This window comes from Haliotis rufescens, unplaced genomic scaffold, assembly GCF_023055435.1.
Source record: "Haliotis rufescens isolate VD_foot unplaced genomic scaffold, xgHalRufe1.0.p SCAF_4, whole genome shotgun sequence".
NCBI lineage: Eukaryota > Metazoa > Mollusca > Gastropoda > Lepetellida > Haliotidae > Haliotis > Haliotis rufescens.
This window is the reverse complement of record NW_025964112.1, coordinates 537606-680679: the sequence shown is the minus strand read 5'-3', so window position 1 is coordinate 680679 and position 143074 is coordinate 537606. Positions and strand designations below refer to the sequence as shown.

Below are 143074 nucleotides of genomic sequence, written 5' to 3'. Positions count from 1 at the left end.
GGTATTTATATAAGTCGCACGACTTGTTTACCAATCCAGTCTGTGCACAATTTACGGAAATAAATATGTTTCAACCAAGGAGGAAGATGGTGATGGGGTCAGCAGCTTCATCATCCCTCAGACCGCTGTATTCAGTAAACAACAACAACAGCCCGTGTCTGTCCCCGTACCATCTCAGATCTAGTAAATTTGAACAGAATCACAGAGGGAAAGTCTGTATGGGAATGATATATTTCTACCCAATCCAGTACAAATTCTCAAAGAACTGTACCGACCTGAGAACGGACAACGCGATGGCAGTCTCGTTTGAAAATATTACTGTTAAGCAATGACACTAATCACTTATTCATATTTTGGTAAGAAACCATTGTTTTGTTTACTACTCAGGTATCGAGTGAATGAATGGTGTTCATCCTGAGCCTTGAACGAGGGACTTACAGGACTCATTCACCAGGGACACATCGTCCGTAATCAGCCGATGTACTGTCAAGCCGATGTACTGTCAAACCGATGTACTGTCAAGCCGATGTACTGTCAAGCTGATGTACTGTCAAGCCGAAGTACTGTCAAGCTGATGTACTGTCAAGCCGATGTACTGTCAAGCTGATGTACTGTCAAGCCGATGTACTGTCAAGCCGATGTAATGTCAAGCCGATGTACTGTCAAGCCGATGTACTGTCAAGCCGATGTACTGTCAAGCCGATGTACTGCCAAGCTGATGTACTGTCAGGCCGATGTACTGTCATACTGATTATGTACTGTCAAGCCGATGTACTGTCAAGCCGATGTACTCTCAAGCTGATGTATTGTCAGACTGATGATGTACTGTCAAGCCGATGTACTGTCAAGCTGATGTACTGTCAGACTGATGATGTACTGTCAGACTGATGATGTACTGTCAAGCCGATGTACAGTCAAGCTGATGTACTGTCAAGCTGATGTACTGTCAGGCTGACGTACTGTCAAGCTGATGTGCTGTCAAGCTGATGTACTGTCAAGCCGATGTACTGTCAAGCTGATGTACTGTCAAGGTGATGTACTGTCAAGCTGATGTACTGTCAAGCTGATGTACTGTCAGGCTGATGTACTGTCAAGCTAATGTACTGTCAGGCTGTTGTACTGTCAGGCTGATGTACTGTCAAGCCGATGTACTGTCAAGCTGATGTACTGTCAAGCTGATGTACTGTCAGGCTGATGTACTGTCAAGCTGATGTACTGTCAGGCTGATGTACTGTCAAGCCGATGTACTGTCAAGCTGATGTACTGTCAGGCTGATGTACCTTCAAGCTGATGTACTGTCAAGCTGACTGTCAAGTATCTAAAATAACACTGAATAATCCTCTATGTCGGTGCTAAACAATAACTGATCCGTTAGATAAAGGGGCGTCATCATACCTTTCTGAAAGCTGCATATTGTTGAAAAAGTTCAAAATGTTTTGTAACTGGGACACAGGGACACAACTACAAGTTAAAAAAGGAACCAAATCGTAAGTCGGATTCGCACAGTGGACCTGGTATCATCACTATTTGATGGTCATGTCATAAACACATGCTCATGAGAAAGTCGACAATCGACTCTGCTTTTTTTAGAGTTCTTATGATTATGGAACGGGTTTTGTCGCTTTTATTTAGAAACGATTTCTTACGATCATGGAAATGTTTTTGTAGCTCGTATTTATGGGTGTGAAAAAAACGTTTGGTGAAAAGTCATCACATCTTTGCACTATGTTTGCTGAATTTGTGATTAAACTTTAGCTCAGTGAGGACATTTAGTTGTTATAATATTTAACATAGGTTCTGTAACATTAAGATTGTGTTGTTTGGTGGTTATCTGTACATAAATAATAACAACGCACAAACGTACGAAAAAACGCTCGGACGGCCTTGGAATTTTTGTTGAACTATCTACATACGCATACAAAGGTTGATCATAATCGGACTACTGAGCGGACGAGAAGCGGTGCTTTCACAATGGTGTGGCCGTAGACTCAAAAACGACAGTTTCACATACCGCTAGCGCTAAGCGAATGAGCTTCAATTACTTGAATGAATGAATGAATGAATGAGTAGACTTTACTGCCGTCCCTGCGGAAACCTCAAACGCAGCCAAAGACAGGAATCCGGGGGCGCCGACTCAGCTTGGGTTAGGACAGGCGAGCCCGAGTCAGGAACACCTGACATGAGACGGGCGCACAGAAGCATGAGATGGGCGCGCAGACTCAGCATGGGTTGGGACAGACGCATGAGACGGGCGCATAGACTCAGTCTGGGTTGGGAACACCTGACATGAGACGGGCGCACAGACTCAGCTTGGGTTTTGGACAGGCGAGCCCGAGTCAGGAACACCTGACATGAGACGGGCGCACAGACTCAGCTTGGGTTGGGACAGGCGAGCCCGAGTCAGGAACACCTGACATGAGACGGGCGCACAGACTCAGCTTGGGTTAGGACAGGCGAGCCCGAGTCAGGAACACCTGACATGAGACGGGCGCAGAGACGCATGAGACGGGCGCACAGACTCAGCATGGGTTGGGAACACCTGACATGAGACGGGCGCACAGACGCATGAGACGGGCGCACAGACTCAGCTTGGGTTGGGACAGGCGAGCCCGAGTCAGGAACACCTGACATGAGACGGGTGCACAGACGCATGAGACGGGCGCGCAGAATCAGTATGGGTTGGAACAGGCGAGCCCGAGTCAGGAACACCTGACACGAGACGGGCGCATAGATGCATGAGACGTGCGCACAGACTCAGCTTGGGTTTGGACAGGCGAGCCCGAGTCAGGAACACCTAACATGAGAGGGGCGCACAGACGCATGAGATGGGCGCACGTACTCAGCTTGGGTTGGGACAGACGAGCCCGAGTCTGAAACACCTGACATGAGACGGGCGCACAGACGCATGAGACGGGCGCACATACTCAGTCTGGGTAGGGAACACCTGACATGAGACGGGCGCACAGACTCAGCTTTGGTTGGGACAGGCGAGCCCGAGTCAGTAACACCTGACATGAGACGGGTACAGAGACGCATGAGACGGCGCACAGACTCAGCTTGGGTTGGGACAGACAAGCCAGAGTCTGAAACAACTGACATGAGACGGGCGCACATACTCAGTGTGGGTTGGGAACACCTGACATGAGATGGGCGCACAGAATCAGCTTGGGTTGGGACAGGCGAGCCCGAGTCAGGAACACCTGACATGAGACGGGCGCACAGACACATGAGACTGGCGCACAGACTCAGCTTGGGTTGGGACAGGCGAGCCCGAGTCAGGAACACCTGACACGAGACGGGCGCACAGACGCATGAGACGGGCGCACAGACTCAGCTTGGGTTGGGACAGGCGAGCCCGAGTCAGGAACACCTGACATGAGACGGTGCACAGACGCATGAGACGGGCGCATTAACTCAGCCTGGGTTGGGAACACCTGACATGAGACGGGCGCACAGACTGAGCTTGGGTTGGGACAGGCGAGCCAGAGTCTGAAACACCTGACATGAGACGGGCGCACAGACTCAGCTTGGGTCTGGAGAGGCGAGTCCGAGTCAGGAACACCTGACATGAGACGGGCGCACTGACGCATGAGACGGGGGCACAGACTCAGCTTGGGTTGGTACAGGCGAGCCCGAGTCAGGAACACCTGACATGAGAGGGGCGCACAGACTCAGCTTGGGTTGGGACAGGCGAGCCCGAGTCAGTAACACCTGACATGAGACGGGTGCACAGACGCATGAGACGGGCGCGCAGACTCAGTATGGGTTGGAACAGGCGAGCCCGAGTCAGGAACACCTGACACGAGACGGGCGCATAGATGCATGAGACGTGCGCACAGACTCAGCTTGGGTTGGGACAGGCGAGCCCGAGTCAGGAACACCTGACATGAGAGGGGCGCAAAGACGCATGAGATGGGCGCACGTACTCAGCTTGGGTTGGGACAGACGAGCCCGAGTCAGAAACACCTGACATGAGACGGGCGCACAGACACATGAGACGGGCGTAACGACTCAGCTTGGGTTGGGACAGGCGAGCCCGAGTCAGGAACACCTGACATGAGACGGTGCACAGACGCATGAGACGGGCGCATTAACTCAGCCTGGGTTGGGAACACCTGACATGAGACGGGCGCACAGACTGAGCTTGGGTTGGTACAGGCGAGCCTGAGTCAGGAACACCTGACATGAGACGGGCGCACAGACACATGAGACGGCGCACAGACTCAGCTTGGGTTGGGACAGGCGAGCCCGAGTCAGGAACACCTGACATGAGACGGGTGCACAGACGCATGAGACGGGCGCATAAACTCAGCCTGGGTTGGGAACACCTGACATGAGACGGGCGCACAGACTGAGCTCGGGTTGGGACAGGTGAGCCCGAGTCAGGAACACCTGACATGAGACGGGCGCACAGACTCAGCTCGGGTTGGGACAGGCGAGCCCGAGTCAGTAACACCTGACATGAGACGGGTGCAGAGACACATGAGACGGGCGCGCAGACTCAGTATGGGTTGGAACAGGCGAGCCCGAGTCAGGAACACCTGACACGAGACGGGCGCATAGATGCATGAGACGGGCGCACAGACTCAGCTCGGGTTGGGACAGGCGAGCCCGAGTCAGGAACACCTGACATGAGACGGGCGCACAGACTCAGCTTGGGTTGGGACAGACGAGCCAGAGTCTGAAACACCTGACATGAGACGGGCGCACATACTCAGTCTGGGTTGGGAACACCTGACATGAGACGGGCGCACAGAATCAGCTTGGGTTTGGACAGGCGAGCCCGAGTCAGGAACACCTGACACGAGACGGGTGCACAGACGCATGAGACGGGCGCACAGACTCAGCTTCGGTTAGGATAGGCAAGCCCGAGTCAGGAACACCTGACATGAGACGGTGCACAGACGCATGAGACGGGCGCATAAACTCAGCCTGGGTTGGGAACACCTGACATGAGACGGGCGCACAGACTGAGCTTGGGTTGGTACAGGCGAGCCTGAGTCAGGAACACCTGACATGAGACGGGCGCACAGACACATTAGACGGCGCACAGACTCAGCTTGGGTTGGGACAGGCGAGCCCGAGTCAGGAACACCTGACATGAGACGGGTGCACAGACGCATGAGACGGGCGCATAAACTCAGCCTGGGTTGGGAACACCTGACATGAGACGGGCGGACAGACTCAGCTTGGGTTGGGACAGGCGAGCCCGAGTCAGGAACACCTGACATGAGACGGGCGCACAGACGCATGAGACGGGCGCACAGACTCAGTCTGGGTTGGGAACACCTGACATGAGACGGGCGCACAGAATCAGCTTGGGTTGGGACAGGCGAGCCCGAGTCAGGAACACCTGACACGAGACGGGTGCACAGACGCATGAGACGGGCGCACAGACTCAGCTTCGGTTAGGATAGGCAAGCCCGAGTCAGGAACAACTGACATGAGACGGGCGCACAGACGAATGAGACGGGCGCACATACTCAGTTTGGGTTGGGAACACCTGACATGAGACGGGCGGACAGACTCAGCTTGGGTTGGGAGAGGCGAGCCCGAGTCAGGAACACCTGACATGAGACGGGTGCACAGACGCATGAGACGTGCGCACAGACTCAGCTTGGGTTGGGACAGACGAGCCCGAGTCAGGAACACCTGACATGAGAGGGGCGCACAGACGCATGAGATGGGCGCACGTACTCAGCTTGGGTTGGGACAGACGAGCCCGAGTCAGAAACACCTGACATGAGACGGGCGCACAGACACATGAGACGGGCGTACAGACTCAGCTTGGGTTGGGACAGGCGAGCCCGAGTCAGGAACACCTGACATGAGACGGTGCACAGACGCATGAGACGGGCGCATAAACTCAGCCTGGGTTGGGAACACCTGACATGAGACGGGCGCACAGACTCAGCTTGGGTTGGTACAGGCGAGCCTGAGTCAGGAACACCTGACATGAGACGGGCGCACAGACACATGAGACGGCGCACAGACTCAGCTTGGGTTGGTACAGGCGAGCCCGAGTCAGTAACACCTGACATGAGACGGGTGCAGAGACGCATGAGACGGGCGCACAGACTCAGCTTGGTTTGGGACAGGCGAGCTCGAGTCTGAAACACCTGACATCAGACGGGCGCACATACTCAGTCTGGGTAGGGAAGCCCTGCCATGAGACGGGCGCACAGACTGAGCTCGGGTTGGGACAGGTGAGCCCGAGTCAGGAACACCTGATATGAGACGGGCGCACAGACTCAGCTTGGGTTGGGACAGACGAGCCCGAGTCTGAAACACCTGACATGAGACGGGCGCACAGACGCATGAGACGGGCGCACAGACTCAGCTTCGATTAGGATAGGCAGGGACAGGCGAGCCCGAGTCAGTAACACCTGACATGAGACGGGTGCACAGACGCATGAGACGGGCGCGCAGACTCAGTATGGGTTGGAACAGGCGAGCCCGAGTCAGGAACACCTGACACGAGACGGGCGCATAGATGCATGAGACGTGCGCACAGACTCAGCTTTGGTTGGGAGATGCGAGCCCGAGTCAGGAACACCTGACATGAGAGGGGCGCACAGACACATGAGACGGCGCACAGACTCAGCTTGGGTTGGGACAGTCGAGCCCGAGTCAGGAACACCTGACATGAGACGGGTGCACAGACGCATGAGACGGGCGCATAAACTCAGCTTGGGTTGGGAACACCTGACATGAGACGGGCGCACAGACTGAGCTCGGGTTGGGACAGGTGAGCCCGAGTCAGGAACACCTGACATGAGACGGGCGCACAGACTCAGCTTGGGTTGGGACAGGCGATCCCGAGTCAGTAACACCTGGCATGAGACGGGCGCACAGACTCAGCTTGGGTTGGGACAGGTGAGCCCGAGTCAGTAACACCTGACATGAGACGGGTGCAGATACGCATGAGACGTGCGCACAGACTCAGCTTGGGTTGGGACAGACGAGCCCGAGTCTGAAACACCTGACATGAGACGGGCGCACATACTCAGTCTGGGTTGGGAACACCTGACATGAGACGGGCGCACAGAATCAGCTTGGGTCGGGACAGGCGAGCCCGAGTCAGGAACACCTGACATGAGACGGGTGCACAGACGCATGAGACGGGCGCATAAACTCAGCCTGGGTTGGGAACACCTGACATGAGACGGGCGCACAGACTGAGCTCGGGTTGGGACAGGTGAGCCCGAGTCAGGAACACCTGACATGAGACGGGCGCACAGACTCAGCTCGGGTTGGGACAGGCGAGCCCGAGTCAGTAACACCTGACATGAGACGGGTGCAGAGACACATGAGACGGGCGCGCAGACTCAGTATGGGTTGGAACAGGCGAGCCCGAGTCAGGAACACCTGACACGAGACGGGCGCATAGATGCATGAGACGGGCGGACAGACTCAGCTCGGGTTGGGACAGGCGAGCCCGAGTCAGGAACACCTGACATGAGACGGGCGCACAGACTCAGCTTGGGTTGGGACAGACGAGCCAGAGTCTGAAACACCTGACATGAGACGGGCGCACATACTCAGTCTGGGTTGGGAACACCTGACATGAGACGGGCGCACAGAATCAGCTTGGGTTTGGACAGGCGAGCCCGAGTCAGGAACACCTGACACGAGACGGGTGCACAGACGCATGAGACGGGCGCACAGACTCAGCTTCGGTTAGGATAGGCAAGCCCGAGTCAGGAACACCTGACATGAGACGGTGCACAGACGCATGAGACGGGCGCATAAACTCAGCCTGGGTTGGGAACACCTGACATGAGACGGGCGCACAGACTGAGCTTGGGTTGGTACAGGCGAGCCTGAGTCAGGAACACCTGACATGAGACGGGCGCACAGACACATTAGACGGCGCACAGACTCAGCTTGGGTTGGGACAGGCGAGCCCGAGTCAGGAACACCTGACATGAGACGGGTGCACAGACGCATGAGACGGGCGCATAAACTCAGCCTGGGTTGGGAACACCTGACATGAGACGGGCGGACAGACTCAGCTTGGGTTGGGACAGGCGAGCCCGAGTCAGGAACACCTGACATGAGACGGGCGCACAGACGCATGAGACGGGCGCACAGACTCAGTCTGGGTTGGGAACACCTGACATTAGACGGGCGCACAGAATCAGCTTGGGTTGGGACAGGCGAGCCCGAGTCAGGAACACCTGACACGAGACGGGTGCACAGACGCATGAGACGGGCGCACAGACTCAGTCTGGGTTGGGAACACCTGACATTAGACGGGCGCACAGACTCAGCTTGGGTTGGGACAGGCGAGCCTGAGTCAGGAACACCTGACATGAGACGGGCGCACAGACACATTAGACGGCGCACAGACTCAGCTTGGGTTGGGACAGGCGAGCCCGAGTCAGGAACACCTGACATGAGAGGGGCGCACAGACGCATGAGATGGGCGCACGTACTCAGCTTGGGTTGGGACAGACGAGCCCGAGTCAGAAACACCTGACATGAGACGGGCGCACAGACACATGAGACGGGCGTACAGACTCAGCTTGGGTTGGGACAGGCGAGTCCGAGTCAGGAACACCTGACATGAGACGGTGCACAGACGCATGAGACGGGCGCATAAACTCAGCCTGGGTTGGGAACACCTGACATGAGACGGGCGCACAGACTCAGCTTGGGTTGGTACAGGCGAGCCTGAGTCAGGAACACCTGACATGAGACGGGCGCACAGACACATGAGACGGCGCACAGACTCAGCTTGGGTTGGTACAGGCGAGCCCGAGTCAGTAACACCTGACATGAGACGGGTGCAGAGACGCATGAGACGGGCGCACAGACTCAGCTTGGTTTGGGACAGGCGAGCTCGAGTCTGAAACACCTGACATCAGACGGGCGCACATACTCAGTCTGGGTAGGGAAGCCCTGCCATGAGACGGGCGCACAGACTGAGCTCGGGTTGGGACAGGTGAGCCCGAGTCAGGAACACCTGATATGAGACGGGCGCACAGACTCAGCTTGGGTTGGGACAGACGAGCCCGAGTCTGAAACACCTGACATGAGACGGGCGCACAGACGCATGAGACGGGCGCACAGACTCAGCTTCGATTAGGATAGGCAGGGACAGGCGAGCCCGAGTCAGTAACACCTGACATGAGACGGGTGCACAGACGCATGAGACGGGCGCGCAGACTCAGTATGGGTTGGAACAGGCGAGCCCGAGTCAGGAACACCTGACACGAGACGGGCGCATAGATGCATGAGACGTGCGCACAGACTCAGCTTTGGTTGGGAGATGCGAGCCCGAGTCAGGAACACCTGACATGAGAGGGGCGCACAGACACATGAGACGGCGCACAGACTCAGCTTGGGTTGGGACAGTCGAGCCCGAGTCAGGAACACCTGACATGAGACGGGTGCACAGACGCATGAGACGGGCGCATAAACTCAGCTTGGGTTGGGAACACCTGACATGAGACGGGCGCACAGACTGAGCTCGGGTTGGGACAGGTGAGCCCGAGTCAGGAACACCTGACATGAGACGGGCGCACAGACTCAGCTTGGGTTGGGACAGGCGATCCCGAGTCAGTAACACCTGGCATGAGACGGGCGCACAGACTCAGCTTGGGTTGGGACAGGTGAGCCCGAGTCAGTAACACCTGACATGAGACGGGTGCAGATACGCATGAGACGTGCGCACAGACTCAGCTTGGGTTGGGACAGACGAGCCCGAGTCTGAAACACCTGACATGAGACGGGCGCACATACTCAGTCTGGGTTGGGAACACCTGACATGAGACGGGCGCACAGAATCAGCTTGGGTCGGGACAGGCGAGCCCGAGTCAGGAACACCTGACATGAGACGGGCGCACAGACGCATGAGACGGGCGCACAGACTGAGCATGGGTTGGGACAGGTGAGCCCGAGTCAGGAACACCTGACATGAGACGGGCGCACAGACACATGAGACGGGCGCACATACTCAGTTTGGGTTGGGAACACCTGACATGAGACGGGCACACAGACTCAGCTTGGGTCTGGAGAGGCGAGCCCGAGTCAGGAACACCTGACATGAGACGGGTGCACAGACGCATGAGACGGGGACACAGCTTGGGTTGGGACAGTCGAGCCCGAGTCAGGAACACCTGACATGAGACGGGTGCACAGACGCATGAGACGGGCGCATAAATTCAGCCTGGGTTGGGAACACCTGACATGAGACGGGCGCACAGACTCAGCTCGGGTTGGGACAGGTGAGCCCGAGTCAGGAACACCTGACATGAGACTGGCGCACAGACTCAGCTTGGGTTGGGACAGGCAAGCCCGAGTCAGTAACACCTGACATGAGACGGGTGCAGAGACGCATGAGACGGGCGCACAGAATCAGCTTGGGTTGGGACAGACGAGCCCGAGTCTGAAACACCTGACATGAGACGGGCGCACAGACGCATGAGACGGGCGCACATACTCAGTCTGGGTAGGGAACACCTGACATGAGATGGGGGCACAGACTGAGCTCGGGTTGGGACAGGTGAGCCCGAGTCAGGAACACCTGACATGAGACGGGCGCACAGACTCAGCTTGGGTTGGGACAGGTGAGCCCGAGTCAGTAACACCTGACATGAGACGGGTGCACAGACGCATGAGACGGGCGCACAGACTCAGCTTGGGTTGGTACAGACGAGCCCGAGTCTGAAACACCTGACATGAGACGGGCGCACATACTCAGTCTGGGTTGGGAACACCTGACATGAGACGGGCGCACAGAATCAGCTTGGGTCGGGACAGGCGAGCCCGAGTCAGGAACACCTGACATGAGACGGGTGCACAGACGCATGAGACGTGCGCACAGACTCAGCCTGGGTTGGGACAGACGAGCCCGAGTCAGGAACACCTGACATGAGAGGGGCGCACAGACGCATGAGATGGGCGCACGTACTCAGCTTGGGTTGGGACAGACGAGCCCGAGTCAGGAACACCTGACATGAGACGGGTGCACAGACGCATGAGACGTGCGCACAGACTCAGCTTGGGTTGGGACAGACGAGCCCGAGTCAGGAACACCTGACATGAGACGGTGCACAGACGCATGAGACGGGCGCATAAACTCAGCCTGGGTTGGGAACACCTGACATGAGACGGGCGCACAGACTCAGCTTGGGTTGGTACAGGCGAGCCTGAGTCAGGAACACCTGACATGAGACGGGCGCACAGACACATGAGACGGCGCACAGACTCAGCTTGGGTTGGTACAGGCGAGCCCGAGTCAGTAACACCTGACATGAGACGGGTGCAGAGACGCATGAGACGGGCGCACAGACTCAGCTTGGTTTGGGACAGGCGAGCTCGAGTCTGAAACACCTGACATCAGACGGGCGCACATACTCAGTCTGGGTAGGGAAGCCCTGCCATGAGACGGGCGCACAGACTGAGCTCGGGTTGGGACAGGTGAGCCCGAGTCAGGAACACCTGATATGAGACGGGCGCACAGACTCAGCTTGGGTTGGGACAGACGAGCCCGAGTCTGAAACACCTGACATGAGACGGGCGCACAGACGCATGAGACGGGCGCACAGACTCAGCTTCGGTTAGGATAGGCAGGGACAGGCGAGCCCGAGTCAGTAACACCTGACATGAGACGGGTGCACAGACGCATGAGACGGGCGCGCAGACTCAGTGTGGGTTGGAACAGGCGAGCCCGAGTCAGGAACACCTGACACGAGACGGGCGCATAGATGCATGAGACGTGCGCACAGACTCAGCTTTGGTTGGGAGATGCGAGCCCGAGTCAGGAACACCTGACATGAGAGGGGCGCACAGACACATGAGACGGCGCACAGACTCAGCTTGGGTTGGGACAGTCGAGCCCGAGTCAGGAACACCTGACATGAGACGGGTGCACAGACGCATGAGACGGGCGCATAAACTCAGCTTGGGTTGGGAACACCTGACATGAGACGGGCGCACAGACTGAGCTCGGGTTGGGACAGGTGAGCCCGAGTCAGGAACACCTGACATGAGACGGGCGCACAGACTCAGGTTGGGTTGGGACAGGTAAGCCCGAGTCAGTAACACCTGACACGAGACGGGCGCATAGACTCAGCTTGGGTTGGGACAGGTGAGCCCGAGTCAGTAACACCTGACATGAGACGGGTGCAGATACGCATGAGACGTGCGCACAGACTCAGCTTGGGTTGGGACAGACGAGCCCGAGTCTGAAACACCTGACATGAGACGGGCGCACATACTCAGTCTGGGTTGGGAACACCTGACATGAGACGGGCGCACAGAATCAGCTTGGGTCGGGACAGGCGAGCCCGAGTCAGGAACACCTGACATGAGACGGGCGCACAGACGCATGAGACGGGCGCACAGACTGAGCATGGGTTGGGACAGGTGAGCCCGAGTCAGGAACACCTGACATGAGACGGGCGCACAGACACATGAGACGGGCGCACATACTCAGTTTGGGTTGGGAACACCTGACATGAGACGGGCACACAGACTCAGCTTGGGTCTGGAGAGGCGAGCCCGAGTCAGGAACACCTGACATGAGACGGGTGCACAGACGCATGAGACGGGGACACAGCTTGGGTTGGGACAGTCGAGCCCGAGTCAGGAACACCTGACATGAGACGGGTGCACAGACGCAAGAGACGGGCGCATAAATTCAGCCTGGGTTGGGAACACCTGACATGAGACGGGCGCACAGACTCAGCTCGGGTTGGGACAGGTGAGCCCGAGTCAGGAACACCTGACATGAGACTGGCGCACAGACTCAGCTTGGGTTGGGACAGGCAAGCCCGAGTCAGTAACACCTGACATGAGACGGGTGCAGAGACGCATGAGACGGGCGCACAGAATCAGCTTGGGTTGGGACAGACGAGCCCGAGTCTGAAACACCTGACATGAGACGGGCGCACAGACGCATGAGACGGGCGCACATACTCAGTCTGGGTAGGGAACACCTGACATGAGATAGGGGCACAGACTGAGCTCGGGTTGGGACAGGTGAGCCCGAGTCAGGAACACCTGACATGAGACGGGCGCACAGACTCAGCTTGGGTTGGGACAGGTGAGCCCGAGTCAGTAACACCTGACATGAGACGGGTGCACAGACGCATGAGACGGGCGCACAGACTCAGCTTGGGTTGGGACAGACGAGCCCGAGTCTGAAACACCTGACATGAGACGGGCGCACAGAATCAGCTTGGGTCGGTCAGGCGAGCCCGAGTCAGGAACACCTGACATGAGACGGGCGCACAGACGCATGAGACGGGCGCACAGACTGAGCATGGGTTGGGACAGGTGAGCCCGAGTCAGGAACACCTGACATGAGACGGGCGCACAGACACATGAGACGGGCGAACATACTCAGCTTCGGTTGGGACAGGCAAGCCCGAGTCAGGAACACCTGACATGAGAGGGGCGCACAGACGCATGAGACGGGCGCACAGACTCAGTTTGGGTTGGGAACACCTGACATGAGAAGGGCACACAGACTCAGCTTGGGTCTGGAGAGGCGAGCCCGAGTCAGGAACACCTGACATGAGACGGGTGCACAGACGCATGAGACGGGGGCACAGACTCAGCTTGGGTTGGTACAGGCGAGCCCGAGTCAGGAACACCTGACATGAGACGGGCGCACAGACTCAGCTTGGGTTGGGACAGGCGAGCCCGAGTCAGTAACACCTGACATGAGACGGGTGCACAGACGCATGAGACGGGCGCGCAGACTCAGTATGGGTTGGGACAGACGAGCCCGAGTCTGAAACACCTGATATAAGACGGGCGCACATACTCAGTCTGGGTTGGGAACACCTGACATGAGACGGGCGCACAGAATCAGCTTGGGTCGGGACAGGCGAGCCCGAGTCAGGAACACCTGACATGAGACGGGCGCACAGACGCATGAGACGGGCGCACAGACTGAGCATGGGTTGTGACAGGCGAGCCCGAGTCAGGAACACCTGACATGAGACGGGCGCACAGACACATGGGACGGGCGCACATACTCAGTTTGGGTTGGGAACACCTGACATGAGACGGGCACACAGACTCAGCTTGGGTCTGGAGAGGCGAGCCCGAGTCAGGAACACCTGACATGAGACGGGTGCACAGACGGATGAGACGGGGGCACAGACTCAGCTTGGGTTGGTACAGGCGAGCCCGAGTCAGGAACACCTGACATGAGACGGGTGCACAGACTCAGCTTGGGTTGGGACAGGTGAGCCCGAGTCAGGAACACCTGACATGAGACGGGCGCACAGACGCATGAGACGGGGGCACAGACTCAGCTTGGGTTGGGACAGTCGAGCCCGAGTCAGGAACACCTGACATGAGACGGGTGCACAGACGCATGAGACGGGCGCATAAACTCAGCCTGGGTTGGGAACACCTGACATGAGACGGGCGCACAGACTGAGCTCGGGTTGGGACAGGTGAGCCCGAGTCAGGAACACCTGACATGAGACGGGCGCACAGACTCAGGTTGGGTTGGGACAGGTAAGCCCGAGTCAGTAACACCTGACATGAGACGGGTGCAGAGACGCATGAGACGGGCGCACAGACTCAGCTTGGGTTGGGACAGACGAGCCCGAGTCTGAAACACCTGACATGAGACGGGCGCACAGACGCATGAGACGGGCGCACATACTCAGTCTGGGTAGGGAACACCTGACATGAGATGGGGGCACAGACTGAGCTCGGGTTGGGACAGGTGAGCCCGAGTCAGGAACACCTGACATGAGACGGGCGCACAGACTCAGCTTGGGTTGGTACAGGTGAGCCCGAGTCAGTAACACCTGACATGAGACGGGTGCAGATACGCATGAGACGGGCGCACAGACTCAGCTTGGGTTGGGACAGACGAGCCCGAGTCTGAAACACCTGACATGAGACGGGCGCACATACTCAGTCTCGGTTGGGAACACCTGACATGAGACGGGCGCACAGAATCAGCTTGGGTCGGGACAGGCGAGCCCGAGTCAGGAACACCTGACATGAGACGGGCTCACAGACGCATGAGACGGGCGCACAGACTGAGCATGGGTTGGGACAGGTGAGCAAGAGTCAGGAACACCTGACATGAGACGGGCGCACAGACACATGAGACGGGCGCACAGACTCAACTTCGGTTGGGACAGGCAAGCCCGAGTCAGGAACACCTGACATGAGACGGGCGCACAGACGCATGAGACGGGCGCACAGACTCAGTTTGGGTTGGGAACACCTGACATGAGACGGGCACACAGACTCAGCTTGGGTCTGGAGAGGCGAGCCCGAGTCAGGAACACCTGACATGAGACGGGTGCACAGACGGATGAGACGGGGGCACAGACTCAGCTTGGGTTGGTACAGGCGAGCCCGAGTCAGGAACACCTGACATGAGACGGGCGCACAGACTCAGCTTGGGTAGGGACAGGCGAGCCCGAGTCAGTAACACCTGACATGAGACGGGTGCACAGACGCATGAGACGGGCGCGCAGACTCAGTATGGGTTGGGACAGACGAGCCCGAGTCTGAAACACCTGACATGAGACGGGCGCACAGACGGATGAGACGGGCGCACAGACTCAGTCTGGGTTGGGAACACCTGACATGAGACGGGCGCACAGACTGAGCTCGGGTTGGGACAGGCGAGCCCGAGTCAGGAACACCTGACATGAGACGGGCGCACATACGCATGAGACGGGGGCACAGACTCAGCTTGGGTTGGTACAGGCGAGCCCGAGTCAGGAACACCTGACATGAGACGGGCGCACAGACTCAGCTTGGGTTGGGACAGGCGAGCCCGAGTCAGTAACACCTGACATGAGACGGGTGCACAGACGCATGAGACGGGCGCGCAGACTCAGTATGGGTTGGGACAGACGAGCCCGAGTCTGAAACACCTGACATGAGACGGGCGCACATACTCAGTCTGGGTTGGGAACACCTGACATGAGACGGGCGCACAGAATCAGCTTGGGTCGGGACAGGCGAGCCCGAGTCAGGAACACCTGACATGAGACGGGCGAACAGACGCATGAGACGGTCGCACAGACATGAGAGGGGCGCACAGACACATGAGACGGGCGCACAGACTCAGCTTCGGTTGGGACAGGCAAGCCCGAGTCAGGAACACCTGACATGAGACGGGCGCACATACTCAGTTTGGGTTGGGAACACCTGACATGAGACGGGCACAGAGACTCAGCTTGGGTCTGGAGAGGCGAGCCCGAGTCAGAAACACCGGACATGAGACGGGTGCACAGACGCATGAGACGGGGGCACAGACTCAGCTTGGGTTGGTACAGGCGAGCCCGAGTCAGGAACACCTGACATGAGACGGGTGAACAGACGCATGAGACGGGCGCGCAGACTCAGTATGGGTTGGAATAGGCGAGCCCGACTCAGGAACTCCTGACACGAGACGGGCGCATAGATGCATGAGACGTGCGCAGAGACTCAGTTCGGGTTGGGACAGGCGAGCCCGAATCAGGAACACCTGACAAGAGACGGGCGCATAGACTCAGCCTGGGTTGGGAGAGGCGAGCCCGAGTCAGTAACACCTGACATGAGACGGGTGCACAGACGCATGAGACGGGCGCGCAGACTCAGTATGGGTTGGAACAGGCGAGCCCGACTCAGGAACTCCTGACACGAGACGGGCGCATAGATGCATGAGACGTGCGCAGAGACTCAGTTCGGGTTGGGACAGGCGAGCCCGAATCAGGAACACCTGACAAGAGACGGGCGCACAGACTCAGCTTGGGTTGGGACAGGCGAGCCCGAGTCAGTAACACCTGACATGAGACGGGTGCAGAGACGCATGAGACGGGCGCACAGACTCTGCTTGGTTTGGGACAGACGAGACCGAGTCTGAAACACCTGACATGAGACGGGTGCACATACTCAGTCTGGGTTGGGAACACCTGACATGAGACGTGCGCACAGACTCAGCTTGGGTTGGGACAGGCGAGCCCGAGTCAGGAACACCTGACATGAGAGGGGCGCACAGACGCATGAGATGGGCGCACGTACTCAGCTAGGGTTGGGACAGGCGAGCCCGAGTGAGAAACACCTGACATGAGACGGGCGCACAGACACATGAGACGGGCGCACAGACTCAGCTTGGGTTGGTACAGGCGAGCCCGAGTCAGGAACACCTGACATGAGACGGGCGCACAGACTCCGCTTGGGTTGGGACAGGCGAGCCCGAGTCAGTAACACCTGACATGAGACGGGTGCACAGACGCATGAGACGGGCGCGCAGACTCAGTATGGGTTGGAACAGGCGAGCCCGACTCAGGAACTCCTGACACGAGACGGGCGCATAGATGCATGAGACGTGCGCACAGACTCAGTTCGGGTTGGGACAGGCGAACCCGAATCAGGAACACCTGACATGAGACATGCGCACAGACTCAGCTTGGGTTGGGACAGACGAGACCGAGTCTGAAACACCTGACATGAGACGGGTGCACATACTCAGTCTGGGTTGGGAACACCTGACATGAGACGGGCGCACAGACTCAGCTTGGGTTGGGACAGGCGGGCCCGAGTCAGGAACACCTGACATGATACGGGCGCACAGACTCAGCCTGGGTTGTGAAAGGCGAGCCCGAGTCAGTAACAACTGACATGAGACGGGTGCAGAGACGCATGAGACGGGCGCACAGACTCAGCTTGGGTTGGGACAGGGGAGCCCCAGTCTGAAACACCTGACATGAGACGTGCGCACAGACTCAGCTTGGGTTGGGACAGGCGAGCCCGAGTGAGGAACACCTGACATGAGAGGGGCGCACAGACGCATGAGACGGGCGCACAGACTCAGCTTGGGTTGGGACAGGGGAGCCCCAGTCTGAAACACCTGACATGAGACGTGCGCACAGACTCAGCTTGGGTTGGGACAGGCGAGCCCGAGTGAGGAACACCTGACATGAGAGGGGCGCACAGACGCATGAGATGGGTGCACGTACTCAGCTTGGGTTGGGACAGGGGAGCCCCAGTCAGGAACACTTGACATGAGACGGGTGCACAGACGCATGAGACGGGCGCTCAGACTGAGTATGGGTTGGGACAGGCGAGCCCGAGTCAGGAACACATGACATGAGACGGGCGCACAGACACATGAGACGGGCGCACAGACTCAGCTTTGGTTGGGACAGGCGAGCCCGAGTCAGGAATACCCTACATGAGACGGGCGCACAGACTCAGCTTGTGTCGGGACAGGTGAGCACAGACTCATGAGACGGGCGCACATACTCAGTCTGGGTTGGGAACACCTGACATGAGACAGGCGCTCAGAACCAGCTTGGGTTTGGCCAGGCGAGCCCGAGTCATGAACACCTGACATGAGACGGGCGCCAAGACGCATGAGACGAGCGGACAGACACATGAGACGGTCACACAGACTCAGCTTTGGTTGGGACAGGCGAGCCCAAGTCAGGAACACCTGACATGAGACGGGCGCAAAGAACGCATGAGACGGGCGAATAGACTCAGCCTGGGTTGGGAACACCTGACATGAGACGGGCGCACAGACTGAGCATGGGTTGGGACAGGCGAGCCCGAGTCAGGAACACCTGACATGAGACGGGTGCACAGACACAGCATGGGTTGGGACAGGCGAGCCCGAGTCAGTAACACCTGATATGAGACGGGTGCACAGACGCATGAGACGGTCGTGCAGACTCAGTATGGGTTGGAACAGGCGAACCCGAGTCAGGAACACCTGACACGAGACGGGCGCATAGATGCATGAGACGTGCGCACAGACTCAGCTTGGGTTGGGACAGGCGAACCCGAGTCAGGAACACCTGACATGAGAGGGGCGCACAGACGCATGAGACGAGCGCACATACTCAGTCTGGGTAGGGAACACCTGACATGAGACGGGCGCACAGACTCCGCACGTGTTGGGACAGGTGAGCCCGAGTTAGGAACACCTGACATGAGACGGGCGCACAGACTCAGCTTGGGTTGGGACAGGCAAGCCCGAGTCAGTAACTCCTGACATGAGACGGGTGCAGAGACGCATGAGACGGGCGCACAGACTCAGGATGGGTTGGGACAGACGAGACCGAGTCTGAAACACCTGACATGAGACGGGTGCACATACTCAGTCTGGGTTGGGAACACCTGACATGAGACGGGCGCACAGACTCAGCTTGGGTTGGGACAGCCGGGCCCGAGTCAGGAACACCTGACATGAGACGGGCGCACAGACTCAGCCTGGGTTGGGACAGGCGAGCCCGAGTCAGGAACACCTGACATTAGACGGGCGCATAAAACGCATGAGACGGGCGCACAGACTGAGCATGGGTTGGGACAGGCGAGCCCGAGTCAGGAACACCTGACATGAGACGGGCGCACAGACTCAGCTTGTGTCGGGACAGGCGAGCACAGACTCATGAGACGGGCGCACATACTCAGTCTGGGTTGGGAACACCTGACATGAGACGGGCGCACAGACTCAGCTTGGGTCGGGACAGGCGAGCACAGACTCATGAGACGGGCGCACATACTCAGTCTGGGTTGGGAACACCTGACATGAGACAGGCGCTCAGAACCAGCTTGGGTTTGGCCAGGCGAGCCCGAGTCATGAACACCTGACATGAGACGGGCGCACAGACGCATGAGACGAGCGGACAGACTCAGTTCGGGTTGGTACAGGCGAGCCCGAATCAGGAACACCTGACATGAGACGGGTGCACAGACGCATGAGACGGGCGCACAGACTGAGCATGGGTTGGGACAGGCGAGCCCGAGTCAGGAACACCTGACATGAGACGGGCGCACAGACACATGAGACGGGCGCACAGACTCAGCTTGGGTTGGGACAGGCGAGCCCGAGTCAGGAACACCTGACATGAGACGGGTGCACAGAACGCATGAGACGGGCGCATAGACTCAGCCTGGGTTGGGAACACCTGACATGAGACGGGCGCACAGACGCATGAGACGGGCGCATAGGCTCAGCCTGGGTTGGGAACACCTGACATGAGACGGGCGCACAGACTCAGCTCGGGTTGGGACAGGCGAGCCCGAGTCAGGAACACCTGACATGAGACGGGCGCACAGACGCATGAGACGGGCGCAGAGACTCAGCTTGGGTTGGTACAGGCGAGCCCGAGTCAGGAACACCTGACATGAGACGGGCGCACAGACACATGAGACGGGTGCACAGACTCAGCTTGGGTTGGGACAGGCGAGCCCGAGTCAGGAACTCCTGACATGAGACGGGCGCACAGACACATGAGACGGGCGCACAGACTCCGCTCGGTTTGGGACAGGCGAGCCCGAGTCAGGAACACCTGACATGAGACGGGCGCACAGACGCATGAGACGGGCGCAGAGACTCAGCTTGGGTTGGTACAGGCGAGCCCGAGTTAGGAACACCTGACATGAGACGGGTGCACAGACGCATGAGACGGGCGCATAAACTCAGCCTGGGTTGGGAACACCTGACATGAGACGGGCACACAGACACATGAGACGGGCGCACAGACTCAGCTTTGGTTGGGACAGGCGAGCCCGAGTCAGGAACACCTGACATGAGACGGGCGCAAAGAATGCATGAGACGGGCGAATAGACTCAGCCTGGGTTGGGAACACCTGACATGAGACGGGCGCTCAGACTCAGCTTGGGTCAGGACAGGCGAGCGCGAGTCAAGAACACCTGACATGAGACGGGCGCACAGACGCATCAGACGGGGGCACAGACTCAGCTTGGGTTGGTACAGGCGAGCCCGAATCAGTAACACCTGACATGAGACGGGCGCACAGACTCAGCTTGGGTTGGAACAGGCGAGCCCGAGTCAGTAACACCTGACATGAGACGGGTGCACAGACGCATGAGACTGGCGCACAGACTCAGTATGGGTTGGAACAGGCGAGCCCGACTCAGGAACTCCTGACACGAGACGGGCGCATAGATGCATGAGACATGCGCACAGACTCAGCTTGGGTTGGGACAGGCGAGCCCGAGTCAGGAACACCTGACATGAGACGGGCGCACAGACGCATGAGACGGGCGCGCAGACTCAGTATGGGTTGGAACAGGCGAGCCCGACTCAGGAACTCCTGACACGAGACGGGCGCATAGATGCATGAGACGTGCGCACAGACTCAGCTTGGGTTGGGACAGGCGAGCCCGAGTCAGGAACACCTGACATGAGAGGGGCGCACAGACGCATGAGATGGGCGCACGTACTCAGCTTGGGTTGGGACAGACGAGCCCGAGTCAGAAGACACCTGACATGAGACGGGCGCACAGACGCATGAGACGGGCGCACAGACTCAGTCTGGGTTGGGAACACCTGACATGAGACGGGCGCACAGACTCAGCTCGGGTTGGGACAGGCGAGCCCGAGTCAGGAACACCTGACATGAGACGGGCGCACAGACGCATGAGTCGGGGGCACAGACTCAGCTAGGGTTGGTACAGGCGAGCCCGAGTCAGGAACACCTGACATGAGACGGGTGCACAGACGCATGAGACGGGCGCATAAACTCAGCCTGGGTTGGGAACACCTGACATGAGACGGGCACACAGACTCAGTTTGGGTCTGGAGAGGCGAGCCCGAGTCAGGAACACCTGACATGAGACGGGTGCACAGACTCAGCTTGGGTTGGGACAGTCGAGCCCGAGTCAGGAACACCTGACATGAGACGGGTGCACAGACGCATGAGACGGGCGCATAAACTCAGCCTGGGTTGGGAACACCTGACATGAGACGGGCGCACAGACTCAGCTCGGGTTGGGACAGGTGAGCCCGAGTCAGGAACACCTGACATGAGACGGGCGCACAGACTCAGCTTGGGTTGGGACAGGCAAGCCCGAGTCAGTAACACCTGACATGAGACGGGTGCAGAGACGCATGAGACGGGCGCACAGACTCAGCTTGGGTTGGGACAGACGAGCCCGAGTCTGAAACACCTGACATGAGACGGGCGCACAGACGCATGAGACGGGCGCACATACTCAGTCTGGGTAGGGAACACCTGACATGAGATGGGGGCACAGACTGAGCTCGGGTTGGGACAGGTGAGCCCGAGTCAGGAGCACCTGACATGAGACGGGCGCACAGACTCAGCTTGGGTTGGGACAGGTGAGCCCGAGTCAGTAACACCTGACATGAGACGGGTGCAGATACGCATGAGACGGGCGCACAGACTCAGCTTGGGTTGGGACAGACGAGCCCGAGTCTGAAACACCTGACATGAGACGGGCGCACATACTCAGTCTGGGTTGGGAACACCTGACATGAGACGGGCGCACAGAATCAGCTTGGGTCGGGAGAGGCGAGCCCGAGTCAGGAACACCTGACATGAGACGGGCTCACAGACGCATGAGACGGGCGCACAGACTGAGCATGGGTTGGGACAGGTGAGCCCGAGTCAGGAACACCTGACATGAGACGGGCGCACAGACACATGAGACGGGCGCACAGACTCAGCTTGGGTTGGGACAGGCGAGCCCGAGTCAGGAACACCTGACATGAGACGGGCGCACAGACGCATGAGACGGGCGCACAGACTCAGTTTGTGTTGGGAACACCTGACATGAGACGGGCACACAGACTCAGCTTGGGTCTGGAGAGGCGAGGCCGAGTCAGGAACACCTGACATGAGACGGGTGCACAGACGGATGAGACGGGGGCACAGACTCAGCTTGGGTTGGTACAGGCGAGCCCGAGTCAGGAACACCTGACATGAGACGGGCGCACAGACTCAGCTTGGGTTGGGACAGGCGAGCCCGAGTCAGTAACACCTGACATGAGACGGGTGCACAGACGCATGAGACGGGCGCGCAGACTCAGTATGGGTTGGGACAGACGAGCCCGAGTCTGAAACACCTGACATGAGACGGGCGCACATACTCAGTCTGGGTTGGGAACACCTGACATGAGACGGGCGCACAGACTCAGCTTGGGTTGGGACAGGCGAGCCCGAGTCAGTAACACCTGACATGAGACGGGTGCACAGACGCATGAGACGGGCGCGCAGACTCAGTATGGGTTGGGACAGACGAGCCCGAGTCTGAAACACCTGACATGAGACGGGCGCACATACTCAGTCTGGGTTGGGAACACCTGACATGAGACGGGTGCACAGACGCATGAGACGGGGGCACAGACTCAGCTCGGGTTGGGACAGGCGAGCCCGAGTCAGGAACACCTGACATGAGACGGGCGCACAGACGCATGAGACGGGGGCACAGACTCAGCTTGGGTTGGTACAGGCGAGCCCGAGTCAGGAACACCTGACATGAGACGGGCGCAGAGACACATGAGGCGGGCGCAAAGACTCAGCTTGGGTTGGGACAGGCGAGCCCGAGTCAGGAACACCTGACATGAGACGTGTGCACAGACGCATGAGACGGGCGCAAAGACTCAGCTTGGGTTGGGACAGGCGAGCCCGAGTCAGGAACACCTGACATGAGACGGGTGCACAGACGCATGAGACGGGCGCATAAACTCAGCCTGGGTTGGGAACACCTGACATGAGGCGGGCACACAGACTCAGTTTGGGTCTGGAGAGGCGAGCCCGAGTCAGGAACACCTGACATGAGACGGGCGCACAGACGCATGAGACGGGGGCACAGACTCAGCTTGGGTTGGTACAGGCGAGCCCGAGTCAGGAACACCTGACATGAGACGGGCGCACAGACTCAGCTTGGGTTGGGACAGGCGAGCCCGAGTCAGTAACACCTGACATGAGACGGGTGAACAGACGCATGAGACGGGCGCGCAGACTCAGTATGGGTTGGAACAGGCGAGCCCGACTCAGGAACTCCTGACACGTGACGGGCGCATAGATGCATGAGACGTGCGCACAGACTCAGTATGGGTTGGAACAGGCGAGCCCGACTCAGGAACTCCTGACACGAGACGGGCGCATAGATGCATGAGACGTGCGCACAGACTCAGTTTGGGTTGGGACAGGCGAGCCCGAATCAGGAGCACCTGACATGAGACGGGCGCACAGACGCATGAGACGGGCGCATAAACTCAGCCTGGGTTGGGAACACCTGACATGAGGCGGGCACACAGACTCAGTTTGGGTCTGGAGAGGCGAGCCCGAGTCAGGAACACCTGACATGAGACGGGCGCACAGACGCATGAGACGGGGGCACAGACTCAGCTTGGGTTGGTACAGGCGAGCCCGAGTCAGGAACACCTGACATGAGACGGGCGCACAGACTCAGCTTGGGTTGGGACAGGCGAGCCCGAGTCAGTAACACCTGACATGAGACGGGTGAACAGACGCATGAGACGGGCGCGCAGACTCAGTATGGGTTGGAACAGGCGAGCCCGACTCAGGAACTCCTGACACGTGACGGGCGCATAGATGCATGAGACGTGCGCACAGACTCAGTATGGGTTGGAACAGGCGAGCCCGACTCAGGAACTCCTGACACGAGACGGGCGCATAGATGCATGAGACGTGCGCACAGACTCAGTTTGGGTTGGGACAGGCGAGCCCGAATCAGGAGCACCTGACATGAGACGGGCGCACAGACGCATGAGACGGGCGCATAAACTCAGCCTGGGTTGGGAACACCTGACATGAGGCGGGCACACAGACTCAGTTTGGGTCTGGAGAGGCGAGCCCGAGTCAGGAACACCTGACATGAGACGGGCGCACAGACGCATGAGACGGGGCACAGACTCAGCTTGGGTTGGTACAGGCGAGCCCGAGTCAGGAACACCTGACATGAGACGGGCGCACAGACTCAGCTTGGGTTGGGACAGGCGGGCCCGAGTCAGGAACACCTGACATGAGACGGGTGCACAGACGCATGAGACGGGCGCGCAGACTCAGTATGGGTTGGAACAGGCGAGCCCGACTCAGGAACTCCTGACACGAGACGGGCGCATAGATGCATGAGACGTGCGCAGAGACTCAGTTCGGGTTGGGACAGGCGAGCCCGAATCAGGAACACCTGACAAGAGACGGGCGCACAGACTCAGCTTGGGTTGGGACAGGCGAGCCCGAGTCAGTAACACCTGACATGAGACGGGTGCAGAGACGCATGAGACGGGCGCACAGACTCTGCTTGGTTTGGGACAGACGAGACCGAGTCTGAAACACCTGACATGAGACGGGTGCACATACTCAGTCTGGGTTGGGAACACCTGACATGAGACGTGCGCACAGACTCAGCTTGGGTTGGGACAGGCGAGCCCGAGTCAGGAACACCTGACATGAGAGGGGCGCACAGACGCATGAGATGGGCGCACGTACTCAGCTTGGGTTGGGACAGACGAGCCCGAGTGAGAAACACCTGACATGAGACGGGCGCACAGACACATGAGACGGGCGCACAGACTCAGCTTGGGTTGGTACAGGCGAGCCCGAGTCAGGAACACCTGACATGAGACGGGCGCACAGACTCCGCTTGGGTTGGGACAGGCGAGCCCGAGTCAGTAACACCTGACATGAGACGGGTGCACAGACGCATGAGACGGGCGCGCAGACTCAGTATGGGTTGGAACAGGCGAGCCCGACTCAGGAACTCCTGACACGAGATGGGCGCATAGATGCATGAGACGTGCGCACAGACTCAGTTCGGGTTGGGACAGGCGAACCCGAATCAGGAACACCTGACATGAGACATGCGCACAGACTCAGCTTGGGTTGGGACAGACGAGACCGAGTCTGAAACACCTGACATGAGACGGGTGCACATACTCAGTCTGGGTTGGGAACACCTGACATGAGACGGGCGCACAGACTCAGCTTGGGTTGGGACAGGCGGGCCCGAGTCAGGAACACCTCACATGATACGGGCGCACAGACTCAGCCTGGGTTGTGAAAGGCGAGCCCGAGTCAGTAACAACTGACATGAGACGGGTGCAGAGACGCATGAGACGGGCGCACAGACTCAGCTTGGGTTGGGACAGGGGAGCCCCAGTCTGAAACACCTGACATGAGACGTGCGCACAGACTCAGCTTGGGTTGGGACAGGCGAGCCCGAGTGAGGAACACCTGACATGAGAGGGGCGCACAGACGCATGAGACGGGCACACAGACTCAGCTTGGGTTGGGACAGGGGAGCCCCAGTCTGAAACACCTGACATGAGACGTGCGCACAGACTCAGCTTGGGTTGGGACAGGCGAGCCCGAGTGAGGAACACCTGACATGAGAGGGGCGCACAGACGCATGAGATGGGTGCACGTACTCAGCTTGGGTTGGGACAGGGGAGCCCCAGTCAGGAACACTTGACATGAGACGGGTGCACAGACGCATGAGACGGGCGCTCAGACTGAGTATGGGTTGGGACAGGCGAGCCCGAGTCAGGAACACATGACATGAGACGGGCGCACAGACACATGAGACGGGCGCACAGACTCAGCTTTGGTTGGGACAGGCGAGCCCGAGTCAGGAATACCCTACATGAGACGGGCGCACAGACTCAGCTTGTGTCGGGACAGGTGAGCACAGACTCATGAGACGGGCGCACATACTCAGTCTGGGTTGGGAACACCTGACATGAAACAGGCGCTCAGAACCAGCTTGGGTTTGGCCAGGCGAGCCCGAGTCATGAACACCTGACATGAGACGGGCGCCAAGACGCATGAGACGAGCGGACAGACACATGAGACGGGCACACAGACTCAGCTTTGGTTGGGACAGGCGAGCCCAAGTCAGGAACACCTGACAAGAGACGGGCGCAAAGAACGCATGAGACGGGCGAATAGACTCAGCCTGGGTTGGGAACACCTGACATGAGACGGGCGCACAGACTGAGCATGGGTTGGGACAGGCGAGCCCGAGTCAGGAACACCTGACATGAGACGGGTGCACAGACACAGCATGGGTTGGGACAGGCGAGCCCGAGTCAGTAACACCTGATATGAGACGGGTGCACAGACGCATGAGACGGTCGTGCAGACTCAGTATGGGTTGGAACAGGCGAACCCGAGTCAGGAACACCTGACACGAGACGGGCGCATAGATGCATGAGACGTGCGCACAGACTCAGCTTGGGTTGGGACAGGCGAACCCGAGTCAGGAACACCTGACATGAGAGGGGCGCACAGACGCAAGAGACGAGCGCACATACTCAGTCTGGGTAGGGAACACCTGACATGAGACGGGCGCACAGACTCCGCACGGGTTGGGACAGGTGAGCCCGAGTTAGGAACACCTGACATGAGACGGGCGCACAGACTCAGCTTGGGTTGGGACAGGCAAGCCCGAGTCAGTAACACCTGACATGAGACGGGTGCAGAGACGCATGAGACGGGCGCACAGACTCAGCATGGGTTGGGACAGACGAGACCGAGTCTGAAACACCTGACATGAGACGGGTGCACATACTCAGTCTGGGTTGGGAACACCTGACATGAGACGGGCGCACAGACTCAGCTTGGGTTGGGACAGCCGGGCCCGAGTCAGGAACACCTGACATGAGACGGGCGCACAGACTCAGCCTGGGTTGGGACAGGCGAGCCCGAGTCAGGAACACCTGACATTAGACGGGCGCATAAAACGCATGAGACGGGCGCACAGACTGAGCATGGGTTGGGACAGGCGAGCCCGAGTCAGGAACACCTGACATGAGACGGGCGCACAGACTCAGCTTGTGTCGGGACAGGCGAGCACAGACTCATGAGACGGGCGCACATACTCAGTCTGGGTTGGGAACACCTGACATGAGACGGGCGCACAGACTCAGCTTGGGTCGGGACAGGCGAGCACAGACTCATGAGACGGGCGCACATACTCAGTCTGGGTTGGGAACACCTGACATGAGACAGGCGCTCAGAACCAGCTTGGGTTTGGCCAGGCGAGCCCGAGTCATGAACACCTGACATGAGACGGGCGCACAGACGCATGAGACGAGCGGACAGACTCAGTTCGGGTTGGTACAGGCGAGCCCGAATCAGGAACACCTGACATGAGACGGGTGCACAGACGCATGAGACGGGCGCACAGACTGAGCATGGGTTGGGACAGGCGAGCCCGAGTCAGGAACACCTGACATGAGACGGGCGCACAGACACATGAGACGGGCGCACAGACTCAGCTTGGGTTGGGACAGGCGAGCCCGAGTCAGGAACACCTGACATGAGACGGGTGCACAGAACGCATGAGACGGGCGCATAGACTCAGCCTGGGTTGGGAACACCTGACATGAGACGGGCGCACCGACTCAGCTAGGGATTGAACAGGCGAGCCCGAGTCAGGAACACCTGACATGAGACGGGCGCACAGACCCATCAGACGGTGGCACATACTCAGCTTGGGTCCGGACAGCGTGCCCGAGTCAGGAACACCTGACATGAGACGGGCGCACAGACGCATGAAACGGGCGCACAGACTCAGCTTGGGTCGGGACATGCGAGCCCGAGTGAGGATCACCTGACTTGAGACGGGCGCACAGACGCGTGAGACGGGCGCACAGACTCAGCTTGGGTTGGGACAGGCGAGCTCGAGTCAGGAACACCTGACATGAGACGGGCGCACAGACTCAGGTTTGGTAGCGGACGATGCAAGACTGTAATCCCAGCTCCGCTGAGGGGAGACGCAAGGAGTAAACGGGATTGGGGGACAAGTTATTCCAACTTAGAATGCCCTCTCCCTGGTATTTACAAAAAATGTCAAAATTTTAAATTCAATATATATGCATACAATACTATAGATGAGAGAGAGATAGAGAGCGCGATATATAAATATATATATATATATATATATATATATATATATATATATATATATATATATATATATATACATTGTTGAATGAACAGTTCTTTACACAAATCTTTTAGTTGTGCATATATAATGTTTTACCCTCTTAAATATAGCTTCATTTTCTTTAACAACATGATCTGCATTGCCGTATAGCAGTAAGTGTACACCAACAGGTATGTTATGAACACTATTTTTAAGCCTGTTTAACATAATTTCACGCTGATGACTAAACAATGTACATTCCATGAGATAATGATACGCATTTTCACATGTATTCGAACATGTACAGTTCGGGTGATCTTTTATACCAATTCTATATAAATCATAATTCAATTGACTGCACATGTATCTCAGTTTTTGTGTGTAAGATATTATATTTTCTTTTTCCATAAGCGAAGTACGCAGGTGACGTGGGGTGGTGCTTTTGTAACGAAGTTTTAAAACAAGAAATCGTAGAATTTCGATCTGATAGCGGAATAGAGTTCCACAATCGGATAGACGTTTGGTAAAAGGATTCACACGAATGTCTTAGTCTTTTGAGAGGAACACTGATGTTTTCAGAGTTTCTGAGACTGTATGTGTTTTTTGCAGCAACGGTTTTGGGGAGAATATCTGTTAGATAGGAAAATACAGTTTCATTGTTAAACATACTCACTCAGTACAAGTCGGAGAGTCGTGTAAAATTGAGGACCTAGTGTGCAAAGAATCTCCAAAGGGCATATGTAATAAATGTACGTATGGTGTCATTATAAGTTGTTAACCGATCTCGAGGGGTACTTCATAGTTAAACATACTCACTCAGTATAAGACAAACACAGCAAGCTAATGCCAGTACTGCACAACACAACCCACGGGAGGCCGCCATGTTGGATTAAAGGGAAGTGAATCAAACCCAATGTTTCCTGTTAACTCCATATATGATGTATGTTAGCTATATAAAAACTGTTTTGTGTTTGATATGTGGTGACAGCTCCGCCCTTTTCCCCATGAGGAAGAGACAGCTCTGAGTGAACTACAGAGTCATGTCAAAGTCATGTCATGTGATTTAGCGATACGCACCACATTTGACAATACTTCATAGTAGTTCATAGAAATATATTCTTGGTGTGTATTGGGAGCTGACTGTCACGTATCTGAAATAACACTGAATAATCCTCTATGTCGGAGGTAAACTATAACTGATCCGTTAGATAACGGGGCGTCATCACACCTTTCTGAAAGCAACATATTGTTTAAAAGTTTAAAACGTTTTATACATTGGACACAACTACAACTTAAAAGGGAAGCCTTATCATACAGTCGGAATCTCACAATGGACCTGATATCATTACTATTTGATGGTGGTTCATAATACATGCTCATGATATAGTCGGAATCTCACAATGGACCTGATATCATTACCATTTGATGGTGGTTCATAATACATGCTCATGATATAGTCGGAATCTCACAATTGATCTGGTATCATTACTATTTGATGGTGGTTCATAATACATGCTCATGATATAGTCGGAATCTCACAATGGACCTGATATCATTACCATTTGATGGTGGTTCATAATACATGCTCATGATATAGTCGGAATCTCACAATGGACCTGGTATCATTACTATTTGATGGTGGTTCATAATACATGCTCATGATATAGTCGGAATCTCACCATAGACCTGGTATCATTACTATTTGATGGTGGTTCATGATACATACTCATGATATAGTCGGAATCTCACCATAGACCAGGTATCATTACTATTTGATGGTGGTTCATGATACATGCTCATGATATAGTCGGAATCTCACCATAGACCTGGTATCATTACTATTTGATGGTGGTTCATGATACATGCTCATGATATAGTCGGAATCTCACAATCGATGTGGTATCATTACTATTTGATGGTGGTTCATAATACATGCTCATGATATAGTCGGAATCTCACAATGGACCTGGTATCATTACTATTTGATGGTGGTTCATAATACATGCTCATGATATAGTCGGAATCTCACAATGGACCTGGTATCATTACTATTTGATGGTGGTTCATGATACATGCTCATGATATAGTCGGAATCTAACCATGGACCTGGTATCATTACTATTTGATGGTCGTTCATAATACATGCTCATGATATAGTCGGAATCTCACCATGGACCTGGTATCATTACTATTTGATGGTGGTTCATGATACATGCTCATGATATAGTCGGAATCTCACCATGGACCTGGTATCATTACTATTTGATGGTGGTTCATAATACATGCTCATGATATAGTCGGAATCTCACCATAGACCTGGTATCATTACTATTTGATGGTGGTTCATAATACATGCTCATGATATAGTCGGAATCTCACAATGGACCTGGTATCATTACTATTTGATTGTGGTTCATAATACATGCTCATGATATAGTCGGAATCTCACCATGGACCTGGTATCATTACTATTTGATGGTGGTTCATAATACATGCTCATGATATAGTCGGAATCTCACAATGGACCTGGTATCATTACTATTTGATGGTGGTTCATAATACATGCTCATGATATAGTCGGAATCTCACAATGGACCTGGTATCATTACTATTTGATGGTGGTTCATGATACATGCTAATGATATAGTCGGAATCTCACAATGGACCTGGTATCATTACTATTTGATGGTGGTTCATAATACATGCTCATGATATAGTCGGAATCTCACCATAGACCTGGTATCATTACTATTTGATGGTGGTTCATAATACATGCTCATGATATAGTCGGAATCTCACAATGGACCTGGTATCATTACTATTTGATGGTGGTTCATAATACATGCTCATGATATAGTCGGAATCTGACAATGGACCTGGTATAATTACTATTTGATGGTGGTTCATAATACATGCTCATGATATAGTCGGAATCTAACAATGGACCTGGTATCATTACTATTTGATGGTGGTTCATAATACATGCTCATGATATAGTCGGAATCTCACAATGGACCTGGTATCATTACTATTTGATGGTGGTTCATAATACATGCTCATGATATAGTCGGAATCTCACCATGGACCTGGTATCATTACTATTTGATGGTGGTTCATAATACATGCTCATGATATAGTCGGAATCTCACAATGGACCTGATATCATTACTATTTGATGGTGGTTCATAATACATGCTCATGATATAGTCGGAATCTCACAATGGACCTGATATCATTACTATTTGATGGTGGTTCATAATACATGCTCATGATATAGTCGGAATCTCACAATGGACCTGGTATCATTACTATTTGATGGTGGTTCATAATACATGCTCATGATATGGTCGGAATCTCACAATGGACCTGGTATCATTACTATTTGATGGTGTTTCATAATACATGCTCGTGATATAGTCGGAATCTCACCATAGACCTGGTTTCATTACTATTTGATGGTGGTTCATAATACATGCTCATGATATAGTCGGAATCTCACCATAGACCAGGTATCATTACTATTTGATGGTGGTTCATAATACATGCTCATGATATAGTCGGAATCTCACCATAGACCTGGTATCATTACTTTTTGATGGTGGTTCATAATACATGCTCATGATATAGTCGGAATCTCACCATGGACCTGGTATCATTACTATTTGATGGTGGTTCATGAAACATGCTCATGATATAGTCGGAATCTCACAATGGACCTGGTATCATTACTATTTGATGGTGGTTCATAATACATGCTCATGATATAGTCGGAATCTCACAATGGACCTGGTATCATTACTATTTGATGGTGGTTCATAATACATGCTCATGATATAGTCGGAATTTCACAATGGACCTGGTATCATTACTATTTGATGGTGGTTCATGATACATGCTAATGATATAGTCGGAATCTCACAATGGACCTGGTATCATTACTATTTGATGGTGGTTCATAATACATGCTCATGATATAGTCGGAATCTCACCATAGACCTGGTATCATTACTATTTGATGGTGGTTCATAATACATGCTCATGATATAGTCGGAATCTCACCATGGACCTGGTATCATTACTATTTGATGGTGGTTCATAATACATGCTCATGATATGGTCGGAATCTCACAATGGACCTGGTATCATTACTATTTGATGGTGTTTCATAATACATGCTCGTGATATAGTCGGAATCTCACCATAGACCTGGTATCATTACTATTTGATGGTGGTTCATAATACATGCTCATGATATAGTCGGAATCTCACCATAGACCAGGTATCATTACTATTTGATGCTGGTTCATAATACATGCTCATGATATAGTCGGAATCTCACCATAGACCTGGTATCATTACTTTTTGATGGTGGTTCATAATACATGCTCATGATATAGTCGGAATCTCACCATGGACCTGGTATCATTACTATTTGATGGTGGTTCATGAAACATGCTCATGATATAGTCGGAATCTCACAATGGACCTGGTATCATTACCATTTGATGGTGGTTCATAATACATGCTCATGATATGGTCGGAATCTCACAATGGACCTGGTATCATTACTATTGAATGGTGGTTCATAATACATGCTCATGATATAGTCGGAATTTCACAATGGACCTGGTATCATTACTATTTGATGGTGGTTCATAATACATGCTAATGATATAGTCGGAATCTCACAATGGACCTGGTATCATTACTATTTGATGGTGGTTCATAATACATGCTCATGATATAGTCGGAATCTCACCATAGACCTGGTATCATTACTATTTGATGGTGGTTCATAATACATGCTCATGATATAGTCGGAATCTCACCATGGACCTGGTATCATTACTATTTGATGGTGGTTCATAATACATGCTCATGATATAGTCGGAATCTCACAATGGATCTGGTATCATTACTATTTGATGGTGGTTCATAATACATGCTCATGATATAGTCGGAATCTCACAATGGACCTGGTATCATTACTATTTGATGGTGGTTCATGATACATGCTAATGATATAGTCGGAATCTCACAATGGACCTGGTATCATTACTTTTTGATGGTGGTTCATAATACATGCTCATGATATAGTCGGAATCTCACCATAGACCTGGTATCATTACTATTTGATGGTGGTTCATAATACATGCTCATGATATAGTCGGAATCTCACAATGGACCTGGTATCATTACTATTTGATGGTGGTTCATGATACATGCTCATGATATAGTCGGAATCTAACAATGGACCTGGTATCATTACTATTTGATGGTGGTTCATAATACATGCTCATGATATAGTCGGAATCTCACAATGGACCTGGTATCATTACTATTTGATGGTGGTCCATAATACATGCTCATGATATAGTCGGAATCTCACCATAGACCTGGTATCATTACTATTTGATGGTGGTTCATAATACATGCTCATGATATAGTCGGAATCTCACAATGGACCTGATATCATTACTATTTGATGGTGGTTCATAATACATGCTCATGATATAGTCGGAATCTCACAATGGATCTGATATCATTACTATTTGATGGTGGTTCATGATACATGCTAATGATATAGTCGGAATCTCACAATGGACCTGGTATCATTACTATTTGATGGTGGTTCATAATACATGCTCATGATATAGTCGGAATCTCCCAATGGACCTGATATCATTACTATTTGATGGTGGTTCATGATACATGCTCATGATATAGTCGGAATCTAACAATGGACCTGGTATCATTACTATTTGATGGTGGTTCATAATACATGCTCATGATATAGTCGGAATCTCACAATGGACCTGGTATCATTACTATTTGATGGTGGTTCATAATACATGCTCATGATATAGTCGGAATCTCACAATGGACCTGGTATCATTACTATTTGATGGTGGTTCATAATACATGCTCATGATATAGTCGGAATCTCACCATAGACCTGGTATCATCACTATTTGATGGTGGTTCATAATACATGCTCATGATATAGTCGGAATCTCACCATAGACCTGGTATCATTACTATTTGATGGTGGTTCATAATACATGCTCATGATATAGTCGGAATCTCACCATAGACCTGGTACCATTACTATTTGATGGTGGTTCATAATACATGCTCATAATATAGTTGGAATCGTACAATCGACTTTGCTATTGACACAGATTTCGAACGAATATGGAAATAATTTTGTCGCTCTAATTAATAGCGTGTGAAAAACGTTTTGGTGAAAAGTCATCACATCTTTGAAGTATCTTTGCTGAAGTTGTGATTAAACCTTAGCTCAATGAGGATATAAGCGGTTATCATATTTAACATATGTTCTGTAACATTTTAATTTGTTTAATTTGGTGGTAACCCTTCAAAACAGATGGTCTTTTGTATATAGATTATATCAACAATAATAATAAGGCTCACAATGCAGACTGTTCTTTAGATAACAATCACCGTTGCGTGTATGCTGCTGCTCGAACACCGGAGGAACTCCATACAGTTTCCAAAGTCAATGAACCAAACAAGGGGATATAAACAAAATCACCAAAAGAAACCCGGTTCAAATACAGTAAACTACGTTTATAACGAACACGCTTATAACGAAATAAAATTAGTGGTCCCTTTGAGTACGTTATAACCGTAGTTTACTGCTAAATGAAACAAGAAAATATATATCCTGGATAGAAGTTCGCTTGAAATTACGTTCCTCAGGGCAATCATTGTCAAAAGGTTAAAAATCTATTGGGAAAAATTGTATCAGTAAAAGTATAAGGCAACAAAAGAGAAATTTCAAACTCAAACTTTTTTTAGTAAGTGGGACAAGAAAAATAATTTAATTTAATGAAGTGTAATAATAAAAGTGTTCAAAATTAATGAAAAACAGTTTTAAAGGCAATTAAATGCAACCAATGGAAGTAATGACAAAAGACACACCATGGATTCCAGGGAAAGGTTTTGGAAACAGACGTGGTCTATACCCAGCAACTGTAAGCAACAGAAGCATATCTGGTGTTGCTGATTGGATGAAACAAGAAATTCAGGGTGTTGACACCCCAGCACAAAGAATCATATCGCTTATATTTACAAGTTATAATGGGAGGGCGTGGTTTGATTAACGTGGAGGCTCTTCATGATAGAATTGTATTTTGCACTTTAGCACATATGTATTTGTCTGATGATCCTCTAATGAAGCAAAAAAAATGGATTTAGAATGGGTTAATACTAAAACAAGGAATAGCATGAATTAGTAATTGAAGCCCTGGTAAACTATCTCCAAACTGCCCATGGATGCCACTTAAACAGCTATCATATGACAGCCTCCCTAAATTTAGGAACTAAAATTTAAACTAAACAAAGATAATGTTAATGTTTCACAATAAATCAAAGTTCACGATTTCCTCAACCTGAAAGAAACGCATCTGAAACAAAACATGGAATAAATAGATCAGGCAAAATGTCAATAATGTCATAAATTGTCAATTGGTTCAGGCACATTGTCATATTCATATTTTGGCAACTTGATCAGTTTTGTCACAGGTCGGAGAATCTTATTGTCATTGGTTTTCACTTTTGCTGATCGCACTCTACCGTCGGAACCTGCATAGGTCTCTATCACTTGTCACTGCAAGTGTGAAGAGGGTCAATGATAAGCACAACATCGTCAGTTTGTACATAACGTCGTTCGTCCGTCCATTTCACACGTGACTGGAGATTTGGCAAGTACTCCTGGATGAATTTCCCCCAGAAGTGATCTGGTAGTACTTGACTTTGACGAAATCGCCTCTTTGCTAGTCTGTCTTAATTCAGGTAGACAACCCGAGGAAGTGCTGGATCTGATCTCCTGATCAGCAAGGTGTATGGAGTTACAGCATCGGTATCGGAGATGTCAGATGAGGTGAATCCCAGAGGTTTGGAGTTCAGGATAGATTCTACCTCAGTCATGACAGTTCTGAGGACTGATTCACAGATGGATTCAGTTCCTGGTGTACTGCGTAGGCCATACTTGATTGATTGAATTTCCCGTTCCCCTAATCCACCAAAGTGAGGAGCCAGTGACTACCTGGTTGTCCCTGGTTTTCACCTTCACAAGTTCAGATCACTCCTGATAATCTTTACAAAAAGAAGTGATGCGTTATTGCACTCATTTCTCCCAACGGATACTTTGGTAGCTCATGCCTGGTGTTAGCCTCCATAGCATGCCTGTCATATCAAACGCGACGTTAATCCATACTCACTGATTCCAAACAATGTTGATCCAGTCAGTACATGTGTAGTAACTACTGTGGTCAGACATGGTTCGACATGATGGTTATTGGAATATCATCTGTTACATCTGTTGTGGAGATCATATCACATTTAAAAGGAAATAACCCTCGTACAAGCATGAATGCGCTTAATCATTCAATCTACTTCATGCTTCACATTTGACTGACCTTTGTTGTTACATGAAAGCCAACTCCGTTAGTTGTCTCCAGTTGTCGTGATACACCTCGGTTGTGTGTTGATATTTATACCCATCAAAGAGTACAAGCTGTTCCTGCTCACGCCTCTTCGTACTGAAGAGAGCTCACATTTGGTGGCAAGTCTACACCAACCAACTGTCTGTTCTTCCGACTTGTACATGTACAAATACAAAACACACCAATGTGTTAATGTTTCAAAGTCATTCGAAATTGTATTTTGAACCCCTTTGTGCGTTTTGGTTCAAATTGGCCACTAAGGTGTCTTGCCCCAGTCACAAAATATAGCTTTTAGGTTTGGAAAATAGACATTCTCTTCATACATTTACAGAAAACACAAAAGAGAAGTACATTCCAGACCCATTTCATGTGTTTCTGTTTATCACTTTTACAAAAGTCACTCCAATGACTACTACTACTACAACTACTACTACTACTACCACTACTACCACCACTACCACTACCACTACTACTATCACTGCTACTACTACTACCTCTACCACCACTAATACTACTACTAATACCACTAGCACTGCCACTGCCACTACCACTACTACTATTACTACTACTACTACTACTACTACTACTACTACTACTACCACTAGCACTTCAACTACCACTACTACTACTACTACTAAAGGTTGTTCCTCTTTCTAAAAACCCGTTTGTAATTTGAGAAAGATTGCTCTGAAGAACAAATAATAACTTTGTTCTGGGCTAACAGCCATTATATTATAGGTCATGTATGTACTGCTACTACTACGAAAGAAGCTTGCTCCTTCTAAAAACCCGTTTGTAATTTGAGAAAGATTGCTTAGAAGGACAAATAATAACTTTGTTCTGGCCTTACAGCCATCATATGTCCTGCATGTATATAGTAGGTATGTGACATCAGTCGTTGTTTGGGAGGCCTGTCAACAGATGAGGATGAGCTGCACTCTGTCACACAAGGCTTTCGTTTTGCTGATCGTGTGTACATACCACTGCATTCCCGGTAAAACATGACTAAGTAAGATGAAATGTTACAAAACCAGGCAAAAACACTAAATTAATTATATTGCTGAGAAATGCAGGTATTAAAAAGCAAAAAGAAATTCAAGTTGCTCGTAAACACCGATGGAGAATTCGGGGAAACACCGGAAAGTAGTTCCGGCAAAAGGTCACACCATCAATTTCACAAAAACTTGTTCACATCGTTCGAACTTTTCTGTCCGTTCACAGGGGTGTGAGCCCTAAATATCAGATCACGTGACTACCCATTCAGCCAATCAGCATGAAAGAAACAGTGTCAACTTAAAGTATGAAATTATTTAACTGTTAGAAGCCAAAGTAGTATAACTACTTGTGTGAAACCAAAGCCATTTTTATTTAACGATTCACACTACATCATAAGCATGTGTTTATTAATCACTATAAAAATGTGATACCAGGTGTTTAAGAAAATGTCAGCGTATCCTGCTCCTTCGGTGGCACTCGTCAGAAATACATGCAAAGGCATGTTAGTTGTTCGCCTGAAAAAGACGGGAATATATGGTTCAAGTCAAACTAGGGACATTATTTGATCACTAATGCGTCAAACGTCCTTCACATGTCTACCATCATACTTTTTGAAAGCTTTACTGGTGCCTTTAATGTTGTAACCCTGTTTACACAACATGAGAGCAAGCGTTGTAAGACATCTTCAAAGACAGAGCATGCTCCATTGTACCACAAGTTGAGAAATGTAGACACCAAAACCTTGAGCTGCTTGAATATTTGAAAGCTGAAGTCCTCCATTTATCATACAAGCAATCTCTGCTAAAACAGCTTTATCACGCACCCAGTTAAATTAGCAGGGCTAGACGTGATAGCGAATAAGTGTTTATCTAATTCGTTTCCTGGTCGTAACATGTGATTTGCCCCCTTTCAGTGTGTAACCTGTGTATAGTTCATATGAGCCACCGCGAATTGTCTGTTGTGCGTCAGCGTACTTTAAACATTTTGCTATAGTTGCTTGGATTTATGGTTTTCATCGAAATACATTATTTAGAATAACCATTCTTGCCGAATATAAATTTGAATATTATCATCTATCATGCATAAGCGCTTTATAGTTTCAAAATGGGCTTTACGAGGAAGAATAATTTGGCGTATTACTGGAGGTAGGGACGGTTGTTGTGCCCCCTCAACCGGTGGCGTACGGTGCTTCCACAAATTGGTCTCAAATCCAGAAATTGCCCAAGCTGTTCATGTGGCAGTTTGGTAATCGATTCCGTAGATGCACCAACCGCATATGGTTGTTTATGTCGTGACGCCATACGTGGACGACCGGTCATACATGCACTCAAGTCAGGAGTGTTGCCTTGCTGGAGAAGTCTTCAGAGATTAAATTGTGTTTCGATGAACAGTAAAATATCTGGCAACTTTCTTTTTGGAAACATATCCAAGGCGCATAGATGTTAATTGTCAGTGGCATTTATGAGCACCTGATAGCTAAAAGGCCATTGTGCGCTGTTCACTCAGCAATATTCCAGCTATATGACGGCGGTCTGTAAATAACCGAGTCTGGACCAGACAATCCAGTGATTGATATCATGAGCATCGATCCACGCAATTGGGGTGGATGACATGCATCGACCAAGTCAGCGAGTCTGATCACCCGATCCCGTTAGTCGCCTCTTACGACAAGCATAGTCACCTTTTATGGCAAACATGGTTTGCTGAAGACCTATTCTTCCCCGGATCTTCACGAGCCCGAAGGCGACGCCATGTTTGTTTATAAACACTGAAAGTAGTCCCTACTTGACCTTTGATATTTGCATCTCTATCCGCATATGACCCCAACGGATATCGTTTTTATCCGTTGGCTTTATCCGGCCGAGAAGCCTACCCATTAATTATATGATAAAGCACATTATTCTGTCTGATAACTGGTTTGTGTAAATGCATATCATGAAACATTGAATAATCGTACGGGAGTGATTCACATATACATCTACTGCGTTTCGAAATTAGAGGTGCAAAACGTTGTCAATTCAAATTTTTCGAAAGCGTGTCTTGAGACAACAAGTATTTCATTAGAAAAGGAAAAGATATCTTTGTAGGTTATCTGATATCGCTACCTGCCCTGTATTCATGCTAAACAATAGGGTGTGGGTGTGCAAGATGAAAATGGCAAATAAGCAATATACAATTTCTGAAGATTTAACCCAATAGCAATGTCTCGTTTAAGTCGACCACAAATACACATGTAGTTGCAACTCTGCTTCTGTATGACCACATTAAAGCTTGATGAAGACAAGTTAACTTGTATTGAAGCCTTAAAGATACGTATGCATCCGTTACATCTTAATCATATACATTTTCAATCAGACACGTTATAACTCAGCTTTGGAAATTGTTGGTTGCCCAACAGACGCGCTGTATTGGTGCCTTTGCATGTGTTTGCGACGGTGGCCATCGATGGGGCAAGATACGCTCGTTCTTTCGCGAACACCTGGCATGGTTACTAATTGATAGAGGTTATAAAAAACATCCCAAGATATCCTAGGAACAGATTTCTTATGATTAAGGAAGCGGTTTTTAAATTTCATCGTAATCCCAATTGCAAGGAACGATGACAGTCACTGGATTGTCTGGTTCAGACTCGATGTGATACAAACCGCAGTCATTTAGCTGGAATACTGCTGAGTGACCAAATATACATTTGGGTCATGGAGCCTGAGACACGGGTTCCATCCCCACATGGGCGCAATGTGTGAAGCCCATTTCTGGTGCCCCCCGTTTCCGGTGAAAGAAATGTTCGCACATTCATGTAATATGTGGCCTGCAGGTAGTATACTGAGTGTGGGTACATCATCCTGACTTGGTCTACAGTTGCTGTGTATGGTTATATCGTGCATTTTTATGCCTCAAAGTGAGATTGACCAATCAGAGAGCAGAACCACTGACCCCACATGAGCCCGTATACCGTCGACCCGTGAAGATCCCGGGGTAGAATAGGTCTTCAGCAACCCATGTTTGCCGTAAAAGGTGAATTTGCTTGTCGTCAAAGGCGACTAACGGGATCGGGTGGTCAGGCTCGCTGATTTGGTTGATGCATGTCATCGAACCAATTTGCGTGGATCGATGCTCATGATATTAATCACTGGTTTTAATATCATAACTTGTGATGTGCAAGGACGTTCATATTTTTTGGATCACTTTCGTGACTTTAATAAGATTTTATAAAGTTAAAATTATCAAAAAGCTTACGCGTCTGAGGTTTGAACAGTAGTCTCCCTTTGACCCTTAATATCTTAGGTTGTAAGTGTTAAGTTTTGAGTTTTAAGTTTTGACATGACATGTGCGACAAAGATACCCAATAGTGTAAACTTTTCGGCATAATGAATTCGTTATGATATCTTTAGTTGCCGTATACAGTGTCATATTAGGTTAGCAGAAAGATATTGGGCGAGGCGTCAGCCGGTGTCATATTAGGTTAGCAGAAACAAATATTGGGCGAGGCGTCAGGCAGTGTGATATTAGGTTAGCAGAAACAAATATTGGGCGAGGCGTCAGCCAGTGTCATATTAGGTTAGCAGAAACAAATATTGGGCGAGGCGTCAGCCAGTGTCATATTAGGTTAGCAGAAACAAATATTGGGCGAGGCGTCAGCCAGTGTCATATTAGGTGAGCAGAAAAAGATTGGGCGAGGCGTCAGCCAGTGTCATATTAGGTTAGCAGCTGCAAACAATTTTTTCTGCTAACCTAATATAACACCGTATACGGCAACTAAAGACACCATAACTAATAGTATGTGTCGACTTATTTCAATGTCGTCCTCCGTGTACAAAACACGCAAAGCTATTGTCTACCTGGACGGGTTACAGGAAGTTTCTGCACGTGGTGCGTTTCCTGGTTGCAACGCTCAACGTAATGTTCTTGATGTGTAATCACGGGCTCGCTTACATTAACATGGTTATAGACTTCGAATAACATTGTTGACATCCACGTGCTATCCACTAAGTATTCGACTAATTTTAGTTATATGTATACACAATACCAATCATGAAGTTTGACACAGTTGCACAGTTTATTAAGGAAGTCTGACAGTAAGGGAATAATACAACAGAGATGAGAACACAGAAACATGCTTAAATTGGCAGCATCCAGTTGCAATACATAATTGATAAATAAAAGTGAATGAAACAAAACAAAGACTCGGACTTACAAATGACATGCCAACGGCGTAGTTGAGGATTTAATCACTTTAACTTTATATTATCTCATGAAGATTCTTTTCAACTGCGACTAGGTGATCCCAGAACGGTATTTACCATAGTACGAGATGAAGATCCCTCAGTGTTTAGACGATAATCACAAATTATTTCTGATCATGTATTTAAAATCCTCCTTTCACATATGTATAGGGGTGTTGTGGCAGCTCTGTACTGAATCCATTGATTCGTCAAGTCGCAAACCAAGGTTTAATTTTGTTTAAATGGATACGTTAGTGACATACAATGAGTGATTATCAACCTACGAGTGACAACGGGACATTACATGAGAACTTATTCCTTAACACGCATGATATACTAGTGTAATTTTATGTCATTCAGTCGGGGCTAGTTGTGTGAGTCAAACCGGGAATCCTCACATTATGGTGACAGAATGAAGAAATGGGCAGCGTGCGGTGTATCCGTAACTTAACCGTCTATTAAACGTGAAGCTAAAGCTGACAAAAGTAACTGAAACGGACATAAAAGATAATAAAATAATTGTCAATATTATTTCCCTCCAACTCCGGCCGGAAGTAGAATGACAATGTCAAACTTGGCATGTTTGCACATACTCCTGACCTTCTGGACCAGCACGAAATCATTAACTGTATTTATGTTAGCATGGCTAGAAAAGTGCATGTGTATCAACATGAAACCTACACACGATCATTCTACCCTTCGGGTTGATATGGAGGAGATTTATATCGGTCAATACACATACGGTTTTGAACATAAGAAACCATGACAACGAGACAGGAAGTGGGGAACAAGTCATTCTAACAAGTAATGGGACATTTATGTACTGTACAAAATAATTCTAGAAACACAATTCTAGAAACTGTATCATAAAACTAAGGAATTAAAGAAAAAAATATCGAATATGTTCGGCGGATCCATTCATCAGATGTTGGCGTAAGTTCCGACAGTCTCCAGGAACTGTCGAGAAAACTCCAGACAGAAACGGACGTCATCCTGAAAAGACAACACTGACATGAGCTGGTTCCACTGTGGATTACAACACTAGGCTAGCCTAAACAAATCAGGTCGAAGGTATGTTATGCCACAAATAATAGTCAGATGATGTCAGAGCCGTTCCACCATTCGACTGACATCCATCTCAGAGGTGGTCTCGGCCAGAATTGAGATAAGTTGAACTAGATTCACTAGTTTCACCAGTTTACGTGACTATCGCATTTCTACACAGCTTGCATGTAATCCTGTCCTGACCTTTTTATAAATGTTCCTCGATATCAAAATAAAAAGTTAATTTCTATCAACCAAGATTATTCATATTGCAATTTTGTTTTAAAAATTCTCGTTTCATTAACTGCCTGTATATGAGGAGAGATCGATCAGTATGCCGTTTACAGAATTACTTTTCTCATAACATCAACTTGTGACACAGTTCTCATTTTTGTGTAGTTTTGTAAAAAATGCTTTTCATTCTATAGTTCATGCCACAACCATTGCGACCTACCATTGTAAAGGGTGCACCTCCATGACGAGCACACAGTCTCCCCATATCAGTGATGAGGTCAACAGTTCCGTCGTCCTTCAGTCTGCTGGCGATGTTCACAAGCAGCACCAGGAGCACGGATTCTGTTGCAGTCCTGGGGACATCACAGAGATATGATAACATTAGCTGGAGCCAATATTAGTGGTGGAGTACGAGCATATTACAACAATGATTAGCTGGACGCAGAATTCGTACCAGAATACAGAGACATTAGCTTGGACCGACGTCAGAGCTGACATGGCAGACACCAGTAGGTGTGTGATGAGATCACGGGAAAAGTGTGGGGAACGAAACCTACATACCTGGATACAATCATACTGGAGCCACGTTCTGGATCCTGTGTCCATGTGAGCAAGTTGTCTATCAGCTCAGCGACACCTGGATCACGTACACTCCCAGCCAGGTGGTAGTTGTGGATCGTGGTGGTGGTGGTGGCATCATCCTGTGCCATGGGAAGATCAGTGATTGTGTCACCAAACTTCACACATGAATCAGTCCTCAAGTTATTTCAACGTAATCAATTGAAAATAATCCGTCAATTAACTATATTGGAATTTATACCGACAGAACCTTCAGGACATAGTGAGTGAATGCTATATTCCAGCGGTACCCTAGCAACATGTAGCTAGCCGAGTCTGACTCGGACAACCCAGTGGTTGATATAATAAGCCACGTCCCGTGCTGGCGGGTATGATGATACACAATCAATCAAGTCAGCGAGTCTCATCATCCGATCGATTTTAGTCGCCGCTTACCACAAACTTCCCACAGGGTCTATAGGTAGAAGACAGGGTGAGTGGTGTGTGTTGACTGGCTGTTTAGGATAAATCAGTTTATTGAGATATTGTTGGAGGCAAGGTCATATATGTTTGCCATGTAAACATAAAAAACATGGTATAGTACTGAATCAACAATCGTCGAGATGAATTTCCCGAACACAATAAGATATTTCTCGTCGTGCCAGCAAAATGAATAAACTGGTTTCATAATATTACCCTGGCCCCTGTGTGTATTGTTAAATGTAGTGGTACGTAGGCAATCTAGAAATAATATACTCCTGATATACTAGGCTCGTTCTCAGTTCGAGGAGGGCTGTTCCGTCCTGACAGGATCAACACCAAGATTCAGTATCCCGGTGAGAACATGGACAAATCAGAATATATCGACTTGAAATGTGGTTACCGCATAAGAGGTGGGATGAAATTAGGTTCATTGTATTATATGTATAGCAGTGTGCATGTGAGAGTGAGTGCCTGCTTGTCTGGACTAATACCGGTTTAATGGTTCTAGCCCACTGACACAGTCTACTGACTTCGAGTTGACAAGGCTTTATGTACGTGCATAATGCTGAGCGTACAGGGTAACAAGTATCATCTTTCAACATCATTATTATGACGCGACCGGGGATCGAACCATAGCCCTTCCACTTTCCGGGCAGACGCCCTATCCACTATACATAATTCCACTTACCTTTAATCCAAGATCAATAGTGGTGACTGAGATTCCATCTGACAGCACAGTCTTACTGCACATGCTGGCTGTGAACCTGGATGTTTTAACGTCCTTGTCTGATGACGGGAGGTGCGCCTATTAAGATAAATACCTCATGTTTCAAGCAAGGAAGTTTTAGGAACACAAACGTCGACAATATTGGTACTGTTGTGACTCAAATGGTTTATGCAGAAAGAAGATGCATACGTTTGTAAAGCAAATGTTTTGTAAATTGTCGTCGCTAACCTGATTCTCTTGACCCCACGTGATGAGTGTGCGAGAATCAGTGTTATACACCGCGTTCCAAATATCTTCTTTGTTGGGACATGAACTCATGATGTAGAAACCATTGTTCCATGTATAAGACTGAAAAAACAGGAGATTAGCATATAGGCTTCAAGCTGCCATGGGATTCAACTGAACACGAACGCAGAAAACATGAGTCGTTTATTATTTGACATAGTTCTTGCTCGTTTTGTCATATTGTGTTAAATTGATGTTAAATGTGTATGCATGCACCCTATGAAATTGGACGCAAGGGCCTTGGTACTTACAGGCACTGTTGCGATGAAGTTCCGCTCACTGTCCACTAGATAACATATAAGTACATTCGTCAGATACATTGAAGACCCGATTATAGAAGAAATATTTTGTGAAAAAACTAGTTTCGCATCTTTTGACCACACGTGGTTCAACTGATTACTTATTTTAGAGGACAGACATGTCCCATTCACGAGTTACCTTGTAATGCATTTCATATGACACATGCCTATGTAACGATTCAGCGATCAATGTTTTGCGATATTCAATGGAATCGTTGTGTGAGGTCATCTTTCGATATAAACAAAATCAAGAGGATATTATATTATGTTCAACATTTAAAATATCGCAAAAAGAAAGACCCCACTACTGGGTACACATACACGAACGTTGATTACATTTTGAACAGAACAGTGCCATGGTCATAACAAGTTTCAGCTTTGAGTGTTGTCAAAGTGAAAAGGTCAAATTAAGGTCAAAACTTATAATATAAAAACGAAACATACATGGTGATCCCAACTACAACCTACACATGTACACAATTCATCCCATTTTGACAAGGAATGCTGAACATCGGATTTGTACCTCTTGAACAAATTGGTGAAAACAAGCATATGAAGGTTCAGCTTCGTTGGTCCAGTGGTTTCTGAGGAGATGTTAAACGACGGGCCACGACACTGGCCACGACATAAACTCACGAGAGTTTCTGTCACGTGAGCAAACGTAACAATGTAGGCCGGCGCGTAGGAATACTTGTAGAGAGAAACATATGTCCGTCATCTTCAAACCATTGATCAAACTGATCTAATTATTCAGAGTGTATCATCAACAGGAAGGGACTGAACAGACAAGAAAGTTGGAAGAACACGGAGAAGGTAAGATAACTGCCAAATACACAATGTCAAGACTTGATGTCTTTAATAAGGTCAAATGGTCGCTTTAAACCAGTCTTGGCGATCCTGACCTTTGTCCAAGTTGCCTTGAACATTGACCAGTTTCTATTCATTTGGCAGGGTTATTCCAATGATTCATTCGATTATTTCGCTGACAACTACAAAACAAAAAGTGTTTGTATAAAGGTTTGTGTTATGTGATATGCGTATGCATTGTTTCGTCCCAGAGTGAGGTCGATCTTTGCAGCACCTACTGACAGCAGTATTTCATGCTGGTGCTGCCATATATGCTCACCTTTTTTTCTAGTTCAATATTAATGGGGGCACGAAGGGCCCATTCGTGTAAGTCGTGGCAATTCGCTGTGCAGAGTTGCTTCCCTTTAGGCGTGCCAGAAACCTATGACCGTAAGTTCAGTACAGATTCACCCTGGTGATGTTCTTGGTTTGTCAGCACTCACTCATTCACTAAAGCACACATGCTGAAACATTCTCTCTTTAATTGATGTCAGTGATCACAATGTTACAGTTGTGCAGATGTCTTTGTGTGAAAATTATAGGATAGTAAGTAGGTCAAATAACAGTATGCAACTAAATGAGGACATATCAACATCACATCGATTATCTTCATAACTGTGGGACTTATACATTGAAGAAACCCTCAGACCCCTCAACACCAGACCCAAAGAACATCAGACCTCTGCCAACAAACTAAACCTGAAATCCGCTATTTCCGAATACAACCTCAAGAGCCAAGGCAATAACATCATACGGGAAGCCACCAAAGTGTCTACAATGAACAACAACTGGTAACAAGAAAACTACAAGAAGCCATTGACATCAGGAGACACCAGCCAGCCATGAACCGTGACCAGGGAACCTATATTTATTGCTTTGACCATTGTCGGGGCACATTATCCAGCTGGCTTCAATTTGTCCATTGTCATTTCCATTCTACTACCTATCAGTGCTAATTACCCAAATGCCTTCCATTTGCGTTGTGTTCCTCATAATAAAGAAGTTGACATCCACAAATGATATTCCTTATAAATACATGTAATATTCTATTCTACTTACTGGGCGGGCGAGCTTGGAGCGCCTACAACAAATACAAATTTCAAATGACGTGTGGTAATAAACAATAAACAATGGATTGCAATCTAGTCACTCTTACACGACTTGTTGATGTATTCAAGAAACGTCGCACAAGTGTCAGTAAATTTATCAATTTTAAGAACTTCCATCTATTTTGCAGAACCACAACGTTTCATATGTACCTACCCCAAGATGCTGTTGTACGGTCTTGTTTCCCATGGTCACGTCAGCCAAATCATCAAGGTTCAACCTTTTGAGGAAGTTTGAATCCAAAGACGTGTCCCCTTGCGATAACCACATCGCCATCGCTTGGTAGACGAACAGATACTGCTCCTGTATGTATGATAGAGTGACATGGTTTACAAAATCAGCAGCAGCAACGCATGTTTTCCCAATCTTGATTTAATTTAATGACTTCTATCCATGACGTTTGCCCCTGTGGAGAACTGGGTTAGAACAGGTGCACAACACCCTACTGGGTGTATGAGACGCGATTAAATTGGACTGATTGGTTCTCCCCGGACGGCGTGGGGTATTGATCATAGAACACTGGTTTGCCTGGCCCAGACTCTATTATGTACAGGCTTCTATGCTGTAATGTGGCTGCGGCGTTACACGACATTCACTCACTCACTCCAGATGAAGATGCGCCTACCTTTGTCTGAATCATGTTCGTCCTCTGTCTCCTCATGCTGGATGCGATGCTGACAACGTCAACCACGCCCTCCGTCTTGGCCTGCTCCATGAGACCCTCGATAGCGATGTAGGTCCCTGTACGGCCTATACCGGCACTGGAGTTGTGTTGAAAACAGAAAGATATTGAAATAATTATCACTGGAAAAACACATGTACTTCAATACCTTCATTACTAGATACTCCTTTAACACAACGGCCTGTCGTGTTCTCATTGTCATAGATTACATAAATTGTCTTTCACTTCTGTTCTTTCTGACCGTTGTGCATAGACCTCTCTGTTCTCGTCTGGTTCACCCATATACACTGACGGACAATTATACTTAACTGTTGGTAATCACCGAATAGTGACATGAGTAATTCTTGGGTTTATGGAATGGGTGAGCTCATTACCATTACTCATCACCGTAACATCAAAGTGTTATAAATAATGGTGTCTTGATCGGCAGTTGTTAGGATGGGCGGAGCTTAGGTTGCATTATTGCACTGAATGATGTCACTCATATCGTATTGATCTTTCAGTTAAAGGTTAATAAATAAGCAGTATGTGAATGTATTATTGTTTACTTTGGTTAGAAGCCTTCAATGAAAAAGACCTGTGAACACACAGAGAACACACTGGTATGTATGTCTATACCTCCCCTTCCCCATACATCTTGGAATCTGGTGGAATAGAAACCATTATCTCTTCTGGTAACATTGTAATGCACGATATTGTTAGTTGAAGTATGTTCTCTGGTCCCTATTAAGTATTCAACTTTTTTAATATAGCTATATTTAAACTTTACATCATTTAACCAATCTGTCAAAATAAAAGAAGGGGTTTGCTGTGCATTCCTTTTGCGCTTGGAGCATTTATTAAGTCCAGCATCAAATAACACTTTACTTCAGAAGCATATCCGGAATCCCTCAACCAGATAACAACTGTGGTCTTACTTTCTAGAAAACAGATAAAAGGAGTATTTCCCTTCATTTCTAACATGCAGGGACATTCCATTGATTACTGACACCGTGCTGTGACGTAACGCAACGCGTTTATGCATGAACGTCCCAGTTAAAAAAACCCGTCTGTGGCGCTACTCCCATTAACCTTTGTCACAAGCAATATGTGACACATATATTTTCACTCTCTGTGTAAATGTATCCCAGCATATTTGGCGATTTGATTCTTTATCTATATATGGTTATCAGGTTCATAGCGACTGTAGGCTGGCGAGCGCAGTCAACACAAAAACACAACAGCACACGCCATTCACGACAAACAAATAGTACGCTCCATTCTTACCTGCAGTGAACTATGATTGGCTGCGTCTGTTCCCTTGATGTGACCTTCACCTTGCTAATGAACTCCAGTAGAGCGGAAGTGTCTGGGACGCCATGATCCGGCCAGCTGGTGAAGTGGAAGTGCTCGAGACACAGCTTCTTGGCAGCCTAAATACAGAGTGGAATTGTAAGTTTACCAATGTATTAGTCAGTGTTTATCTTATTATTCACTTTATTCAGATGTATTGTAGGCCATAGGCCCATGATACAATGGTTACAGTGTGCGTAACCATTGTATCAGTGTTGATCATATTTCACTAATGGTTATTTGGCAATTCAAACGTTTAATAAAACAAAGCTATACTATACCTGATTGTGTTGCACGGAAAGCTTAGTGACCGTGTAGTTTGCGAAGCGTGTCTGTGTATCCATGGTTACAGATATGTCCCCGTACGTCTCTGTACCTTTCTCCGGCCAATAACGAAGGCACTTCATCTGTGTTTAAATGTATTTTAAACAGATAATATCAAACAGATTACGAATATTCCCCAACACTAACGACATAAATATAAAACGTCAAGGACAAAGAATAACCAGTCTCCAATATCTACCAAAACAAATTCCACTGGGCGTAATGGGCAAAATAGCTGTGAAACATACACAAACTAATGAGCAAAAGAAACGCCACCAAACAGTTTTCTAGTCTAAAACAAAACATACGCAACATTTAACAGTTGATGTTTTATTATGAAAAACAATTATCCAAAAACGGCATTTGAAATGGACAAGATAAAAAAACCCCATGTACTTAAAGTTCTGCAAGCCGGTTGATCGTGCTGTGTGTACTGTCCAGTAGTCGATCAGACCCGCAGAATCGACGTCGATCTATTTTAAAGTCCCGTGCTACACACATGGCTCAGTATCGGATGTGACAACGATGGCTCTAGCAACGATGCAGGTCCTAATACGGCATCGAACTGAGTACACGAGTCTCCTGACATCCTGATTTGGGATCCTACGCCATTCTTCCTGCAGGGTTCTTGCCAAAGCATCCCTTCTCCGAATCCTGTGTCCAAGTTGGTACAAGAAGTGCTCTATGGACGACAGGTCCGGTGATCTGGCTGGCCACTGCAATACGGTCACGTTGTTGGCGTTCAGAAAGACGCAAGTGGCTCGAGCTGTGTGAGGGGTTGCGTTGTCCTGCTGAAACAGCGTCCATGGGTGTCGTTGCAGGAAAGGCAGTATCACAGGCCGCAAAACCTCATCAACGTAACGGCGTGCAGTGAGATTTGGGAATCTGGACCTCAGGTGAAGCACCCGTAAATAGCGGTTTTCCTATGGGGTCGTGACCTCTGGTCCTCCACTCCTCGGCCTTTCTGCAGTACTGCCAGTTTGCCTGTGACGTGTGACACGCCTGGCGATGGTGCACTTGAAGCAGCCCATGACCCTGGCAACGTGCTCCTGCGTGGCTCCAATTTGCAACATACCGATGTCTCTCTCCCTCTGCTCTGCGTTTAGTCGAGGCATGTTCGTTGTTTTAAACGGTTTCATGTGATGAGAGAGTGCAATCCTGCTCATGTTTTATACTAGAATTTCATACGAGTAACTTTGTGCACATTTTGCATTTTTTAGTGATTAAATGATCTTTTCTCGAAAATCACCTGAAACCCATGCACATGTTCACAGAGAATAGGTAAGTTGCATTCCAGCTATGTGTTCCCAACTGTTTTCGTGCTGTTTGGCAAATGTGTTGAAAACTGACGACCAATATTTATTTAGTGGCGTTTCGTTTGACCCTCAGTTTATTTGGATTACTGAAAATCAGTGATGATACCATGTGTTAGCGAAAAGTATCGTTTGCATGCAACCACATTTAATGTTGAGTATGTAGTGTTGATTGTTTCCATTTGTCCTGGGTACAGCAACTTCCCCTTTACAGTTGTATTGCATCATCGTTACATATTAATGTATGTTACAATCAATTGTGCAGATGCAGTGTTACACGCGGGTATCCGATATTGCATTGTCATATAATGTCTTTGAGTGAGTGAGTGAGCGTTTGACACTATTTCAGTACAGACGGATATTATTTTGGTGAAACGCTCGAGAATGGGTCTGTTGCACATCGTGTTGGCAACTTTGTAACCATCACCCATATATCGAATTCTTCGAAAGTCGGTGTAACAGAAAATACATGTGACAGCATCACCAATATATCATCACCTTGCCGGCCTCGATGAGACCAGTTACCATGACAACGATTCTGCATTCTTCCTGCCAGATCATCCCCCAGAAGTTATCAACAATCTCGAGTCTGTAGGGCCCTGTGAACGATATCAGCTCTTTCAGTACTTTGATATACATAGAGCACGTTGTTTCTGGCTTCATCAATACAGAATAACAAAACACTCATATATATCAAGGTTTTCAAGCCTATATACTCTTACGACATTGCAGTGGTGGTCATTAATGTACCAATCAATCATACCTTGTGCTGCTATGTAGCGCCTTTCGTTGTCGTATCCCTACAAAAACAATATTGTGGTCAGGTTACACTAGAAACTGCAAATGTCAGATTATGTTTGCATAAACCCATTCAGAAACAATTATATGATCATATATCATACTGCGCATACACCGCACTTTATAACATATAATAAGACTATTCCATGGGCTATAGACATAATTTTACCACTAAACAATGCTATGTCACACTGAGCATATCTTGTAATTGATCATTGTAACATAACAGTGTGGCTTTAACCTCAATTAAACACTAAACGGTCATATCTCACACTGAGCATATCTTGTAATTTATAACATATATTGATACGATACGGTGGGTTACGGCCATAATGTAACACTAAACGCTCACGTCCACATAGCTTGCGTTGATGTAGTCTCCTCCACCGCCGCTGTTGTCGTCATGCAGCACCACACGGTTGTAGTCATCTATACAAAGACAGAACACCAGATCAGGGGCGTAATGTTACAAAATGTGATAAATTATAACCCGGTGTTACATTACATTCAAGTTTAAACGTGCAGCCATTGTACTTTATAGTAATAAATAAGATAATGTGTACTCTGGTGCTTTGCCCTGGCGGTAGCACCCGCCACTCGCAATATGTGCATAAATTAGTCATGTTTATATACCAACAATTCAAAGGCATTTTTAGAATCTGTCCGGTAGCCTTGTGGTTAAAACGTTCACTCGACACGCCGAAAACCCGGGTTCGATATCCGACTTTGGTACAATGTGTGAAGCCCGTTTCCGGTGTTCCCGCCGTGATATTGCTGGAATATTGCTAAAAGCACTCACACCCTCACTCAAAAGCATTTTGGGAAAACGATTTTTTACTGTTATGTGTGTACGTCCTATGTACCACTGCACCATTGTAAGACTATCAGCATTGGTTCGGATAGCAATATGTACCAGTACCACTTCACTAACTTACACGGGTAGTAGCCTTTAAATCTGTTCTTCCCTTTGTTTTCCGACAGCTGAGATTCTTGGTGGGGGTGCATGAAACCACCCGGCAACTCCTGAAAGTAACAAAGATACCAGTAGCCGATCAGTGCCTGACGCTCATGTCACCTTCAAACATATATCGAAACAGCAGAACTGATCTATTTTCAAGCCATTATAAAAAAGACCTGAAACTCGTCCTCAGCCTCCTCCGGTCGTTCCACCATTCCCCGAACCTTGACCTCTAACTCTGACACAGGTATCGCAGTACCCATCCCCACTTCCCCAACGTTGAAGTAGTGCCTGTCCTGGAGATTCACATCAGCATCTGGTTCAAGGACAGGCGGATCATGGTCCTGCTCAACCTGGATGATGTCCTGTTGCAGTGGCGGTTCTATGTCACCATCTTCCTCATCTACTCCTCTTTCTGCTGTATCTCCCACTTCCTTACCATCTGAGAACATATGACACACATAACAGTCATATAATGACACACACACTAGTCACATCTGACAATATATGCCACCCATACTTGTCAAACATTTTATTTTTTCTGGAACGTTTGAATTATACTCTTTAAAAAAAGGAACGCAAAGCCAGATTTGTGTGAGGTAGGAAAATACATTTATGCGAGGAACCGTACAAGAAATTGACATCTCAGTTATCGGTACATAGGAAAAGTCCAAGGTGAAGGTCAGCTACCATGAATAACGCGTATGTCCCCTGTTGGAATCGATAGCGGCCTGACATCTCCACCACTCGGCCCTGCAACGACTGCAACGACTGGGGTTGTGGTTGACGTCGACTTCATCCTACAGGTGCTCTATCGGGTTCAAATCCGGAGATCTGGAGGGCCAGGGGAGAACATCAACGTTGTTGTGACCCGTGCTGTATGCACCGTTGACGTTGGCTGCAATTGGGAGGACGTGTGGTCGGAGAATTTCGTTGATGTATCGTTGAGCCGTAAGATTGTCCTGGGTGATGATAGATAGCCGCCCACATCATAACGCTACCCTCACCTAACCTGTCCACTTCCTGTAAGCAGTTTCCGGCGTAACGTTCTCCTCGACGGCTGTAGACTCTTCCATTCCCTCGACGGTGGAGTAATCTTGATTCGTCGCTGAACCAGACATCTCTCCATCGCATTTAAGGCCATACCATGTGTTTACACCAATACACCAAGTCGTTGCAGTCGTTGTTGACGATGTTGTCGACTCAATGGGACGCGTCGAACAGGACATCTTGCTCAGGGACCAGGGGCCCGTTCCACAAAGCAATCTTAGTACTATGATTGTCGTAAGCCTATGTTAAAGTATGGCAGTTACGATCATCTTAGCGCTAAGATCGCTTTGTGGAACGGGGCCCTGGTCGGAGATTCTGCACATTCCGGGTATTTGGGATGCGGCTGAGGTTTCTGTGGTCGTCCTTTCAAATGGTTAAACCCTGGCTATACCCGATCGGGATATCTATGTCTGCAAGCGGCCTATGACGTTGTTTCGTTGCACTTCTGATAATCTTGGCATGCTGTTGAACTGTCGTGGTGCGATTGACGCAGATGCCAGGCAATCAAAACCAAAGCACATTAATACCGTTCATAGTGGTAATCCTGCAGTACGTGCAGCTCCATGACCTTTTTGTAAATGCACTTGGTGTGTTTCCCGACTAATGGTTGGAATCATTTTGATCCGGGAAAGTTGTCACTGACACTATAACATATTAAATATTTTAATTTTGCACCCCTTAGTCCGCTAATTTTCCTTTTATGGTCAAACCTTATTGGTATTGCGTTTCTTTTTTTGAAGAGTATATACGTTGACAATGGTTTAACATTATCAATATATTCATAAAAAAAAAATGATCGGGTCACGGGTCGCCCAGTCGTCTAAGGAACCGTATTTTGCCTTGAAGGGTTCCGTCCCATGTGGACTGCCTCCGTGCTCTAGTTGTAGAGCGCCCGCCCGGAGAGCGGAAGGTCCGGGGCTAGATCCCCGGCCGCGTCATACCAAAAGACGTTAAAAGATGGTACTTGTTACCCTGTCTGACGCTCGGCATTAAGGGGCTAAAACAAGGACTGGTCGGCTCGGAGTCAGTATACTGTGACTGAGTGGGATATTCAAGTTAAACTCCGGCATGGTATCTCAGTGTTCTAGCACTATGAATCGGCGTCAGTCCGGACTAGTACAAGCAGCCAGACACACACACGTGCATGCACGTCGCTAAATAACTGCAACAATCTTGGACGCGACGTTAAACGCCATTTCACCTCACCTCCGTCCAATGTGCACGCTAGAAACCAATGATCGTGGGTTCGAATCCCTAAATATGTTTCGAGGTTTCACAGCACCATACCCGTGCTCGATGGTTTCACCAAAGTGGTAAACTTCTGAGGATTGCATCACTTCGGACATTACTTCCACATTAAGCTGACACGCTGTGATGTAACTGAGAGATTTTTCAAAGAAAAGCTAAAACCCATGTCACTCACTCATTTCACTTCCCAGTTTCTTACCAAACACGCCATGTACGGAAAACTCAAAGATGAAAACGGGTTGATGACAGTCAAGACTAGATTTGTGCCAATGAGCCATGATCTTTGGGCAGTGTTACGTGTTACATTTTTCATTCTTATAATTTCCTTAATTCAGAAATGCTTTTTTGTAGTTTATGTCAAACGAATACATTATTATTCCATCCTCCTCAATGTCAAATGCGCTACAAATTCCTGAACCAAATCTTAAACGATCGAAACAATGCTTTGTTAATCATTTATGCAACAAATAACCGAAACGAAAGTATAAGGGTGTGTAGCATCATCCACGAATTATTTGCGTTAATAGACAATGCTTACCGCGGTTTTCCGATCTTGTAGAATTCCAATTTTCCGTTTGTCCAACAGGACGTTTTCGAAACGATGCTGCGGACTGTTTTCTCTTTCGTCGTCTGGAAATATGAAGAAAATTTACAACCATAAGAAACAGGTAACGTACTCCCGGCAACCATTAAGGGTTTTGAAAACATTGTACTTACACCAGCAATACCGTGATGATGACGAAGAACAGAAGTATCACAGCAGCGGTTGCACATCCCACAATGGTAGACACAGGTAAGGTTTCCTGACCTTGAATAACAAAACATATTATTGGGAAGTTATTGTATGATTTAGGGCCTCAGTAAAGTTTCAAACGTTGTTTGGTCTACGCATCAGTGACAAATATAATGTCCGATGCAGTTTCTTAACAGGATTTGTGCCATATGTTCCCTGTTTTTTTTAGTAAAAAAATATTTCAAGTATAAAGCGTCAAATTCCAGTCAGCTCATGGTGACTGATTCTACCCGACAACAGGCTCATACGTCTCAGCTGTGCGTGTCTTGTCAGATGATATTAACTAAAAATCCGAAACAAAAATGAAAACGGATACTCTTATCTTGATTTCCCTGATTAACGAATGAAATCGTGGCATATCTGTTTGCAGCACAAAGTATGATACATATCAATTCAACATCATCTGCTCATCATTTAAGATGTATTTGTATTTTTTGTTAAAGCATTACAGGATTGACAATGATTGTGGCGCTATTATTGTTCTGTGCAAGTGGACCCTGCTGTGGCACAAATGGAATGTTACGTTGTCCAACGGCAGATTCTAAGAGACCTGTCTGAATAATTTGACGATACTTTTCTGAGTTAATGTTATCCCCAACAAGGACTCCTATCATAGTGATACAACCACACACTGCCAGACGGGGTGAAAGCTTCGGAACCATTTCACAGATTCCCCTCCTCTGGACCTTTTTTTCCCACATTTCTGTACAGCTGGAACACTGACTCATCTATACAAATCACATTATCTAAACTTGCAAGGATTTTACCAGTACATCCGGCCAGGCGACCATATATGCATCATTTATTGGATGGATTTACCGTTATTTCCAGTAGCTAATGTGTTCTACTAACTGTCCATTCTGATGCCTCTCCTCCCAATTCCCAAACCAAGGAGTTTGGCAGACAACATTGGATGAGCGCAGGCAAGTCGATCAACACGTCGCCTGTTTTTGGCGTATAAATACATGCACTGATCTCAGCTGACACAATGCATCGATGCCCAAGCCAATCTGCTTTAGATTATGGTACACAATGGAGAGGAATGCCGGCCAGGCTATGCATCTCGCGTGTAGTTTTGTACCCGTTTGTGTACAGATGATAAGGAAATTCTGATATGTTCGAGGATAATATACTATAAACTTTGAAATATACTGATAGTTCATGGTTGAAGGAATACTGAATGGTTGTCAAATTGTGCCCAAAAAAGCTCATCTGTTTATTTTCAAAGATAAGATGTCTAAGATACCCTTCAGCAGTTGTGTATTATGAGATTTGGTTCTAATTTTTAAGTTTGAAATCAAATTGTACTTTAAAGAATAAAATAAGGATAAAATCAACTGAGAGGTACAGTCTCTTTTGCCTCTCGGTATATTTTGAAGTATGCAAGCAATGTTATTACGAAAACATACATTGTGTACAGTCATCGCCCGTACAACACACACGACATCCAGTGTCACATGACCCGCTGTAGCGGTCACATGATGAGTCGGTGCCAGCGCACTTCCTCGCCACACATGCCTTGTTACAGTTAAGACCGTAGTGGACGGCGTTGCATTCTGACATAACGTATGTGTATTCTCATAATGAAATCACAAAATAATCGCCTTAAAAAGTAAGTCAATAACTGATTTGTTTCCTGATATGATGGATGTTTCAGCTATGCAGAACCGTTAATAATGACATTTTTGGAAAAAGTGACCTGATAAAAGGGGATTCGTTTCATTGAGGTGAAGGCAAAAGGCAAATGCTGTGCACCGTGGAGACAAGGTACGATGCATGCAGGTTTACCTCTGCTACAGTCTTCTCCCGTCCATCCGACCTTACATCCGGGCTCACACTTCCCAGTCACGTGATGACATGGCGAAGTTCCCTGACAGTTTCTTTCCTGACATTTGTTCGCGCATCCGACTCCGTAAGTTCCTTGGCTACATACTGCAAACATAAAATGGAAGTAGAATTGCATATATTTATACTTTTTAGATGATTTAGATATATTAGAGCGATAATTCGAAGAGACATTATCTTAAAACAGTTCGACTTAGATATCAGAATGTTCCAGAAGGAGGACTGGGAATGTTCGAGAATGTTGGCTAAATCCATGAAATACACTGTATAACATCTTTTCATCATATGAATAACACTGAAGGCAATCATGAAAAGAGAAGTAGCAGGTTATACCTCGGGTGCACTGACTGCCTCTCCATCCTGGAAGGCATCCAGCGACACAGGACCCGGTATGACGATCAGATGGTGTGGTGCCAGCTACACATTTTCGTTCCCCACAGGTTTTGTTACAGTTTATTCCATAGTTGCCTGATTTGAGGGTCACAGCTTATCGGATAAAAAAACCCTATATAAACAGCACCGTCAGTGAAGTCGGCAGTGGAGGGCACTGAACAGGACCAGACCGGCAGAGCAGTCCAGAAGAAACGGCATAAGACACAAGCCAATGGCCAACAGCTAACGGTCGACTCATCGCTCAGAAGGCCAGCACACTGGGACAAACTCTAGTCACACTTGGTCACGCCTGAAACTGCCCATAGCCTCTCTCACAGTCTCTACTAACCGTTAGTAGTACCAGCGTATAGACAGTCCTTACTATTAAAGCTGCTGAAAGCAGAGACCGTTTTGTCTGTTGTTCTACACTAGGTCACTGAAAATGATGTGTAAATTTTGTACAATCGATTACCGTCTGTTGATTACTTATGATGTATAAAAGGGTGGTTGCTGAGCATTTTCCTCTTTGAATATATGAAATCTACATGATATTAAATTTATTTAACGTTCAACATTGTTGCCACTCAAAGTTTACATTGAATAACATGTGACCGGCCATATCGCCAATTATTCAAAACTGAAGAAAAGATCATGATGCGTTATGCAATGTCCAATTTGCTATTTAAAACATGATCATGACATTATCTATACACCTGTCAAAATGCTTTACAAGTGTAGAATAAGGGCAACACGCACGCAGACAACTAGATCACAGTACACCTGATAGTAAGACGTCCTCACCTGTATCACACCTGTCTCCCTGCTACCCTGGTCTACAGTCTCGAGGACACACACCACTGACTGGATCACACTACACCTGACAGTAAGACCTCCACACCTGTATCACACCTCTGTCCTTGCCACCCTGGTCTACTGTCTCCATGACACACACCACTGACTGGGTCACACTACACCTGACAGTAAGACCTCCTCACCTGTATCACACCTCTGTCCCTGCCACCCTGGTCTAGAGTGTCCAGGACACACACCACTAGCTGGGTCACACTACACCTGACAGTAAGACCTCCTCACCTGTATCACACCTGTCTCCCTGCCACCCTGGTCTACAGTCTCCAGGACACACAACGCTGACTGGACAACACTACACCTGACCATAAGACCTCCTCACCTGCATCACACCTATCTCCCTGCCATCCTGGTCTACAGTCTCAAGGACACATGCCGTTGACTGGACAACACTACACCTGACAGTAAGATCTCCTCACCTGTATCACACCTGTCTCCCTGCCACCCTGGTCTACAGTCTCCAGGACACACACCACTGACTGGACAACACTACACCTGACAGTAAGATCTCCTCACCTGTATCACACCTGTCTTCCTGCCACCCTGGTCTACAGCCACCAGGACACGTGCCGTTGACTGGGTCACAGGAGCTCTTCAGACAGTGGCATAATTCGTTGCAGAAATTGCCATATGTCCCATGGCTGCACACTGCGCATACAAAAAGCAGGAATCACACATGTCATATTCAAGTGAAACATCGTTAATTCAAGTGTTGTTCTTGAGCACAAGACAGGGTAACAACAAGTACCATGTTTAAAAGCCTTTTGGTATGACGCGGCTGGGGATTCAACCCCCGACCTACCGCTCTCTGGGTAGACGCTTTGTCAATAGACCACAGAGGTGGTCAGAAGACGTGCGGTGTTTGAGTATATTAATACTATTCTAATGTATTCTAACTGTATGTACGATTCAATAACAAGACAAAACTCCTGAATCACACAAAAACTACTCAGTCATGATACTGCGTTGAGCTTTAATAACGTAAAACGTCAACGCCAAAGAATAACCAAACTGATTGCAGTAGGCATAAAAGGCAGAAGAGCGGTGAAAATAATATGAACGGATCAGGTGTCTGTTTGTTGCTTGGGACGGCGAATTGTAAACAAATCAGACAATGAATTGATAGATCAGAAAGTCCAGTGACATGAAAGCGCATTTGCTTAACTCATTGTACTTAAAATAAAGTTTGGAGGCATTTTGTAAATATTTTACAGTGGCTTTTTCATACACTGGTCTTCTCTGTGCATTTGCAAAACCAGATCAGTGGCAGGGTCATGAAACTTTGTTTGCCTTCTATGACATCATATTTCTTCGAAATAAAATTACAACAAATATTTTTATTTGGAGAATGTCTTCTTGAAATATAAGTCCTCAAATTAATCAAGGTTTATTGAGGTACATAAGGCGTCGTAATTTCGACTTACATTTCAGAATGTTCCAGAAGTAGTACTGGGAATGTTCGAGAATCATTGCTTAAAGCAACCATGAAATTCACTGTATAACATCTTTTCATTATGTGAATAACATTGAAGATCATTCTTAAAGTAGCAGGTTATACCTCGGGTGCAGTCACTGCCTCTCCACCCTGGAAGGCATCCTCCGACACACGACCCGTTATGACGATCACATGATGTGTTGCCAGCTACACACTTTCGTTCCGCACAGGCTTTGTTACAGTTTATTCCATAGTTCCCTGTGTCACATTCTTGAGTAGACGTGAGATTGACATGAAAAAAGAAAGTAAAATATGTTTTATCAGCCTCAAGGTGCTGTTCAAGAGTGTTAAAATAAAAGGGTCATGCTCATGTTGATATCAACTTTTGATATTACGAGTCACTTGTGTCGACAATGTTTTTACATCTGGCTAAAATGTATGAAATATACCATTTTAAACTTGGTGCAGGTCCTTAGTATCAGTTTTATTGAAGTCCGCCCATAACGCACATTAAGGCAAACTTAGGTGGCCTATTGGGTTTTTGCAACTCTTTCATATCGACATCTCACATGTACTCTGCTAAAATAGAAACGCAAAAGAACTTAAATCCAGTGTTGCCGACATCCATACAAAATGAATACCAAAAAGGAATTGGTCATTTCTGCATGGATTGGGATTGATTTGTGTGGAAAGAATGAGGTACTGCAGAAATTTGGTGGTGAGATGAACAAATGGCAATAACCCACTCACGAGAGAGCCTGGCGCTGAAACACTCCAACATGATCTGCACGTGCAAATTCACTTGTCGGGCATTCATTTGCATTCCATCAGGTCGTACAGCAAGTGAACAGGGAAAACATGCCACAACTGACGGAATCCCAATGCAACAACTCCATCGGCCGATTGCAAACAGGAGAATTATCTTCAGCACTAGCCTGGTTTTACCACGTAGCACCAAACACCATTACAAGACTGACTGTGGAACCGTTATCAGACACGCGGCACCTTCCAATTCTAGTCGACAATCACAGAACTTCCGACAGTTACCACAAGCACTGCAGGCAGAGTTGGTGAACATGCCCAAGGCCACAATTCAGTATCTGATTGCTTCCATTGGACGATGATGCCAGTCACGTTTGGACCCTTATGGTGGCCATTCAAGATATTGAGAACAGATGACCTCCACTTTGAAAGTCTACTGTTCCATGTGTCCCGTACGGAACCTGGGCCAATAAAAATGATGTGCCAATTTTGAACAATCGATTACCGTCTGTTGATGATTTATGATGTATAAAAGGGTGTGTGCTGTTACAGAGTAACAGTTTTCGGCAATGTATGCTCCCTGGCTGTCGGAACTCTCCTGTGCATGAGTCAAATTTGTTGTTGCGTTATGGTACGCGAGACAAACCACACCGTTCGCTCTCGCAATAAGGAAAATTAGGTTTTGACCACTTGTGAAAAACCACAGTGTGAGTATTGGCAGTATTTGTATAATAGAATGTTCAAGATTGTTTGTGTACAGTTTAATTGGGCTGTCATAGGATAATATGTCATGAATTTGCTTTGACAAGCCTTGTACAGTGACTAAGTTTCGCGCGTTTTTTGAATATGCTGACACATTCAATTTATGTCGTAGATATCCTTTATAATCTATTGTCACATGAGGTTACATGTAAAAGGATATTTCTTACGTTGTTTACGTGTGTTTTTAAACTCTGTTTAAAAGCATTTTGGACTCCAAGTTGTTATTTTTGTTGCATAGCAAATTACCATAATTATCCTAAAATGAGGACACTCATATTATATGCTAGCGACCAGGTTAAGTAATCATTTGTGTTTGTATTTCTTACAGCCTTTTACCCTTTATGAGAACCTCCATCTACAGAATAAACACCTTCAAATCTGATACACTTGTACCATCATTTTTTGAATGGAAGAGGTTCGGTGTTTTCCGACTTGTAGCTCCCAAGGGTGATGCAAGTACAGGGTGGTTGCTGAGGATTTTTCAATTTGAATATATGATATCTACAGAATGATGTATTACATGTATGTAACGTTCAACACTGTTGCCCTTCAAAGTTTATATTGAACAACATGTGATCGGCCATATTGCCATTATTCAAAACATGTCATAAAGAAAATATCATGATTCGTATGCAATGGCCAATTTTGCTATTTAAAACATGATCACCATGGTGATAATTTATATACCTGTCACAATGCTTTACAAGTGCCACCCTGGTCTACAGTGTCCAGGACGCACACCACTGACTGGGTAATACTACACCTGACAGTAAGACCTCCTCACCTGTATCACACCTGTCTCCCTGCCACCCTGGTCGACAGTCTCCAGGACACACACCACTGACTGGACAATACTACACCTGACAGTAAGACCTCCTCACCTGTATCACACCTGTCTCCCTGCCACCCCGGTCTTCAGTCTCCAGGACACACACCACTGACTGGGTAACACTACACCTGACAGTAAGACCTCCTCACCTGTATCACACCTGTCTCCCTGCCACCCCGGTCTTCAGTCTCCAGGACACACACCACTGACTGGGTAACACTACACCTGACAGTAAGACCTCCTCACCTGTATCACACCTGTCTCCCTGCCACCCCGGTCTACAGTCTCCAGGACACACACCACTGATTGGGTCACACTACACCTGACAGTAAGACCTCCTCACCTGTATCACACCTGTCTCCCTGCTACCCCGGTCTACAGTCTCCAGGACACACACCAGTGACTGGACAATACTACACCTGACAGTAAGACCTCCTCACCTGTATCACACCTGTCTCCCTGCCACCCTGGTCGACAGTCTCCAGGACACACACCACTGACTGGGTCACACTACTCCTGACAGTAAGACCTCCTCACCTGTATCACACCTGTCTCCCTGCCACCCTGGTCTACAGTCTCCAGGACACACACCACTGACTGGGTCACACTACTCCTGACAGTAAGACCTCCTCACCTGTATCACACCTGTCTCCCTGCCACCCTGGTCGACAGTCTCCAGGACGCAAACCACTGATTGGACAGAACTACACCTGACAGTAAAACCTCCTCACCTGTATCACACCTGTCTCCCTGCCACCCTGGTCTACAGTCTCCAGGACACACACCACTGACTGGAGAACACTACACCTGACAGTAAGACCTCCTCACCTGTATCACACCTGTCTCCCTGCCACCCTGGTCTACAGTCTCCAGGACGCACACCACTGACTGGACAAAACTACACCTGACAGTAAGACCTCCTCACCTGTATCACACCTGTCTCCCTGCCACCCTGGTCGAAAGTCTCCAGGACACACACCACTGACTGGGTAACACTACACCTGACAGTAAGACCTCCTCACCTGTATCACACCTGTCTCCCTGCCACCCTGGTCGACAGTCTCCAGGACACAAACCACTGACTGGACAGAACTACACCTGACAGTAAAACCTCCTCACCTGTATCACACCTGTCTCCCTGCCACCCTGGTCTACAGTCTCCAGGACACACACCACTGACTGGAGAACACTACACCTGACAGTAAGACCTCCTGACCTGTATCACACCTGTCTCCCTGCCACCCTGGTCTACAGTCTCCAGGACGCACACCACTGACTGGACAAAACTACACCCGACAGTAAGACCTCCTCACCTGTATCACACCTCTCTCCCTGCCACCCTGGTCTACAGTCTCCAGGACACACACCACTGACTGGAGAACACTACACCTGACAGTAAGACCTCTTCACCTGTATCACACCTGTCTCCCTGCCACCCTGGTCTACAGTCTCCAGGACGCACACCACTGACTGGACAAAACTACACCTGACAGTAAGACCTCCTCACCTGTATCACACCTGTCTCCCTGCCACCCTGGTCGACAGTCTCCAGGACACACACCACTGACTGGGTAACACTACACCTGACAGTAAGACCTCCTCACCTGTATCACACCTGTCTCCTTGCCACCCTGGTCTACAGTCTCAAGGACACACACCACTGACTGGGTCACACTACACCTGACAGTAAGACCTCCTCACCTGTATCATACCTGTCTCCCTGCCACCCTGGTCTAGAGTCTCCAGGACACACACCACTGACTGGGTAACACTACACCTGACAGTAAGACCTCCTCACCTGTATCACACCTGTCTCCCTGCCACCCTGGTCGACAGTCTCCAGGACACACACCACTGACTGGAGAACACTACACCTGACAGTAAGACCTCCTCACCTGTATCACACCTGTCTCCCTGCCACCCTGGTCTACAGTCTCCAGGACGCACACCAGTGACTGGACAATACTACACCTGACAGTAAGACCTCCTCACCTGTATCACACCTGTCTCCCTGCTACCCCGGTCTACAGTCTCCAGGACACACACCACTGACTGGGTAACACTGCACCTGACAGTAAGACCTCCTCACCTGTATCACACCTGTCTCCCTGCCACCCTGGTCTACAGTCTCCTGGACACACACCTCTGACTGGGTCACACTACACCTGACAGTAAGACCTCCACACCAGTATCACAACTCTGTCCCTGCTACCCTGGTCTACAGTCTCCAGGGCACACACCACTGACTGGACAATACTACACCTGACAGTAAGACCTCCTCACCTGTATCACACCTGTCTCCCTGCCACCCTGGTCGACAGTCTCCAGGACACACACCACTGACTGGAGAACACTACACCTGACAGTAAGACCTCCTCACCTGTATCACACCTGTCTCCCTGCCACCCTGGTCGACAGTCTCCAGGACACACACCACTGACTGGGTAACACTACACCTGACAGTAAGACCTCCTCACCTGTATCACATCTGTCTCCCTGCCACCCCGGTCTACAGTCTCCGGGACACACACCACTGACTGGGTAACACTACACCTGACAGTAAGACCTCCTCACCTGTATCACACCTGTCTCCCTGCCACACTGGTCTACAGTCTCCAGGACACACACCTCTGACTGGGTCACACTACACCTGACAGTAAGACCTCCTCACCTGTATCATACCTGTCTCCCTGCCACCCCGGTCTAGAGTGTCCAGGACACACACCACTGACTGGGTAACACTACACCTGACAGTAAGACCTCCTCACCTGTATCACACCTGTCCCCTGCCACCCTGGTCGACAGTCTCCTGGACACACACCACTGACTGGAGAACACTACACCTGACAGTAAGACCTCCTCACCTGTATCACACCTGTCTCCCTGCCACCCCGGTCTACAGTCTCCAGGACGCACACCACTGACTGGACAATACTACACCTGACAGTAAGACCTCCTCACCTGTATCACACCTGTCTCCCTGCCACCCTGGTCTACAGTCTCCAGGACACACACCTCTGACTGGGTCACACTACACCTGACAGTAAGACCTCCACACCTGTATCACAACTCTGTCCCTGCTACCCTGGTCTACAGTCTCCAGGACACACACCACTGACTGGGTCACACTACACCTGACAGTAAGACCTCCTCACCTGTATAACACCTGTCTCCCTGCCACCCTGGTCCACAGTCTCCAGGACACACACCACTGACTGGGTCACACTACACCTGACAGTAAGACCTCCTCACCTGTATCACACCTGTCCCCCTGCCACCCTGGTCGACAGTCTCCAGGACGCACACCACTGACTGGACAAAACTACACCCGACAGTAAGACCTCCTCACCTGTATCACACCTGTCTCCCTGCAACCCTGGTCTACAGTCTCCTGGACACACACCTCTGACTGGGTCACACCACACCTGACAGTAAGACCTCCACACCTGTATCACAACTCTGTCCCTGCTACCCTGGTCGACAGTCTCCAGGACACACACAACTGACTGGGTAACACTACACCTGACAGTAAGACCTCCTCACCTGTATCACATCTGTCTCCCTGCCACCCCGGTCTACAGTCTCCGGGACACACACCACTGACTGGGTAACACTACACCTGACAGTAAGACCTCCTCACCTGTATCATACCTGTCTCCCTGCCACCCCGGTCTAGAGTGTCCAGGACACACACCACTCACTGGGTAACACTACACCTGACAGTAAGACCTCCTCACCTGTATCACATCTGTCCCCTGCCACCCTGGTCGACAGTCTCCTGGACACACACCACTGACTGGGTCACACTACACCTGACAGTAAGACCTCCTCGCCTGTATCACACCTGTCTCCCTGCCACCCTGGTCTACAGTCTCCAGGACGCACACCAGTGACTGGACAATACTACACCTGACAGTAAGACCTCCTCACCTGTATCACACCTGTCTCCCTGCCACCCCGGTCTACAGTTTCCAGGACACACACCACTGACTGGAGAACACTACACCTGACAGTAAGACCTCCTCACTTGTATCACACCTGTCTCCCTGCCACCCCGGTCTACAGTCTCCAGGACACACACCACTGACTGGGTCACACTACACCTGACAGTAAGACCTCCTCACCTGTATCAAACCTGTCCCCCTGCCACCCTGGTCTACAGTCTCCAGGACGCACACCACTGACTGGACAAAACTACACCCGACAGTAAGACCTCCTCACCTGTATCACACCTGTCCCCCTGCCACCCTGGTCTACAGTCTCCAGGACGCACACCACTGACTGGGTCACACTACACCTGACAGTAAGACCTCCTCACCTGTATCACACCTGTCCCCCTGCCACCCTGGTCGACAGTCTCCAGGACGCACACCACTGACTGGACAAAACTACACCCGACAGTAAGACCTCCTCACCTGTATCACATCTGTCTCACTGCCACCCCGGTCTACAGTCTCCGGGACACACACCACTGACTGGGTAACACTACACCTGACAGTAAGACCTCCTCATCTGTATCACACCAGTCTCCCTGCCACACTGGTCTACAGTCTCCAGGACACACACCTCTGACTGGGTCACACTACACCTGACAGTAAGACCTCCACACCTGTATCACACCTGTCTCCCTGCCACCCTGGTCGACAGTCTCCAGGACACACACCACTGACTGGAGAACACTACACCTGACAGTAAGACCTCCTCACCTGTATCACACCTGTCTCCCTGCCACCCTGGTCGACAGTCTCCAGGACACACACCACTGACTGGAGAACACTACACCTGACAGTAAGACCTCCTCACCTGTATCACACCTGTCTCCCTGCCACCCTGGTCTACAGTCTCCAGGACACACACCACTGACTGGGTAACACTACACCTGACAGTAAGACCTCCTCACCTGTATCACACCTGTCTCCCTGCCACCCTGGTCTACAGTCTCCAGGACACACACCTCTGACTGGGTCACACTACACCTGACAGTAAGACCTCCTCACCTGTATCACACCTGTCTCCCTGCCACCCTGGTCGACAGTCTCCAGGACACACACAACTGACTGGAGAACACTACACCTGACAGTAAGACCTCCTCACCTGTATCACACCTGTCTCCCTGCCACCCTGGTCGACAGTCTCCAGGACACACACAACTGACTGGAGAACACTACACCTGACAGTAAGACCTCCTCACCTGTATCACACCTGTCTCCCTGCCACCCTGGTCGACAGTCTCCAGGACGCACACCACTGACTGGACAATACTACACTTGACAGTAAGACCTTCTGACCTGTATCACACCTGTCTCCCTGCCACCCCGGTCTACAGTTTCCAGGACACACACCACTGACTGGAGAACACTACACCTGACAGTAAGACCTCCTCACCTGTATCACACCTGTCTCCCTGCCACCCCTGGTCTACAGTCTCCAGGACACACACCACTGACTGGGTCACACTACACCTGACAGTAAGACCTCCTCACCTGTATCACACCTGTCCCCCTGCCACCCTGGTCGACAGTCTCCAGGACGCACACCACTGACTGGACAAAACTACACCCGACAGTAAGACCTCCTCACCTGTATCACACCTGTCCCCCTGCCACCCTGGTCAACAGTCTCCAGGACGCACACCACTGACTGGGTAACACTACACCTGACAGTAAGACCTCCTCACCTGTATCACACCTGTCTCCCTGCCACCCCGGTCTACAGTCTCCAGGACACACACCACTGACTGGGTCACACTACACTTGACAGTAAGACCTCCTCACCTGTATCACACCTGTCCCCCTGCCACCCTGGTCGACAGTCTCCAGGACGCACACCACTGACTGGACAAAACTACACCCGACAGTAAGACCTCCTCACCTGTATCACATTTGTCTCCCTGCCACCCTGGTCTACAGTCTCCAGGACACACACCACTGACTGGACAGAACTACACCTGACAATAAGACCTCCTCACCTGTATCACACCTGTCTCCCTGCCACCCTGGTCGACAGTCTCCAGGACGCACACCACTGACTGGACAACACTACACCTGACAGTAAGACCGCCTCACCTGTATCACACCTGTCTCCCTGCCACCCTGGTCTACAGTCTCCATGACACACACCTCTGACTGGACAAAACTACACCTGACAGTAAGACCCCCTCATCTGTATCACATCTGTCTCCCTGCCACCCTGGTCGACAGTCTCCAGGACACACACCACTGACTGGGTAACACTACACCTGACAGTAAGACCTCCTCACCTGTATCACACCTTTCTCCCTGCCACCCTGGGCTACAGTCTCAAGGACACACACCACTGACTGGGTCACACTACACATGACAGTAAGACCTCCTCACCTGTATCACACCTGTCTCCCTGCCACCCTGGTCTACAGTCTCCAGGACACACACCACTTAGTGGACAACACTACACCTGACAGTAAGACCTCCTCACCTGTATCACACCTTTCTCCCTGCCACCCGGGTCTACAGTCTCCTGGACACATACCACTGTCTGGGTCACAGGAGCTGTTTAGACAGTGGCAGAATTTGCCGCAGAATTTGCCATATGTCCCATGGCTGCAGACTGCACATACAAAAAGCAGGAATGACATACACGCTTGAAAAATAGAAACGAACAGGTAGTATGTAGATCACTGAACCTGACTATACAAAAAATCCGTTATATAAATAAGATATATGTTATTGGAAAATGTTGGTGTCCTGATATTCTACAAACGGTGCGTTAAAACGCAGCCAGGACTGAGATACCCTGCCGCAGTTTAACATGAATTACCCACTCAGACACAGTATACTGACTCCGAGCCAACCAGTTCTTGTTTTATCCCCTTAATGCCGAGCGCAAGACAGGGTAACAACATGTACCATCTTAAAACGTTTTTTTATGTATGTCGCGGCCGGGGATTCAACCCGCGACCTACCGCCCTCCGAGCAGACGCTCAATCACTAGACCACAGAGGTGGTCACAAGACGTGCGGTTTACGATTCAATAACAAGACAACACTCCTGAATCACACCAAACTACTTTAGTCATGATACTGCGTTGAACATTAATAACTGTTACGGCCAAAATGATAAATATATTATTTGGTATTTATGTGTTCTCGTAAGATTGTCGGAGAATTGCTATGGTTATCCCTAGTGCAGTAATGTATTGTCAAGTTTTTTAGCGGGTTGCAATTTTCCTGGTTACAGAGGGGAATAACTGCCTGGGTGTGGTATGTTTTATTTTGAAAGTATGTCGCCTGCCTGCCTGCAATCATGGCCATGTGGGTTATTCTTTTGGAAGAACAGAGGGTCTACAAACAGTATGAATTACTTTTTAGTAGTCTTTGCTTGGAAGCATTTTGTGTTAATATTATTAACTTATCAGCAGCACTTTCTATAGTATTCAGTCACGTTATTTAGTCTGTATTTTCACATGGCTTTCGAAGCTGTTTGCTGCATTCAAAACTCGCTCGCTTTGCACGAGGTGTTTAAAATAGATTTTGCAACAAGTTGTTTTGCGAGGGCTTTTCAAACTTATTATTTAACAGTAAATGCTTATTTATATAAATATTGGTTATACGACCTGACTGACATGTTTCGGTTCGCCAGAATCTCAAAGATGTAGACTTTGTAAAAATATAGCTTTATTGGTGAAGTTTGATACATAATGTTGTAATAGTATCACAATGTAAAATAGCATTATGTCATGCTATATTTTTCCCTATTTTCTTATTTATTGCAGTCATCTGTCACAAGTGAGACTTTAACATGTTCAACAACTGTAAACGCTATGAAATATGAACTGAACTTTGATATAAACTTACACTACAGTCTTCAGTCTTGCTTGTTTTCTGAATTGGCTATATAGATCTATCTACTATAGAGAAGAACGATAACTGGAACGTCAACGCCAAAGAATAACCAAACTGATTGCAGTAGGCATAAAAGGCAGAATAGCGGATCAGGTGCTTGTTTGTTGCTTGGGACGGCGAATTGTAAACAAATCAGACCATAAAGTGATCGATCGGAAAGCCCAGTGACATGAAAGTGCATTTGCTTAACTCGTTGAAATTAAACTAAATTTTGGAGGCATTTTATAAATACTTTACAGTTGCTATTACACTGGTCTCCTCTGTGTATTTGCAAAACCAAATCAGTAGTAGGGTCATGACCCTTTGTTTGCCTTCTATGACATCATATTTCTTCGATCTAAAATTGGAACAAATATTTTTATTTGGACAATTTCTTCTTGAAATATAAGTCCTCAAATTAATCAAGGTTTAAGGGGTACAAAAGGCGTCATAATCTAAATGGAAATATACAATGATATTCAATATAAACTTAAGCTGTATTGGTTCTTTGGATTATTCCATTTAATACTTTATTCATAGGTTTGTTTGACCTGGACAACTTCCAAATAATATCCTGTCTTTTCCACAGAATAAGTCATGATGGGAAATTAACAAACCATTTGCCTAAAGCCTAACTTTTGCACGAATTTAATGAAACACCATATAAATATATTATTTGTAGATATATTATCAAATAAGATGGCGGGTTACAAGTTTGTAGGTTATGTAACATATAATAGTACCTTGGCCGTCGAAATTAAGTTGGTCAGAGAGGCTCAACATTAGATAATGTGTGATGTTATTATATAATCAATGTTTATTTGTCCAGACCGGAGATTCCCTGTATTCAACATACCGTATATTTCCACTTCACAGATGTTGAGCGTGTCATCCCCTTCATCAGGGTTCCTGATGGTGAGGTATCTGCCGCTGCCGTTACACACCAGGTGGATCACGGAGTCAGTGACAGTGGCAGGGAAGGTGTAGCAGAGTTTCCCGTCAGTGGAGTTGTCATTATTCAGGTGTATGGTGCAGTTAGCGATCCTGTATAAAACTGAAATTTAAATCGTCCTGATACACTGATATTTCATTTACAGGATAGAACATAATGATAACAAATGTGGAGAATATGCCTTAATCTGTTCTGCATTTTGTGGGAGACGGATTTTCAAATTACTGCTAACGTATTACTGCCTCCTTGAGAAGACACAAAGATAGCATATATATCAAACAAAAATACATAACCATTTATAGCAAACATACCTTACATAAAATTCTTAACATTTACCTAAATCAATATATACCGGAGCAAAATGATAAGTTCAGTCTTGATAATTGACCATGTTCAAGTACAGAGGAACAATACCGAATCGAATTATAGATTTGACGACACTCGTTACGTGTGAATGGGACGTTGTGCACAAGCACAGCACAGGTGATCAGAGCATGTCACGCAGGCATTGTCTCAAAATTTCCTATGACACACTATGACGCGTTAATCAAGAAAGATTCACAATTACTGGATCGATTTTGCTTACGTTTAACCTCTGATTGACGATACTGTTGCTTAATCTCAATTACATGTCTTTCAGAATTTTGCCATACACGATGGTCAAATGAAGCTTGTACCAACATTTTAGCTTCTGACATTTTAAATGAGGTATTTTTTCCGGCAACACTTTTTTTACAATTCGGCCAGATCAGCTCTATTGTACACTATTACACTGTTTCACAATTTTCCACTGAAGTACAGGGTGCCCGAGATCAGCTGCAATCTTGTCTGTCTGATAAACAGGTGGCGTTTTGTAATATGCGACCTTCTCATACAAAACTGGTTTTGTATCCTTCGATGGAATCACGCTACTTCGCTCATAAAGCCAGTTTTGCATTACAGTTTTTCTTGAACTCATTTTGGGAGCCACACCTTAAGGAATCTTCATATTATGGTAACTAGCATTGTCCAGAACAATCAGACCTGGGTTATTTAGTTGTTGCAGTAGTTGATGCTCAAACCAATGCATGAAAGTTGTTCCATTCATTTCACGATTATAGTCATCATCATTAAACTATGCCTCAAAAACTAAATCTAAAACTATTTCTTTCACTGTTGGCGGAACCGTCCTTGCATATAGTTTGAGTATAGATCTGCGAATTGCAGACTTACGTTTCTTCCTCTGAACTGTCCTTAGAACTGATGAGATAGGCCCAGAATCTACAGCACTGGGTACTGTTACATAAAGCAATCGTAAGTTGATCGTTACTCCATACCTTAGGAGTACGGTCTTGACTGCCGATATCTCATATAGCAGTATCATATAGCACACTTGGATGTTTATGGATGTTCCTTTTTTGTTTTGTGCATTTCATTTTCTTTGAGCTGCAGTGTATTCGAAACCTTAAAAATATAATTAGCTTTTTTTTATTTATACAGTCAATTTAAGGGGCATTTTCCTCGGCAATGGTTGACATCAGATAGCGCTGTGAGGACGGCTTCAAAGTGGTGGCTTCAGGAATGATGCGAATCGGTCGTATTCCAGATGTTACATCTAAAAACAAAGTCTGGCAATGCCATCACCCCAAGGCAAGGGAGTTAACTGACTGTAAAAGTCCAGTTTCCACCCTTGCCGAACTAGACTGGAATTTAGAGGCTCGATCGTAGCGCGACCTATGGCTAATATGAGTTATGGCCCTTATATGTCACTCCCACTGACCAATTCCACCTCTCATGTTGCTTGCATTTGCTTCAAACAAAACAGCGGCCCCCAGTCAATACGATCAAATCATTAGTGCATCAAATCACTTGAGCACCTCGATTAAAATAATGAAAAGATCTGGCCTGGAAAATATCTGTCAACGCCAAGTTGACGGTGCACATGTTTTGCAAATCCTGCAATCGACCGAAATCTGCACGGCAGTCGTCGTGATGTTTAAAAACCGGATGTCATCTTCGTTCGTGACTTGGATTGTCCTATGCAGACTGAGCTTCACCACATGTATTACATTTAAGAGAACTTTTATTGCACTCATACACAAACATGAAGAGTGCTCCTCCACTTATAAGAGACATGCCCAACGGACTGACATTTGAAACAGCACAGAGCAGGAGGAATATACATCCGGATTGTAAATCTTTGGAAAATAATAAAAACATGATCTGGTAAAGACTGACCAGCAAATGCGCGCAGAACAGATTAGTCCATGAGTCAGACGCACATGGACTAATCTGTTGCTTTACCATAAAAAGGACAAAACCCTTTCCATATCCATAAGTCGATATGTCTTTGAGTCACTCTCACATAGTGATGATACAAGGTGTTTGCGAAAAGGCAAGCGCATCCTGCCCCACCAATGGCACTCACTACAAACACATACAATGGAAAGTCAATTATTCACCTTATAAAATGGGAACACACGGCAAAAGCCAAAACAGAGATTTGGATCGAACATCAGTTTTGTTTCTGATGCATCGAATTTGGAAATGTCCTCCACGTGTCTACCGTAAAACCTTTGAAAATCTTTACTGAGACCTTGAATGTTGTCACCTTGATAAAACAACTTCTGAGCAAGAGTTGTATGACCCTTGGAAATATTGGTAGAAAGAGTATGCCCGATGGTATCTCAGAAGATGTAAAATGTAAACTCCATAGCCAGGAGCTGCTGCAATATTGCTCGACATGAAGGGAAGTTGACTGTTGGAAAGTTGAAGTCATCCCTCTTGTTAAACAGTTTTGTGGAGAGTGTTTTGTCACTCAGAATGTTTATGCATAGATCTGAATACGAAACGGATGAGGCGGTCTCACTGGTCTCCTTCATTTCTAGTTCAGCAGGTACATCAGTGGAAGGGAATTTCGCCATCTGATGGTTAATGAATGATGTCAGATCACAGATATACAGTGATTATGTCAGCACTTACAAGCAATTCAGTAAGGGTCTTCCTCAGCGACGCAGGATTTAATTACCAATATACTCGTCCTTTTTAATGAATGAATTTTCATGGATACCTGCTTATGTTGGACTGCGTGGAAATGAGAAAGCTGATAAATTGTTAAAAGCTGATGTGAAAAGAATGACTTAATATTGTTTTCTCCTGCAGACTTAGGCACCGTCAGTAATATTCATGCGAAACAAAATGGCAATCGAGATGGGCATCATCCTTAAAAGGATGCCATATCTTTGGCGTCTAGCCTTTCATTCATAAATTACATATATCTCTAAATAATAGGAGTGAAGACTTTCTCTTAATCAGACTTTGTCTTAAGCAATTGGTCTTGGTGTGTATGTCAATAATCTTATAAACAACATTTCTGCAAATTGTTCACTTCATAACCTACTTGACAATATGGTTAATTATTTACTCCAAATTATAGATTTATATGTAGATCAACATAAGGTAATTATGGAGGCTCTTAAAGTTCTCAATATTGACCCCATATTTACGGAACTGTTATGTTGTAGGAATATAGTTCGCCATGAAGTACAGAATGTAATTCTCGTAGCCTGAACACCAAAAAAACTTTCAAAGATTAATCAATCCCATAAAGTCCAAAAGCATTAGGTATAACCTGGATAAAAAGAGTAGAAAGCTGAATTTTTCTGGAGACCACAGAAAGTCATACTGATGCCCCTAGAACAAGGTTTCCAAGATGGCCACCATTATTTTTTAAAAGGATGTGAAATTTTGCAGTTTTACATTCATGATAGCATGTAATATATCAAATCAAAGCTCTTTTTTTAAGTTTCCCAACAAAACTTTATTTTTAATTTTCTATAAGCATTTGAAGAATGATTTAACAATTTTTTTTTGGGAATACCCAGTAATAATAAGGTTGGGTAATGTTAAAAAGGATCTATGAAAGAAACAAAGGTATTTCAGAATTTGCAATACTGTATTCAAACTGGTAAACAGTAGAACTGATCCCTTGTTTCAATACATCTTGTAGAGCCGGAGGAATATTATGTCCCCTGGAATTATGTCCAGAGTCAGTATATTGTTCATGAGCTGCTGCAAAGTAGGTAACAGCATGTGTACAGTGTGAAACACTATTATGAAATAATTAGTAGAATCAGCACGTCATTGAAGTGAAACACAAGTTTAACCATTAACATCATTTTGTATCTCTATGACAGGGGCATTTTTACAATTGTAATCACTACATCCTGTGCATAGGAAAGTGCACTCCAGTCGCTTTGTCGCTACATCACTTAAGCATCTCTTCCTTGCACGCACACAATGTCATCTTCAGGACTTTCAGAGGAGCAACAGATCAGTCAGTTCCATTGGGAACAAGCTGGGAACAAGCAGTCCCTCTCTGTGGTGCCACGCCCACTCTGTGGGTGATAGTTCATTTCTGTGCCATTGTTGTACAGCATGGTATGTTCTATGACTATTGAATTTGGCAGCTACTGATGTTGAGAGAGAGATTCCAGCCTGAATCCAGATGAATATAAGGATGCTCGATGAATGGATTTGAAGTACATCTTGTAGAGATATGTGTCCATTGTATCTATTGCAGTTGATGGTGTCAACCAGTCCGCATATGCAGTGCTTTGCTCTTCTTACACACCTGTGGGTGGGAACCCATTTGAGATAACTGGTATCAAACATGGTGATGACCTGAGGTCAGATTATGACGGCCTACTTTAAAAAATTTCCTGGTTGCAAGTCATTGATAAGTTGCTTGTGCTTCAGTCGAATGATCACCTACATCTGTGTTGAACGTTATGGTTTTTCAGAGTGTAAACTCCCTGATGCGACACCGACATATATGTCCTCCTCTTCAAGCCTCACTTCGAAGTCAAACAAAATTCAAAATACGCACACTAGATCTAATATACTTGAAAGCAAAATTACTGAAAGTTACCTCTGAAAATTAGGTACATTGCAAATCTCGCCTTTTTTGACACATTACTAAATCACCATTCACGGTGTGTTTAGAATTCTAAATATAAGATATTTACTTTAAGAATTGAATTTCTAAAGTAGCATATCAGTGATCAAGGGTATCTCTTTTGAATCAAATCACTAATAATAATTCTGAAACGTCGCCGATAGGTCGTTTAGAATGTTTTGAAAAATACACAGAGACGAACGCTGAAGTGTACATTCCGCCATATACAAAATCACGTTTCATATATGCGAATTGACCCGAGGAAGCAGCTGTCATGACCCTTTGGATAGACCGAAGGAAAGAGTCTGGGGTGTGCTAGGGGCATGACTTACCGAAGGTCTCAAAAACCAATTCAGCTTTCTATTATTTTTCTTCCAGGTAGTTTTTTTGTCTAATTCTTTTGGCCTAATAGCTGAACATAGACTTACGACAGTCGTAGCACAAATATGTACAACAGCACCCCTGGTCCGTATGTTGACAATATTATACACAGTAGCCTAATCAATTTCTAAGACTTTGCTGTTCTCTCAGATACTAGATCAAAACCGATAAGCGGTTTCAGCGCCTCTATTCCAAATCCGATTTATTTTGACAAGATTTTCCGTTCTGAATGGAACACGTCTGCCCATACCCATCTTGTCAATTTCACAACGTTGTATACGTCATCAAGTCTGAAATACGCTGCTAATATGATACACATATACACGCGTTTTACAGAGCATGATGATAAAGAATGTATGTAAAGTTAATTATTCTTTATCAAAGTGATGTAACAATAATGATATTTGCCGCTTTTGTTATGTTTACACACTAGACGTGATGTGATATTAGATTTAACGTCGCGTCCAAGATTAGTGCACTTATATAGCGACATGCATGCACATTTGTGTGTGCGTGTGTGGCTGCTTGTACTAGTCCGGACAAATGCCGATTTTATAGTGCTAACCCATTGAGATACAATGTCGCAGCTTGACGTGAATACCCCACTCAAATACGGTATACTGACCCCGAGCCGACCGGTCCTAGTGTTAGACACTTAATGCCCAGCGCCAGAAAGGGTAACAACAAATACCTTTTTCATGCCTTTAGGTATGATGCGGCCGGGAATCTCCGGGTGGACGCTCTACCACTAGACGTTTACAGACCATACCCTATAGTCGGTCTCAGTTACCGATGTAAAGGTCACTGACTTCGACAAATCATCACCAAAGCAGGTATTTACCTAGGTGTACCGGAAAGCACTGCTAAATTTTACAACTGATAGCTTTTTTTAGAGAAAGGTAGTTGAAGTGTCCTGACCGTTTAATTTCTGAACGGGGCAATATCGCATTTGCATTGGGGAAAACGACTTTATTACGTTTCCGGTAATACTTTAGAATTAATTTACGAAGTGATTGTATACATTTATCGTTCAGTTCATTAAGTTCATACTCTAAAAAGCTCACAGAATTGCAGCCTATCCTCATAAATGTACTGTCATAGTATAACAGAAAAACATGAATAATCAGAATGCGCCATATCCACAACTGACAGTGGCCAGGTAAGTGTAAAACGTCAACACCAGTCTCCATTGTCCGCCGAAACAGATTCGCGGTGCAAATTATTTGGAAATCCGCGATGACACCAGGTGTCCGCGATAAGGGGAACTCGGGAGAAGGCCTCAGTAGGTCAATAAACTGTACATGCAAGACGCCTCTTTCAAATTTGTTAAACAACATGAGAGTAATGAAATGCGTACCCTCCCTGTTGACATGGGTGTTAACATGGACGCGGACTTCGGAGGAAGTCCATGACTAATTATACTGAGTCAAATTAAAAACTTCACATTTTAAAAAGTAATCCCATACATGATATACAACGGACAAATGTATCAGAGAAGGTAATTATTAATCATTAATGTCCAAAGTAGGATTTTAATTAACGGTGGTAACCATAATTTGTTCCAAGCACCTACGGTATTCGGTAATAACATCAACAGTTTAAATCATAAGTCCCAAGCACGAGAATCTGATGGCACACAAGTTCAGTAGCCTGTATGGCCACATTGTGCGTTGACAACTGCCATACAACGCCTCCGCATGGACCTTGTGATGCTTGTGAACACATGATTGAGAGGACGACGCCATTGTTGCTGCAAAATGGTGCCAAGATCTTGCAAATTGTGTGGTTGGTTCTGGAGAGTGCGCAGACGTCTGCCAAAAGCATCCAAGACGTGTTCGATGGGATTTAGGTCGGGAGACCTTGACGGCCAGTCCATGACGTTGACTCCCGCATTCTGAAGGAAATTCCTTGTCAAAATTGCTGTGTGGGGTCTGGCATTGTCGTGTTGGAAGATCAACCTGGGTCCATGTGCTGCCATAAAAAGGCAGAAGTTCTGGTGCCAGTACCTGGTCGCGGTAAGCAGCAGCGTTGAGCTTGCCACGGATGACAAGAAGCCTGGAACGTGCTTTGCCACAGAAAGCACCTCACCCCATGACACTTCCGCCTCGAAATCTGTCAACTTCCTGTACACAACACTGGGCGTAACGTTCATGACGGCGCCTCCACACCCTTACCCTACCATCAGCAAATCGAAGATTAATTCGGGATTTCATCACTGAAGACGACTTGATTCCAATTCCTCTTAGTCCATCGTAAGTGTCGCTGTGGCCACAATTGACGTTGACGTCTGTGTAATTGAGTCAGACTCGGCTCGCAGAATGGCCGTCGTGGTTGAAGGTGAGCAGTTCTCAGACGGTTTCGAACAGTATGCGCACTCAGTCTACCCCTAAACAGTTCATTTCTGGTTGATGTAGCCGTCAAAAATCGGTTACGGGGGTGACGTAAGACAATCTGACGATCCTCTGCATGTGACGTGGTCAACCTGGCCTAGGGCGATCAGCGGTGGTACCCGTTTATTGTAAACAGTTCGTCGACTACAACCCATCGTCCCTGCGACTTCAGCTACGGACGTTCCCGTCTGCAACATGCCGATGGCACGTTCACGTTGCACATTTGAAAGGCGTGGCATGACAAATGGCCGTAGAGACTTTTGTTATCTTGTGTTATTCTTTTTTTGTTAATGGCTGCTAATAAGTATGGCTGAAAACACGTTCGGTATTATGTGCCACGTGACCAGTTCCACGTGAAAAACCACTTTTGCCACTATGGTGCTGTGCACATGATCGATTCACCTGCACAAAAACGGGTGTTATCTGAAGACAATACGTGGCCATTACTGTTTAAATACACAATAAGGGCCCACAATGATAACTGGTCAAAATTGTGAAGTTTTTAATTTGGTTCAGTATATTTTGTGTATGTGATGTTGTTCCCTTTACATACGTCCTGCATCTAAAAAAACAGTTATAGCTATTGTACATGTGATATATTTGATATATTTTACAGAACAGAATGCACGTTAGTGAATGTTATCACTCCAGCGTGTGATTCTGAGTAAACATCAGGGCTGTAATCGTATCGCGTCAGTTCTCTGTATAAAAACGCTTCAAGTAGCTGCTCAGGAACAGCGCAGACAGAATTACCAACACACCATTAGATAACAACTATGTGCTATTCATCAGTTAACAATAAATAAATGTTCATTCCCTAGTATCTATGCAATATCATATTCGGGACGTTCACACGAACACGTAGATATGACTATGACTAAATATGCTATATGCTTATTTCATGGACATTGACTACAACTGCAAGGTTACACCTTATTCCAGGAGGGTTTCACATTTGTCATAAACAACATGACGTTTATTTACTGACTGTATGATTCCATCGATTCCAATATAACGTTTATCTCAGCTCTCATTGAGAATTGTACAAACTAGCTAAGTTTAAATGAATAAACAAAGATATGATCTTATCTTAAATTCTCAGGGGACAACTATAACATATACAGTTTATAGTGAATATTGGGTGGTTTGGGTAGCCTGGTGGTAAAAGCGATCGCTCGTTACGCCGAAGACCCGGGTTCGATTCCCCAAATGGGCAAAATGTGTTAAGCCCTTTTCTGTAGTACCCCGCGGTGATATTACTGGAGTATTGCTAAAACCATACTCACTCATTATAGTGAATACACTGCAAGGTAAAGTGTCAGTCATATCCTTAACCATTAATCATTATACACTTTGCTACACAGATAAAATAGATGAATTCACACAATGCTGTGTGACTGTAGCCCCGGCCAACTGACACACGCCGTCATGTCATACCTAAGGTTCGAGCCCCATTGCGGCACATGTTTCAAAATAAGGTCTTGACGAGTGACAGATAACATCCAATGTAAAACTCGAAATGGTACATTTGAGATTTTGTTATTTATAGTTCATAAATATTCATGCACGAGATTGAGTTTCGACCCAGGTTTGTCTTTTGTGGAGGATGGGAGGATGTTTTAGTATGGGCCTGACGCATCAACGTTTGAGAGCACAATTTGTCAATTAAACAGTTCCACGAAGAAATCAAACATGTAACGTCAATGAATAAAAGAATAATTAAAAAATATCACTTTGACTAAGACCATAGACACGGATCTTTTTTATGTATTCAGTACGTCAAAAGATTCGAATCAAACATAAACATGCAGCATACGAGCATTCCTGTGGTAGACTGTAACATGATGTATCCTGTACTGCTGTCCCAGGTCCACCCTCCACATACTCGAGTAGTTGACAGCAGAGTGGAAGCAGGAGCCGGACTCCATGACCTGGTTCCTGTCCCCGTCCACAGCCTTGTCTGGAGTCCAGCTGTAATCCTTAAGTGTTCCGGATGTAGAGGTGGCTGTCTTGTTGAAGGCCACGTTCTCTGCAAGTAGGACATATCGATAATCATTACTCAAACTCAATCGCCCAGAAGTGCTGGTAGATTATGTCCGGTCCAATCAATAATGTGTCAAAAATAAGTTCAGATTATTGTTTCCGTTTTCATAAAATGTTTCAAGAAAATATTTGTGAAACTGAAATATATATAAAATGCATTAGCAAATACTTGTCATTCTTGTGTTAAATACTATACTCAACAACAAAAGTTCCTGTGACACCAATATTTTAGTGTATTTTTCAAACAAGTAAAGTTTTGTTTTCAATATTGTAGTACATGTATGGAATCAAGTCTCAAAAACGCAACTGCTACAGAAAAGCATGCATAAAAACATGCGCGTTAACGGGATTCCATATGCATCGTTTAGCATCGTGCTGACAACAACCACTCAGAAAAACAACAAAAGTACGCAATTATTCAACATTACGAAATGCCACGCCTGTCCGAAAATGAGCGTCTGCGAGCCATTGGTATGCTTGAAGCAGGATCGAGTCAACGTGATGTTGCAAGACTATTTAACATCCACAGAAACACCTTTTGGTGTTTAAGGCAACGTTGGCAACAGACGAATGCAGTCAGAGACCATCCTCGGAGTGGCAGGCCACGCGTAACCAATAATCGACAAGACAACTGGATTCGAACAATACACCTACGAAATCGATTCCAGCCAGCAACAGTGACTGCAAGAAGCATCCCTGGCCTTCGACGAATATCTTCACAAACCATACGTCGTCGCCTCAGATGTGCAGGGATTGTTGCCAGAAGACCCGCCAGACGTCCCATTTTGACAGGAAACCACCGTCAAGCACGTCTACAGTGGTGCAGACAGTGTCTACGCTGGATGGCCATGCAGTGGGGACAAGTTCTATTCACTGACGAGTCTCGTTTTCACCTCAGCCACAGCGATGGACGGATTCGAGTGTACCGACGTCGAGGTGAACGTTATGTCAATCATTGTGTCATGGAAGAAGATCGTTTCGGGGGCGGCAGCGTTATTGTATGGGGTGGGATTACAGCAAGACAGAGGACCCGTTTGATAGTGGTAGAGGGAAATCTCTATGGACAGCGCTACCGCGACGAGATCATCGGACCTGTTGTTCAACCGTTTTTGCATCGTCATGGCCCAGGGCGTACCTTTCAACATGACAACGCCCGGCCTCATATTGCTCGACTTGTTCAGGATTCTCTTCAACAAAACAACATGAATGTCATCCCCTGGCCGGCTCGCTCCCCTGATCTCTCACAAATCGAGCACATGTGGGATGAGATGGATCGGTACCTTCGACGTCAGCCACGTGTTCCACAGACACTCTAGGAACTTCGAAACATGCTCCAGCAGATATGGATAGATATCCCACAGGACTTAGTGCGACGCCTGGTCCATTCCATGAGACGAAGATGTGTTGCTTGCATTGCAACCAGAGGTGGACACACACGCTATTGATTTGTAAATTGACATTTTGGCATGTTCATGTTTTTTTTATGAAATCACGCATTTTCTGAAGTCAGTATGGCAAATTAAACCATTTGAACACTTACAAGGAGTCTTTTATCCGAAGTTGTTTCAGATTTGGTAAAAACATAACTTTGCATTAAATCTTATTCAATGTCTTAGGAACTTTTGTTGTTCAGTACATCTACTTGTTTATTAGTCTTACTTATTCAAATACAGATACCTGTTACTTTGAGCTGTCCATAACTTATGTCCTTAGCTAGCATATCGTTAAGATGATATTTGGTATTTCTCTACTTGGAAGGTACGAACGTCTAATGTTTTGTCACTCCACGAGGTCATGTGTTTGACCTGACCTTTTCGAGAATTAATATTTAAGCATGTAAAAATATTTTTTTTACATTAAGGGCTAATATTGTTCATATATAAGGAAATATAGGATATATTTTGCTTTGTTCACGTTTTTTATTGTTTTTGCTCAGTTTCTTGGAAGTATTCGTAATGATTGACAGCGTGAGAAACTGACTTTGCTCAGACCTGAGAACAAGAGGGTCTATAATAAGAATGGCAGGCTCGTTATTGAGGACACGCCAGCTTCTACTCTGGAAGGTGATGATCATCAACTGTCTGCTCCATTCGCAGATCGCGACTCAAGTGGAACATCGTCAACTGTGGATCAGGAGCGGGTGCTGCCGTCAAGGTCGTAGGTTATGCAAAAGCATAACAAACTACATTGCAAGTAAAATAGAAGATTTAACCACCAAACTGTCCGACATTGGCTTTGTTTCAATTGTATCTGAACATGACATTGTTGCTTTATTTGAAAAACAGTCGCTAGAAAATTACTTTAGTGACATTTTTTCCAGAATATAAACTTTTTTGTTTACCAGCCACAAAAAGGTCCAAGTTCGGGGGGTATTCGGGAGAATACCCTTGATAAAAGATTCACTGGTAAGACGTGTTATTGATTTTCGATACAGATAAAATGCTATTACCATTCTGTTGGATAAAAGTATGTTTGGTGTCAGTAGAGCTACATTATCTGTATATCCAGCCACATATATCCAGCCGGAGATATCGACGAATAATAACAAAGATAGACAAAATGGAGAAGATATTTTGTTGTATTTTCTAATGAGTACACTGGAAGAGGACCCAGCTGTTTCAATCATTGCACTTGGGTTTGTTTGTCTGTTTGTTTGCATGTTGTTTAACGCAGCACTCAGCTAAATTGCAGTTACATGCCGGTGGTCTGTAAATGTAGACAATCCAGTGGTCGACATCATGAGCATGGAAAGCCAGAAGTGATGCAGGTATCAGACGTTTACCACTTCGGTGAAACAAATGAGTACGGGTATGGTGCTGACAAACCTAGAAACATTATCGGGGCGAACCGGGATTCGAACCTACAATCATAGGTTTCTGGCGTAAGGGACGCAACTCTGCATAGCGAATCGCGGTGCCTAAGACGACTGGGCCACCCGTGCCTCCTATTGGGCATTTAGGGTGTAGTGTGATAGATTATGGTTTGGGATCGAGTGACATGTTCCCCAATGATGATGAATGTCTAAAGATAACACATACCTTATTAAGTAAAACAATGTTTGCAATGAATACAGATAATTGTGTGGAATCAAGAAGGACCAGTTTGCACAATGTGAAAGGAGTGACCTAGAAAATGTTGCAGCGGTAGACTCTAAAAGTTTCTGGGACATCATAAAACGTGTGTCTGGATAACCACAACGACCCAACCCTATGTTATACAAGACTGGGGGACTATTGCTCGTCACTGAATTCTGAATCAACGGGTATTCAGGATAATCTTGGTTAGGTGTAGGACATCGTGACAGGTCATGGCTATGTGCAAGAGCTGACAATTGACATATTAGAATCCACAATCCGAACTTTTTTTAGAATCTGAACTTTTTGAAAGCAACAGTGCCTAGAAACATAATAGATCAGCTGGCCGTGACGACATCTATGGAAGCAATTGTACAAACATGGTTTGAATGCTAAAATGGCTAAAATGTTACAATTTGTTTTACATTAAGAGTTGTAACAAGGGTGAACCCGCAACCCATAATCTAAAATATATTTTTACATTAAGAGATTTTTTTATATTAAGGGTTGTAACATACCATCTTTACGAAACGAGTGGACTTTCTATGCTACACAATAGAAAGTTCACGAGTTTCGTAAAAATGGTATCAAAAGTGAATGAGTGTGGTATTTTATTAATTACCCACGATAAATATGTATGTAAGTGTAAATACATAGCAACTTGTGTTCGTTGACAGGGCAAACTGAAACCGGTTGCAAAATCTGGTTGTGGATGAATATTGATATATGCCCAAATATGGGCATTGTTGACATTTCTATGCATTCGCATTACCAACATGCGCCTGCAGTTGTGCTTGCAAACATCACAGCACCGACGCTCGAGATCCTTTTGGAAGAATTTCTTCAACTTATGAGAATTCAAGAGCCGTGTTGTTAGTAAGCAGAAGAAAATTTGAAAAGTCACGTCAGCGACGCTTTGAATATTGGACCAACAGTCGGTCACTCGCACTGCCGGTGTCCCGTCTGTGCATTCAAAATGGTTCGGTTTCCTTAATCTATCAGCTGAATTTATATCATGTCCGTACCATTTTGGAAGAGGGAAATCAGAGTGTTCGCCAAAGACATTTATGTTTACTGTACCACCCTATACTAAAGACGTGAAAATCAGCTTCGAACGAAGGACAAGGTCACCACCAGAATAAGAAAAGACAACCGTGATCTACTCAGCGTTTTACGCTAGAGATAGGGAATGGTATTGTTTGCCTTTGGGATATTTTGGGACATATAATCAGAAATCAGACACATTTCTACGGAGTTTGCGAATGATTTGTATCGGAGATGTTCACTTTGAGTGATCTGGTTGTGCACTCGTAAACAAACAACTCCCGAAACAGTGCCACAAAATACGCTTCGAAAGGGGACACTGATGGCACAACCGGATCATTCCAAGTAAGTCTAGATATCTGTTCAGATATTTTAAACTGGCTTCATTTCACCACGCTTACCCTTTTACGTTAAATCAAATTGTAAGTTGCGAAAGTAGTCGGGTGCGTCACGCTCATTGGGACCCCCGATGTATTGAACGGTAGTCGCGCGTGTTTGGTTTAATAAAGTCTTTGTCAATATCTCTCACTCACATGAGATTGTTTCAGTTCTTGCAAAATGAATGACGTCTCGCGATAATTTATGATTGAAAAAAGTAGTCCCGGTGTGACAGAGGTCACGGGTATCGAATCAAAACGAATAAAACAAGGTCAACCTTGTACGACACAAGTGTGACGTACGGATTTAGTATCTTGTCACCTGTATCTTCACTACTTGGGTAAGAAAAGTGTTTATGCTACTTCTACCATCTTGTTTTAAGGGTACAGAGACTGAAAATGTCAGTTAATAACTATATTCTACTAATCATATACATTATATTTAATAAAAATGTATCTGTTAATGCCATTAACTTTAAATAGTAATTATTATATCCCTTGTGATAAAGAGGTCACTCATCCCTTGCGAAGGAGAAATCAACAAAGTCAAGCAAATAAAAGCGACATAACCCTTTACATATTCATACGAAATCTCGATTGTACGTTTTCTACTTTATTATCATGAGCATATATCTATGAATCACTATCCAATAGTGATGACAACCGGTGTTCGCGAAAAGGTGAGCAGCGTATCCTACCTAACCGGTGACACCCGTCACAAACACATGCATGGCAAGTCAATTGTTCACCTGAAAAAAATAGGAAATTGCATCGGACATCATTTTTGTCATTGATGCATCAAATTCGGAAATGTCATGTCTCCCATAAAACGTTTTGAAAGCTTTACTGAGGCCTTGAATGTTTTAAATTTGATCAACCAACGTTTGTGGAAGAGTCGTACATGTATGACGCTCTTGAAATCTTGGTAAAAAGAGTATGTCGATTGTATCTCAAAATTTTATGAATTAAATGTAAACACCAATGGCTGGGGCTGCAGGAATATTGCTTGACATAAAGGGAACGAAATACGATTACTTGCCTCTTTGACAAGTGCCGTTCCTCCCATCCCTCCCTAGTGCACAGGCCCCAGGACATTCTCCTGTGGTGGAGTTACACACGGCCCCTCCTTCACAGTGACAGGAATAGCTACAGGAGTCTCCGAACTGTCCTGTATGGCAGGTACCTGGTGAGAAAATACAATACTGCTTTTGAGGCGTACTAGTAAGAACGAAATGTTGTCATACAAGTAGAGTGAGTGAGTGAGTATGATTTTACGCCGCTTTTAGCAATATTCAAGCAATATCACGGCGGGGGACACCAGAAATGGGCTTCACACATTGTACCCATTTCGGGAATCGAACCCGGGTCTTCAGCGTGACGAGCGAACGCTTTATCCACTAGGCTACCCGACCGCCCCTTCATACAAGAAGAAGAACAACCTATTCATATTTTGAATGACACTTGCGCTGATATATATTATCATACACCATGTCAGGCAATGTTGAACTGTGACACTAATGAGTGTAAAGGTTATTGTACACATGTTACTGTCAAATCACAATGCATGCGTTTAGTGTAGAAATCCATTGGATTGTTTAGTTGGGTTTGTTTGTTTGTTTGTTTGATTGTTTGATTGAATGTTTGTTGGTTGGTTTGTCTGTTTGTTTGTTTGTTTATTTATTGTTTAACACTTCACACAGCAATATTCCAGCTATATAATGGCGGTCTGTAAATAATCGAGTCTGGACCAGATAATCCAGTGATTGACGCCATGAACATCGATCTATGAAACTGGAATGTCATGACATGCATCAACTAAGTCAGCAAGCGAGACCACTCGATCCCGGAAGTCGCCTCTTTCGACAAGCATGTTTTTCTAGATTGTTGGGTGTGAACATGTGGTACTTCCATTAGCTCAGGCACTTCAGCGCATGTATATTTCATTCAAACGTCATGGAAAGACACATTTTGCTTACAACAGTTTACTAGGTTTGCCATCGAAGGCCTGGTTGAATCATTCCAGAAATTGTGTACTAGACATTCCGAATAATTCACTATCACCTTTACAGGTGGGGGGTGGGGTGTGGGGTGAGGGGTATTTGGGGCTGACAATACATAGTTTTCTGCATCCACCCCACCCCAAACACCCCAGAGATCAAATGTCTCCCCTTTTGAAGTTGTAACCACGCAATCCTCAATAGTCGAGAGTCGTGTGATATGGAGGACCTAGTGTGCCAAGAATCCCCAAAGAGTCTATGTAGTAAATGTACGTATGGTGTCATTATAAGTTGTCAACCGATCTCGAGGGGTGTTTGGTGTGAGGTTAGGGGTACATAGGCTCACACACTGGGTACAGCACACCATATGCCCGGTTGACAACGATTATATCTCATAGACATTCATCCACAGACCCGTAGTATGTGGCCGAAGTTTCTCAGAGCAAAACGATGGATTCAGCCATTTTGATAAATCCATAAATACAGAGATAGTTGTAGTAGTTTTCTTGTATGTATGTAGAGCTCATATTCCCGTATGAAAAAAACAACAACTTCACAGTTGAACATACTCACTCAGAACAAGACACACACAGCAAGCTAATCCCAGTACTGCACAACACAACCCACAGGAGGCCGCCATGTTGGGTTAAAGAGGATGTAAATCACCCCAAACTATTTTGTATCAAACTAAAAATATTGATGATTGCTTGGCTTTTGTCCCTTATCGGCGGGGATAACACTGAGGATACTACAATATGTATAGGTGTCATGTGGGATAACGTCGCTGATACGCATCACATTTAACAATCGAATCGAACCCAGGTCTTCGGCGTGGCGAGCGAACGCTTTAACCACTAGGCTACCAGACCGTCCCAATTTTCAAAGAAGCCTTGTAGGTGTTGAGTTGGTGAAATGTCATCACATCACATCACATCTCTACAGCATTTATGATGCTCCACATTCCATTTAACAAGTGAATGCTCATGCCGCAAACAAAACTATTATTACCCCAGTCAATGGGCCAGTGTGCATTCTCAGCTCCCTGGGGAGTATACAATCGAAGCTGCCCGTAAAGGTTAACAGTCGCATTACCATTTGATCCATCTGTGTGTAGCTCGCAATATATAGCTGTGTATAGCTCATTGTAAAACAAGCTTTTGTACTGAGTGAGCAATGTTAATATCGCTATTGACAGTTTTCAGTTTAATTTATAAACCAATGCAAACCAGCTTTCCTACCCTAATTTCCATCCTTGCCGCACTAGGCTGGTATTATGGAGTTATTTTCCGGCTGGACGAACACGTCTTACAACATCGTCCAATCAAAATCTTGTAACAAAATCGACATCCGGTTCATAAACAACGCGACTGCGTTGACAGATATTTTCCAAATCTTTTGTTTTTAATCAAGGTGCTGAAGTGATTTGATGCACTTTTTGAGGTAAGACCCGGTTTTTTAACAGTTAGTAGATCTTCTTTGCTGGAAACAAATGCAAGCGATATGTGAGGTGGAATCAGATTGGTCAATAGGAGTGACATATATTGGCCATTGATTGTAATAGACACTGGTGGCGCTATGATCGAGCCACTTAACTGAATAAGTTCGGCAATGGTGGAAACGGGACTTGTGTAGCCAGTTAACTCCCTTGCTTAGGGAATATGCTGCACTAAGAACAATAAGAAGATCACGTGATATCAGATATCATCCGAGCAGAATCTCTGTGCGAATGTATCTAAAATAGTTATGAACAGACTGTGTAGCCGTTATACGAAAGAGGAAACTAGCGACAAGAGAGAATCATGCATGTGATGCACATTCAACAAGTGACAACAGGTGATATTGTGTCAAAGGGTATATTGCATTGAGAAAGCCTGATACGATTGTGACCTATCATATACATCTAATGCAAAGTATGCATTGAAAGGTTGCAATGGAGAAAATCGGCCTCATATATCAGTGACAGGAACAATAGCCATTTTGTGACAAGTGGAACAGGAAAATGTTATGACAGATATGTACACATAAAAATGATCAACAATAGCAATACATGCTTCATAAATGTGAACACATTGAATATTATCTACATTGATACATGTAGCTTACATTCACACGACAAATGTTTGCTACTTCAAAATCATGAGGGGAGATGGCAGCTCGACATGTGTGGCCCAGTCGTCTGAGGCTCTGCAGATCCCTGTGAAGAGTTGCCTCCCTTGGGCACGCCAGAAACCTATGATCGTGGGTTCGATTCCCGGTTCGCCCTGACCATATCCGTGCTTGTGGATTTCACCAAAGTGGTAAACGTCTCAGATCTGCATCCCTTCAGGCTCTCCTCACACATTAAGCTGACACGTCATGATATAACTTGAAAACTGTTCGAAGCGGCATTAAACTCAAACTCACTCACTCAAAAATGTACCCGTATCAAGGCTACAAGATTCTGATGAATACGTAAATGAGGATCCTCGAGGTCAAGGAGGACACTACTAAATGTAAAAATACTTATATAACAGTAAGTCAATACCACAAACATCTTGGTTACATCTTGCAAGAAGACTGTCGTTGGAATAAACATATCGAGGAAATTGTGAAGAACGTGTGCCCTATGATACATTGTTTTAAATGCCGCTTATGGCGAAAAACTCTTGAGACTATGTACAACCCATTTATCTTACCAACCCTTGATTGTTGTAGTAATATATGGAATAAGTATACCATAGATCAGGGATAAATACTAGAAAAAAACTTCGCCTGGATGTTTTAAGAACAATTTGCGGGGTTCCAAGAGGCACCAGTCATGAAAAAATATATGTCGAAACAAAGGCGAAATAATGTTAAAATTATGCTCTACTATAACTATGGTACATACATTAACTCCTGATAATCTTTCTTTTCCACTTTTAGTAATTACTCGCTAAGGAATAGTTTCAACTTACAAGTAATGAAATAAAGAACTGAAAACTATGCAAATTCATTTATTCCCTCGAACGCGAACAGATGTGAGCAACGCAGGTTCCGTGGGATCTTTTAAACGAATTAATAATAAACTCGATGATTACACACAGCATTTTGACTTGGACCATGTCAAATCTATCACCGTGACTCAGATTGGGATGTATAGACATGAATGCCCAAAGTGCGAAAGACACATCTCTGAAGATCATTCTTGTTCCTGTGGTTCGATATGCGAGGGCACTGCTCATTGTGTCTTCTTTTGTCCAAATTATAGTACTATAAGATCAAACTAATACTTCTGTACCATGGGATATAACCTCAGTTCTGTACTCTACGGGCAATTCCTAAGAAACCGCAAACGGTTTTGGTATCTGTTCATGAATATATTAAAAAAGGGCTAAGATTGATCACTCTACAGTTTATACAGCTTATTACTCGCATCCGACAACCTCAATCATATCTACAGGTATTATCTATACAAGTTATTTCTACATTGACTGTATTTAAGTTTTTTTATTGTATGTGTTATTGGAGCGGTATTTATATAAGTCGAACTACTTGTTTACCAATCCAGTCCGTGCACAATTTACGGAAATGAATATGTTTCAACCCAGGAGGAAGATGGTGATGGGGTCAGCAGCTTCATCATCCCTCAGACCGCTGTATTCAGTAAACAACAACAACAACAACCTGTGTCCGTCCTCGTAAGTCTCAGATCTAGTGAAGTTGTACAGAATCACATTGAGAAAGTCTGTATGGGAATAATATATTTCTACCGGAGGACGGACAACGCGATGGCAGTCTCGTTTGAAAATATTACTGTTACGCAATGACACTAATCACTTATTCATATTTTGGTAAGAAATCATTTTTTTGTTTACTACTCAGATATCGAGTGAATGAATGGTGTGAATCCTGAGCCTTGAACGAGGGACTTACAGGACACATTCACCAGGGACACATCACCCGAAATAAGCCGATGTACTGTCAAGCTGATGTACTGTCAAGCTGATGTACTGTCAAGCCGATGTACTGTCAAGCTGATGTACTGTCAGGCTGATGTACTGTCAAGCCGATGCACTGTCAAGCCGATGTACTGTCAAGCTGATGTACTGTCAAGCCGATGAACTGTCAAGCTGATGTACTGTCAAGCTGATGTACTGTCAGGCTGATGCACTGTCAAGCTGATGTACTGTCAAGCTGATGTACTGTCAAGCCGATGAACTGTCAAGCCGATGAACTGTCAAGCTGATGTACTGTCAAGCCGATGAACTGTCAAGCCGATGTACTGTCAAGCTGATGTACTGTCAAGCCGATGTACTGTTAAGCTGATGTACTGTCAAGCCGATGTACGGTCAAGCTGATGTACTGTCAGGCTGATGCACTGTCAAGCCGATGTACTGTCAAGCCGATGTACTGTCAGGCTGATGTACTGTCAAGCTGATGTACTGTCAGGCTGATGTACTGTCAAGCCGATGTACTGTCAAGCCGATGTACTGTCAAGCCGATGTACTGTCAAGCCGATGAACTGTCAAGCCGATGTACTGTCAAGCCGATGAACTGTCAAGCCGATGTACTGTCAAGCTGATGTACTGTCAGGCTGATGTACTGTCAAGCCGATGTACTGTCAAGCCGATGTACTGTCAAGCTGATGTACTGTCAAGCCGATGAACTGTCAAGCTGATGTACTGTCAAGCTGATGTACTGTCAGGCTGATGCACTGTCAAGCTGATGTACTGTCAAGCTGATGTACTGTCAAGCCGATGAACTGTCAAGCCGATGAACTGTCAAGCTGATGTACTGTCAAGCCGATGAACTGTCAAGCCGATGTACTGTCAAGCTGATGTACTGTCAAGCCGATGTACTGTTAAGCTGATGTACTGTCAAGCCGATGTACGGTCAAGCTGATGTACTGTCAGGCTGATGCACTGTCAAGCTGATGTACTGTCAAGCCGATGTACTGTCAGGCTGATGTACTGTCAGGCTGATGTACTGTCAAGCTGATGTACTGTCAGGCTGATGTACTGTCAGGCTGATGTATTGTCAGACTGATGATGTACTGTCAAGCTGATGTACTGTCAAGCTGATGTACTGTCAAGGTGATGTACTGTCAGGCTGATGTACTGTCAAGCTGATGTACTGTCAGGCTGATGTACTGTCAGGCTGATGTACTGTCAGGCTGATGTATTGTCAGACTGATGATGTACTGTCAAGCTGATGTACTGTCAAGCTGATGTACTGTCAAGGTGATGTACTGTCAAGGTGATGTACTGTCAAGCTGATGTACTGTCAAGCTGATGTACTGTCAGGCTGATGCACTGTCAAGCTGATGTACTGTCAAGCCGATTGTTTGGTGGTTATCTGTACATAAATAATAACAACGCACAAACGTACAAAAAAACGCTCGGACGGCCTTGGAATTTTTGTGGAACTATCTACATACGCATACAAAGTTTGATCATAATCGGACTACTGAGTGGACGAGAAGCTGTGCTTTCACAATGGCGTGGCCGTAGACACAAAAAACGACAGTTTCACAAACCACTAGCTAAGCCTAATGAGCTTCAATTACTTGAATGAATGAATCGACTTTACTGCCGTACCTGCGGAAACCTCAAACGCAGCCAAAGACAGGAATCCAAGCCCCGTCTTGGACGGGGTCGCCGACTCGGCTTGGGTCGGGACAGGCGAGCCCGAGTCAGGAACACCTGACATGAGACGGGCGCACAGACGCATGAGACGGGCGCACAGACGCATGAGACGGGCGCACAGACGCATGAGACGGGCGCACAGACTCAGCTTGGGTCGGGACAGGCGAGCCCGAGTCAGGAACACCTGACATGAGACGGGCGCATAGACGCATGAGACGGGCGCACATACGCATGAGACGGACGCACAGACTCAGCTTGGGTCGGGACAGGCGAGCCCGAGTCAGGAACACCTGACATGAGACGGGCGCACAGACGCATGAGACGGACGCACAGACGCATGAGACGAGCGCACAGACGCATGAGACGGGCGCACAGACTCAACTTGGGTCGGGACAGGCGAGCCCGAGTCAGGAACACCTGACATGAGACGGGCGCACAGACGCATGAGACGGGCGCACAGACGCATGAGACGGGCGCACAGACTCAGCTTGGGTCGGGACAGGCGAGCCCGAGTCAGGAACACCTGACATGAGACGGGCGCTTAGACGCATGAGACGGGCGCACATACGCATGAGACGGACGCACAGACTCAGCTTGGGTCGGGACAGGCGAGCCCGAGTCAGGAACACCTGACATGAGACGGGCGCACAGACGCATGAGACGGACGCACAGACGCATGAGACGAGCGCACAGACGCATGAGACGGGCGCACAGACTCAACTTGGGTCGGGACAGGCGAGCCCGAGTCAGGAACACCTGACATGAGACGGGCGCACAGACGCATGAGACGGACGCACAGACGCATGAGACGGGCGCACAGACGCATGAGACGGGCGCACAGACTCAACTTGGGTCGGGACAGGCGAGCCCGAGTCAGGAACACCTGACATGAGACGGGCGCACAGCCGCATGAGACGAGCGCACAGACGCATGAAACGGGCGCACAGACTCAGCTTGGGTTGGGTACACCTGACATGAGACGGGCGCACAGACGCATGAGACGGGCGCACAGACGCATGAGACGAGCGCACAGACGCATGAGACGGGCGCACAGACTCAGCTTGGGTAGCGCACGGTGCAAGACTGTAATCCCAGCTCCGCCGAGGGCGGACGCGCCGACTGGGCTTGTATTGAGACGGGGGGACATCGCCGCAACGAAACTGGCGTATGACGGAATGGCCCACTGTTGGAAAACCATTTTCGACGTCGTCCATGTTCGACTCCTCAAATGCATTGCTTGTACCAACGCCGTCAACAGAAAGGCACCGCTCGGTGCATATCGCCGCTACGAAATTTGCGTGTGCCGAGGTGTCCCAGGGTGTTCTTAACCCATTTCTGATCGTAATGAAAGAAAACTGCTGGGTTTTTTCACGGAATACATATATAGGTAATGAATGAAACACCACCCTCATTCTTGTTAGAAACCACGTTTTAACTTTCGCAGGGTCTGATTCCATAGAAAATTAAATCGTTTCGTATTAATGTAGCTGATGGTATTCTTTATATATAAAACTCCATTCCATTCTGGTCCCCTTCCGCTCTCTGTCGAAGTGGGTGAGTCTCACGGGGATGTTGCGGTAGTTTTCTGATGTGCATAGAGGTACATTGATCAACTGAGAAAACAGTTTGATTTAAACATACTTATTTATTCACAAGGAGTGAACGAGATTGGGGGACAAGTTCTTCCAACTTAGAATGCCCTCTCCCTGGTATTTACAAAAAAATGTCACAATTTTAAATTCAATATATATGCATACAACACTATAGATGAGAGAGAGATAGAGAGAGAGAGGGAGAGAGAGAGAGAGAGAGAGAGAGAGAGAGAGAGAGAGAGAGAGAGAGAGAGCGATATATATATATAGCTTCATTTTCTGTAACAACGTGATCTGCATTGCTGTATAACTGTAAATGTACACCAACAGGTATGTTATGAACAATATTTTTAAGCCTGTTTTACATAATTTCACGCTGATGACTAAACAATGTACATTCCATGAGATAATGATACGCATTTTCACATGTATTCGAACATGTACAGTTCGGGTGATCTTTTATACCAATTCTATATAAATCATAATTCAATTGACTGCACATGTATCTCAGTTTTGTGTGTAAGATATTATATTTTATTTTTCCACAAGCGAAGTAGGCAGGTGACGTGGGGTGGTGCTTTTGTAGCGAAGTTTTAAAACAAGAAATCGTAGAATTTCGATCTGATAACAGAATAGAGTTCCACAATCGGATAGACGATGGGTAAAAGGATTCACACGAATATCTTAGTCTTGTGAGAGAAACACTGATGTTTTAACATTTTTATTAGACTGTATGAGTTTTTTGCAGCAACGGTTTTGGGTAGAATATCTGTTAGATAGGAACATACAGTTTCATTGTTAAACTTACTCACTCAGTACAAGTCGGAGAGTCGTATAATATTGAGGACCTAGTGTGCCAAGAATCCCCAAAGGGTCTATGTAATAAATGTACGTATGGTGTCATTATAAGTTGTCAACCGATCTCGAGGGGTACTTCATAGTTAAACATACTCACTCAGTATAAGACGAACACAGCAAGCTAATGCCAGTACTGCACAACACAACCCCCAGGAGGCCGCCATGTCGGGTTTAAAGGGAAGTGAATCAAACCCAATGTTTCCTGTTAACTCCATATATGATGTATGTTAGCAATATGAAAACTGTTTTGTGTTTGATATGTGGTGACAGCTCCACCCTTTTCCCCATGAGGAAGGGACAGCTCTGAGTGAACTACAGAGTCATGTCAAAGTCATGTCATGTGATTTAGCGATAAGCACCACATTTAACAATACTTCATAGTAGATCATAGAAATATATTCTTGGTGTGTGTTGGGAGCTGACTGTCACGTATCTGAAATAACATTGAATTATCCTCTATGTTGGAGGTAAACTATAACTGATCCGTTAGATAACGGGGCGTCATCACTCCTTTCTGAAAGCTACACGTTGTTGAAAAAGTTTAAAACGTTTTATACATAGGACACAACTACAACTTAAAGGGGAAGCCTTGTCATACAGTCGGAATTTCACAATTGACCTGGTATCATTACTATTTGATGGTGGTTCATAATACATGCTCATGATATAGTCGGAATCTCACCATGGACCTGGCATCATTACTATTTGATGGTGGTTCATGAACGCATGCTCATGATATAGTCGGAATCTCACAATGGACCTGGTATCATTACTATTTGATGGTGGTTCATAATACATGCTCATGATATATTTGGAATCGTACAGTCGACTCTGCTTTTGACAGAGATTTCGAACGAAAATGGAAATCATTTGGTCGCTCTAATTAATAGTGTGTGAAAAACGTTTTGGTGAAAAGTCATCACATCTTTGGAGTATCTTTGCTGAAGTTGTGATTAAACCTTAGCTCAATGAGGATATAAGCGGTCATCATATTTAACATAGGTTCTGTAACATTAAATTTGTTTAATTTGGTGGTAACCCTTCAAAACAGATGGTCTTTTGTATATAGATTATACCAACAATAATAATAAGGCTCTCAATGCGGACTGTTCTTTACATAACAATAACCGTACCGTGTATGCTGCTGTTAAAGGTGTGGACAGTAAGAAAAAGAAAGTGGGGACAAGAAAAATAATTTCATTTAATAAACTAAAGTGTTCAAAATTAATGAAAAACAGTTTTACAGGTAATTTAATGCAAACAGTGAAGTAATGACAAAAGACACACCATGGATTCCAGGGAAAGGTTTTGGAAACAGACTTGGTCTATACCCAGCAACTGTAAGCAACAGAAGCATATCTGGTGTTGCTAATTGGATGAAACAAGAAATTCAGGGTGTTGACACCCCAGCACAAAGAATCGTGTCGCTTATATTTACCAGTTATAATTGGAGGGCGTGGTTTGATTAACGTGGAGGCTCTTCGTGATAGAATTGTATTTAGCACTTTAGCACACATGTATTTGTCTGATGATCCTCTTGTGAAGCATGCCAAGACGAGCCAAGTGGAATTAAATAAGAAATGGATTTAGAATGGTTAAATACTAAAACAAGGAATAGCATGAATTAGTAACTGAGCCCTGGTAAACTATCTCCAAACTGCCCATGGAGGCCACTTAAACAGCTATCATATGACAGCCTCCCCAAATTAAGGAACTAAATTTTAAACTAAATAAAGATAATGTTCATGTTTCACAATAAATCAAAGTTCACGATTTCTTCAACCTGAAAGAAACACATTTGAAACAAAACATAGAATAAATAGATAAGTCAAAATGTCAATAATGTCATAAATTGTCAAGTGGTTCAGGCACATTGTCATATTCATATTGTGGCAACTTGATCAGTTTTGTCTCAGGTTAGAGAATCTTATTGTCATTGGTTTTCACTTTAACTGATCGCACTCTACCGTCGGACCCTGCATAGGTCTCTATCACTTGTCACTGCGAGTGTGAAGAGGGTCTATAATTAGCACAATATCGTCAGTTTGTAAATTACGTCGTCCGTCCGTCCATTTCACACGTGACTGGAGATTTGGCAAGTACTAATGGATGAATTTCCCCCAGAAGTCATCTGCTAGTACTTGACTTTGACGAAATTGTTTCTTTGCTAGTCTGTCTTAATTCAGGTAGACAACCTGAGGAAGTGCTGGATCTGATCTCCCGATCAGCAAGGTGTACGAAGTTACAGCATCGGTATCGGAGACGTCAGATGAGGTGTATCCCAGAGGTTTGGAGTTCAGGATAGATTCTACGTCAGTCATGACAGTTCTCAGGACGGATTCACAGATGGATTCAGTTCCTGGTGTACTGCGTAGGCCATACTTGATTGATTGAATTTCCTGTTCCCCTAATCCACCAAAGTGAGGGGTCAATGGCGGATTGAATTGGAATCGGATATGGTTCTTTGTGAGTTTTTCTTTCAGTTCAGAGTTCATTTTAGCCACCTTTGAAGTTTGTGCCACAATCTGGCAACAGTTCATAGGGACAACCCTTCCTGGAGACGAATCTGCGAAGGGCCATTAGGAATGCGTCCGTATCCAGACTGTCAATGTGGACGCCTCGGGTTGTCATGCATTTGAAGATGATTCCAACTCTTTTCTCTCTGCGTCGGCCAATCGTTATGTACAAAGGCCCAAAGAAATATATTCCAGTCAAATAGAAGGGTGATTTGAACGGTCTTAGTCGAGCCTCTGGCAGGTCGGCCATCAAAGGGATCGCTTGATTTGCTCTCCATTTCTGACAGTCATGGAATTATCTCTGGTGTTTAATTAACAGCTTCACGGCCTCGAAGAATCCAGAATTTCCTTCTGATTTCACTGTGAAGTCTTTCAGCAGTGATGAAGGTCAGAGCTTTGTGACTTGGAATTAGCACGATGGGATGTTTCACATTGATTGACAGTTCATCACATCTTCTCAGTCTACCACCAACACGTATGCCGTGATGGTCTTTATCATACAGTGGAGCCTGCTGTTAGATGTTATTCTCATACCTGGATATCTGGAAAGCATTCTGCCTGAACTTGGCGATACAGTTGTAGTTCAGCTTTCTCAAAATTGGTATATTGCAAGTATTGATTGTGGCATCAAGGAGTTTTTTCCCATGATTGATGTAGAGCTGTATGGCACTCAGTAAGTGTTTGAATTTCAGCTACTAGAGTTCCAACAAATACTTTGCAGCGACATGATTGGGACGTCAACCATGCTAGGACAGTCGTTGAGTCACTCCACAGATCACTTTGCGAATGTCAATGGTTTACATGTATTTATCATATGTACCTGCAATCTTTTCACAGTGTAACCTAATAGTATACACTGTACATATGGAGAGTATTGCCATGGACCGCCACGCATTGGTGGCGTGATGGTCCCATAAAACCAAGTCTCATACCCCGTGGATTATTCGCGAGTTATTTAAAATTGATCCGCGGAATATCCACGGATTATTCGCAATTTAATTGCAGAACACGATAACAACCATTTGCGTTGTAGTATACATATGGGCTTCATAATGTTGAGATTAAGGTTAGTTGAGATGTGAATAAAACACCAACCACAATTTACGAATGGGACTTCGGTTTCATTCCTTTTCGGTCTTCGGCCTCATATAGGATACCTGGGTTAAGCCAGGTTCACACAGTGCCGATTATGGCTCCCTTTTGTGATCAGACAGCGCTACGACACGAAAAGTGAAAAAGTCGAATTACTATCCTCAGTGATCTGGAATATTCTACCATTTTCTAAACCAAGTCGTAAACGTTCGTAACAGAGTCCTACGGATCGGGAAAGGTCCAGGGAGGTCGGCTGAGCACTCCCGACAGTATGGTGCGTCCCGTAACATTCCGGAAACTCAGCCGATTTTGTTTGGTCGGATTACGATCGTGACTATGTCGTGACAGATTCTGCAGTAAGGGATCAAAATCGTAGCAACGTCCTGTGTTGTCAAGACGGTGTCCTGTGGATCGGGACCTTGTCGTGATGAACAGGCATGATTTGGAGAAGAAATTGTTCATTGCCGTTTCTTGTTCATTTTTGTCCAGATTGCGTCCATGCGGTTACCGAATGCGAACCGTCTTTGTCGGTTCACTGTCCGGTCACTGTCGGATCTCTGTCGGATCGCACTCGGGAGAATCGGGACGCTGTCGGGACAGATTCGGTCGTTTTTAACCATGCGGAAGATACAAATCGGATCAGATTCGGATTGAGAACGGGAGAATCGGGACGAATTACACCTACGAATTCCTGTGTCTCAACATTCCGGCTTTACGCATTCACACAGCAATGAACTTTCGCAGGTACGTCAGTAAGTAACTTTCACAAGAGGCGCGTGTGCGGCATTGGTACTGCATCACGCTAACGGTGATCACAGGTTGAGTTAATGGTGAGTCCAGTTGTGTATGTTGGTATTCGTGGTGGGAAACAAAGAAGTGTTCCTCCCGCACACTATACTTTATTTGTGTATAGCCATTACGTATAATTTTGGCTAACAACTGGATCACTCCGACAGTCGTAGAATTAACATCGATTATTATCACTGTACTGGATGTGATGATTTCAACCAAATATAGACTTCTGAATAAGGGCATTTGTTTACAAACATGAGAATAGCCCGGTCACGTGATTTGCAGTGTTGTAATGCCAAGTCATCACTGCGCTGGAATGTGACGTTTTCACAGACATTATTGAGATTTCTGCGCATAATTGTCTCAAAGGATTACCGTCTTCAATTTGTCAAAAGCCGATTTTCCATCACATCAGGACATTAAACATGTTGCGTTTATGGACCTCACTAAATTGTCATTGTACTTGTTTAAAGTAACAATTCCAGTACTTTATCTGGACGTCATCTTATTGTTCTCAAGGCTTCTTCACATAGTGGTGAGCTCGCAAACCCAGGTGCTGGCATCCATACCCAGAGCATGAAAATTCGGGTTAGAATAGATCTTTAGCAACCCATGCAACAGGCGATTATGCTTGTCGAAAGACGCAGCTGCCAGGGTGGTTAGATTCGGTGACTTGGCTGATGCATGTCATCGTATTCCAACTGTGTAGATCGATGATCATGATGTCAATCACTGGACTGTCGATTAGTTACAGACCGCCGTCGTATAGCTGGAATGTTGCTGCGTGCGGCGTTTAACAGCAAACAAACTGACGTCATCGGGGTCAGTGCCATGAACAAGGTGGGGGTGATTTCTTGTTTTGTCTGGCTTGTTGTAGATGGATCATGTCAATTGGTGTTTTAGACGTCATATAGCTGGAATATTGCTGAGTGCGGCGTTAAACAAACAATCTAATCCAATCCAATTGGTGTTTTCAAAATCAAAATGATTGATATGTAAAGTAAACTAGTTACTAGTCATTAATACTGATCATAGTAAAGTTTTATATGTATGTTGCATATTTTAACTCCTTATTTTAGTATTTATTCCTTTTATCAATCTTTATCTAGAACTTGCGTTTGTGTTTCCTTCAACAAGCGACTCCCGTTACATGTAATAAGTTGTAGCAGGATCACGAGGGGTACATGGGGTGTTATGTGTCCCGTGTTGCGTTATAGCTTGAACATGCTGAGTGCGGCGTTAAACAAAACACAAGCAAAGCATTCTGTCAGACCGCCCTCGACGTTCTAATTTAACTGAAAAGTGTTACATAACCAACGATTTCAGAACATGTTTTTACATGGCAATTCCATTTCGTTAAACAGACCTGCAACTGGATTATCACTGGATTTTACATCAGACTACCTGGTTTTACCTGGTTTTCACCTTCACAAGTTCAGATCACTCCTGATAATCTTTACAAAAGGAAGTGATGCGTTATTGCACTTATTTCACCCAACGGATACGTGTGTAGCTCCTGCCTGGTGATAGCCCCCATAGCATGCCTGTCATATCAAACGCGTCGTTAATCCATACTCACTGATTCCAAACAATGTTGATCCAGTCAGTACATGTGTATTAACTACTGTGGTCAGACATGGTTCGACATGATGGTTATTGGAATATCATCTGTTACAGATTAATTTACTCCTTATGTGGAGGGCTTTACGAGATCATATCACATGTCAAAGGAAATAACCCTCGTACAAGGATGAATGCGCTTAATCATTCAATCTACTTCATGCTGCACATTTGACTGACCTTTGTTGTTACATGAAAGCGGGACTCCTTTAGTTGTCTCCAGTTGTCGTGATACACCTCGGTTGTGTGTTGATATTTATACCCATCAAAGAGTACAAGTTGTTCCTGCTCACGCCTCTTCGTACTGAAGAGAGCTCACATTTGGTGACAAGTCTGCACCAACCAACTGTCTGTTCTTCCGACTTGTACATGTACAAATACAAAACACACCAATGTGTCAATGTTTCAAGGTCATTCGCAACTGTATTTTGAACCCCTTTGTGCGTTTTGGTTCAAATTGGCCACCAAGGTGTCTTACCCCAGTAACACAATATAGCTTTTAGGTTTGGAAAATAGACATTCTCTTCATACATTTACAGAAAACAGAAAACAGAAGTACATTCCAGACCCATTTCATGTGTTTCTGTTTATAACTTATTTCCGATGATTACTACTACTACAACTACTTCTACTACTAGTAGTAGTACTACTACTACTGATTCTACTTCTACTACTACCACTACTACCAATACTACTACTACCACTGCTACTACTACTAATTTCTTCTACCACTACCACTACTATTGCCACTGCTACTACTACTACTACTACTACCACTTCCACTTCCACTACTACTACCACTACCACTACCACTACCACTAAAGGAGCTTGCTCCTTCTAAAAAAACTTTTATAAGTTGAGAAAGATTGCTCTGAAGGACAAATAATAACTTTGTTCTGGCCTTACAGCTATCATATTATAGGTCATGTAGGTACTACTACTACTACTACTACTACTAGTAGTAGTAGTAGTAGTGCTACTGATTCTACTTCTACTACTACCACCACTACCACTACCACTACTACTACCACTGCTACTACTACTACCACCACTACTACTACTACTGATGCTATCTCTACCACTACCACCACGACTAATACCACTACTACCACTACTACCACTACCACAGCAACTACTACCACTACTGATGCTACCTCTACTACAACCACTACCACTACTACCACTACTACTAATACCACTACCACTACCACTACTACTACCACTGCTACTACTACTACCACAACTACTACTCCTACTGATGCTATCTCTACCACTACCACTACGACTAATACCACTACTACCACTACCACAGCAACTACTACTACTACTGATGCTACCTCTACTACAACCACTACCACTACTACCACTACTACTACTACCACTACCACTACCACTACCACTACCACTGCTACTACTACTACTACTACTACTACTACTACTACTACTACTGAAGGAGCTTGCTCCTTCTAAAAACCCGTTTGTAATTTGAGAAAGATTGCTCTGAAGGACAAATAATACCTTTGATCTGGCCTTACAGCCATTATATTATAGGTCATGTACTACTACCACTACTGCTACTACTACTACTATTACTACTACTACTACTACATTATATTATAGGTCATGTATGTACTACTACTACGAAAGAAGCTTGCTCCTTCTAAAAACATGTTTGTAATTTGAGAAAGATTGCTCTGAAGGACAAATAATAACTTTGTTCTGGCCTTACAGCTATCATAGGTCCTGCATGTATATAGTAGGTACGTGATATCAGTCGTTGTTTTGGAGGCCTGTCAACACATGAGAATGAGCTGCACTCTGTCACACAAGGCTTTCGTTTTGCTGATCGTGTGTACATACCACTGCGTTCCCGGTAAAACATGTTTTAGTTTTCCTTTCATATGAACAATTGCTATTTTCTTCCATGTCACGAAATTCACCGAAAATGTTGTAGCTTGGATATATCATGTAGTCGTTTTAACATGGGGAAGACCACATTGCATGCAGCCATTACAACAGACATATTGGTCTAGTTATTTTGATGGGTGTATGTGTAATACTGAGTTAGTGTGTGTCCATTACCATGAGGTCTCCGTGTTATATCGAGGTATTATCTTCCCAATATGATGAGTCTCCGCTATGATATTGAGGTGGTATCCATCCGTTATGTTGAGTCGCAGTGAGATTTCAAGGTATTGTCTAGCCATTATGATGGTGAAATTAAGGTATCGTCTCGCCATTATGATGCTTCCCAAGTGTGATATTAAGGTATTGTCTCGCCATTATGATGCTTCCCCAGTGTGATATTAAGGTATTGTCTTGCCATTATGATGCTTCCCAAGTGCGATATTGAGGTATTGTCTTGCCATTATGATGCTTCCCAAGTGTGATATTGAGGTATTGTCTTGCCATTATGACGAGTTCCCGGTGCTTTATTAAGGTATCGTCTCGCCATTATGATGCTTCCCATGTGTGATATTAAGGTATCGTCTCGCCATTATGATGCTTCCCCAGTGTGATACTGAGGTATTGTCTCGCCATTATGACGAGTTCCCGGTGCTATATTAAGGTATCGTCTAGCCATTATGATGGTGATAATGAGGTTTCGTCTCGCCATTATGATGCTTCCCCAGTGTGATACTGATGTATCGTCTAGCCATAACGATGGGTTCCCTGTGTGATATTGAGGTATTATCAAGCCGTTATGAGTGTCCTGTTGGATATTAGCCATTGTCTAGCGATTATGATTCCTTTGTGTCATGTGTATACATTGTTCATCCATGATGGTAAGTGACTAGTTGGATACTGAAACAGTATCGTGCAGTCATGAATCCTTTGTGTCATGTGTATACATTGTTCATCCATGATGGTAAGTGACTAGTTGGATATTGAAACAGTATCGTGCAGTGATGAATCCTTTGTGTCATGTGTATACATTGTTCAGCCATGATGGTAAGTGACTAGTTGGATATTGAAACAGTATCGTGCAGTGATGAATCCTTTGTGTCATGTGTATACATTGTTCATCCATGATGGTAAGTGACTAGTTGGATACTGAAACAGTATCGTGCAGTGATGAATCCTTTGTGTCATGTGTATACATTGTTCATCCATGATGGTAAGTGACTAGTTGGATACTGAAACAGTATCGTGCAGTAATGAATCCTTTGTGTCATATGTATACATTGTTCATCCATGATGGTAAGTGACTAGTTGGATACTGAAACAGTATCGTGCAGTGATGAATCCTTTGTGTCATGTGTATACATTGTTCATCCATGATGGTAAGTGACTAGTTGGATATTGAAACAGTATCGTGCAGTGATGAATCCTTTGTGTCATGTGTATACATTGTTCATCCATGATGGTAAGTGACTAGTTGGATATTGAAACAGTATCGTGCAGTGATGAATCCTTTGTGTCATGTGTATACATTGTTCAGCCATGATGGTAAGTGACTAGTTGGATATTGAAACAGTATCGTGCAGTGATGAATGGTTTGTGTCATCGTAAGCCATTGGCTATAAGTGTAGCGAGTGCCCTGTGTCACTTTGAGACATTGTGTAACACAAAAAAAAGGAGGCGACACTGGCTCCACTTATTTCGAAAAGTCTATGACTGCTTGACAGCCCGCATCAAATACTCACACCTTGTACATCGATATCAGCAATCTTGAGCTCTATGGGTTTATCGTCTTCTTATTTCCCATAGTGTACTCTATATTTAGTCGACTGTGTAGAGTAAAATGGTAAACATTTGAATAATTTCCTTTTGTTCGTTAATTCTTTTGTTTGACGTTTAAGTCGGGTGCTATATTGTATCATGAATTAAAAGCTATTGTATTTTTTATGTACGAAGGTAAATTGAAGAGTTCGTGGCATAGAAAATGTTGTCTTCTTAGCCTCGGCGTTTCTGGTAAAAAAATTACTAAACACGTGTGACTTGAGTTTTTCTACATATGTGCAATTTAGGGGTGAGAAATTGAGGCAAGAAGTAGGCATCCTCGTGGGCATCAGATGAAGCTCTTCTACTTGCTGATTTTCATTTCTTATGCACATGAGATGGAATTTCTGCTCGGATTGGCAAGATCAAAACAAGGCAATTTGACCAAGACATAAGACAGGGACACCTTTATTTAGCATTTTAGTAGTAATACTTACATATGCAAGTCACGGGCACCTAGTTTTCAGTATTCATTAGTAATACTTAGATATATGAGACACGGATACCTTGTATTCAGTATTCTTTGATAATACTTACTTATGCAAGACACGGGCACCTTGTATTCAGTATTCAGTATTCAGTATGCATTGGTAATACTTATATATTATAATAGAAGACACGGGCATCTTGTGTGGTTATTCGGTGGTAATGTTGAAAATACATATCAGACAGTTGAGCCATTTACAGAATGTAAAGAAACGCACATGTGAGGATAGGAGTCTCACACCGTGTATATATGTGTTAGCACCTACATTTCATACAACACACATCTGCTATTCATGTATGTTTTTTTAACGTTTACATTTTGCAGTAAATGACTAGACGATTTGACAATTTCCAGGCAGAGCTGCTGAAATAACCGTCATGTCCAGTAGACCAGACACGGAAGTCGAACTTACTGGTATCCCTTATAAGTTGTCTAGGAACATCGCCTTTGAGGTTAGAGGCTGCGAAACCTCCCTGGTAACCTTGTGGGGCGATAACAACATCTGTTATAAACTCGATACTGATCCGGCATACAATACAATTACATTGGGTGTATGCATTGCTGGTGCCTGTGATTTCTGGGACAGTGTCCCCTCCTCCGGCCTCGACTGCCTGCAGTCGCTGTGGGTGCGATGGGAAGAAAGCAAACTGGAAGTCGGTACCGGACCAAACGTTGGAGAGCGGATTGCCTTAGGCGTAGCTCCAGTCGGCAGTTTCACCATTAAAACAATAATGTTCTCATCCGAGGGTGAGGCGGAGTGGAAGTTTGGTATGTTGTTTTCTACGTGATTATTATTTTATTAGAATTTGAAGAGCTTAACTTACGATTCTTTTTATGAAGATAAAGAAGACAAAATAACAGAGAGATATTGAATATATATATGAATTAAGAGATCCATAATATCATAACTTTTCGGTTATCGCAAAGTAATATTTTACAGAATATGTTAATTTATCATAAAAAATTTAACCAAGACTACTATGTAAAACCGCATAAACTGTCGGTACCGCACAAGGATTCCACTGTATGTACTAATTGCACAAACCAAGGACTACTTAGGCTTATACTCTGCTCAACACGTGTCCCTCTTGTGTTGAATTTTCCGTGCAACTGCCGGTCTGATAATATCAACTCACTGCTTTGTCTTGTCCAGACTTGGTGATTTACAGGTCGTGACATAGCTGGAATATTGCTGAGTGAGGTGTTATATCTAAACATATCTAAATGACATACAGTTAAATTGTAATTTTTCAAAATCATTCGCAGCTAGTTGCTGTGATGCATTCGTCAGCAGCACTGACGTACCGGAAACACAGTCCGCGCCAACGGTTTCCATGACAACAAACGATGCAGATGCGGCACCCGGAAACGTTTCATCGCCTACATCCACAACATTCATCCCACCAATGTCACCTTTAAAGTCGGAGGGAAATGAGAAAACAAGTCAGCTTTCAGGCTTCACCTTTCTTGTTGTCACCATCTATTTCTTGAACTGGTAGTGTCTGGAAACTGGCTAAGCCCTTGTGAAAACGTCACACGAATTATTGTTTCACACCATAGAAATATAACTGTATCATGTATATATCCACTTAAGTACAATCGTGCAACAGGACATCAATGAACTCAGTGGTTACCCAATACATCGTTATGAATGATGCCTATAAATACTAAAGACAGGGGCACAGAAATGTAAAAGTCAAACGAGGGAAAAATATTTACAAACGGTCAATGAAATGTCAAATACAATCATATAGTATATAATATTGTGTTTATTGACATAACAAGAAGCAAACCCATCTTTATTGGCAGATTTGGCAAACCAAGAATAATAATTATTCATATTGATATAGAAGACGCACCTTTAACAATATTTTGTCCAGCACATTGACAAGCACACTGTTCTATACATCGAACCATGGCCCGTATACTTTGGCGCACATGTTCGGCAACTGAAAGCGTCCGATGTTTCTATATACGTTCTAGGCGGCGAAGATTTAATTTTCATCTTCAGTTGACGTCTTCTTCAGGTCGTCTCGGATTCCAGATGCTGGTGATGGTAGTCGTTTCCTCGGCTAGGCTCTGGCCGTCTTCAACAAATTTCTTCCTCTGAAACAATGAAATACGCAATCCTACTAGCCAATTAACTGCTGTCGATTACTGCCTTGCGGTAATGTACATATCACACAGGCTTGCTTTATGACCAATTCATCTTTTTGTAATCGCCGAAAAGTGTTAATTAGTTTTGACAGCAAACGTTACTCACCCGGGTGCATTGTACAGAACAACCTTAGTGCTACGACAGTCGTAAGTCTATGTTAACGTATGGGAGTTACGATCACCTTAGCACTAACATCGCTTTGTACAACAACACCCTGTGCTCTTCTCCAGCCAGACACAAGTTCCCCTGCCTCTGAGGCGTGACTCTGTTCCGCGTTTCTCACTGTGAATGTGGATGTCTCTCTGCACTCAATTACTGACGCCTTGCGCGCCATCCTCTTATTTCCAACACTACTCAATTGTGACTGGCAACATTTCATTGTTGCTCACACATCCATGGTGGTCTGTAAACCTTCAAAAGAGACACTGAGTCCAATCAATTAACGCAATGGTATATTTAATACATGTAAGTTACATCTATTGCAAGAGTTAACAAAAACAACATCGGTTCAAAGTCCAAAGTGACTTGACTTACTTATGGAATAAGGATAAAAGCGCATTGTCAACAAATGTATTTACTTCTGGCCACTTCTGGATGGGTTGTTAAAAACAACATGGTTTGTGAAGGGACATGCGACATTGAGAGCGCATATTTCAATATGGAATATACAATAAATTGAAGAGACACCATTCCGATCATGAATGTACACTCTTAATATCATATAATAATCGTCACTCATTATATAACATGATTTATTTGGCCGTTGTCTTTTTTTTCTTTGGCCGTCACACATTTTGGCCGATTTGACTAATTTGGTGTTTTTTACTTCATTTATACCATGTCTGTTCTTTGTTTTGACCGTTTTGACTACAACCCAACGAGACGATCAAGGGCTACGATCAAGGGCTACGATCAAGGGCTACGATCGGTCACGACATGCTTATACTAGTTAAACTAGGATAAATACAGAATGTGTCACACTATCACAACGGGGGACACAAGGAATGGACTTCACTTATTGCACCTGTATAAATAATTGGCGAACGCTCATCCATGGCTTACCCATCACCCAGATCTAAAACCTAATAAAAGGGTTTTGAAACATAAAGAAATGTAACTGTAAGTTGATCAATGACCGACAAAGATCTTCCGCCATAACGAAAAACGGAGAAGAGGCATACATTTTTGTCAATCAAAGGACACCATAATCGTCTCGTATCACCCGTTTTGTTCGTGACCCAATCGTCTCGTAAATGTCACCAAAGTAGTAAACGTCTGAGACCTGTATAACTTCGGGTGTTACTCCCACATCAAGCTGACACGCCGTGATATAACTGTAATACTCCCACATCAAGCTGACACGCCGTGATATAACTGAAATACTCCCACATCAAGCTGACACGCCGTGATATAACTGAAATACTCCCACATCAAGCTGACACGCCGTGATATAACTGAAATACTCCCACATCAAGCTGACACGCCGTGATATAACTGAAATACTCCCACATCAAGCTGACACGCCGTGATATAACTGAAATACTCCCACATCAAGCTGACACGCCGTGATATAACTGAAATACTCCCACATCAAGCTGACACGCCGTGATATAACTGAAATACTCCCACATCAAGCTGACACGCCGTGATATAACTGAAATACTCCCACATCAAGCTGACACGCCGTGATATAACTGAAATACTCCCACATCAAGCTGACACGCCGTGATATAACTGAAATACTCCCACATCAAGCTGACACGCCGTGATATAACTGAAATACTCCCACATCAAGCTGACACGCCGTGATATAACTGAAATACTCCCACATCAAGCTGACACGCCGTGATATAACTGAAATACTCCCACATCAAGCTGACACGCCGTGATATAACTGAAATACTCCCACATCAAGCCGACACGCCGTGATATAACTGAAATACTCCCACATCAAGCTGACACGCCGTGATATAACTGAAATACTCCCACATCAAGCTGACACGCCGTGATATAACTGAAATACTCCCACATCAAGCTGACACACCGTGATATAACTGAAATACTGTTCAAAGCGGCGTTACACCCAACGCACTCACACACCTTTCAGGATGTCCCTTATAGTAATAGAATAAGTGAAAAAACTTTGATTTGTTACTTTTATCTTTGTCCATTTAGCCTACCAGTTTCGCCGCTGAAGACAATTATGGGTTGCTGAAGACCAATTCTAAGCGGGATGTTCACTGGTCTGTTTATGAAAACATACCATTATGTCTTTACATATAACATCTTTGTGCTTATTCAGTATCCACCTGATGAAGGAGCAAGAAATAACTCTGAAACGTAGTTACAAAAAATAAAAGAAGTTGTTATCCATAAAAAGTGTCATGTATTCATTGTATTTAACATCTGACTGCCTATCAAAGACTTCAACTGTCATGCTGTCATGCAACTCTTAACTTTGCACAATATTGTCTTCTTCTTTGAAGACCGAAATCAAATTTGCAGGAAATAATAATTTTTTGGACATTTGAATAACACTTTAAAGTGTTTACCATGTTATGCCAAATGACAAGGGTGGCCCATTTGTCTGATAAGGCGCCTCTGTGGTGTAGTGCTGCATTCGTTAATTGTGCCAGGTTACCATGACAATGATTCCATCACAGAGTCAGCTGACAGCATATGACTGTAATACCCAAACTCCACCACTCTCTTCTGAATTAAAACAAGGATGCTTAACCTGATGATGACCTCGTTTAACTCCATTATGATGACAGCAATGCCGAAACGTGATAACCATGCGTGATAACCCCACAACCCTGTTTGGGCGTCGTTATGGCTTTCATTCTATGTTAGTCTGTCACGCGGTAATACACCTAAACTCACGTTAAAAGTGGCACTTAGCCATACACTCAATGCGTGTCACTGTGAGTCAGTAATGGCCGAGTAAAAGTATGAAATAAAGATAGCCACTGTCCAAGCCAAGTCTGAGGTAGAGCTCGCCCCGAGGGCTTAGCCTTGATGTGGAAGAACAATGGACGAAGACTATATAGCACCCTGACCATACATCGGGACTAGCCTTAGCCTGGTGAGGTGAGGTGAAATTGGGTTTAACGTCGCGTCCAAGATTATTGCACTTATATAGCGACGTGCATGCACGTGTATGTGTGTGTATGGCTGCTTGTACTAGTCCGGACTGATGCCGATTTATAGTGCTAGCTCACTGAGATACCATGCCGCAGTTTAACATGAATACCCCACTCAGACACAGTATACTGACTCCGAGCCGACCAGTCCTTGTTTTAGCCCCTTAATGCCGAGCGCCAGACAGGGTAACAACAAGTACAATCTTTTAACGTCTTTTTGTATGACGCGGCCCGGGATCGAACCCTGGACCTTCCGCTCTCCGGGCGGACGCTCTACCACAAGACCACGGAGGCGGTCCCTTAGCCTGGGATTACACATGTATTACATGTATTATCGTGGTCATCTCTGGTCTCATTTCACACATTTAATCGACCAGGAAGACTTGCACAATACAACCTCAGTTACAATCGATCCATAGCGCATACAATCAACTTTACAATCGCCGTACTCAGGTCTTATTCCACTTACACAAATTGATCTCAGTGCGATTGTAAGACGGCTTGGAATTTAGATCGACCGTAGCTAAGATTCCAATCTTCAACGAAAGTACGAATATCTTGAACTTAACTCTTGTCTAAAGTTGTCTGCAAAAGCACAGCTTTCTACGCACCCCAAAAGCGGCCACACCGACTACGACAGCTACATGTAGCTCCAGCCATTGCACCTTACACGGCTTAACAAGAGGTCCCAAACACTTGAAGGAAACGATTATTAGGAAGATTGAATACAATTTCTTGATGCACAGATACTGAGGTATCCCTAATGATACAGCCATTACTTACCCGTGAAGATCCGGTGTAGAACAGGCCTTCAGCAACCAATGCTTGCCGTAAAAGGCGACTATGTTTGTCGTAAGTGGCGACTACCGGGATAGGGTGGTCAGTCTCGCTGACATGGTTGAAGCATGTCATCGTATCCCAATTGCGTGGATCGATGGTCATGATGTCAATCACTGGATCCAGACTTGATTATTTACAGACCGACGTCACATAGCTGAGATATTGCTTAGTGCGGCGTTAAACAAGACATTAAAGGGCAAGTTCACACGGAAATGAACCAATTTTTCTTGTACTTTTTCCACATTAAAATCGTTAACATAGAAGTGTCATAGACAAAAATATAAAAACATCATATTTATTTAACATAGTTTTTGCATTAAAACGATTTATATTTTTCACATTTACCAAGTGTTCTATTTCCATAATAAAAACACCATGGCTTAAGCCCCTTGCAATATGACGTCATTGGTGCCAATTGATAAACATTATGACGTCATCATGCTTTGTTAGAGCCGCTTCACGTGGTGTAGGTACAGTTTTGTGATTCTAGCGTCTCAGATGCCAGCCAGAATTGTGTTATGCTGAGTCACTACTGCGCCGGAGTGTGTCGTAGACCATGTTGTTTTACCGCAAACTGGTCCTTGATATCTTTTGCGTTGAGAATAGACAGGGACCCAGTTGAATTGGCACCAATTACGTCATAATCTAAGGGGGATAACTCAGGCCTATTTCGCTCGTAAAACGAAGGCCTCATAACGACATATCATTTTAACACTATTGTGAGCTTCCTACTTTCACTGTGAAAAAAAATGAGTGTATATTTTCAAACACAGATACTAATTAATTCTAAAATTGCGTTTTGTTTAGAAAAAGAAAGAAAGTGATTTTTGCGTGTACACTTCCCCTTTAAGCATGTTGCGTTTATAGACCTAACAAAATTGAAATTGTACTTCTTAAAAGTAATAGAGTACCAGTACTTTATCGGGACGTCATCCTATTGTGTTTAAAGATTCTTCACATAGCGGAAAGCCCGCAAACCCAAGTAATGGCATCCATACCCCGTGCATGAAAATCCGGGTTCGTATAGATCTTCAGCAACCCATTAAAAAGGCGGCTATGCTTGTCGAAAGACTCGACTAACGGGTGGTCAGATTCGGTGACTTGGTTGATGCATGTCATCATATTCCAATTGCTTGGATCCATGCTCTGGGTTGTCTCGTCCAGACTCGGTTACTTACACACCGCCGACATATAGCTGGCATATTGTTGAATGCGGCCAAAAACAAACAAACAAACAAACACAGCCATTACGTTTCTAGACAGGTTTCGTTTATATGCTTCCCTTGATTATGGAAATATTGTTTTACACTTGTTTCCGTTTGAGTCACGTGGGAACCATACTTTCAACTATCGACTCGATATGAATCTGGCTTACGATCGGATGGTCAGGCTCGCTGACTTGGTTGATGCATGTCATTGTATCCCAATTGCGTAGATCGATGCTTATGATGTCAATCACTGAATTGTCGGGTCCACAAACGATTACTTACAGAACTCCGCAAGAAAGACCGAATATCGCTGTATGAGGCGTTGAAAAACAAGAAAAGAGATCCAAAAGACGTTAAAAGATGGTACCTCTTCTTACCTTGCCGTGTAGTCGGTATTAGGGGGATAAAACAAGAAATGGTCGGGTCGGAGTCAGTAAAGTGTTTTTGAGTAGAGTATCCATGCTACATGTCATGGTATCTCGGTGGATATCACTATTAAGCCGGAATCAGTCCGGTCTTGTAGCAGTCACACACACACACGAGAAGTTGCGCACGTCTCTATATAAGCATGTAGGTGCAATAATCTTGAACGTGACGTTAAGCCCCATATCACCTCACTGCACCTCAACGATATCTCAAATGTGAGGTTTCAGATTCAATAGTATGTTCAACCGCTCCCTGTTAAGTCACTCAACCAAACTACTCATCATTTGAAGTGGGGATCGTTGAACGAGTCCATGCATTATCTCCCTGATACAAATACTTCATGAGGCATCGAGGTGTGTAAATCGCTAAAATTGGATTTTACATACGTTTCTATGAATACACGCAAAATTATCCACATGGGTTATCTCCCTTTTATCATGACACGTCGCCTGACATTGTTTTTTCTTAGTTAGGAAGTGGGTGCTCTATACAACGGTGTTCTCGTTATCAAAGGTCAAAGGAGGCCATGTAAAGTTATGTAACAAATTAAGATAATGTGCAGGTAAAACGTTAGAACGTTGTAAAGGGTTTATGCGAACTGTTGAATAGATATTGTCCATGAGTGCAGGTCTCGTCGCATCAGTGGGGCGGTCGGGTAGCCTAGTGGTTAAAGCGTTCGCTCGTCACGCCGAAGACCCGGGTTCGATTCCCGACATGGGTACAATGTGTGAAGCCCATTTCTGGTGTCCCCCGCCGTGATATTGCTGGAATATTGCTAAAAGCGCCGTAAAACCATACTCACTCACTCACACTCATCGCAGCAGTGCTCATGTTCAATGCCATATCAATGCTCGTGGGTTTCACCAAATCAGGAAACGTCTAATCACCTGCATCAGTTCGGGTCGTCTTCTCTCATTACACAAACACGCCCAGATAGAACTGACATACTGCTCACTCACACTCTCATACATGAAGTGCCAGGGAAGTATGCGTCTACACCAGCGGTAGAGTGAGTGAGTGAGCAATATCCCAGCAATATAACGGCAGGGGACACCAGAAATGGGCTTCACACGTGTGGGGAATCGAACGCGGGACTTCGGCGTGACGAGCGAACGCTTTTACCTCCAGGCCACTGCCACGACATCCGCGGTAGAGTATTTTCAGACAAGGATCCCAGACAGCGAAGATAGTAGCGTGCACAATCTACAATGGTATTCTCCCGTATTGTATGTTATAGTGTAATTAGATGGCTACACAGCCGAGCAGACAGCTTTCTTGATCGAATTTTTCGGTGTTTGTTTCATGGCTTGTCGTCGCTTGTACCAAACGTTTGGCAATATATTTTATTGTCGCAAAACACTATGGTGCACAGCATCAGTATCCAATGAGTGTTTGTGTCATTTGTTTATTGTGGTGCGGCTGGAAAAAGGTATATTATACAGTCGTGGGAGCATGTCTTCCTTTCAGGGCATGTTTAAAAATCTTTAATCTATTTTGATGAAAGAATATTGCCATGGATGTGTGATGCCGTGTTCACATCACCGATATGAGCATGCGCATGGCGGCATATTCATAGCATTTGGCATTAAACACTGTATTGTAATCAGAACACTGCTTAGTAGTCAAAAGACGTTTTAATCTAAATATGCGTAATAGTTTGGACTCGTCAAAGGTAAAATATACTAGTTCATACTATTCAGGTCCTATAACAACAATTCTTTCTCTTGAGAAAATAGTAGTATCTGACACATGGGAAAATAGCTGAAATGTGAATAGCTGACTATGGCCTTGGAACAAAGGTATCACAACACTCACACCATCTAACAGAACATATTGCGGTAATCTGTTTCAGAAAAAAGACTACTTGTCCTCTGGTTGTAGCCCCCAGTGTATGGTGTGTGGATGTCCTGAATCATTACTGTGCTGAGATTAGATAACGACTCTTCGGTTCACAGAAAACACCCCCGGCCCTCTTCATCTCCCATCCTCCCCATTACTATGACATGGAGGTCTCTGGGAGGGATAGAGTTAATTTTAGGCCACTAGTGCGTACAACCTTATACAATCATCGTAACTATTAACAGAAACATCATACAAAACAACCGTCTGAAGCGATCTATGCCTGTGTTGACATATCAACAGTGTGCTGCCATGAATGTCAATATCAGCCATACATCAAGGGTATTGGATTGTCCTTTGTAAAAGTTGGTGGAATATCCGCTCCTTTGCTTCCAGCGCCATTAGATCCTCAGGGTGCAGGTGAAACTCCTTGATGTGTTATTTTCGTCACAATGATTTATACTGTAGACATTTATCGTTGATATCGGAACAGCATACCTATGGGTTCAATATACCAAATAACATTTTAGATAAAATATGTTTTTGACAGCACCCTGGTTGTGATGGCGATACAGTGAAAACAGGCATAAACGTATGTGGACTTCACGAGCCTGATTCTTGTGTTGACAGACCAAGATTCATAATCGGAGAGAACCTTGGATTCGGGTCCATGATCACCGGAGCCTCTTGTGTAGTAATACGAATACACGCAGACTTTATATGCCCGTCAGCGATACACATTATCGAACCCCATGGTCGATTCAAACCGTAATGGACCGGAACTAAAGAGATAATTAAACCATCCCCACTAATTAAATGTATGTTAATGTACCGTGAGTGTGCAACCTAAAGTAATGATGTGACGTGATGAGGACATCTACCATTTTGCCTCCATGAATTAAAGCTCCCATTGATGTATTGGTGCATCGTTAAAAACTTAAATGTTCACTTCTTTATGGAACAGACGGAGGCGGACATTGGCCTGTGCTTTAAGCAGAGATTTCTTTTGGTTGTGGAAAGGGTATTGTCGCTTTTATTTTAAGCGTTAAAGGAGGCGTAGAGCCTCCTCTGAACTTTTACTTTGTTTCAAGTGGCATTTTGACAAAGTAAAAATCAATTTTCTGTCACTAATGTGAAATATTCTGATCATTTGGACACTTATTATCCAATGCCCTAGGTTAACTGTGCCCGAACGCCAAATCGATGAACCTAGTTAATATCCATCAACGTTAAGGCGATCTAATGTCATACACTGCGCTTTAAATCACTTGAATGAGTCAGTTGGATTTTACGCCACTCTTAGCAACAAGCAGCATGTCACGGCGAGTGACGCCAGGATTAGGCTTCACGTGATGTACGCATGTGGAGAATCGAACCCTGGCTGTGTCGAGAGAACGCTTTAACCATTAGGCCACGCCGCTGCCCTGAATTCACTGAGACACAGACGTTGAACACTCGCTACTCAAAATTATTTATTACAAAAAGTGTTGGATACAAAAGCTTCACGATGAAAACTCAATCTGACTGACACAAATTACAATGTTCACCTTCAACGTATAAATATACATGTATTTAAATGTACAGCCACGGAACTAAAGGGTTTACTATACACAATTCCAAAATATACCAATTCCATGGAAGGCTTGGGAAGGAATATCTTTAAGCAGACATTCCTCTCGACTCCCTATGAAAACAATGTACAGAGCATTCCCATGTATTTGTATGTATATATGGCAGAGGTTAAGGACAAAAACATATGTTTCAAACCAAAGATAGCTTATCGCAGGGCATTTAGGAACAGTCCATTAAATATCCTGGACTTTTCTATTTATTTGTTCAGTATGCGCTTTCAAACATACGATCCTTCTCTGTGAGGCAAGGAGCCAAATCTGGGAGACAAGGAGCTAATTCTGGGAGACCCCCATTATTTTTAGAGCGTCCAGCATGTCCATTGAATCTTTTTGTAAAAACTGAAAGACCACATAATTACCAAAATTTTGGGGAACAGATTATTTTTTACAATGAAAGCTCTAATAATCATATGATTATAATTATAACCATAATACACATGTCGGTATATTAAAGCGTTATTAAGAATAACATCTTAGTAATTCTAAAACGTTAAGTGTATTTGAAACATTCTTACACAGTCCCTCATTTGCACACCTGTATCTCGTTCTTTCCGCTTGTGTGTTAACACTAGCTGTCGTCTTCCTGAAACCTTAGTCAAAGTTTTTCTAGTCGCATTTAGCTGTGAAAAGCCGAACACAGCGAAGAAATGCGACTCAAAAAACATCACGTCCGTGGAAAGAGTGAGCCTACAATCAATAGTATTCCTTTGAGATTGTTTGTCAGTTAAATGTCAGCTGCCATTCCGACACATAGCTGTGTCCTTGTCTATCATTGAGCGAGTATAGAGTGGTATAAGCTATACAGAATCAATTCCACTGTTAATTTTATACACATGGGGTTCACAATAGTTGATTCCATTTCTTTCCTTCGGCATCACGTTCTTATAGTTTTACCAATGTTAGATTTCAATGAGCTCGGATGGAAAGGTTTCATAGTTCATATTTCCTAGCAATGTATAAAAACAGTATCTGACATTCCTTAAGTTGTTTGTTTGATACATGCTATAGTTGTGAAACTAATATTTCGACCGTGGATATTCAAAGGGTCAATCTAAAGTTACCTCTTGTTCAAACCTCTCTTTTTAGGCTTTACGTATATTCATGACAGTTATCCAGGTACATCTGTCAAATACGAGTACATCGCTGCATTAAACGGCCATGGTGAGTCTGTCGTGTCTCTCCAAGCCTAAATGGTGTAGCCAACTATGCTCTTTCGGGTTCTTCGTCAAGTTACGACAATGTTGCAAGTCCCGAAATCCGATTATCCGCGAAAGAGATGAGTGGGTTCTCTCGGTACATATGAACTCTCTCCGCACACTGGTGTCTCGTGCAACCACAACGGCCAGTGTCAGCTGAGGATGAGGACATATGCCTGTCTATTATGGACAATCTATCAACAGGTATGTAACTTCATACTCTATGGGTTATATACCACGAGCTCAAGGCAATAACATGTCATGCATGAGGATAGGCTGAAAACCGTGTTAAGGTTATTTATTTCTTGCTCAATACAGTTTCACCGTTATATGGATTTGTGTCCTAAGCGCTTCCTAGATTTTATTGTCAATGATGTAGAATAGCTAGACTTCATCATTTCAGTATCACGAAACGCATGGACTGTACTGACGCTCCAGAAATACCTCTTCCTTTTGGTCAATAGCGAATTTGTTCCTAGGGGCCGTTTTGATTTAATTATCTTCTCTTTCCTTTAATCAGTTTCCATTCGTTCACAATAGGCAATAATCAATGGACTCAACATAATATGGCACTTTAGTATATCAAATTAATCATGGTGATCCAATAATTAGCAGTTGCAGGGAGGGGCTAAAGTCTGTCTGTGGAACAGTAGCTGGGTTGTATCATGGGGTGTCAGCTGAATGTGGGGAGAGAATCTGGAGTGATGTAAGTCACTTTGGGTACACCCACGAGCGCGGGTAATGTGTTAACAAACTACAAGGGAACATCAAGGTGACTCGACGATCACACGATTCTGCACGCCTAAAGGAAGGCAATCCTGCAAATCTAGCTCCCTAGGCGATTAGTCCACCTGCGTCCCCTTTAGATTGGACACAGCATCCTGACTTAACACCTGCATTCGACTTTCCCGACACAGTTTAACAATACACATGAAGGACTTTCTACACCTACGTTACATCTCAAAGTTCAAGACATACGTCATACAGAAGGTAACAGAGTATAAAAATAATTGTGCGTAAATAACCATGGAAACTGACGATACTATGTTCTCAGCTCATCAATTGACCCGATTATGTTTGGTGTTATGACAAAAATATACACCAAGATGAAAATAATTATAACCATTGACAACGCAAGTCCAATAATACTCATCCACATGGCCACAGCCGCTCTCTTACGCGCGCGCTCCACGTCATCCTTCTGTGTGCTCCTTTTGGAAAGCAGAGAAAACAGAACGGCTACAACGCCTAACGGCGGGTTGAGGAAAGCAACAAGAATTGCCAAAGGGAGATAATGCGGAGTTTTTGTGTATGATCTTTTCACAATGTCTCCCCCTGTCAGGGGCTGATTAGGAACAGAATCCGGAAGTGCACAGTTGATTGACCCCCCTGATCTCTCTGTATCATTGCTCGCGGTGCCATGGCTTGCTGTTCCATCCGATTCTGAGAGGTTCTCAATGTCATTTACGTACGACATTGTGATTCCAGTTGAGCACAGACCTGAAAATGACAAGGAAAGTCAATTGAGTTTTTAACTGTTTAACGTCTTACATATTATTGCAATATGATTAATTGAGAACTTATAAAATATATCTAAAATATATATTAAACTAAACTGAACAAAATTCCATTAATCGTCCCGAGTGGTTCAATGCAGCTTGTGGGTGAGTTGGGTTTTACGCCGCTTTTAACAGTATTCCAGTTATATCACGGCGTGTCAGCTTAATGTGGGAGGAAAGCCCGAAGTGATGCAGGTCTCAGACGTTTACCACTTCGGTGAAACCCACGAGCACGGGTATGGTGCTGACAAACCTAAAAACATAATCGGGGAGAACCGGGATTCGAACCCACAATCATAGGTTTCTGGCGTGCAAAAAGGGACGCAACTCTGCACAGCGAATCGCGGCGCCTTAGACGACTGGGCCACCCGTGCCCCCGCAGCTTGTGAGAAAACTGGAATGTGGATGAGTTGGTCTCTCTGGCTAGCGGGGCGGACACAGTGTCTGATCTGACCGTGTGTGTGCCATCAGACTCCAACAGTGTACATGTAGATCGTTGCTCATATTCTCAACCACTAGTATGTCATGCCCACACCAATCGTTTTACAGGTCGTTGCGAGTTCCCAGGTTGCGGTGTAAAATAATATTAAATGTCAGTTTAATGCGGATGCGAAGCACCAAGTGATGCATGTCTCAGACGTGATGTGAAAGTCACGAATACAAATATGGTGTAGACAAAACAAGGATCATATCCAAAAACCAATCTGGGAATTTAACCTGTGATTCTGACCTACGATAATGGCGCCGAAGACGACTAGGCCACCCATGTTCCCCACCTGAACAGACACTGCACACAAATCAACACCTGGCACAGCCAGTCTAATGTTGAGGTGTAAGGAGAGCGAATTCAGAAATACGTGTTTTTGTTCTTAACACACGTCATGGGAAAATATCTTGTTGATTTATTCTACCAGTCGCTAGAGAGGGGCTTTCCTTTTAGTGAGTGAGTGAGTGAGTATGGTTTCACGCTGCTGTTAGCAATATTCCAGCAATATAACGACGAGGGACACCAGAAATGGGCTTCACACATTGTACCCACGGCGGGAACCGAACCCGGGTCTTCGGCGTGAAGGGCGAACGCTTTAACCACTAGGCTACCCCACCGCCCCGGCTTTCCTTTAATCCCGACATACATATCAGCGGTATGAAGCTATCTGCATCTTGTCAACTTGTTTATTGTGTACACAAAATGATAAATAGGTAAAGTTATACAATACATGTCAACGCAATGAGTATACATGAACATTTCTGACATATGACATACAAGCGGTCAGTAATGCATCTCCCCTGTTAATGACGCGAGGAATGCTGACCCTTCTGCGTGACCCACATTCCTGATTGAAGGGTATTATCGCTTCATCACATGCAACAACCGCATGATTTGCCAGATAATGGTTTCTTACAAATGGACATTTTTTTCTAATCGGTTCGCAACCTACAAACCTTTACAGAGATTAATATCTCGGCCTTTGTTCTGCAAATAATGCGTCCCTCTGTCTCGGTTCCATCACGTGCTAGGTATTGATTATTTGCAACTGTTTGGTAATAGCCACGAGCAGAGATATAATTGGACAGGTGTCGGAAACGTAGTATCCAACTGCAATGTGAGGGACTGCAACAGCTGATTCCGGTTGACCGGTAATTGCTCTTCTACAAGCTTACGAGAATTTACCAATACAATGAGTGTTTGTACGCTCTTATCTTTGAAATGTGCTACTGTGTCTGAAGGATCGAAATGGAGGGGGCTGCAAATATGGTTGTCACAATGTAACAGTTCTATATCGATTTGGAGAATAAGTATGTCTGATAATAAATCAATTGGACATGTGCGTACGTGATAACGAATTGTTCAGTAAGTAGCGCCTACATGACTTACTTATACAAGGAGGTGACATCAAGATAGATTCACGTATACATGTAAAGGATGAATAGTGGCATATTATGAGTTAGGGTTGTCGATTTCGTTCCCTGGGATGAAAGGGATGATGTAATTATCGCACTTCTCCATCTTTGTTGGTGGATAATAGGTGTGGGGCCGGTAGATGAAGTAATCAGCGGAATGGTGGATGAAGAGAGATGTGGGCACACGATGAGAAGGAAGGATGGATGAAGAAGGTGGGGACACGATAAGAAGGAAGGATGGATAAAGGGGACACGATGAGAAGGAAGGATGTATAAAGGGGACACGATGAGGAGGAAGGAAGGATGAAGAGAGGTGGACACACAATGAGAAGGAAGGATGAAGAGAGGTGGACACACTATGAGAAGGAAAGATGAAGAGAGGTGGACACGAAATGAGAAGGAAGGATGAAGAGAGGTGGACACACTATGAGAAGGAAGGATGAAGAGAGGTGGACACACAATGAGAAGGAAGGATGAAGAGAGGTGGACACACTATGAGAAGGAAGGATGAAGAGAGGTGGACACACAATGAGAAGGAAGGATGAAGAGAGGTGGACACACAACGAGAAGGAAGAGTGGTTGAAGAGAGGTGGACCCACTATAAGAAGGAAGAATTAAAAAAGGTGGACAGACGATAAGAAGGAAGGGTGGATGAATAGAGTGAGTGAGTGAGTGAGTATGGTTTTACGCCGCTTTTACACTTATTCCAGCAATATCACGGCGGGGGACACAAGAAATGGGCTTCACACATTGTACCCATGTCGGGAATCGAACCCGGGTCCTCGGCGTGACGAGCGAACGCTTTAACCACTAGGCTACCCGACCGCCCCTTGGATGAAGAGAGGTGGACACACGATGAAAAGGAAGGATGAAGAGAGGTGGACACACGATGAGAAGGAAGGATAAAGAGAGGTGGACACACTATGAGAAGGATGGATGAAGAGAGGTGGACACACTATGAGAAGGAAGGATGAAGAGAGGTGGACACACGATGAGAAGGAAGGGTGAAGAGAGGTGGACACACAATGAAAAGGAAGGGTGAAGAGAGGTGGACACACTGTTAGAAGGGTGGATGAAGAGAGGTGGACACACGATGAAAAGGCAGGGTGAAGAGAGGTGGACACACGATGAGAAGGAAGGATGAAGAGAGGTGGACACACGATGAGAAGGAAGGGTGAAGAGAGGTGGACACACTGTTAGAAGGGTGGATGAAGAGAGGTTGACACACGATGAAAAGGCGGGGTGAAGAGAGGTGAACACACGATGAGAAGGATGGGTGAAGAGAGGTGGACACACTATGAGAAGGAAGGATGAAGAGAGGTGGACACACGATGAGAAGGAAGGGTGAAGAGAGGTGGACACACAATGAAAAGGAAGGGTGAAGAGAGGTGGACACACTGTTAGAAGGGTGGATGAAGAGAGGTGGACACACGATGAAAAGGCAGGGTGAAGAGAGGTGGACACACGATGAGAAGGAAGGATAAAGAGAGGTGGACACACTATGAGAAGGAAGGATGAAGAGAGGTGGACACACGATGAGAAGGAAGGGTGAAGAGAGGTGGACACACAATGAAAATGAAGGGTGAAGAGAGGTGGACACACTGTTAGAAGGGTGGATGAAGAGAGGTTGACACACGATGAAAAGGCGGGGTGAAGAGAGGTGAACACACGATGAGAAGGATGGATGAAGAGAGGTGGACACACGATGAAAAGGAAGGATGAAGAGAGGTGGACACGATGAAAAGGGAGGATGAAGAGAGGTGGACGCACGATGGGAAGAAAGGGTGGATGAAGAGAGGTGGACACACTATTACGAGGGAGCATGAAGAGAGGTGGACACACGATGAGAAGGAAGGGTGGATGAAGAGAGGTGGACACACGATGAGAAGGAAGGGTGGATGAAGAGAGATGGACACACGATGAAACGGAAGGATAAAGAGAGTTGGACACACGATGGGAAGAAAGGGTGGATGAAGAGAGGTGGACACGATGAGAGGAAAGGGTGGATAAGGAGAGAGGAGGACCCATGATTCGAAGGTAGGATGGATGAAGACATAGGTGGGCACACTGTAAGAATTGGTACAGGATGAAAGACTCATGGGTGGATGGAAAGAGGGATATGCGGCTGCGGCGAAGGGTGAGGGAACGGAGGGTGAAGACAGACACAAAAGAAAACACGCATTCGGAATATTTTCAAAAGATTATATAATACTTACGTTTATGTCAATTCAATTTTTTTGGGTCAACACAGATGTATCATACGTCAGTCAATAAACTCCACAACGGCGAGAATAACACCGCCTGTGAAAGGCGCAACAGGTTCAACCGTCTCTCTCCCTCGATACTAAATACTCCTGTTCCGGACGTGAGATGTGCTGCCTTTCAGTAGAGGACGTGTCCTCCAGGGTGTCCTTAGAAGTAGTTCCCTGTCATATCAAAGGATAACGGTTGAGCTTTTGGTGGATGTGTAATTACCTTTTGTAGTCAGACATCTCTCCCATTAGCTCTGCCCTTGCATATCCCGTTCGTCTTTGATAGATGTGCCACGTGTTAAATCGGCATTAATCAATACACAGGGAATGCAAATATGTCTTCGGCATCATAGTCAATACATTTTCCTCTCCAGTTCAACCTCCAATCATTGTGCAAAGGTTATAACAGTGCAAATCCATGTCATCAATCAAAATACTTCTGCTTTACCGATAACGCTGCTGCAAAAGTCTTACATCTGTGTTAGGAACTTGTCGAAGTTGATAACAAAGCTGAACAGTACATTTCACAACACGTGGGTCAAGGTCAGGGCTTCAGGTAAACCGTCACAACAAAGTAAGGCAAATCATTGCACGGGTTCCAGTAATGACACGGCATTTGAGATGCTTTTTCCGCCAGTCATTGAAAGTCACGATGCACGCATGCGGTACGATTTGGGAACGATTCCAGCGCGTGCTCAGCCTGTCGTCTGCTGTGATAGTTGGTCCGCAGACGATCGATTGCAGCAAGCCAAGGGGAAATGAGAAAATCCCGTTGCTTTAGACCAGCGAAATCGAGCTGGATAGCGTATTACGATAAATAGATACGCGATAAATAGCTGGCTTGTACAAATGTGATGAGAAGCTGATATGATATTTCTTTAATCAACAGTTTTTTGCTCTTCTATTGATATACAGAATGCATTCAATGCACGTCTGTGGTGCTTCAATATGGATCGGGGACGCACTGTACATATGTTTACATAGTCGAGCCGTATCAATCTGCCAGTTGTAGAGGGAAATGTGTTTAATCTTTGTATAACTCATCCGATTCTTATTAGGTCATATTTACTATCGATTCCTTGTACGCGAAGGTCGGCCTGCTGACATCTTTTGTGTGGAGTAATCTGCCCGATATTGTGCACAATCCTCCGCCCGCTCCGATATGCTGCAGCAGCAAGCTTCCCTATCATAGAATCTCTCTGAAGCTGCTGGCTGAGGGTTCTGAAGCAACACGCATCATTACAATATCATACTTCGCACAACTGACAGAACTATCACTGGCAAAAGATTGCAATATATTTAATGCCCGTATTTTTTTCAAATGCTAAGTTTGAATTCCTATTGTGTTGTTAGTTCCACGTTCGTGGTGTTGTTACATGCAAACAGCAGAATGGGATATCGAAATGATTATGGTTCTAGTGACTTGCATACAGGTCAAGGACTCTAACGTCGCCTGTAGAGAATGAGTTTGAAATACTTTGATTTGCTCCGAATACATCTGGGGCGGCGGGTTAGCCTGGAGCCTGAAGCACAGGCTCGTCATGCCAAAGATTTGGTTTCGATTCCCCAGGCCATATGGACACAATGCATGAAGCCTATTTCTGGAGCCCCGAGCCATGATATGTTCGCTGTTGAAAATAGGTGTAAAACCACAGTGGCTCGCTCACTCACTTCCATATATGTATGAGTCTGAGGAGATAAAAATATTGCACAATTTGAATATATTTTATTGATGATATATTTTTTCACGACAGGCATATGTTTGCAGCATGTATAGTAAGATATGACGATTTTTTGTTGCAACGGTTTCTTCGTTCTTATCAATTGCGATCATTTTGCGATATTATATTAAGAGTATAGAAATATAAATTGTCAGAGCAAACGAATAACCAGTCCAGATCATCCGCCGAAACAGATTCGATTTGGCGTAAAGTGAAAAAAGCTGTGAACATTTTATGAATGGACCACTGGAACTGACTGATGACACCGGGTGTTCGGAAAAGGGTAAACATGTCTGCCCTACCCGTAGCACCCGCCATTCTCACATTTTCATAAAAAAAGTAAATATTTATCGTCCGACGTCGCACAGCACTACTCATGTAAACAAATCAGAAAATCAAATGCTCGATGAACCAGAAAATCCAGTGACGCGATAGTGCATTTACTGATTTTGGTGAAACTAATAAAAGCGGAATGTTAATGTCACTAAATGGACATTTTCATCCCCTGTAGACATTCAGCAAAACACGTGGGGAATCTCCAGTGGTCTGCCCTGACTGAATTATTTACTTCAATGGAATTGATCTGGAAAATTGATTTCGAAAAGGCACCCCTACACGAGAAAGGTAATTTTACATGGTGCACGTACAATGGAAGGGACGTTGGAATTTCTCCAAGTGGCCATGCGTCTATTCGCGTTATTTCTAGATCGCAACCTATTTTCCATTTTAAGAATAAAGCAATCGAGTTGATACGCTGCTTGTTGTAACAGTATATTCCTGTTGGTGTGCCCCAGCTGTACTCACAACCTTGAGAGACTTACAGTGAATACCAGTTCCCCACAACAATGGACAGTCTCTTGTGTAATGTGCTGCTCAAAGGGCTTTGTTCTCCCATATGCCACTGCGTCATTAGTTCAAGCCAGTCCCTGATCTGCCCTGTGTACATTGAACCTTGACATTATACCATTCATCTGATGCCACACACCCGACGTCTGGTAAACACCTCAGATAACTTAATAACGTATCGATGTCATCACTTCAAAATGGTTCCAACACTGAATATGGACCGGTGATCAATTCATATAATAATCACCGCATTTTGTTCCTTTATCGCCAAACACTCCTCTTTCGGCAGATAATAGAGACTGATTATTTTCTGGTGTTGACGTGTAATATTATCTTGTCAAAGATTTCGCTTTTTAGGGGCATTACATCATATCCTTTACTAAAACAAATTACAAATTACAAATTATTTTGACGAATCAGTGCTTGAGTCATTACTTAAGGACTAACTTAGTTATTTTTCAAAAACAAAGAAATGTATACTTACGCGTACGATGATAATGCAGAGAATCTGGTTAAACCGGAAAATCATAAGATGCAATAAAGTCGAATAAATGCGCACCTAACGTTTTTGCTACCAGGTACATTGTAGGATAGGGTCCCTGTTTCCTTTACTTCACATATGCAGTCCGAATCTCATAACTATCCATCAAATACCCCCTGTCACAATGAACGTGATAACACCTTGGAAACAATTTACGTCGAGTCGACATTGCACGCCATATTGACGTCAACACTGTAAATCGATAAATTGTTTCAGCGCAAATCTGAGGACCCTTATCAATAGTTATAAATTACGGTTATTTCATCCGTGAAGTAATACTCCATATCCTTGGCTGGTGCGATCTACTCCAATGCATTAAGTGATGCATGTTATTTAGATGAATGCATTTACTGTACGATAGGACATGTACATCGTCCCGTAAAGATGCAGGTTAGAGTGGGTCAATCCATGCTTATCGACTGACGGAGTAGGGGAGTCAGGTTCGCTGCCCGGGTCAGTTCATGTTATCGTTTCACAATTGTGTATATCGAATTGTTCATAATGTCAATCACTGGCTTGTTTACAGACCGCCGTCATATAGCAGAACTATTGCTGAGTGTGGCGTTTAAGAACAGACAGACAAACTGGTATGTCATTATCCTCGTGCGCTGTTTGTGCTACCCACACTGCACAGTGAGCACTCCAATGCCGCAGCCGACACCTCATGAAACCATTATTTGCCAAACGGGTCGACCTGCATGTGTGACATCAGTCTTCCGTGTAATAAACTGCATCCAAGACATAACGCAGATTCGTCTATGCTTACCCTTTGCGCGAACACCTGGTGTCATCACTGATTTCAGCGGTCCATTCATATAATTTTCAAAGCTATGCCTAGGCAGGAACCTAGGACGGTTATTCTCTTGCATTGACAATTTATCTTTCTTTGATTGCTAAGATACACCATAGGCCATGATACTTTAAGGTATTGTATTCTTCTTGTCGTCCTTTGATCATCTGATGTTTAAGTGTTATTAACGTTTTTAGAATGCCTTACATTTCTCGGGTTACAGTTTCAAAGACATGAAGTTGGGAATTTTTTGTATGTTTTACTGATAATCGCCTTATGAGCGTAAGATATTTTGTCACTCGGTACAGATCGCCACATGACATAAAGGTTATAACATCCATAAATCAATATTTCATTTGCATTCTGACTGATACATTTGACTTTAACAGTGATGAAAATTAATATTTTAATGTATTCGGATAAATCATGAAAAAATCAAAAGTACTGCTAATATATATCCATTTGCTATCGTACATATATATTTAGTATTTACATACAATTACGTGAATCTTTTATGAAACGACAAATCGTTCTTGGTTAATCAATTATAATACTTTGGATTTAAAATATTGTGCACATGTGGTGTTTATATGTATAACTGGTAGTAAGTGTCACGGCACTGTAGCTCACCTAGATACATACAGTGACACCTCGGTATCCCGTACCCCCGGTGTTGGGAAATCCCAACTTCCGGAATGGTTGACGTTGGGAATGTCTATATTTGTAGTTAATGACACCTTACTGCGTACCTATCAAGGATACTTGATTGCCAGATTAGTCCGTGTCTTTTATATTTTCTGAAATTTGGGGGAGCAATAGATTTGAGCTCGAGAGTACAGAGAAAATCCACCTACTGGCTTGTAAAAACTTCTTACGAATTGGACCACAGACACCCAATTCTATAGTTTATGGTCAATGTGGTGAAATTGGATATCTACTATAAACAACAGTTCAAGATATATATCTTTATAGAAAATATAAACTTTTTTTTAGAACCAGAAATGTGTATTTATGCAATTAGTAAATTAAAACGTCGAAATGTGATTGTGAAGTTTAGAGGGGGACTTTGACGGTTTAGAAATAATGAAGGAAGATAGGAAACAAATCGATATATGAATGAGAAACTGTCCTTTATGTGCTCGGGATGTAGAGGATGAATACCACTTTTACATTCGCCTCCATACTTGCCATAAAAGGCGACTTTGCTTGTCGTAAAAGGCGACTAACGGGATGGGGTGGTCAGGCTCGCTGACTTGGTTTATACATGTCATCGATCCGAATTGCGTGCATCGATGCTCATCACGTCAATCACTGGTTTGTCTGATCCAGACTCGATTTTTTTACAGACCGCCGTCATATAGCTAGAATATTGCTGTGTGCGGCGTTAAACAACATAGAATTAAACAAACAACATTTGGCCTCATAAACCAATGCTAACGAACAGCTTTGACATTAGGAGTGAAATGCTTCAGCTTCAAAGTTGGCGACAATAGTTTCATAACCAAGGAGGTCAAATTAGAAGAACAGATCAAAACAAGACACGACAGAAACTGGAAATTAAAGTAAATTTTGTTTATTTAAAACATACAAGTGAATATTGTTTAAGGACACAGTTAGCAGTATCCCTGGTATATCAAAGCTGTACATTGTCAATCAGTGCTTGGTATGACAATATTAACAGAGCAGCCAGGGAATATCCAGTCTCGGTTATATGGCGAAACAGATTCCCTTGGACGTGCAGGACAAAGTAGCTGTGAAAATGTTATGAATGGATCACCGAAAAGCAGTGAATAGGGTAAGCATGTCTTCCGCTACCTGGAGCGTCGTTCACTCGGTCATGCGACGGCGGACAGTAAACAAACCAGGCAATCACGTGATGGGCAAGACAGTTCACTGACACGCGTTAGCGCATATATTGAATTGTTGAAACTAAAAACATTGATTCTGCTGTTTCTAAGTAAAGAAAGTTAAGAAATGGGTTCGTGTTGCAACACAGTCGGGGCAGTTTTAATGTCTCGGGCCAAACAACGTATCCCACTGTTTCAATCATTAACGGCAATTATGTCACTGGGTCTAACCACACCATCCAATCTATACGTGGGCATATTCTTGCCCGCGTCATCACGGGTCTAAAACACCTATAAATAAAGTAACATGATAGTAAGATGATTTTTCTTCCTATCGTTTTCGTATACCTTGGTCGAACTGTAAAATATCTTTGATAACGATGACCCATATTTTATATTTTTAATAAATTATCACAAAAATATATCTATTTGATTCTATACTGATGGGGCAGGGCACGCTCGCCCTTTCTCGAACACCTGGAATCATCACTGGTTGATAGTGATTCATAAACACATGCGACCCGTGAAGACCCGGGGCGTAATAGGTCTTCAGCAACCCATGCTTGCCGTAAAAGGCGAATATGCTTGTCGTAAGAGGCGATTAACAGGATCGTGTTGTCATGTACGCTTACTTGGTGGATGCATATCATCGTAAACCAATTGCGTGGATCGATGCGCGTGATGTCAATTGCGTGATTGTCTGGTCTAGGCTCGATTATTTACAAACCGCCGTCATATAGCTGGAATAATGCTGAATGCGGCGCTAACCAACAAACAAACATAAACACATGCTTATGATAACGTCGGAACCGTATAACGGACTCTTTGCTTTTATCAGTGATTTCTTATTACCACTGGAATGGTTTTGTGGCTACTATTTGAAAAACGATAGTAGTGTGGTCTTCTCTTGCAGACATTTGTATGTCGAGTGTCGAATCATAACAGTATCTGATTCAAGTGTGTCAGTACGTATTTGATCATGACAACACCAAGTGAACAAGTTTAACGTCACGGTGAACAGTATTTCAGCAATGTCGCGACGTGTCTACTTGATGTGAGAGGAGGCCTAAACGTTTACAACTTTTCTTTAACAAACGAACACTGCATGGACCTCGGACAGATTGATGAAAGAGGTCAGTTTTACATATACAATATTAAATGAGATAACAAACTGTTCAATGTGTCTGTCACTTCGTCCTAACATTCCAACATTCATTATATCATTTGACCATACTTTCAACACTTCCATATGTAGATACTATATGCGTGTCTTAAAGACCATTACCATAATTTGAACCTTATGGAACACATGACTAGCTCGCACATCCACTATCACCTTCATTTGAGACACATTTTGTTTGGGGACTACACTGTATCCTGCATGTTTCTGCCAATTCAAACACCATGACTTGCCACACTTGTGAAATGTCGTCACTCTGAATTACTTCCTGGTCGTCGACTGTTTTCAAGGGCCTTGCCCTTTCCCCACGACGGGTACCTGCGGTAGGTCAGGACATGCTGCCCCCGGCTCAAGAACACCCGGTGTCACCCTCTTCTTATTTAATTAAGTGATATGTATTTCACCAACTGTAACATCACTACTGGTGACTTCAGTTCAGAAATAGATTTTTGTAAAAGGGTTCATTTCAAGAGTTGCGGTCTTTGAAGCAATAGATGAACGTTAACCTCGACCTAGAACAACCTACGCCATAAAACCTGAAACAAATACCTATGCAACGAAAAACAATCCGTAACAACATAAAATAGAACACATGAGGAAATAGTCAGATCGGATCCAATATCTGTCTCCCCACGGTTTAATGCTAGCTTCCATTATCCTTCCGTAACCATATGACATTATAGTCTCGTTTAGGAATGTGAGTGCCAGTATGAGCGGCAATATAATTCCAAGCCTAAGGTACCTGTAGGCTCTCCGTGTCTATTACAGGAAGTATGTGCGACAGTTCTGTCTGAGGAACAGCTCAACGTTGTGTTCCAAAACCCTCCGGGGATCTCTGTGAGTGACGGTTCAGGTTCCAGAGATCTCCAGAAATATGTCACGTCAAACGTAGGATATTTCCCTTGTAATGCCTCTAATGTTGTCTCAAACGTATGTAGTATTTACAATACTCTTGACTGAATAGATGGTGGTGTATTATGTGGAATAACAGATTTCTGATCTTGTTCTGGGTGACCTCTAAAGTATGACATTCTGCTGCATATTTTAAACACTGTATGATAGCAACATATAATTCTAAATATATCGATTTCTTCTCATTGGGCCTGCACAGCTCATCGCCTGATAACGGTTGTGAGTATTGCCTGATATAAGGACGCATTTAACGCCATAAACACACTCGATAATTCAATATGACATTCAATATGACAAGGCTAAATGTCTATCCAGTGTGATCTACTCTCCAGTTAATAAATTATAATGTCACATTGATATCAATATGCAATTTAACTTGAGTTATGTGAAATGTGGCTGCATGGATATCCTCATTTGTTTCACAAGATAAATAGAGGTTCTCAGCTGTTAAACTCACAAGCAAGATGACCTCTTTATGATATAATGTATTTTTTCAAACTCTGTCGTCGAAGAAACATTTCTCGTCTCTCACAAACAATATCTCTACATTGAAAGTTTTATGGAATTTGCTCATTAACAAATTATATCCCAAGGAGAATGATAAGTCAGTCGGCCAGTTAGTCCTTACAGTCCCAATTAAAACATTTTTATACAGCGGCAGTGAGGTGAAATTGGGTTTAACGTCGCGTCCAAGATTATTGCACTTATATAGCGACGTGCAGGCACGTGTGTGTCTGTGGCTGCTTGTACTAGTCCGGACTGATGCCGATTTATAGTGCTAGCTCACTGAGATACCATGCCGCAGTTTAACATGAATACCCAACTCAGACACAGTATACTGACTCCGAGCCGACAAGTCCTTGTTTTAGCCCCTTAATGTCGAGCGCCAGACAGGGTAACAACAAGTACCATCTTTTAACGTCTTTTGGTATGACGCGGCCGGGGATCGAACCCCGGACCTTCCGCTCTCCGGGCGGACGCTACAGCGGCAGTACTACTATATAGTCAAAGCGACATACCGTCTTTAATTGTAAGTTGACGCCTTTCACGGCAATCCATTAGCATGCTCGCTAACGTAATTGCCCTTTGCCAAAGCGAACCTACTCTAGTCTAGGGGACGTCACGTTGGTATTAAATCTGCTTGACCTGTAATGACGTTGCGACATGCAGTCAAAACGAAACAAGGTAAATTACTTCGGAGAAATCCAACTGCTTTAGATTCGTGAAACGATCCAAAGACGCAGAGGTTTACAAATAGAGAAAAGGAAACTGATGCCGTTTGTGTTCCAGCTACATTGTTTTGAAAGTTTATATCTCAAAGCTGTCTAAATATTCAAAATGTCGCAGCTACGTTTCTGTTAGAGAATGGTGTTCGGTACCTTAGACTATTTTGATCATAATAACAATTATCCCTCTCATTTGTCCAGATGTCTGATAGTTTATGCTGACACGACCGCCGATTGACAAGGACAAAGCAATGTTTGTTTGTAATTAAATAAAGTAGTACCTACCTGACCTCTCATATTTGTCCGTAAATGAGCCGGGGGGGGGTTTCTGCCAAGAAACCTCACCCTTGTATGGTAAATAGAGGTTATCACGTGAGTGTGTTTTCGGATGGTTAACACTCTGTATTGGGATGCGTTGTATTAAGCGAGCTAGTTGGCTGTTACGCCCACCCAATGAATCTGTTTCCTCGGATAATTGAGACATGTTATTCTCTGGCGTTGATGTTTAATGTAAAGGATTTGTTTTTTTGTTTATTGTTCAACGCCGCACTCAGCAATATTCCGGCTATATGACGGCGGCCTGTAAATAATCGGACAATCCAGTGGTTGACATCATGGGCATCGATCCACGCAATTGGGATACGATGACAGGCATCAACGAAGTTAGCGAGCCTGACCACCCGATGCTGTTAGTCGTCTCCTACGACAAGCGTAGTCGGATAAGGTCCGAAAAGTCCCGATTATTTGTGCATGTGGGTCTAGTTCGAAGCCGTCTCACGTGCAAAAATAATTGTGACTTTTCGGACCATATCCAACTTAAAACTAAGTCTCATTAATAATACATGCTCAACTAACATCCACCTGATATGCGCGTGCATATATAATGGAGGGTTGTTCTTGTTGATGCTGAATCGATAGGAACTGCGCGCATGAACGCGCTAATGTTCGAGCAAAACTAGTTGAGGTCTCGTCAATTAAGAACGCAAAGAAGCACGTGCGATTTCTCATTTAGCTCTCAGTCTTTGTAAGAGGTGGACATGGGAGTTTTCAAATCCGATTCCGATATTCATTTCATCACACAGTCATTTGACGAGCTCGTACGTTATACAAGGCAGAATTTAACTCTTATGCATAAGTTCTTGTAAATTCCCAAAATGAATTTTCACCCAAAATATTCGACTTTTGTTGGAGTGTTGTAACACTTCAGATTTGGGAGGAAATAAAGAAATTAAGGAGAAACAGAAAAAATATAGATTTATGCAAATGTGTCAATGTTGCACATAACTGGTACAAATAATGCTATATTATTGGCTGCTGGTATCAATGTTGTGATAAATGGGTACGTTATATTATATTTTATCACATCCCCTGTAATATTAAACCTACTCCTCTGATGCATATATCATTACACGTGCATAACCTAACCGGAGTTTATGTCATAACATTCAAAGCACTTTCTGTCATCCTATTGACATAAAGATAGCTTTAATTTTACATTATTTTCCTGGCAGCAGTCTTTACACTTTTAAACAATAACTTTATGATTTTTATCTTCAGTCCTTTTCTAATTACAGAAGAAGAAGAAGACGAATAAAGAATGAGAATATTTGCCGATATGGTTTTGAAAGTCTCCCCAAAATACAATGACTGTCACCTGGGTCAGCTTTGCACCTGTCAGGTGACAGCTCACTGGGATTATGGTGTCACCTGTGATTATAATCTACTTTACACATTGTGGTACGCTAATCAATGTTTATCTCACGTTTAGCTATAAACATGCATGTCTAACGTTGTTACATATAACTAGATGATAACTGCTGTTATTTAGTGTGATATTTGTCACAATTGTCACTGTATTAACTACATCTATAAAAGAAGTGAAAAATCGGTTTTCGAGCATGTTCGCCAGGACTTTAGTATAAGTTGGGATAATATTAACAAACTGCTCATCAGTAACGAATCATCATTTGTTTAATCACATGGTCGTTGGAGTTCCAACTAATCGGTATTGCTAAGGAGATACCGACACAATAACAACAAAATAATTTCTGCCCTCGTCCTCTCGATTTGAACCCAATCGAACATTTATGCGATGATTTGGAAAGATGGGCGCAAGCGACAGACTCTGCAACAGGTGGCACTGACACTGCAACCCCAGGGGCCACAAGGTCATAGCTTCCATGGGCAGTTCCCAAAGGTCTGATTCGTACCTCACTGCTTCCATGCCAGGCATTTCTTGACTCTCAGGGTGGCCACAAGGTCATGGCTTCCATGGGCAGTTCCCAAAGGTCTGATTCGTACCTCACTGCTTCCATGCCAGGCATTTCTTGACTCTCAGGGTGGCCACAAGGTATTGTTTGCAGATGGACTTTCCACTGATTCATTTAATGAATACATCAAATGTCACAAAAGTCATTTGTGTTTCTATTTGGGGCTATCTAGAGTATATCAAAGACCTAATGAATACACATTGGGGTATTTCAGACAATGGCTTTTCGGGTCCATTTCCTACCTGCTCTCTGTGTGAGAAGGGGAAACACGGGCCTAACCTTTTGGTCCTTTATTTGATGTGTTATACAACGTGCATTAGATATTATTGTTCCATGAACTTCTTCCAAATGGCCCTTGGAAAGTATATGCTGTGAGAAGGTCAAAGGTAACGAGATAGAAACATTTAGCATTTGTGGTTACACATTTTCAAATTGAACTGATACATATATCTATTAACTTAGCTTGACTGTGTGGACCTTGCAAACGCAAGGGATTAACTTTATCAAAGCGTAAGATCTCTTTTCCCGCCTCAGCGGGCACCTTATTATCAGCTATTTGAAAGAACTTGGTCTGTATAATAAATTTTAAATATGTATGTGATAATTAAATGCTTGTTTTTAAATTTGTTGTGGTACTATCACTGACGTTATTGAAGGCTCTATCAAGGGGGTTAAAGTATCGTAAAATTATTGTCCAGCTGTGTGACACGTAATCCTATCATAAACGATGTAACTATCATCAACCAGTTTTTTAAAGCCAACTCATTGCTGAGTATTTTTTAATATTGGCTTGTATTGTGCACAACCACCAGTAGCAAGACTGATGACGTAAATCCTGCTGGACATGCGGGAAGCAGAGGTACTGTAAGTTCCCATGATCCCTACGCGGTGGCCTAGCTTTGTTTACTGGTGGCCTATAACCCGAGTTTTAGAACTGTATACATGATATTGTTATGCTCAAATATGTTTTATGAATTGTTTTTAAATATAGTATGCTAAAATATGTTTTATGAATTGTTTTTAAATATAGTATGCTAAAATATGTTTCATAAATTGTTTTTAAATATAACTTTGCATAAATAACTTAATTGTGCATAAATTAACTTGGTCTCGTCGCTATGTGGCTAAATTAATGCCGACGCGACGCTACATTTTTAACTCACTCGCTTGAATATTGCCGTGATACCCAGGTCATTGTCTAGCAGGACGGTGAAATTGTCTCGATGATTCAGTAAATATATCCACTTAATGAGACGAGTCACACAAGGACCGATCAAAAGTATGAAGTTGTAATATTTGTATTTCATATTAACGAGAGTCGACTGTGATGGTACACATATACAATTGTGTAATACAACAGTTTACTTGTAAAACGTTTATAATCCATTGCAATATCATTGTCAGTGGTGAAAGTTACACACTGTGGAACTATTAAACACCAATATAAGATCTTCGTGTACATGAAATTGGTCCACGAATGGGAATGACAACATGCTTTTTTAGAGAATATTTGAGTATGTAGAGAAAGTATTTTGCAGACTTAAGCAGTTTAATTATCTGATTTGATTCAGCACAGAGGTACAATTATGTTAAGTATAATATCAAAGCAAACTGAAGGCAAAAGATCCTTAAACTTAATGTTATTATTATAAGCAAATTATTATTTATTAACTCTAAAAACCTCCCCCTGCCTCGGATATCAAAAAGTCGGTCTCTTCCTCGTATGATTTATATAGTGACTGATTATATTAATACGTCATAACAACGTAGTTTATGGAACTTTGTGTGGGAAAAGAAGGTGATGAAGGAAGATCACCTTTGTTAACAAACGTAAATAAGCCAATCTTACCGGTCGTATAATTATCTACAATGTAGTTGACATCTTATCAAACACTCACACTCACCAGTAGAAGACGCCTTCCAAGTCCTACTCAGTCAGTCAGCTCAGCCAAATATCGTGGTCGTGATTGCTGATTATCGGATTTGTTATGATGTGGTTTTGGGGCATGAAGTGTCTATATTGGGTCATAAAGTGTCTACGGTTGTGTCAACAGTGCTGTAGTCAACTATCAGTACTATCGCCTCACTTACACACCTTGGGATATCTCTCACCCAGTCACACCACTAGTCTTTCCCAGTGGTATGATTGGCTTCTCTCTCTTTACTTCTATTGGTTTTCTGGGTATTTTTGTATATTAATCCCACCCTGTGTAGAAACATCAGCCTGTATGAACTCGACTCATTCATTATTCACCAAATGTGAAAAGGGACAAGAAGCAGCCATGAAACGTTGTTACAAAAAGTGCAAATGTTGCTAATTAATAAATGTTTCATGCTCATGTTCTTCTTTCTGCCAAAAAATACTTCTTAGAGGAGACACATGGACATGAAACAAATACACTAATGCATGATAAAGTGCACAAACATACACGATTACCAACTAGATGTGAAGCGTTTTTAATTTAATCCTATCATTTTCAGGACTGCCAGGAAACGCGCTTGACACAATAAATAAATCGAGGTACGCTATCATTTTATGTAATATCATTCAAGGGCAGAAACAACAAAATATGTATGAATGGAGTTTCGCGTATAAAACCCTTACCATATTCATCAGGAATGTCTGCTAAAAGCAGAGTCCGTTCCGACTGTCAACAGAATCACGATCAACTAGTGATGATGCAATGTGTTTGCTAAAAGGTCAGCTTATCCTGCCGCAACTGTGGCACCCGTCACAAATATGAAACAAGAACGACAGAGATTAACCCAGTCTCAACTATCTGCCGAAACAGATTCCATTTGTTGTAAAAAGCAAAACACAGGTAAAAAGTATATGAATGGATCACTGAAAATCAGTGATGACACCAAGTGTTTGCGAAAAGGGTAAGCACGACCTGTACCCGTAGCAAACGAATGCAACGGAAAGTCAAATACTCACCTGATCAAACATGGGAACATATGGTATACGTCAAACTGTGGAATTGGACATCAGTTTGGTCACTGATGAGTCAAATAGGGAAATGTGCTCCACATGTCTACCATAACACCTTTTGAAGGCTCAGTTTAGGCCTTGAATGTTGTAACCCTGATCCAACAACGTTTAAGCAAGAGTGGAATGTCGTTCTGCTAAAGGATAAAGGAGTAAGTTTATACTCACAAACGTTGTGTTCCTCATAAAAAAGAAGTTGACATATATACATTTTGGTCCCTAAAGGTATAGTTTATAAAACAGACTGTAACTGTGAAAACCATGTGTAGGTGAGACATCTGGCCCCATCAACACTAGAATTAGATATCAGAGAAGTTCTACCATCCAATCAGATAGTAAATCAGGCATCTCGAACCATATCAGTAACTCACTAATCACAACATCAACTGGGAAAACGCCCAAATCCTCTCAAATAACGTCCATGACTTCAATACAAGAAAACTAACAGAAGCAGTCCATATTCGCCGCCACAAGCCAATCAACAGTCGATTTCATCCTATCCGCCTGCTGTGAACTCATTAAGCAATGATCACCCCTTCTATGTATACTCAATCCTGTTTAATTGGCTTCCTGTTTTTTGGCCTCCCAAGCATGTGTTCTCTGTCCATCCTGTTGCTACAGTATTATCCTTCTGTTGTTATTTTTTAACCTACTCATATATGCAATCGTTGTTACTGCCAATCCCCCACCCACCGTATATACCGTGCTATGATTCTTATTTAGCCATTATTTAAGATACCGAAAGGTCGCCAATACAGCGAAGTAAAGTTGTTATCCATAAATTGTGGTTACTTTGCCATCCGTCAACTTCAAAGAAAAGCCTATCAAACAATGTATCTAGAAGTTGTGAAATGTAAACACTGAAAGCTGGAGCTGATGGAATATTGCTCGGCATGAAAGGATAGCTGGCTATTGGAAAGTGGAGACTGTTTTCCACTCTGAATCTATATGCATATATCCAAATATGAAACAGATGAGGCGGTCTCGCTGGTCTCCTTTATTTCTAGCTCAGGTGGGTAAATCATTGAAAGACAATTGGTTATTTGATTGTTATTGAACGATATCAGATCATCGCTATACCTGAAGCTCAAGTTACACTTCTTGGCCAAATTATCTTGTTTTGACTTTGCCAATCCGAACAGAAATTATTATTCATATGCATAAAGAACAGATTCGCAAGAAGGGGAGCATAATTGGTGCCCTTGTGGATGCCTACTTCTTGCCTAAATGTCTTACCCCCAAATTTTACCTAGATTTTGCGAATAACGAAGTCCAGCATTCCAAATAGTGTTTTCTCAGTAACCTTCAGATGGCAATTGCTTTCATTTTTGACTAATTGTCCTGAACCTCTGACTATAGATATGTAACTGTATCTGTGGTCGCCACGTTTTGTTACACAAGCGTGGATCAAGGAATGAAGTTTTCCTTTTCCACTCAAATACCCTCTGTGAATACAAAGAAATACCTTCCTTGATTGTATTAAGGACTATGGTCAATCATTGAGACAGGGATTTGGTGGTACATTTGCTGGACCCAGCAATATATCTCTATTTGTACGGATAAAATACTGTTCTGAATACAAATATGTTTTTACCATTTTGTAATGAATGCATGTATTTGATACGTAACAATAACCAAGGGAAAGTTGGTAGTCTTTTACGTCTGTTCCCCAATTTCGTTTTCCATTTATATCAAAGAGGACAATCCTATTATGACATTGTTTTCGTGAACCTGTACATGTCATATTCAACAATAATAATCAATATTTAATAACCATTATATATGAGTAGATATAGATGGGATCACCATATACCATGACATTGGGTGTATTAACCTTAACACCAAGGGATTGCTTGCAAGCATATCACTGTAGTATTTCTTCTAAGTTGTAAATCTGACGAATGTTTAAAGAACCCAGGAAAAGTATCATCTGTACCAGCTGCCTTGTTACATTTAAGATGCTAAATTCTACATAAAATCTCATCTCTCGGTATTGGAAAATCATGAATATCCTTGGTAACATTTAGGCTTGTATCTTATCGAGCGAGTCTATCTGGTACTTCAGGCTCTGCGTCAGACTGGTCTTCAATGTTGGAGGACGACAAAAGATTCCTTACTTGTTGGTACCAATCATTGGTGTTAATATTATTTCGAGATGCATGCTTTCCATTGACAATGTTTGGGGACATACCAAAATCTTTTCGAATCATATATACCACTTTCCAAACACTGTTGTTGTTGTTTATAAAATCCATCTCTCTTTTGTCTACAGGTAGCACAATACTTATATCTAATGCAATTGTACTCATCTTGCGAATTAGTGTCTTCATGAAGTTTGCACCTTTCCCTTTTCAGTGTCTCACTCTCATTTTGTAACAATAACATCTGATCTTAAAGTTCGGATTTGTCGTTTCATATCAGCATCAGACAAACATATCGATTCTAAAATATATTCAATGCTTCTATCAGTGTTGTTAAATGCTGTTTCGACGGATGATAAGTAATTCTTGGACACTATCTGTTTTAAAGTTTTGTCGAAAGAGCTCTTGTTTGTCATAATCCCAAATGCCGTATACAAACTTAAATGACCTATCACACTTACAGTCTTTCATCTGATAATTGTCGGCGCACGTGAGGCGCCAGCTTTTTTAAGGAGACCTGAAACTGAATAAACGACTGTGACAAAGTGACCTTCGCGAGGCCCAAAATACGTACAGACGTCTAGGTCATGGCCATCCGACCGGAATAGATTCTCCTTGAGGTTGTACTTGAATATTAGTCACACGCTATTGCTCGCCTCAACGATCTATGATGTAGAGCAGAAGATTCAATAAAATGTAGCTGTGCCCGATGTGTTAAAGTGTTCACCAGCTGCCGGTCACATTTAACGTATGATCACCTATCAATGAAACCACTGTTGTAACCAAATCTGAAGTGATAAAGAATCCACTGAATCTGTTTCAGAACTACAAAGCTGTCTAATTTTTATCACCATGATAAACATTAGAGCAGGCCAATCTTCATGAGAATGTCCTTTCATGGGATAATCTATTTCTTATTATTTCTTCTTGTTTGTAACCACACACCCTGATTGTTAGGGGCGTGGTTAATTTTACTATTTTACTATAATAGTTTCCCTTAGTTGACAGCATCCGTTGTTCGTGGGCTGGAATCCTACAAACTGGTCTGTTAATCCCGCTCCCGTGCATGTGGGTCTCACCTGTGTGGTAAGTGTTCAAGGCAATTCTGCCACATCAACCTGACATGCCCTGAGATATCCATCGCAGAGTGAAAGCAAGCCCACTCATACAGCTGCTAGTTACACTGACATTCTGAGGCATGGGAGCAGCTATGGGGGTTTGTTGTTTTTAAATAGTTTGTTCCAGATAATACTGAAACAAATAATCTCATCTATACATAAAAGTAATAATAGTTCGCTGTACAGAAACAAGTGTGTCTCTGCAACATCCCCGGCCTTCAGAATACTACCAAACTCAGACTCCGGTGAATGTTTATATCATCTATCCCTTCATTAATGAAGAATGCTGATCAGGGGCAGGATCTGGAATACCCAGTGCCGTCTTTCATTACAATAAATTTTCAGTATTTCTTCTACCTGCACGAATCTCCACGATTTTTTTACTGTAGATATTATTGTCCAGATGATGTGATCAGCACATTTCTTGACCTTCAAACTTCATTCTCCCGAAAACTTAACAACTGGCGCTTTAAGTTTGAGTTAAGTGATGGTCGTTCAAGAGGAAGGGTAAGGGTCTATTGATGAAGACATTGTGAATGATGAAATCACGGTATTTTCCTAAGATATACAATTGTACTGCTTTGAATAATTTGACATAACATCCCCATTTACAGAGGACTTTACACGGCGGACCCCAACCAATAAATGCTTAATATCCAGATATTACCTAGTTGTAGTTAATGCTGCTTAATTAATTCCAAATG

The 143074-nt window shown here is 45.1% G+C and overlaps 1 protein-coding gene across 1 annotated transcript; it reads right to left on the bottom strand.

The window, feature by feature from the left end:
• Window positions 1-42159: 42159 nt before the first annotated feature.
• On the bottom strand, window positions 42160-83577 carry LOC124150365 (receptor-type tyrosine-protein phosphatase epsilon-like). Its single transcript, XM_048382165.1, has 25 exons — window positions 83535-83577; window positions 81631-81843; window positions 72012-72209; window positions 69751-69882; window positions 61068-61214; window positions 60026-60157; window positions 58214-58357; window positions 56350-56440; window positions 56171-56262; window positions 53511-53776; window positions 53312-53399; window positions 52729-52805; window positions 52342-52378; window positions 52077-52177; window positions 50223-50348; window positions 49876-50021; window positions 48553-48688; window positions 48084-48230; window positions 47880-47901; window positions 45927-45961; window positions 45619-45738; window positions 45352-45468; window positions 44184-44359; window positions 43843-43975; window positions 42160-43337 (listed from the first exon to the last, which is right to left on the bottom strand). The coding sequence occupies exons 1-25, from the start codon at window positions 83575-83577 to the stop codon at window positions 43266-43268; spliced, it is 2991 nt and encodes a 996-aa protein (XP_048238122.1). The 3' UTR covers window positions 42160-43265.
• Between the last annotated feature and the right edge of the window lie 59497 nt (window positions 83578-143074).

What these genes read in the sequence shown, in the direction of transcription:
- LOC124150365 (XM_048382165.1), bottom strand. Translation starts at nt 83,577, where the DNA reads ATGCTAGCTAAGGACATAAGTTATGGACAGCTCAAAGTAACAG. An exon ending in GGGAGAAGACTGTAGCAGAG is followed by an intron (nt 56,441 to 58,213) that starts GTAAACCTGCAT and finishes TTGTTATTCAAG; the next exon opens with GTCAGGAAACCTTACCTGTG. An exon ending in ACTTCATCGCAACAGTGCCT is followed by an intron (nt 45,739 to 45,926) that starts GTAAGTACCAAG and finishes CTGTTTTTTCAG; the next exon opens with TCTTATACATGGAACAATGG.